General features: G+C 38.2%; 1 protein-coding gene across 1 annotated transcript; it reads right to left on the reverse strand.

Annotated features, from left to right (window-relative positions):
• Positions 1–3,938: 3,938 nt before the first annotated feature.
• Positions 3,939–111,136, reverse strand: ELAPOR2 (endosome-lysosome associated apoptosis and autophagy regulator family member 2). Its single transcript, XM_063100294.1, has 20 exons — positions 111,074–111,136; positions 81,002–81,197; positions 69,254–69,401; positions 66,387–66,473; positions 64,291–64,396; positions 63,089–63,241; positions 62,445–62,533; positions 45,478–45,658; positions 43,674–43,802; positions 30,222–30,312; positions 29,457–29,559; positions 25,482–25,619; positions 23,401–23,664; positions 22,315–22,488; positions 19,708–19,897; positions 18,361–18,457; positions 17,615–17,716; positions 8,373–8,499; positions 5,146–5,324; positions 3,939–4,122 (listed from the first exon to the last, which is right to left on the reverse strand). The coding sequence occupies exons 2-20, from the start codon at positions 81,163–81,165 to the stop codon at positions 3,939–3,941; spliced, it is 2,706 nt and encodes a 901-aa protein (XP_062956364.1). The 5' UTR covers positions 81,166–81,197; positions 111,074–111,136.
• Between the last annotated feature and the right edge of the window lie 33,043 nt (positions 111,137–144,179).

Raw genomic sequence — 144,179 nt, forward strand, 5'->3', positions numbered from 1 at the left:
ATTACATCACACCTTTGACCACTTCTTTGGGCTAGTGGTCGTGCCTTACCACTGCTGACACCTGTTCAGGTTTTGGTGTTGCTCTTCTAGTCTGGTCGTATAACTCTAGCCACACCATTGTGGCCCTTGAAAAAAATCTGGATAAGGTTTGTGGCTTTACAGACCACTTGCAGTTTGACAATAGTGTACTTTCTAATCACAAAACCTACCCAGAAATCATCTGAGAGTAGAGGTCCATTCAATGGACCTTCCACACTTCCTTCCAACAAAAGGTATATCATGTCAATAAGCATTTAAATAGCCTTCTTAGAAACTGACTCCAAAAGATATCTATTTCCCTCACCTCCTCCAGTTCCACACATCTTAGTAAGGCAGTTTGATCACTAAATATGGCTATCCATGAAAAGCGATCATTTCCTCTTGGCTGCTTCATGGGTAACGAAGAGGGAAAAAATATAGACACACAGACATTCTACAAAAGGTTATATAAACATCTGAAAACCTGGGATTCTGCCTGACCACTCCTGGGAGTGAGGTGCCCTTACTTACTCCAATAGCAAACCCCAATCTGCCTGGGTATAACCTATAGTGTTATAGAGCCAGAATCTAGTGTTATAAAGCAAGAGTCAGGTCTAGGAGGTTCAAACATAATTCTGGTTTAAACACCAGTATTGTTGTCTTGTTGGATTGTCATGTCCTTCTGGATTGCCTAGAACAAAAGGACAATGGCCATTTGAGTACACTGCTCACCAAGTCCCACCACTATGGCCCATATGGGCAAGGGAATAGTACATACTGGGTCTCCATAAGTTTTTTAAAATGCCCTTGTCCCTTCTGCGCCTGAATGTTTTGGAGGATAGATCTAGTCACCAAGAGGGGATAAGTAGAAATAAGGCAAAGTAGCTACCGAAATGGGACAAACTGATTTTGTGGCAGTGGAGGGAGACCACAGTGCAGTCTAACAATGAGGCAACTGGGAAAGAAATACCCTGAGAGGTATGAAGGAAGGAGAAATATTAATGATTTCTTTTTCAGAGCCACCCTGTCACCTTTCTACAAATAAAAATGCCATGGTATGGCTCTCCCAAACTATTGTAAGTGTCTTTAATTTAAATGACTCCTAGGTCTGCCATACCCACCACATGCTCTAATCACAATTTGATTGGCACTCCCCTTAAACTTACTAAGAAACCTATCAGATACAGTAGGGGATGGTCCCAGTTCCTGCCACAGAACAATGTCAGTCAACATCTCCATTCCCATAGTCATCATTCAGTCATTCCATGCAGTGGACAAATACCACCCAGTTTGCAGTGTGGACAAATAGGAAACATTGAACAGACTGCAGTCTCCCCAAAGGCAAATTACAGACACAAATATCTGAGGTGAATTGGAAACCCTAAGATTTACTAGCCAGCACAGAGGCCACTTGCAGGCACCGCCAATCTGTGTCACCTGACTGATGCAGGTCCCACTTGGTGTCCCCAACAATTGTAAATAATACTTTCTTTCCAGAGGCACCATGTGTACTTCCAGGACTATACTTCTTGTGCAGGAGTCAGGCATTAAGTTGCTTTCTTCCAGAAAATATGGTGGCTTGCACCTTTAAAGTAGTCTTAAGAGATCTTCAAATATTTATCGAAACATCCCCATAGGTCATGTAGCCCTCCTTGGACAAATGCAAGGACCCTTCCAAAATGAGTGAATGACTGACTTATTAGTCACATTCATCCTATGGACATTCAATTAGAAAAGGTGGCAGAAATTTGTTTCTGACTTTAGCTGAAGTAATCAATGATACCACCTCAGCCGTTGAAAGCATTCAGGTCAACATCAACTCACTGTCCATACATTGTTATGGACAATATAATTACCCTATACTTCTTCCATGAGGGCCAAGACAAAGTCTGTGCAATCACTAAAATATCCTAGATACAATGTACTAGATTAGTGTACTTGAACTATCTTGTATTGCCATGATCCTAGATCAAAAGGATAATAACCTCTTGGTTGAGTACACTGCTCACCAAGTCCCCTACTATGTTCCATGTAGACAAAAGTGGGAGATATATTAATTAGATCTCTGTTAGTTTTTGAAAATTCCCTTGTCCCTTTTCCACCTGAATCTTATGGAAGAACATCGGGGTGCCAATGGAAACATCTCAAGCTACGCAGAAAGGTCAAGTCAACACAGAGATTTAAGGAGAAAGTCATCTAGTTTTCTAAGGTAGACCTAATGGTTTATGGCATTTGTTCAGCTAGTTGGATCTGGGACCCTGAGGGTACGACTGAGGTTAATAATACAGGTTGACCTCATCTTGCTGCTTGGTGTCTAAGCCAAGATGGCATAGAAACAAAGTTTGGATACTGTCGGAAGACAATTCTTCATGGTTCTCTTGCATTTCTGCATATCTTATGAGTGAGACACTGATTTCCCTTTGTCCTAGGCTATCTTTTCAAGAATCTTTGCAAGCCTTGGAAGATGATATTGTCTCTTTCCAGAGTAAAGGGCAGATTGCTTATAGTCTGGGAAATAGTGCCTCCCTCTGGCTCAACAGAAAGATATGCTACATATACAGTACAATAAAGATAATAGCTCCCTTTGGAGCAAAGGATGGGCATGCTTACTGCCCATTCTGAAAATTTAGGTTCCCAAAGCTTAAAGCTCCTTTCCTATAATACAATAAAGTGTTATCATTTCCTCTGCACACAGTCCTGTGGGAACTGGGGCTTTGGGAACTGGTACGAATGCTGTTACTCTGGCTAGTACCTCTCTGTGCATCCTAAACTGTTCTTTGTCTCTGACCAGGAGTCTTATGTCTTCTAAAGTGTCCATACAACTGTGGCAGACTCACTTGTTAGCTTTCAGGTAAGGTAAAAATCTCAGTTGTTGACAGTCATTATATATTTATTATTCCATAACAATAGTACCCTCCCTACACTCCAATATTAATTAAAGAAAAAAATTAAGTAACCATTAGTAGAAGGGGAAGATGGTCTGTTTATTTTATTCTTAAATAATCCCCATACATATATATATAAAGAGTAAAAGGAAATAGTTGCTAAATATTCCATAAATGTAATATTTTGCCATTTGTCCATTCTGCTATAAACTGTTTGAAAGGTGCTTTCTTTCTTCTGTTTCATTCTATTTTTAATCTTGAGTGGGTTAAGCTGGTAACTTCCCATATTTTAAAGCAATGTAAAACATTTTTTCAAACAACATTTAAGGTTTCATGTTATGTTTGGATACAGTACTCATCCCAAAGCTGACAGATGTGGTGGCATCTGATAGGGTACCTTAAATACCTCGATAGCTCTTATAACTTTTGCTTTCTCTATGTGAAATAATCTTGGTATAAAATAAAAACAAAAAAGAAAAGCACGGATGAATATGAGATCTTTTTACTAATCTAAATTTTTTGGTTTTTTTTAAATTATGAAATAATACATTATCTTTGTGAAAATGCAAATATTACAAAAATATATTACTTCAAAGACTAATCACTCATTAGTTCCTTGTTCCCCAAAAGCAGCTATTGTTAACAGTTTGCTATGAAAATGCTAACACAAATGTATATTTAATAGAAATATGATAGTCTACTTGTTTTTACTTTATCTTGAACCTACTGACTTACCAGTACACATACACATCTCAATCTTTAACAGCTGCCGAGTTGCACAGTATTCCATTACTTTGAACTATTAAAATTTCTCATCTAACTCCTTATTGATGGTGTTTACGGTGGTTTTTTTCCACTTTGTTAATCAGCAAAAACAATGCTGCAGTGAATATTTTTGCCTTTACATCATGGACTCCTAAGAGTATATCTGCTGGATAAAGACCCAGTAAGATATAACCGTGATAAATGACAGAGCATGAATGATACTATTAGGTTAATATGGTCCCTAATTTATAAATGCCTGGTAATAACAGGTTAAAATTCTGCTCTCACCTTTGTGGCCAGGGATTTGAGTTTTCCCAGTAGTGACTGTTTATTGGAATATACAAGTTCCTCTTCATTTTCCTCTCCTTCCATGATAGCACAACTGTCTGCAGCTGGGAGTTCACACTCTCTTGAGTTAGTCGTCATTACTAATTTGGAATATTTGTACTCCAGTCTAAGGAGTGATGAATAAAATAAGTAAATAACAAAGTGGCTGTTTACTTTTATATGTTAATACTTATTTTAGGTGGCCATATGCCAGCTCATTAAATGGTCTTGTAGCACAATTTCTCTCCCCTATAGCCATAGCAAGGTGTGCTTACATTTATCTACCATCTACATACAAATATTTCCCAGGACGTCAGAGAATCGGCCCAATATAGTTAATTCTACCACTTACTTTACCTTGACTAAACTGTCCAATTTTGAAGAACTTTTGGAAAACAAAGAAAAACTTTGAGTTCTGAATATATTTTCTTAATTTATGAATATTTGGAAGTCAATTCTCTATTAAGTTTTCCAATGTTTAGTTCATAGGGATGAAAATATCAAACAGGCAAGTGATTTGGTCTTTACTATCTAAATCACTATTCCTTTGCACTTCCCACCCTAGATATTCCAGTTGTCCCCAGATATTACCATATAGAACTTCCATAGCCTTACTGAGATACAAATTATTTTAATAAAAGATTAAAATCATGTAATAGAACAATATATATACTCAGGGGTTGGACTCAATATTCAATTCCCAATTCTCAGAGAACTGGAATAAATAAATGTATTATTTGCCTGTGCAGTTAGTCTGTTTCTTTGCAAATATCTGCCCACAAGAAATGGAAAAAGAAAAGGGGGGATGGGCAAGAAGACAGCATGATGTCAAAACAGACACAGAAAGAAAATCTGCCTTCCAATCTCAGTTCTGCTACCATCTACCTGGGTAACATGGAGCCTCCACTTTTCTTTGTTTTTTAAGAGATTGACCTAATTCCATGATCTCTAATGTTCTATGATCTTTCTATTATCAGAATAACAATCATTTCCTCTAGTTGCTTTCTCAAAAGCCTTTCCTACAACTCCTTCGCTAGGAGAAATTTCTTGTCTCTGAGAGACTCTATCCTATATAATGATTAAGTCTAAAATTATCACAACAAAACAGACCCTCATGTTCTTATATGATCATTCCAACAAGGTTACTTACTTTTGATTCTTTTTCCAGAAGTAGCAAGTTAGAGCCACCAGCAAAACAGCTGTGAAAGCTCCTACACCTGCTCCCACTTTTAGCCAAAAGTCAACTGTTTCACAGGTGGACAACTTTTTCTCTGGCAAAGAAATTCCTTTAATGCACCATTTAGGTTCATTCCACACATATAAGGTTTCCTTTAAATGAATAAAACCACAGACAACATGAGAAATGAGGTTCAGATTCAATTTTGAAAGCTAGATTTGCTACAAGGTCAATTTCTCATGTAGAAGAAAAGGTTTTGCTAACCCTTTACTCATAGTAGGCAGAGAGGATTATTCAGCATTCATTAAATAGAAGACTCAGAAGAGAAGAAAGATACAGAAGTGAGTGAACAAGGAAATAATAAAAATGCAAAAACCAAATAAAACATAGATTGTCACATCAGAAGAGTTCCTTACATGCTGAGATGGTTGAATAATGACTCCAACCGGACACATCTTTTGGGCTATTTTCCTAAAATGTTTAATGATCCCTGACTTCTTGATCATGTTTTGTTTGGTTGGTGGTTGGCCAGTATGGAGATCCGAACCCTTGATGTTGGTGTTACAACACTACGCGCTAACCAACTGGGCTAACCAGCCAGCCCTTAATCATGTTTTTGAATGAAAGCTTAGGTTGCTTAATATAACTAACTGGAATGGGTTTTACCCACTCATCGTGCATTTTCCCAAGTCTCTCCCCGGAATAGAAGAGCAGACCCTAGACCCAAGGCTTATAGGCACATCACGGCTGGCAGATCCGGTGACCGGCGTGGGGTAGGCACACCGACTGCACCCTTCGTCCCCATGCCAAAATAAGGAGGGCATTATTCTGGGTCACCACTACCCACACCAGGTACTCTCGTCCCCCTAAAGTAGATGACTCAATCCTCTCAGGTCAATGTTTTTCAAACTGCAAGTCACAACTAGCTAATGAATAAAAATCAATATACTGAATCTCAACCAGCACTTTTTTAAAATAGATCAAATAAGACATCAAAAAAGAAAATCAGGGCGCAGTGTGCATATGGTTCCTCATATACTTGAGCAGGCACAGTGACCAGTAGCAATCTGCATGGTGATCATATCGAATGACTTTACATGACCCAGGGCATTAATTGTTCTTGCTCATTTTCTGATGTATGATGGTCACTTTATCAACACCCTAACAGAAGGAGAACAGCATAATGTTTAACTTCATGTTTTATATACGTAAACATATTTTTACAGTTAGTCATAAAGTGATGTGCAGAAGAGTTTTAATCACTTTGAGGAAAAGTATCAATCAAGTTTTGGAGAAGTTTCAGCACATTTTTTAGGAAGGACGTTAGTGATTTTCTTTTTTTTTTTTTTTTTTTTTTTAGTACATGACAACTGCAACGTTTTCACTAAACTTGGTGCAAATAAATTACTTTTAAAATGGGTCACATCAGTTCTACAAGAATATGAGCTAAGAATGCTGAGGCATGTTCAAATTCAACAGCTGCAGCTGTAAGTGTAAATAATTACAACAGAGAGAAAAACAAACTCTGGTCAGCAAATGTTGATTTCATATGAAGAGCATTCTAACAAGAAAAAAAACTGTGCAAGAGTTTCTATGTCTTTACCAAATGTGCAACACCCAACGAAAACCGGCAAGCTTTGTAGTCTAATGACAGTCTTATAAAATCTTAAAACTTTAAAAAGATACTTGTAAACCCAGAATGCTTAACTTTTCAATAAGCTCCTCAAATACTGTCAAAGAAAAAACATCAGGCTACTGGTAAAATCTCTTGATAATTCTATAACTATTAGTTAGAAAGCCTTATCCTTTCATTTGATCAGATATCACTGGAAAACAGAAAATGGCTGACACTGTGGCTGAAAATTTATTCTTCTAGCATATAGGGATACTTTGTGAACAGGGTAAGATAAATTTGATGATAAATTTAAAAATATTCCTCTTAGTGATAAAACAGTATCTCTTCAAATCTTTACTACTGCATGACATTTGGAAGTAAATGCTTAATACACACTTAGAAACCAGTATGGATTTTTGAGATCCAATTTGATAAGGGCACTTTTATCCAAAGTTGTGTAGATCTTTTCATTTATATCAGCTATACGTGGAGGACTTGTTGTGTTGTGTAAATGTAATTTCATATCCATCTGTATGAGATATATCTACAGAACTGGCAAAGTACTTCTCAGTCAATATAAAGTGAAAAACTGTTCCCCACTCCATGCTGACCTGAAGATCAGTCATATCCCATCTACTTTCTAGCTTTCACAAGTCCCATAGGAATCTCTGATCCTCTGAGGTGTACTCTCTACTAGAGATCCCAGTACTGGTGTTGATATCTTTTCACCTGCACTTCTTTACTGACATTTCAATGAAATTTAGAGATGGTGAGGTGGTAGGCAAGTAGTCTTGAAGCAGACAAAGTTGAGGGTTTTTGCATATGATACTACTCAAAGCAAGTGCAATTAAGTAGGCTCTCTCAAACACTACTGGTAAAAGTGAAAATGTATATTTTCCTAGTAATAAACTGTAAGGAAATAATCAAGTTTCCAACAAAGATGTTTATTATAGAGTTATTTATTTTTAAAAAGGGTTTTAAATTTTTTCTCCCATGTCTAACAGGGGAATTATTAAATAAAAAAATATATAAATAACATTTATCGATAAATAAAAATTGTGTTAAAAATATTTAATGAGAAGGAAAATCCTAATGATGTATTAAATGCAAAAAAGAAACAGAAAATAGAGTAAAATCCCAACTTTATTAAAGAAACAAGTAAGCTAACAAATAGAGAACAAGCAGAGAAAATGAGAGTAGGATCTTGGTTTTATATGTATGTATACACGTTACTTTTTAGACATGGCTTCTTGTGGTGAGTCATTTATACCATCCCCATCTTCATTATACCTATAGCTGCATTATGTAAATCACATCTTGGTTCAATAACATCATTTCTTTATAGCCCAGGTAAACATCAACAGCCTATAATTCCCTTGCCATATTCATTGACCTCAAGTCCAGTGTACAACTCAGCTACCCCAGCATATGGGAGTTTAGCTACCAAACTTGATTTTAAATGCTACCAGTGTCACACTAAGTATAAGCATTGCCATGCTTCTGAACTTGCGTTTCTATTATGTGATGCCAGACTAACCAGCTATATCTTCAATGACACAGTCACTTAGACAGGTTTGAGCTGTACCTGAAATCCTCTCTTGCAGGCTCCCTCAATCTCATGGAAGTCATGCTCTGTGCACAGAGGGCAAGCTTCAGCACTTTCCCACAGGAAATAGAATGCACATCCATCACAGGTGCCTGCTGGACACTTGCTGAAATAAAAAATGAAAAACAGCAACAAAAACGACAGCTTTTGTAACATATTCAATCTATTCCAATCAACATTAGAGTGTCTATCACACACTGGGGAGCACTTTGTGAATGTTGAGGAAACAGACATGGAGAAAAAATCTAAAGGAGACAAAACTACAATGAGATAACACTTCGCACCCAGTAGAATGGCTAGAATCAAAAAAACAGATAATAACAAGTGTTGTGAGGATGCAGAGAAATTGCAACCCTCATACATTGCCGATGGGAATGTAAAATGGCACAGCTGCTGTGGAAGAGTCTTGCAGTTTCTCAAACAATTAAACATGGCATTACTGTATAATCCAGCAAGTCCATTCCTAGGTATACACCCAAGAGAAATGAAAACATATGTCCACACAAATACTTGTACGTGAATGTTCATAGCAGCATTATTTATAGTAGCCGAAAGGTAGAAATAACTGAAAGGTTCATCAGCTGATAAATGGATAAACAAAATATATGTACAATGAAATATTACTCAGCCATAAAAAGGAATGCAGTCCTGATACATGCCAAAACTTGGATGAAATATGCTAAGTGAGAGAAACCAGTCACAAATTTCCACATATTATATGATGCCATACATATGAAAGTTCAGAATGGGGAAACCAATAGAAACAGAAAGTAGATTAGCAGTTGCTTAGGGTTGGGAAGGGGTCTAGGGCATGGGAAGGTGATAGCTAAAGGGTATGGGGTTTCTTTTTGAGGTAAGGGAAATATTCTAAAATTGAATGTGGTGACAGTTGCACATATCTGCAAATACGCTAATGACCACTGAATTATACACTTTAAAAGGGTGAATTGTGTGGTATGTAAATTATATCTCTATAAAGCCTTTTTAAAAAAATTTAAAAGAGACAGATGCAGATAATGACCAAAAAAAAAAAAAAAAAAAAAAAGCTCTGGGAAGGCTTCTTGGTGGAAGTGATAGATCTAAGCTGAATATAGAAGATGCAGCAGAAGTTAGCCAGAATAGAAGGGAAGCAAGCAAAGGAATTCCTGCCAGGGGGATGACATGGTGTCATGAGTTGATAAGAGATCACATGTGGGTCATTGTTGTTGGAGCTTTAAGAGCAGGGCAGGAACTAAGTAGTGAAAATCCTCATCTGTCAGAAAGGTTGCGATTTCTGTTTAAGGTAATGTACTTAGGCAAGGTGCTTTGGGGAACAGAATGATGCACAGGATGATGGTCTTAGAGGTTTGGGGAAGGACATGATCACAAAATTGTCTAAAGTGAAAAAACAAACCAACCATCCACCAAGTCAACACACAACTCAGTAATACAAACAATTTTGCAATCCTGGCTTTCCTTGGCCTGGTGCAACTTCTAAAGGTGGCTAACTTCATCACTGTGCAGATAATGCGTAGTCTTAGACACAGATGCAGGACCACTCTGAACTAACCACCAAACAGTGCCTGAATGGAAACTTCTTGAAACTCTACTTTCTGGTGGGCCGGCCCATTACATCAACTTGCTTCTTTCATTTTAGGGACAGATAAACAAAGCATGGCTCAAAAATTAACCTGCTGTTACTGTGTATCAAATCCTTACTGACTGAATCCGGAGGCTATTTGGAATGGTTCTAGTGAGAATGGCTGTTTTGCTCATGAATTCATTAAAACCAGGCAAATATTGTTCTCTTAGTTTGTCTACCACACTTCCAGCTCCCTTAAGTCAAGCCATGTAAATTTAGGCTTTTCCCTGAAAACCTCCTTCAGACCTCAGCTGGTGCTGAGTAGAGATGTCCTGAAACACCTAGCAAAAACATAGACACAATGATAAGAAGAAGACAAAAAACACCGCCTTCAAATGCCTTTCTAATGGTACACAGTCTAAAACTATAATTTTCAGTCTACCAAAGTAAAATTTCAGACTCTTAGTTTAGAATATGAACATTTTAAAAATCTACTTATCCAAAAATGGACTGCATTTTTACATGCCCATCTTTCCAAAGTGCCCATGTGCTAGAGATACAGCAGACATGGACAGGAAGTAAATAAAAGCAACATTTTTTAGAATATGGAACAACAGAGGCCCAGAATTATTTGTCAGAGTGAAGAAAAATGGCAAATGATGACTCTTAAAAAACAGATTAACTCTTATCTGCCTTAATTTCTATATTTGTAAAAAAGGAGTAATGAATATTTTCAGACTAAGAAACAAAGAGTTTGGCTGATTAGCTTAGTTGGTTAGAACACAGTGTCATAACACTAAAGTCAAGGGTTCAGATACCCTTATCGGTCACCCTCAAAAAAAAAAAAAAAGGTGAAAATAATAATAATAAGTACAACAGATAAAAAACATGCCACATAAAATATTATCTATACTTTCCACCTAGATCAGTAAGAGCAACTCAAAATTGTTCTTTTTTAAAGATTGGGTGACCAATTAGAAAAATTCTTCAAGAGCACAATTATTTGTACAACAATGATTTGCAGAAGTAATTACACTTATCTGATGATCATTTAGCAAAAATTACCAATAAGCTTTCCTGCCCAAATTTCTTCTCAAATTATTTTCTACTTTACCTTTCCAACACAGAGAAGTTTTAAAGGTGTGGGAGGGAGAGGAGTGAACAAACTATTTATTTTGGGAAAATAGAAGAGTAAATCTGTTAACATTTAAGAAAAAAAGAACAAATTTTTTTTTAAAAAAACGAGAAAATTAATCAACGTTACAAAAACCTTTGGAGAGAAGACTTAGATTACTATTCTAACTGGACTTTCAAATGATTGTGTGTTTTCCCACAAATGACTAAACTCTTCCTTCCCACTGCCTCATTTTTGTAATTTGTCAAAATCAAATGGCTGCTATACTGCCTTCGCAGAGTGGTTACAATGGATAAAATGAAAGAACAATTTTGGGAAGTTTAAAGCACTGCAAAAAATATAAAAGACTATTAACAATGCACATCACTTCCTAATGAACTGATAGAACTTCAGAAACTGCAACAAGAAAAAAAGATCAAGACTGATGTAATTTATAAATCTGCCATTAGATGTCAAAACACTACAATGATTCAGTGCCTTTTCTTGGTAGATCTCACTTTTTAGAAGATACTCTTATGTTAAAAGTAGTTTAGAATCAATTCTTTAATTCTTTTAACCCAATGAATCATTTAAAACGTAGAACATCCAAATTTGATCCTTTGTTATAAACCTAAAGTTTCATAATTTGAATCAGGCTTTCCCTGTGAACTGGCAGGATATATGAAGCAATAATAATTTCAACAGCATTCACTTATAGAATGAAAATTTAAAAGTATAAATTGAAAAGTAGAGAAAAATTCCTCCTACTAAGAAAAAAAAGCATATAGTAAAACAGATAAATGCTTTATCGCCAAATATTTGAAATACTTTTCCCTTTGATTACCTGTGCCACCACCATCTCCACCCCCTCACCCCAACTTTTTAAATCTGGAATGCTTAGGTGTGACTAACTGTGCTTCTTTTATAACATTTGGTTTACACAGTCACCACAGAAACCACTGAGTAAATGTCTAACCAGGCAATACCTAGTCATGGATAACTGGGACATGTGAGGCTGAGATTTTACAGGATTACCAGATGTGCTGTGAAGACCAGGTAAAGACCAAATCAAAGGAAAGCCAGGTGGACCTCTATTAGGTTTTATTGGTAAATGAGCAACAGACCTCCCAGTTTCCTTACTTTGCTTCTAGTATTGCCTTATTAGTTGGGCTGGCACTGGCAACATGTAAGAATTCAGATGCATCTCTTTTCAAGAAGTTAGGTCTTGTATTCTAAAATGGGATCCATTTCCTCAGGGGATAACTGAACTGAGCAACGAGCTGTTAGTGTCGTCTGTTAAGTAAGTCATCTTTCCTAAAGCAGGATCTCCTTGGTTCATATTATGAATCCATGGAGAAGAATCTTTGATTATGAACTACTAGGATGTGATACTCAATCTATTATTAACTGCTTGGATAGTTCATAAGTTAGTGTAATTTTGTTTTGCCAAAACTTCATTCAAAATCCAAAGTTAAAATAAATTTATCTATGTTGTCGGTATGTTTCAGATCCTTCTGGAGTTCATCTCAGGAGACTGGGGGGAAAGGCCGTACTCCTGTATGCATAGAACATTTACCATTTGTGCCAGGGCACTATTGTTGCTGAACTTCTTTCATGAGGGGCTTCTGTGGGTTTCTTGAGATTCCCCTATGTCAGGGTATTCAGACTGGCATCTTCTGGCACGAGTGATGCTGCCTCTAACCAGCTGCTGGTGTTACCCCTCAGCTTTGACTTCTCAGAAAACAGCCTATCTCTGCTGAGAAGGCCTTGTCATTTGCAGAAAGTCCCCTTATGTGGGGTCCTTAAAACACTACTGCATCTTGCTTCAATTTTGTTTGCCTTGCGGCTGGAGAGTATAAATTGCTTATCACTGTGTCTTAGTCCTTTCAGGCTGCAATGACAAATTCACTAAACTGGGTAGTTTATCAACAGCATAAATTTACTTCTTACAGTTCTAGAGGCTGGGAAGTCCAAGATCAAGACGACAGCAAAATCAGTGTCTAGTGAGGTCTTGGTCTCTGTGCCATAGACAGTGCTTTCTTTCTGCGTCCTCACACGGTGGAAGGGGCTAACTAGCTCTCTGGGGTCTCTTTTATAAAGGCACTAATCCCATTTGTGGGTAGAGCTATCATGACCTAATCACCTCCCAAAGGCACCACCTTCTAATACCATCATCTTGGTATTGGATTAGGTCATGCTAATTCAGCATATGAAATTGGGGGAACACAAATATTCAGACCATGGCAGACTAAGTTTGAACACAAAATTTTTTTACCCATAGATCTTAGATTCAATCTCCTTCAAAAACGTCCCTTTCTATCCTAGGTTAATTACCAAAACCCATCATCTGATCAAGACCTGGACAAACTAAATTAACTGACACTCCCTAGTTTCTCTTATCTATAGACTCTATATCTTTAGTAAAAAAAAATCAAGTTTTATCATCTTTCTTTCATAATTGATCCTAAAACTTCATGAATAATTTTTGCTATTTTTATATCATGTCTTAAGATTACTTATTAGTGTTTGAATTACATAATTTTAGCAGTTCTGTATTAGAGTTTTTACATTTCTTGATCATAACGGCTTTTAGTTTCCACTAATGCTCATAATGCTTATATATGCTTCCTTATTTTTTAATGCTCTAAGAACATATCTGGTTTTAATCTTTTGTGTTCTATTGCCATTTTAATTTAACTTGCACAGATTTACGTATCTATTATCTGTCCATAAATGGTTCAGAGGAAAAAGAAAACAAGGAATCCATTTAATCATCATTTTCTGGTCTTACCTTCTTAAAATGGGTAGACTTTTTGGCTTTAACAGTCCTTCTCCAAGGACCAAAGAAAATACTACATTAGCATTCAATAGATCTGATGACTTTGATAGAGAGACACTCAATCAGGGCCTGTGGAATAAACCCCTGGAGTGTTCCACCTCTGAACATTATCAGGATAAAACTGTGAAGCATCACTTTTGTGAGAAACAATATTCCCAGAGGTTACATTGATAATGAAGATGAATTTGGACTTTGAAAGATGCTTTGGCAAAACAATTTTAGGTTGTCTTATAAACTACCCAAGCAATTAAACATAGTCACGAGTCGAAAGAGAGAGAAATGATGATTTTCTCTAACTCATAAGATTAATAAAAATGCTGTGTGAAGAAAGATGACTCATTTAAAAGAAAGCACCAATAACTTGTAGATCAGTTAAGTTATCCTCTGGGATAAACGTGATATTTGCCTCTTAGTGTGCTTCTTTGCAAATCTCTGCACATGAGGAATTGGAGGCGGAAAAAGGGCAAGATAAAAGCAGGATGGCAGGAAATCTTTCCATCTTGACTGTGCCACTTTATAGCCATACAACCCAGGGCAGCAGTGCTTCCTACTCTGTAAAGTAAAGGGGTTTGACTCAAGGATCTCATAGATGCTATATCTCTATTATCAGAATAAAAATGGTTCCTTTTGCCTGCTTTCTAATAAGAAAATTGTTATTATAATTGTTTAAACTTGTTATAATTGTTTCTTTTCACTAACAAAAATTTCTTGTGTTTTGGAAAGAGCCATTTAGACACAATGCTTAGATTTAAATTCTTCCAGAGCCTCCAGTTTCTCTTTCTACCTAAGATCATAATTAGAGGTTTGGGAAGCCTTTTAGGCAGAGGCTGGAGAGGCATCTATTTAGGGATTTTAGCAGTCTACTGTGTTAGCAATTTAGTCTCTGCCCAAGATGCAAACTGCACAAGAAAATCTCCGAAGTTCACTCCAGCTGTCAGATTTCATCTGCCACAAACACCAAGCTGTGAAGTTTTTATCTAAAATGTCTCACACTGTCCAGACACTTTATGAAATTAGAAAGCAACTACATTTGCCAGACCAAACAGACAGGTTGGGGTTTCCAATTGCAGATGAGTAGACAGCCCAGGTAATTCGCTGTTCCCTCTTAATTTCTTAGGCAACACACAAAGAGCAGAAATTTCCCCATTTCTCCTGCCTCATTCACTTTTTTTCAAGACATTCTCATTTTCCCAGGTCAGCAAGATATAGAACCCCAACCAACATTACTACTGCTAAAGTCGCCTTTGCCTGGTTTGCCAAGATTATTGGCAAAGAAAGGAGAATTCCTGGGAACGGCATCCCCTCCGCACTGTCAAACACTCCCTCTGAGATTTCTTGGTCAGCATATGAGGCTTCTCAAGGCAAGTGTCTGGCTAGCACCTCCCTCTCTCTCGCTTGTAAATTTTAAAGCTCAGAAAAAATGCAAAGTCAATCTTTTTCAGAACCAGCCTAAGAATCTGGCTCTGTTAATATTTTTTTCCTGTTAGTAGAAAAATCTTTATTTAGCCCTACAGCTAACACAATTCTAATTATTTCAGAACAAGGTGCTGTTTCTCATGTTCTGGTCCCCGAGCTCCCCCTTGTGCCCTGATGGGAAATTAACTCAAGAAAGAACTAAAGGTCAGTACATCTAGACACATTTAGTAGCTCCTGAGACTTCAGTGTGCATCAATTATAAATAAAAGTTTATCAACATATGGGTGAAGTATTCCACGCTGTAGACTGAGACATTTTGAATTAGCTTTAAATAACACAAAAATGCAAAACAAAGTCTGAGTTTCTATCTCAGGAAAAAATAAGCCAAATCTCCAAAATGTGGGTTAAGACAAATAATATGCATCAGAATTGCCTTGTGTTTTTAAAAATATTTCTGTGCTCAACACCCAGAGATTCTGTAGATTTTAAGGAAGGCCCAGAAATCAATTTTTAAAATAGATACCCCAAGGTATTCTGCTGCAAGTCATCTCGAGAAATGTTGGCAAAAACAGTTAAATTCTCTAAGTAGCAAAGATTGCTGGAGGTCAAAAAAGAAACTTAATTTTTCCTCTCCTTACAAGGAAAAATTCAGTTTCTAGAAGGCATCATTTACCCTATGAGATTATTTTCTTTATTGCATTAAGGAACCAGAACACAGATTGGAAGACTTAGAGTGATTTACTTCCTAACGGACAGACCTAGTCTTTAATAACATCATCTGCTTGAGTCAGAGACCTGTAGAAGACTGGAAGCCATGGTAGACTAGTCTTCGGACTAGTAGACTCTACTAGTAGACTCTACCCCAGGTAGACTCCTAGGGACTAGACCCAGAGAGGTTAATTGCTAGGTCCAAAAAAAAATCTCAGAGTGCCACAGGAAATAGAATAAGCACCTGAACTCAAAGCTGTATGGTGAAATATCAGAAAATATTCAAAAAAATGCTTTTATTGCTGGAACCTCTGAGCACACATTTTCATACAGAAAGTTTGGTTTGTTGCCTTGGCTCTAGCCTGGACGCTGGCAGAAGGACCTTCTACCACGTGATGCCCTGAGCATCAGTCTCCCTCTGTTCCTTCCACTGATGTATATTACCTTTGATTATGTACTCATCTCATCACATTCTTCTCTCCCCTTGAATAGGCGAAAAGAATAATTAATTCATAGGTCTATGAGAACCAAAGAAACTCAATTGGTGAGAAGTGAATGCTAATATGCCTTTACTCCCAAAAATAAGCCCAAAATACTGTTACCACTGTAATTATTTTTAGAATACACAAATAGTTAAAGCAGCGCTCAGACCACCGATTTCCAGTCCTGATGTGACATAAGCAAGATAGCTTAAAATCACTCAAGGGTTATCGTGAAACTATCAAAAATAAAATTATCAGCCATGTTTTTAAAACTATATATTTTTGCTGGTTTGATGGAGAAAAACCTGTGAATCAATCTATGATCCAAAGGCATCTTAACCATAATATTAGAACTAAATAATCTACATACAGAACAATGAATAACTGAAAAAATAAAAATCAAGAGACATTTAAGTCTCACTCATGACACTAAAGCAATCTTTAAGTTGAAAGTTCTTGTGAGTCTATGAAATTGCTATTTTCTTCTAATCAGATCTAGACTACAGAGAGCTGTTGCCTCAATGCAAATCAGTTAAATGAACAATATAATGTATTTTATATAGGTAAGACTTATCTTGTAATTCTTCCACCATTAATCAAAAAACTGAAGAGTTGGAAATGGATCATACAAATTATCCATCCTGGCCCCCAACCCCTTTCAGAGAAAGAAACTATGACTCTGAGATTAGATTACTTAATCAAGATCACCCAGCTAGTTAATTGTTGATCCAGTACTATAATCCAGCAAAGTTCCTAATCTAGCTCACTAGGAAATTGAGGCTAAACAGTAAAAATAAATACATGAATATAAACTCTGTGATTAATTGTATATTATTTGAGTAATTTTCAAGAGAATTAGATACTCAAGGCAAATAGGACAAGAATATGTTGAAAAAGAGGCTGGGAAGTATTGAGATTGGGCAAGGACCAATTCCTCATAACAGGTGCGCAACACATCCCTACAACGAAAATCTATGGATTCCTCTGTTCTCTTTCTGTTTTAGCTCCGTGGAGAATATGTTTAAAATAGTAAGACTCAGGAATTTTTTTCTTCCTCATAATAAATACAAATGTGGAATAATCATACAGAAATAAGAATACCTGGGGACTGAAATCACTCCTGCTCCAGGTTTAGTAGGATTACACCTCATTTTCACAGCGGTTGATCGGCCATTAACACAAGAAGTTGTCGTTGTGGAAGACCTATCATAAGGCAAACAATATTTTTAAAAACAGATATGATACAGATTACAAAGGCAAAAATAGCATGTGTATAATTGCTCTTATGCTTTATGACCAAATACAAAAAATGCATTAAAGTTCACTAATTTAGAATTTTAATATAAATTCAGCTCATTTACTTTCACTGCCTATGAAAAGTTGACTATTTTCCCAGTAAAGTGATAAGCTATCATCAAGGTATTTAGTGAAGCTATTATAATTTTAATCAAAATCATAATCAAAAAAATGTTAAGGGAAGTGGTCATATCTACTTAGGCTGATGTTCTGATGTGTGAACTGTAAACAATTACTGCCTAGGCAATGGAGTAAACATATATATTTGAGAGAAATTATACAAGGCTTTCAAAATATTACATGTTTCCTACTTTTTGCTAAGTCTTATTTAAGAATTAATTACTGATTATCTATTAAGTATAAGTTACCATGTTAGGCACCCTCAAGGGGCATAATATATCTTCTTTGCTACTAGAAACTTGCAATAAAATCCGCATGGATTTTATTTCCCATTCTGGATTGAAAGTATATGATTATATGAGTTCCTTATATGAGTTTCTTTTGATTAAGAAAAAAAACAGATAGTCAAAAGCAGCAGCATCTTCACTTACTTATAAAAGAAATGCACATCTGGTATTTGGCTTGGTGGAACTGGGAACATATCTTCTTTTATATCAATATTTTGCAATGTGGTTTCAACTGTCACTCCTAAATGACATTTAAAAAGAAACTATTAAGCAATATGGAAAAATTAGGTTTATTTAGTCTCTGTATATCTGAACAAAAAATAGCTTTACTTTGATAACTGTCATTTTATCATAAATATTTTATTAAATTAATGCATTCATGGTAAGAATAAGAAACTTTCCAAAATCTCCAGAATAAAAAAGAAAACCAGAATCTCTAGCTTGTAATTTTGCTTAAGTTATTTCACTTCCCTGGGCCTTATTACCTGAATCTGTAAAATTAATGCAGTAATTTAGATGATCTATAAAATCCTTTCCAGTTCTAACATTTCAAAAATCAACTACTAAAATTGTCATCCTCTGTTGCGTTTTGCCAAATGAGTAGATCTGTTTTGCTAATATAGCTTTTTATTCACATTCAATATAGACATATTTGACAAAGAAAAATTTTTGTGCCCTAATAATTTTCAAAAAAATAACTCAAAAATTTTCTTAACATAATAAGCAGGAAATCAGGGCATTTTTCCTATTTCTTGTGGGCAAAATGATGGCAGAGCCAAATTGCAAACAGTTACAGCAACCTTTGCTTCTGACACAGAGTTCTGATGCTAAGCACAGGCCCAGTAACTGACCTTGGTGCTGAAATTTAAAGTTAAATTCCTCTAGCGTCTATAGCAATGGTTCTCCAATCTGCCTGCACATCAGAATCACATGTGAAGCTTGTTAAACCCATAGATTTCTAACCCCCGCCCCAGAGGTTCCAATGAATTTTATCCCTAAAAGTCACTAATTAGAGATCTAGATTTTTCTTAAAACTTTTCTGTAACTGCCAGGACCACAGAGACAGAAAGGGCACATGGAGAATAAAACTCAGCACCCTCACTTTTGTTACCTGGCACCAGCTTACCTCTGGTATGAGAAAAGATGATAAGAACTGGTGGCATATATTATGATTTAGGTTTACATTGTTTGTTTACTATTCTTATCTTGTTTTTAGTTTTGGCTTTTAAAATTATTTTGCCTCTTAAACTCAGAGAGTCTGATGAAAGGCACAGACCCTCAGAAAACATCATACTGCATATGAGTTAATCCATAAATTCTGAAGCTTCTTGTACTCTCTAAGACTGATCAGCAGACCCCACTTGTAGGAGCTTTTTTAACCTTAATGTGGACCTTAATCATCTATGGTAAACACCAATGCAGTGACAAGCTATCAGGACCATAACTGTAGGGTAAATGTATGCATGCATATGTGATCCAAAGGAAACTTACCTAAAAATGTATCTGCCAGAATGATGGATTGTGATGATAAGGCTGCTCGGAAACCCTTACTTTCAGAAGGAATAATAGTTGACTGGCATATAAATGCTCCTACCAAATTCGTGTAATCATCTGACCCTGCCACCATTTCCTTTACTGTAAAGTCAGTTATATTGTTGGTACAGAGGGCCATCTTCTTCCCCTAGGAGAACAAAGTCATCAAGGAGAGGTTTTATTGAATGTCAGTTTCTAAACTAGTGACTCTGGTGGAGCAGTGGCTGTCCCCTCACCACAGAGAGCCTGATTTAACTGATCTGGTGTGAGGCCGAGGCACCAGTATTTTTTGAAAGCTCTCAAGGCAATTCCAGCATTCAACCAGTGTTGAGAGCCACTGCAGTTATATGAATACGGTAAATCGAGGCTGCACTGAGCCTCCCACTACAAGCATCATTGGTGCTGGATAAAAGCCATTTAAGTTAAGGAAATAAAAGTCATCTATGAAACATTCAGTTCATAGGATAACAATACATGCTGGGAGACCAGCAAACTGTTGATGAAAGTTTTAATGCCAAAGAAAAACAGTTGGTCTTCCTTCTTCTCCTTTATGGGACTATGGGTGGCAGAAAGGTAATGTGAAGGCTGAAGAAGAAAACATAAAGCCATACTGCAGCAAAATCCTAGGACAACTGAATTCTAAACAGTTTGTCACTGCAAGTATCTTTATTCACCTACTCTTAGATTCAATGATGTGCATCTGTTCAACTACACAACAAGTTGAAGGCAATATGTGGTGCCTTGGACTGAATGTCCCCCCAAAACTTAATCCCCACTGTAACTGTCGAGTGGGGGAAATCCTATTATGGTAGTTGAAAGGTTGGGCCTTGGAGAGGTGATTAGATTGTAAGGACCATGCTACAGTGAATGGATTAATCCATTTGATGGCGTAGTGGCGGTGGCAGGCATGGTTCTGAGGGCTTTAAAAGGAGAATGCACCAGGAGCTGTTTCTCTCTGCTCTGCCATTCTTGCCATGTGACACCCTGCATTGCTGTAAAGCCGTCCCCAAGAACAAGGCCCTCACCAGATGTGTTCTCTGGACTTTGGACTTCCGACTTCCCAGCCTTCAAAACTGTAAGCAATAAATTTCATTTTCTTATAAATTACCCAGTTCCAGGTATTTTGTTATAAGCAATAGAAATGGACTAACACATGGGGTATACGTTTTTAATCATTTAGAGGTTAGTTGGAAGGTATATTTATAAAAATCAGAAGACTATCCAAATATAGTATATTTAAATAAATATACTATAGTCCCACTACAAAGGACTATATAGCTTGCTCCATAATTTCTACAAAGAAATGTAAAAAGAAAAATAGGAAAATTATTTTATTGGCCTTAAATGTGGAATATGTACAGATGGGCATTTTTTTTTTAAGTATAAATAATTTCTCTTAATGTAGCAATTTTAACCTACAAATTTTTCTTCCACCAGGCCTTCTCACCACAATATGGGTACAATATATTTTTATTCATCTTAAATCAAATTATTGAAGCCGAGAAGAAGCAAAGGAAAGGAGCAGAGAGAAATTACTGAGGAAACAGGAAAATATCAGAGACTAAAAAAGGAAAGAATAAAAAGGAAGGAAAAAGAAGAGGAGAAGAGGAGAGAAGATGGACAGGGACAGCGTGATACAAGAATAAGACTGAGAACTGCAATAATGGAATTAATCTTATTCACTGCTTCACACAGTATCTGGCACACAACAGCTCTTTAATCTATATTAATTGAGTGAACTGAGTGACTAACCAATCTAGTGGGTGTGTTGAACAACCCCATGTAAAATCAGGACAGAACAAATGTCATACCATATAAAATTTATAGATCCTTTTGTTTGAAATTTTCTGTGGTCATCAGCTCTTTATATTTCCTTTGTACAAAGTTTAGAACAGTATCTCAATTGCAGATATAGAAAGAAACATCAGAAAAACACCTTATTATGTTTTCGCCTTTGCTAATAGTATATACCTATACACTTCCCAACCCCAATCTGTATGTCCATAAAATTATTGGATATATAGTCCTGTAATTCTCCCAATTATCAGTATCATCTAAGGTTCTGCTTCTTCCCACAGAAAATAAAATCCCATTATTTATTAGCAGAGGTACTTTAACTGACATTTGTCCCTGCATGTCTCCTTTTTCTTTCTGACAAATTTCTTGGAAGTCCTTTTCTTTTTAAAACACAAAATTGACAATATAAGCAAGAGTAAAACTTCCTCAAACTATGATTACTTGCCTAAAAAAATAGTAGGATTGACAAGTCTGGCCCACTTTTACAAAAATGAAAGATCCTCAAAGAACTTACACTATAGCTCCAAGCTTTGGGGTTCAACTGACAGGATAAGAGCTTTGATGGACTGAGAATTAGTCAAGCTTACCCCTATGGAGAAAGCTGCTGATACGCTAGGAAGCAACAGGGGATTTTAAGCAGTCAAAGCTCAGTTTCTGACACTTTGCTGCCAGCTTTCACAAAGATTTTATTTGTCCATCAACACAGAAAATGTCAACTCGATCAGAGCTGAAATACAGCTCCATCTCACCTTGACAGCCAGAACTTACCTCATGTCCACATAAACTAATATTGAAGAAATGGAAGTATTTTGTTCCTTTGGAGGTAAAGCTGGGGCCATTCATTAACGAGCCCATGCTGCTGAGGTTGCTAAAGTCATAGTGCAAACTCTGATTTTCTTTTTCATGGTAGAAAAAGCAGTCACTATAGCAAACTGAGTGGTCCTTTGATTAAAGAAGAAGAAACATAAAGAAACAACGGGAAAGAAAGTATTAGCTGCTACTAAAAATGTGTTTCAAAAAAAAGTTCTAGGTATAAAAACTATTTCAGTAATTTGATCTTAGTTGTAATACGAGGGTACTTCAAAAAGTTCATGGAAAGATTTCTATCATCACTCAATTCTATTTTTCTGTGAACTTATTATCAAGCTTACATAGAGAATTTCTAAACTCTAACTAGGCAAAGTTCAGAAGATTGAGAATTTTTTTAAAAGTCAGAGTAAAGGTATTCTTAAATTAGTTTCTTGAAAAAGTTTCTTGATATTCTAAGGGCCAGCCCCGTGGCTCACTCCGGAGATTGTGGCCGCAGGTTCGGATCCTATATAGGGATGGCCCATGTGCTCACTGGCTGAGTGTGGTGCAGACACCACCGTGCCAGGGATTGCAATCCCCTTACTGGTCAAAAAAAAAGATATTTTAAGAAGCAGCCAAACTTCCCTGTTATATCAGTTTAAACAGGCAATAAAACTGCTTTTGTCTTTCACCCATAATATAGCACCAATCTTTGCTCTTAAATGTTGTATGATACAATAGCTGCTCCCCAGATTACTGCTATAGCCACACTATTATTTGATCTACCTTAACAATACACAGGAAATCAGTCTTAATATTTTTGGAAAGCATTATTATTTGGATGCTTTTCTTAACATATTACATCCCTAGTAACTAGCACTTTCATGGTGCATACTAAGTGGCCAATAAATGTAAGAGGAGAAAAAACAGGAAAAGGAATGAAAACGTCTTTTTTTCAGAATAAATAGCAACTTCATAGCTCCTAGAGAAACATTAAGGGGAACATTTGAGTTTCTCTATTAAAATGTGCTTTCATAGGGATAAGTGAAATGCAGATCCACTCACCTGAGTGCTTTTACTCCCAGGCCCACATGGAATACAAGCCTCCTTGCCATAGACCTGATGTATGGACAGGTAGGTGTCAGCTGGACACTCCTTGCACTGGTTGGTTTCTTTCTCAATGTAGTGGCCTGGGGGGCAGGGGACACACGATGAGCCCGACTGTTCAGAACCGAGGGCACAGGCACGGCATGAGGACGCCACCCCATCAACTGCATTAGTGGTTGTGATAGAATAAATCTTCACCATGTCATTGATGAACCGTCTATTCTAAAAAGAAAGCAGAAAGTAATGACTTCTGCCTTGGGGCTTAGCTGTACAACCAGATATGTCTTATGTTGATATCACCAAAATAACTAAGCAGAGTGTTTTCGGCCTAATATAGGTTGAATATCCCAAATCCCAAAATCCAAAATGCTCCAAAATCTAAAACTTTCTCAGTGCTGACATAACACTCAAAGGAAATGCTCCTCGGAGCATTTTAGATTTCAGATTTTTGGATTTGGGATGTTCAACCGGTAAGTATAATGAAAATATTCTGAAATCTAAAAAATCCAAAATCCAAAACACTTCTGGTCCCAAGCATTTCAGCTAAGGGATACTTAAATATAGTTTGTAATTGACAGTGGATTAAAAGCACACCTATTTGGTTCTTCTTTAAAAAAAAAAAAATTGACACAACAAGCTAATTTTCACAGTAATGGAATTATAGGAGTTTTGCCACAATTGCCAGGAAATATGTCCTAATTGGTATAAACACAGGTGTATTTATACTTTACATCTGGAAGAGCTGGTATGTTTAATAGAGGAGTAACTTTATCTCCCATCATATTTATTCAAATATAAGCCTAAAGTAAATGACGCAATAGGGTGGTGACAGTGTCATAGGGTAGAAAAGCCTTGGACTAGGGATTAGAATGTCTTGGAAGACAGGACTCCAGACCTCACCCAAACACTAACTGTGAAATATTGATACAATCACATCACTTCTCTGAACCTTCCTTTCCCTCTCTAGTCCCTTTCCTAACCAATGTATTCTGATTCTACTGAAAGGATGCAGAATAGAAAACAAAAACCCGGGTCTTACTATATTATTTCTTCCTGTGACACTGGGTCACTTTAAGGTCTGGTTTCATCAAGCAGCGGACTTCACTCTATCAGTACAGAGCAGTGTCACCCCAGACTACTTAATGCTTTTTGTCTGGAGCAAAGATAAAGGTAAGGCAAGGAAGAGGTATTACATAGCACGTTCATGCCCCTTGTAAAAACACAACTGAAGTCAAATAAAACCTGGGAAATGGGTTCCCCACTGAAAACCTAAGAGAAAATAGAAAATGCTCTACATTTGCCACCATCGCACTAAGGTCACTTCTGAACAAGTGCTTTACCTTGTTCTCACCTTGGGAAGGTCACATCTATGAAAATCCACAGAAGTAACAGTACTACTACTATTGAAACATACAATGGAATTTACATAGGGGAAGATTAGGTCTATTCTAGCCAGGAGAGTAAAAGAAAGGAAATGAGTCTGTGTGTTAACCCAATCATGTGTACGTACACATTCTCCAGGCTGTAAAAGGTGATATTACTGTAATGAAAAAAAAACAAAATAACACCAGTTAATGGCTCCTCTACAAATGTCAGATCACTCAGATGAAGAGGAAGAAAGTCACCAACCTTCTCAAAAAGGTTTAAAAATAAGTTTTCAAATAACTACAATTAGATTTTCCTTCTCTTAAGCTTCAAGCAACTATATTTGTTGAGTTCAGAATAATACAAAGATACATTGTATCATTCCATTTTATACATTCTTACTCTCAAAAAATAAAAATTTATCATTTTTTTGCATAGTACTTTTTTTATTGGTTATGAATAGTCATGAGATACAAAGCTGATTGTCACCACTCGTGCTCAAGATATGATGGCCAGATCCATACTTTTTATATCAATCCACTTCATAACCAGATGGCTGATTCCACATCAATAAAAAGCTATCTTTTCCTCCAGATTTGAGTGATCACTTTGCATGCATCTCCACAAGGGGGCATCATCTTTGTGTTTAAAAAAAACAAGTGCTTGGAACTTACATCTTGACCCTGATTAGTTCTCTGGAAGGCCCATGTAAATGTGAATGTTGCATTCTTGAAGATGACGTGAGTGTATGCTTGTTTTTCTTTCGTTCCACCCCACGATTCCACCACATTGGTACTTTTTCTATTAATATCCTAAAACACAGTGGGAAAAACATAAACTAAAACATAAATTCAGACACATGTATATATTACAAATACGTGTTTGTATTGAGAGTAAACCTTGTAGGGTTCGGGACTATTTATCAGCAAAGCTGATAACCCTAAAACTCTCAAAACTTCCCTTCAAGTCTGCACAAGCACCTAAGTAATTACAATGTATCAGTCACATAATGGATATAACTTGAAAGAGATCTCAGATCATAGTATGTTTAACCATTGGTCTTTTTGTTTGTTGTTGTTTTGTGTGTATATGTGATTCAAGCTTAGGAAATACATTTAGAAGGGGAAACATAATTCCTCAAACTTCTCACAATAAACCTCATAGATTGGAAAGTCTTTCCACTTTTATCTTTTTCCTTGAAAGACTGTGATTGACAGGCAGCACTTGCACAGGAATTTTAAGCTCCCCCTGCATTATACTTGCATTTCCCAGGCTTATCCAAGTGTAGACTAACCAGAATGTTATTTTGTATTCATGAAATATTCTCTCTGCTTATACCTGAATTTCAAAAGGTTTAATTTTTATTTCTGATTTCTTCAGCTAAATTCAAGATTAAGAATAATCATACAAATTTGTGATATTCCAACAAATATGTTTTCATTAACATGGCTAGAAAGTATAATAAGTCATCCAAATAATATAATATACATCTAATTTATTTAATTGAAAACCAAGGTTAATCCTGAATTTTCTAATTAGTTTTCCCTGTAGAACCCCTAATAAATGACTTAGGAACTTGGATGAGCTTCCATTAGTTATTTGGGATGATGGCAATGTGGTGGCAGGAGCTCAACACACATCTCTTTCTTTTTCTTCCTATGTCATAAACATAGGAATCAAACATGTTATAAAGTAATCAAATATGCTATACACAGACATGTCTTGAGTTCGCCCCACAGATAGGAATAACAGAAAATGTTTGTCATACATTACAGAAATCCCCACATTACCAAACAACCAAATCATCATACCTGCCATTTCCAAAAAGGATACAGATAGCACTCTATTAAACATCATCTTTCTGGATTATAATAAATGGAATTGCATTACTGCAAATAATACCACCTTACATTTATAAAGCACTACTTGATATTCAGAGTATTTTTATGTTATTTAATTTGACACCTCCAAAAATCCTGTGAGAAGACCTGTGACATTATGATTTTTTTATATATTGATTTTCATCCACAGTTCCTGGCTCACCAAGGCAGGACTCTAATCTTCCTTTGCCTTTCTGTCTTAGAGCTGGCCATAAAGAAATTCTCTGACCCACCTTTTCTGATTGTAGGTCATAAGACCCCCATTTCAAAAGGGGTCCTGTCCCATGCCCGGGAGGAAGGAATGCTGCACAGAGAGGCCAAGAAGAACCTGAACAAACATGCCTTGCTGGGTTTCCCCACCCAGCCTGTTACTGTTAGATCATACTCTTTTTTTCCAATCACATGTCTACATGGTTGTCCAAGCTTCAATCATGCCTACATGATAAAACTTCTGTAAAAACCCAAGAGCACAGAGTTTGGGGAGCTTCCGGACAGCTGAATACGTGGAGGTTCCTGGAGTGTGGTGCACCCAAGGAGGGCATGAAGCTCTTCACCCCTTCTTCCATACCTCACCCTACGCATCTCTTCATCTGTGTATTTGTAATATCCTTTATAATAAACCAGTAAATGCAAGTAAGTGTTTACTTGAGTTCTGTGAGTCACTCAAGGAAAGTAATCAAGCCCAAAAGGGAGGAAGGGGTTATGGGAACCCCAATTTGTAGCTGGTCAGTCTGAAGTTCCAGAGGTCTGACCTTGTGACTGGCATCTGAAGTGGGGCCAGTCTTGGGGACTGAGCCCTCAGCCTGTGGGATCTGGCACTATCTGCAGGTAGACAGTGTTGGAATTGAATTGAATTGAATTGAATTGGAAGACACCCAGCTGGTGTCTACTGAAGAACTGCTTTGTATGTGGGATAAAAATCCCCACACGTTTGGTCACAGTAGTCTTCTGTGCTGATGATTGTGCTATAAGGGCAGAGGAAAAACTGTTTGTTTTTTCCCTCCTCAAGACCAAATCATACAGAGAAGAAGAAAAATTAGCATATTCTGCTATTAAACTAAAAATTCTGGAATATACCAAAATAAATAACATATGATCCCTACCCTCAGGTATGCCTGGTCAGATAAGAGAGACAAAAATATAAATACATTCACTTAATTAAAATAGGGCTGTTTCAAAGGGTTTTAGGAGCACACTGGGGAGAATGGTTAATTTTACTTAAAGAAATAAGAGAAAGCTTCCCAGAAGAGGTAAAGTAGGAGCTGCCCTTGAAGAAGGAATGGGAGTTCACCAGACAAGAGAGCAAAGGGAAGAAAACGTTCTAGCTTAGAATGTCAAGGCATCGGGAAGGAAAAAGTACAGAGTGTTCCATTAACACTCACATGTTCAGGGTGACTAAAGAGAGGTGGGTAGTAAAAGCAGGTTTGGTAACAGAGGCTGGGGAAAGAATACAAAAACCCAGAGAGATGCCATGCTAAGAAATTTGAAGTGCATTCATGGGCCACTGGTTCTCAAACTTTAGCATGTATCAAAACCACCCTCAAGGCTGGCTAAAGTTCAGTCAGCTGGGCCGCATCCCCAGAGTTTCCCATTCAGTAAGACTAGGATGAGCCCCCAAATCGCATTTCTAACAAGGTTCCAGGTGATGCTGGTGATGCTAGTCCAGGGACATTTTAAGGACCACTGCTATAGGCAATAAGAGGCCACCAAGTGTAAGAGGGTAGATCTGCTGTTGATGCCTCTACTATTTTTTTTTAATATTTATAGAGATAATTTTGATAGCAGCATGGAAGAGAGAGTGGAGATGATAAAAATAGGTAGGAGACTACTGAACAGCACAGTTGAGAGATAACAGGAGTCTGAATTCCAGCAACGTCACTGAGTTATGAGAGGAACTAACAGATTAAAGAAATAAGGAGGCAGAGTTGAAAGAACTGAAGACTTCTTGGTTATTTGTGGGTAGTAGATGGATGTGTTGAAGATTATTCATGATCTTTTACTGCTACAAAGACAGTATTTTTCTCAGGACAAAGTAGTCTGCTTTCATTTAACCTATTAGTAATCACAAATAAATGTTTAATTCTTCACACATCTTCTATGTCATGGGAGAAACTGTTAATGGACTGCTAACTAGCTACTGAAAGGGTCACTGGGAAAAAACACAAACGAAGCAGGTCTCTAAACTCACTATTTAATCATAATGTTAAAATTAGTCAACAACCTTCAAAACCCCACATGAGAGCTTAGTAAATTTTATTTCTTTTCTCAAGCTAAAAGACATGTATGTGACATCTAGAAAAGCAATGAGCAAAATTACATGTGCATAGTAAGTCCTTTGTCTAAATGTATTAAATTTAATAAGAGTTTTCTTTCTTCCCAGTGCTCTACTCCTCCTTCTTTTCTGCCCTGACTTATTAATACATTTTTTTCCCTCATGATGGTTTGAATTGCTGAATGGTTATTAGGGGTGAATATTCCCTCTGCTGATGATGGATTTTTATGAGGGAATTTTCTACCAGATTAATGTTTCCTGGCCTCTATCAGTCACCTGAGCTCCCTCACTCAGTCCTCCCCATGAGGAATAAACACTTTCTTTGTGAACTTTATTGCACAATTCTTTCAACTTTTTAAAATATCTTCCAGTGTTTTGGGAAGACCCTAAGAATGGGAAGAAAAATGGGATTCTTATCCCAACTTGCATAAATAAATTCACACTTGCAAGGATGCTAAGCTTAGAAATCTGCCTTCGAAAGCTGCTCTTCCACTTACCATCATGAAGTACAGAACACAGTCGGCCGAACAGAGGGTCTCAAAGACAAATGTTATTCTTCCTAGTTCAGAACCCGTGGCTCCAGTCATAGATGTTGGTGGTCTATTTGACAGATTAAAATTGCAATATTTACAGTATGTTCCAAATACAATTTGGAATAACATTAAGCAACTTTTTTTATTAAGCTGAAAGCCATGCTCTTCTCCTCCCCTAATCTACTGCTTCCCCACACCCACAACTCCTTCCTCACTCAATCCTGCATGTACCTTTTGTTCTAATACGGAATCTACATCACCATGGCAATATGCTTTAATCTCTTGCTGTAAATGCAACCGCCATCCTAAAGCAAGAAAAAGACTCCTACTAGGAAATTTCAACATGGGGTGACTAAAGCAAAATGGGATGAATAATTTGTTGCATACTACTTTACAGATTGAATTAAGAAAAAAATAGATAGATAAATCAAAAGGTACTCCTGCAAACAACTTGGACCTCTTCATTAAGCATCCAAGAATCGTGGTTATTGTGGCATTTGTATATATTGTTAAAATTTTTCAGATTCATCAAAGTAATATACAAGTAATATTTATACTTTCGCAATCACTGATTCTACAGACGTTCCTAAATATATCATCCTGTGACAACTTCTTATTTACAAGTACTTTATTTAAAAAAAAAAAAAGGCAGCCCTAATTCATCTTTTTCTATAAGGAAACAGGTTGTGAGGATTCTTACAAAAAAGAATCAGAATTGGTTGTCCTTACTTAAATCCTGGGATATGCAAGTTTAAGATCAGGTAATCATTATCAGAACCTCCAGCTCCACTCTGGATATGATCTCCAGCCACCTCCCAACCTGGAAATGATAAAAGTCATCTTTATTACTAAGAATTCCATTAATAATTTCCAACAATCTTTTTAAGTAAGGTAAAAATAAAAAGGAGTCTTAATGTTTATGTTCAAAGTTAGAAATACTCTAAAAGAATTCCCTATTTTTAAATCACAGTTGTAAATTACATGCAGAGGTAGACTTCTCAAAACCAAAAAAAATGTTTGAATGATTCCCTAGGAGGAACCAAACAATGCATTATTTAGCATAAAATTTAGTTGATGAGAGAACTAACAACAGATCTCTCAGTGAAGCATGATTATTTTTTTTAAAAAATGGTCTTTATCCATTCTAATACATTGAATGGAATATCCTGGTCTTCAGGCAACAAATTATTTGAAATTTCTAATTTCAAATTTGAAAGTAGAAATTTCAAATTACTTAATGCAGAAGATTTGGGATCTGACATTCTTTCTTATAGTTTGCTGTATTGTTCCCTAATTTAACTCCTGTTCTGCATTCATTCGCTTATGTATTCATTTACCCAGTACTCACTGAGTGCCAAGAACTATGATATGCACAGAATAAAAAGATAAAACAGGGTCCACCCTCACTGAGAAGTCAATAGAATGTAAGAAACAGATATGTGCTAACAACCGTCAACAGTACGGAGTGATAGCACTGTGCACAGGAGGTTACATGAAGTCCATCCTCTGCACAGGAATAATCAACATACCTTAAACTGAAATGGCCCACAATAAAATGAGGAAAGGGGAAACATCTCCCATACACCATCGAGGAAGGTTATTAATTAGCATTGATACTTGAATCTCCAAAACTTCAAGAGGAACAAGAAAGGAACTGAGGAAGGGATTAATATCAGTGCTAGATTGATTTGGCAATTTTTCAAATGTTATAATCAACAGTTTATAGAAAGGTGATATGTTAACTATACACCGATCAAGCCAGTCCTAAAAGTCATATGTACTTATCTACTTATTTATGAGAAAAAATGCCCATCGTTCTGCTATCAAAAGGTTCATGTGCTTGAAAAGAGAGATAAGAAGGTATCAACTCCTAATGTTGAGTTGAAGAGCCATAAAACACCCTGACCCAGTGGGATCACAAGTCCCTTACTGCAGTGTAAGTAACATGAGAGGCATTCAGGGTTAGAGAGACTGCAAACATGGAGCAATTTTACATGAAGAAAGGGAAGACTTTACAAATATTTCTCTAAGAACATCTTCTAGGGTTCAGAAATGCCATGAGGAGGGACAAAATAGCAGTGAAGGCCAAAGAAAGGAAGCACTACATGGAGAGTAAAGAGAGGTGCATGTGGAGGTGCTAACACCCCTTCAAGAGGAAACAAACACCTCTCATGTTTGACTATTACCACTGAAGAGTCCCCCAGTTTCTTCCACTTTTTTTCTGTCCTGACTGAGAAATAGAGAGTACCTGGCCAGCTGCATGTTTTCCCCTGCAGGCTTGAACTCAAGCCCAGGCCTTGAGCATTCCCAGGCTCCAGTGAAGAGTTTAGGTTGTTTTCCAAAACACTGAATGACACTAGCCACGGCCCTGAGCCAAATTCCTCAAATCCTCATATGAACTCCATAACCTTACCCCAATTGTTGCCATACCTATGTTGAACATTCCTTGTCTCACTGACCTGCACAAGGAGACACTGCTGCCCTCTCTGTATGATGTAACTTCCCCTACTAAATAATCTGGTCTGATCACCTGGGCATTTAGTGTTTCCTTCTTTGGAATCCCAACCATCCCCATCAAGCAACAGCATTTTTGCTGTCTCTGACACCATTTTTGGAGCAATTCTAGCTACAGGTTGGCTGAACTTCTAGAACGTCTATTGTTACAGGTTCAATGTGTCCCCCAGAAAAGATATGTTGAAGTCCTAACCCCCAATACCTGTGAATGGAAACTTACTTGGAAATAGAAACTTTGCAGATATGATAAAGTTAAGATGAGGTCATTAGGGTGCACCTTAATCCAATATGACTGGTGTCCTATGAGAAGAGGGAAATACACACACACACAGGGAGAACACCATGTGCAGACACAGAAACAAGATGGCCATGCAAAGATGGAGGCAGACACTTGAGTGATGCTGCCACAATCAAGGAATGCCCGGGGCTACCAGAAGCAGGAAGAGGCAAGAATGGATGTTCCCCTAGAGGCTGCAGAGGGAGCATGGCCCTGCCAACACCTTGATTTCAGACTTTTAGCCTCCAGAACTGTAAGAGAATAAATCTTCTGTTGTTTCAAGCCACCCAGTTTGTGGCACTCTGTTGAGGAAGCCCTAGGAAACTAATACACCCATAATAACCTTGGCACAAGAGAATGGTTTGAAACTCCAGACTGGGAACTCCAGTTTGCCAATGTGATAGGAGAACTGTAAGTGGAAAGACACACCGGATAATGTACAGGACAAGAAAAGCAGGAGGACAATGGCCTCAAAAGGAAACTGGAGTGCTAATATCAATCTAAGTGCCTTCAGGTATAGACCATTGCTGTCCAAGAGAAATATGTGAGCCACATATGTGAGTTCACATGTTCTAATAGCCATACTTTAAAAGTAAAATAGTAAAATTAATTTTAATACATTTTATTTAACATAATATACCCAAAATGTTATCATTTTGACACATAATCAATTTAAAAATAGACATTTTACTTTTTTATATTAAATCTTTGAATATACAAGTGTGCATTTCACACTTTCAGCACATCTTAACTCAAACTAGCACATTTCAAGTGCTCTGAGGCCACATGTGGCTAATTGCCACTATCTTGGGCAGCACATCTCAAGGAGGTTAAAGCAGAGATCTAAATGCAGGGCAAACTAAAGTTAGGAGAAACCCAGGAAATACTGCTCCTCACTGTGCCCTAGTCATTTTGATCCATTCTCCAATCACAAAAATTATATGCAATATTACCAACAAAAATAATTGGTTTCAAAAACATTTACTTCTAACCTAACAACATTTGCTTCTAACAACTGTTTTTATTTTTATATATTCCCTCTCTAGTCTTTATCTATATGTACAGTTTTACAAGGGTCCTTGCAATTTTGTATTTCCATTTTTCCCTAAGAGTGAATCCCATATTTTTCATGTTTCTATGTATGTTTTATATTTAAGATTTTTGTTTTTAAAATTTGTATTTACTATAAAATTTTTTAAGCTACAGAACAATTTAAAAGATGATACCTAAACTTATAATCTCATCACCCAGAAAAAAAATCACTAACAAATTTTTCAATTTTATTTATATTTATTCTTTGGGGTACAGTGTGTTGTTTCAAAACATGCACATACTGCACAATGATTCACTCACTTAGGGTAAATAGCATAGTTTTATACCCATCACTATCATTCAGTGCATACATGTTTTTACATCTCTAATCTCTTATTGTACATAACATTTTGTATCATGGTTTTATAAATCGATATTATTACCTAAGTATTTTTCACTTATAAATACTTCATCAACATGTTAATGACTAAATTAATGTTTTATCATTTACACTGATATATAATTTCCATAATTTACCAAATCACTCACACTACAGGATTTACCTCCTGTTGACCACACACCCATTTTAATCACTTGGATTGTTTTTACCTTTAAATAGTATAAATGACAATATAATAAACACAGTTTTGGTAAAGTCTTTCTGTATTTCAGTATGTCTCTAGAAAAGAATTCCAGTAAAAGAATTATTGGATCAAATAAATATATTATTAAACCAATATTTTGTGCTGTTATTCTGATTTTGAAAGCAATGTGTATCTATGCAGAATATTTATTAAATGTAGTAAATTAAATTTTAAAAATGAAGTAATTTGATACTTCATTGAAACCTCTCAATATTATTATGCATTTCTTTTTAGTCTTTTTCTAGTGTATACTTTTTTTAATACACCTTATGTTTACTGTATAATCTACTTTACTTTCTGATTTCTTTTCTTTTTTTTTTTTTTGTAATTAAGTCATGTATTTTATTTTATTTTTTTTTCCTTCTGAATATTTTATTTTTTTTTTTTGTTTTCTTTTAATTTTATTTTGTCGATATACATTGTAGCTGATTATTGCTCCCCATCACCAAAACCTCCCTCCCTTCTCCCTCCCCCCCTCCCCCCCAACAATGTCCTTTCTGTTTGCTTGTCGTATCAACTTCAAATAATTGTGGTTGTTATATCTTCTCCCCCCCCCCCCCGGTTTGTGTGTGTGTGTGTGTGTGTGTGAATTTATATATTAATTTTTAGCTCCCTCCAATAAGTGAGAACATGTGGTATTTCTCTTTCTGTGCCTGACTTGTTTCACTTAATATAATTCTCTCAAGGTCCATCCATGTTGTTGCAAATGGCAGTATTTCATTCGTTTTTATAGCTGAGTAGTATTCCATTGTGTAGATGTACCACATTTTCCGTATCCACTCATCTGATGATGGGCATTTGGGCTGGTTCCAACTCTTGGCTATTGTAAAGAGTGCTGCGATGAACATTGGGGAACAGGTATACCTTCGACTTGATGATTTCCATTCCTCTGGGTATATTCCCAACAGTGGGATGGCTGGGTCGTATGGTAGATCTATTTGCAATTGCTTAAGGAACCTCCATACCATTTTCCATAGAGGCTGCACCATTTTGCAGTCCCACCAACAATGTATGAGAGTTCCTTTTTCTCCGCAGCCTCGCCAGCATTTATCGTTCATAGTCTTTTGGATTTTAGCCATCCTAACTGGGGTTAGATGGTATCTCAATGTGGTTTTGATTTGCATTTCCCGGATGCTGAGTGATGTTGAGCATTTTTTCATATGTCTGTTGGCCATTTGGATATCTTCCTTAGAGAAATGCCTACTTAGCTCTTTTGCCCATTTTTTAATTGGGTTGCTTGTTTTCTTCTTGTAAAGTTGTTTGAGTTCCTTATATATTCTGGATATTAATCCTTTGTCAGATGTATATTTTGCAAATATTTTCTCCCACTCTGTTGGTTGTCTTTTAACTCTTTTAATTGTTTCTTTTGCTGTGCAGAAGCTTTTTAGTTTGATATAATCCCATTTGTTTATTTTTCCTTTGGTTGCCCATGCTTTTGGGGTCGTATTCATGAAGTCTGTTCCCAGTCCTATTTCCTGAAGTGTTTCTCCTATGTTTTCTTTAAGAAGTTTTATTGTCTCAGGGTGTATATTTAAATCCTTAATCCATTTTGAGTTGATTTTAGTATACGGTGAGAGGTATGGATCTAGTTTCATTCTCCTGCATATGGATATCCAGTTCTCCCAGCACCACTTGCTGAAGAGGCAGTCCCTTCCCCAGTGAATAGACTTGGTGCCTTTGTCAAAGATCAGATGGCAGTAAGTGTGTGGGTTGATTTCTGGATTCTCTATTCTATTCCATTGGTCAGTGTGTCTGTTTTTATGCCAGTACCATACTGTTTTGGTTATTATAGCTTTGTAGTATAGCTTAAAGTCAGGTAGTGTTATGCCTCCAGCTTTATTTTTTTTGCTGAGCATTGCTTTGGCTATTCGTGGTCTTTTATTGTTCCATATAAATGTCTGAATAGTTTTTTCCATTTCTGAGAAAAATGTCTTTGGAATTTTGATGGGGATTGCGTTGAATTTGTATATCACTTTGGGTAGTATGGACATTTTCACTATGTTGATTCTTCCAATCCAAGAGCATGGAATATCTTTCCATCTTCTTGTATCCTCTCTAATTTCTCTCAGCAGTGGTTTGTAGTTCTCATTATAGAGATTTTTCACCTCCTTGGTTAACTCAATTCCTAAGTATTTTATTTTTTTGGTGGCTATTGTAAATGGGCAGGCTTTCTTGATTTCTCCTTCTGCATGTTCACTATTGGAGAAAAGAAATGCTACTGATTTTTGTGTGTTGATTTTGTATCCTGCTACTGTGCTGAAATCATTTATCAATTCCAACAGTTTTTTTGTAGAGGTTTTAGGCTGTTCGATATATAGGATCATGTCATCTGCAAACAGGGACAGTTTGACTTCATCTTTTCCAATCTGGATGCCCTTTATTTCCTTCTCTTCTCTGATTGCTCTGGCTAGTACTTCCAACACTATGTTGAATAGGAGTGGTGAGAGTGGGCATCCTTGTCTAGTGCCTGTTCTTAAAGGAAAAGCTTTCAGCTTTTCCCCATTCAGGATGATATTGGCAGTGGGTTTGTCATATATGGCTTTAATTATGTTGAGATACTTTCCCTCTATACCTAACTTATAGAGGGTCTTTGTCATGAATGAGTGCTGAACTTTATCAAATGCTTTTTCAGCATCTATAGAGATGATCATATGGTCCTTGTGTTTGAGTTTATTAATATGGTGTATCACATTTATTGATTTGCGTATGTTGAACCAACCTTGCATCCCTGGGATGAATCCCACTTGATCGTGATGAATAATTTTTCGTATGTGTTGCTGTATTCTGTTTGCTAGTATTTTAGTGAGGATTTTTGCATCTATATTCATCAAGGATATCGGCCTGTAGTTTTCTTTTTTGGTTATATCTTTACCTGGTTTTGGTATCAGGATGATGTTTGCTTCATAGAATGAGTTTGGGAGATTTGCGTCCGTTTCAATCTTTTGGAATAGTTTGTAAAGAATCGGTGTCAATTCCTCTTTGAATGTTTGGTAAAATTCTGCTGTGAATCCATCTGGTCGTGGGCTTTTCTTTGTTGGGAGCCTTCTGATAACAGCTTCAATCTCCTTTATTGTTATTGGTCTGTTCAAATTTTCTACGTCTTCACGGTTCAGTTTTGGGAGCTTGTGTGTGTCCAGAAATTTATCCATTTCCTCCAGATTTTCAAATTTGTTGGCGTATAGTTGTTTATAGTAGTCTCGAATGATTCCTTGTATTTCAGATGAATCAGTTGTAATATCGCCTTTTTCAATTCTAATTTTTGTTATTTGAGTCTTCTCTCTTCTTTTTTTTGTTAGCCATGCTAATGGTTTGTCAATTTTATTTATCTTTTCAAAAAACCAACTTTTTGATTCATTGATCTTTTGAATTGTTTTTTGGTTTTCAATTTCATTCAGTTCTGCTCTGATCTTAATGATTTCTTTCCGTCTGCTAACTTTAGGATTGGATTGTTCTTGTTTTTCTAGTTCTTTAAGGTGAAGTGTTAGGTTATTCACTTGCCATCTTACCATTCTTCTGAAGTGAGCATTTAATGCAATAAATTTTCCCCTCAATACTGCTTTTGCAGTATCCCACAGGTTTTGGTATGATGTATCATTGTTTTCATTAGTTTCAATAAACTTTTTGATTTCCTGCTTGATTTCTTCTTGGACCCATATGTCATTAAGTAGAATGCTGTTTAATTTCCATGTGTTTGTATAGTTTCCAGAGTTTTGTTTGTTATTAATTTCTAGTTTTAATCCATTGTGGTCTGAGAAGATACATGGGATAATTCCAAATTTTTTGAATTTATTGAGACTTGATTTGTGACCTAATATGTGATCTATCCTGGAGAATGATCCATGTGCTGCTGAGAAGAATGAATATTCTGAGGTTGTTGGGTGGAATGTTCTGTAGATATCTGCCAATTCCAATTGGTCTAGAGTCTTGTTTAGATCTTGTGTTTCTCTACTGATTCTTTGCCTAGATGATCTGTCTAATATTGACAGTGGAGTGTTCAGGTCCCCTGCTATTATGGTATTAGTGTCTATTTCCTTCTTTAGGTCTAATAGAGTTTGTTTTATAAATCTGGCTGCTCCAACATTGGGTGCGTACATATTTATGATTGTTATGTCTTCTTGATGGATCAGTCCTTTTATCATTAAGTAGTGTCCCTCATTGTCTCTTTTTATGGTTTTTAGTTTAAAGTCTATTTTGTCAGATATAAGAATAGCCACTCCAGCTCGTTTTTCTTTTCTGTTTGCATGGTAAATCTTTTTCCATCCTTTCACTCTTAGTCTGTGTGAATCTTTATGGGTGAGGTGGGTCTCTTGTAGGCAGCATATAGTTGGGTCCTGCTTTTTGATCCAGTCAGCCAGTCTGTGTCTTTTAATTGGGGAATTTAAGCCTTTAACATTAAGAGTTGTTATTGAAAGGTGTTGATTTATTCCTAGCATTTTATTGGTTGTTTGGTTGTCTTAGGTGTCTTTTGTTCCTTGCTTTCTGATTTACTGTTTGGTTTCTTTGTTTGTTGGTTCCTTAGGTTGTAGATAGTGTTTTTGTTAGCTTGTTTTCTCTTCATGAATGCCATTTTTATTGTACTAGCGGGTTTAGATTTTTCTTAGGTTTTTATGGCAGTGGTAGTTATTTTTCAGGAACCAAACCCAGTACTCCCTTGAGGATTTCTTGTAAGGGTGGTCTTGTGGTAGTGAACTCCCGCAGTTTTTGTTTGTCTGAGAAATATACTATTTGCCCCTCATTTCGGAAGGATAGCCTTGCAGGGTAGAGTATTCTTGGCTGGCAACCTTTGTCTTTTAGTATTTTGAAAATATCATCCCATTCCTTTCTAGCTTTTAGGGTTTGTGATGAAAAGTCTGATGTTAACCTGATTGGGGCTCCCTTATAGGTGATTTGACACTTCTCTCTTGCAGCTTTTAAGATTCTCTCTTTGTCTCTGAGTTTTGCCAATTTGACTATGACATGTCTTGGAGAAGGCCTTTTTGGGTTGAATACGTTTGGAGATCGTTGAGCTTCCTGGATCTGAAGATCTGTGATTTTTCCTATACCTGGGAAGTTTTCTGCCACTATTTTGTTGAATATGTTTTCAATGGAATCTCCATTTTCCTCCCCTTCTGGAATACCCATGACTCGGATATTTGAGCGCTTGAGGTTGTCTGATATCTCTCTCAGATTTTCTTCCATGTCCTTGATTCTTTTTTCTTTCTTTTTGTCTGCTTGTGTTATTTCAAACAGCCCATCTTCAAGTTCAGAGGTTCTCTCTTCAACTTCGACAAGCCTGCTGGTTAAACTCTCCGTTGTATTTTTTATTTCGCTGAATAACTTCTTCAGTTCAGCAAGTTCTGCTACATTATTTTTCAGGACATTGATTTCCTTGTATATTTCCTCTTTCAGATCCTGTATACTTTTCCTCATTTCATCATGATGTCTAGCTGAGTTTTCTTGTATCTCATTCAGTTTCCTTAGAATTATCACTCGAAATTCCTTGTCAGTTATTTCAAGGGCTTCTTGTTCTATAGGATCTAGAGTATGAGATTTATTAACTTTTGGTGGTGTACTTTCTTGATTTTTTGTATTTCTGGTGTCTTTTTTTTGGTGTTTATTCATTGTGGCAGGGGGTTTCACAGTCCACCGGTTTGAGACTAATGACTAACTAGGATGTTGCTGTGGTTGCCAATTTGGTATGGCTCCCGCTGTGACTGCTCAGTTGGCCTCTAGTGTCTAGTGTGTGTGGTTGCCTCGGGTCTTGGGCTTCTCCGGGGATCCACCTTTCTGGTCAGCTTGTACTCTGCTGGGCTGGTGGATCACGTACCACAGGGTGTGTGATCTCTGTTGAGCTTTCACTTTCTGTACAGGACTTCTCCCCGTTCCGTGTGTTCTGGCCCAGGCTGTTAGATCGTGCAGTGGCGACCCCACCGGGTGTGTGGTTTCTGTCGAGTTTCCGCCTCCCTGGCCACACGTCTCCCCCCTCTGTGCACACTGTGCTGGGCTGGGGTGTGTCTTCTGCACCCCTCGTCTATCAGCTGGGCCTTCAAGACCCAGCTCAGCACCGCCTCGCCCAGGAAGTCTACCAGGTTTCTGCTAGGCACAGACGACCGGTCTCTCTGGGTGCCTTTGTAGCACTGTGTAGATCTTTCTCGGGTCTTGTTCACCTTTGTATCCCCCCGGTATAAACCGAGTCTAGTGCCCGCCTGCAGCCTGCTCTCCGGCAGGTTCAAGCGGACATGGGAACTCTCCTACCACACTATTCCCAACCAGAAATTCGGTAGGCTTTTTTCCAAACTGGTGGTCGCAGAGATGGTATCTGCCTCTCAGTAACAGGAAGTTTACCGGGGCCAGAGTCCAGGGTGTGGTGGAGTGACAGTCGGCCCGCCCGTACTTCCTAGCCCTCCCAACACTGGTCGGGACGCCCCACACCCCCAGCCCTGCCAGAGAACGGCGGAGGGAGTGGGAGAGGAGGCCGGCCCGCAGGGTCCGGAAAGCCCCGCGCCAGGCCAAGGAAATGGGCTCAGTGATGGCCGAGCAGGGCGGAGCTGCCCACACCTGGGAAAATGGAGGCAGCACCGGGGCAGTGAGTAGCCTGGTGGTGCAGGCGGGAGCGCGTGGGCATCCACCCCCCGAACAGAGCTGTGCCAGGGATCACTCACAGTGCTGTGCCAGGTCGGGCGCTCGCTCTGTCTCTGGTTTGTTGCCTTCCGTGTTCTCGGCGCTGCCGCCTCGGGCTGTTCAGTCGCGGCGCCGCTCGGGCGCTCCCAGGAATCTTCTTTAATGCCGGCCTGAAACCTCGAATCCTGAATAGGGCAGCTGGCCGCCTTCAGTGCGGCCCCAGCCTCCGGGATCCTGGCTGCATCCACAGCAGCCCTGGCGCCGTGTTCCCTGTTTCAAGACTCGCTTTTGCAGCTAAGAATCAGTTCTTTTCCTGCTCCACACTTCAAAGCTGTTGCCTGTAAATGAGGCAGCCTCACCTGCCGGGGTCAAAGTGGCGTTGAGCCCCCACGACCGGCCAGCAGCAGCAGTCCTCCCTTAAGAGATGGCCAGAGGAAGGTCCACAAGTTTCCCGGCTGCCTGAGGCCCAGTGGCCACCTTTTCCACCTCAGCTACTCCGTGCCAGCCGCCGCAGCTGCCGCCATCTTGAAACTCTCCCTGATTTTTTTTCATTTAGCATTGTCTTCTGATTTTTCTAACCATCCTTACATCAAAAAAATTTCCCCTTTAAAAATCCTTCCCATATCTAATTTTAATGACTCAACAATATGTTATACAGTTATATCATAGTTTTATTTAACCATACCCCATTGTTGAAATTTTAGTTTTTCTCCTATATTTTTTTTTTTTTTTTGTCTTTTTTTTTTTTTTTTTTTTTCGTGACCGGCACTCAGCCAGTGAGTGCACGGTCAGTCCTATATAGGATCCGAACCCGCGGCAGGAGCGTCGCCGCGCTCCCAGCGCAGCACTCTACCAAGTGCGCCACGGGCTCGGCCCCTCTCCTATTTTTACTCTTATAAATAACACTAAAATTAACATCTCTGTGTATAATTTCTTTCCTTGTATCACATTGTTTCCTTGGTATAAGTCCCCAGAAGTGGAATTATTGGGTTAGAGAACGGGAACATTCAAAATTCTTGAAACATATTACTAATTTTCTTTCCATATAGCCTGTACAAAATGATTGCATAATATTTCATCCAATTAGTATAGCATAACTTCTGTAAACATTACCCTATTTCTGGATATTTAGATTATTTCAATTTTTGTTGTCAGAGATAACAATGAATATCTTCATGAATAACCAGTAACTTGCCTCCAACTATGAATTCCAGTACACAAATATTTACTTCTACATATCTGTTCTGCAACTGTGTGAAATTCAGACTGAAAAGACATGAATCTCAAAGCACTTCCAGCCAAACAGTCAAGTTGGTGAAAGAAAGCACATCCACTTCAACTCCATGACTAGGAGGGTGACCATCTCGTGAGACAGCCGGCCCCTGCACCTCTCAATTTGACTCTCGTTCTTGTGTGTGCTGCCCTTCACAGGGTGGTTACTATACGGCACAGTCACAAAACTACACATCACCTTTTATCTTTGCATTTTTCACATTACTGCTTGCTATTTCAATATCACACATTAATACTGCAAAGATTTATACTTTTCAAATTAACAATTAAACATTTCTGAAAACTAGCAAAAATTTTAAGTATAGCCCCTAAGTAAATCAAGTATTGTCATGAGAGTTAGACTAGGAATAAGTCCTCTGTGAGATCAAATAAAAGTTTCAGATAATCTTTACTAGTAAGTGAACACGCACACACACGCGCGCGCACGCGCAAACACACGCACACACACACACACACACACACATCAATGCTTTCATAGAGTTATTCAATATCTGGCCTTCCCAATCTTATTAGTTCCTTGTAAAGCTACATAACTACACCAGTTGTAGGGCTCAGGCTGGGTCTGGCGCTCACAGACCCCTCAAGCCCGTTGTCCAGACTGGGTCACAAACCCTTCACATGCCAGGCTGGGTCACCAGACCCCTCACAGGCCAGACTGAGTCACCAGACCCTTTACAGGCAGGTATATGAGCTATGTAACGGGCAAACAGATCCTTGGAAGCCATAGGTTGGAAAGCATGGCCGCTTGCGGCAGCGAACTCCACCCACACACAGACTATTCACAGCAAATGCTCAGCAAGATTCTGAACATCTGAGGGGCCCTGACCATTTTCCTTTATTTTCCCAACACTTCCTCAACTTAGAATTAATCATAGAACATCTTAGGGACATAAACCCTTATGATTAGGTATTAACTATTGTATTCTCTCTTCTTCTCCCTTAGGATAAATTCCTAAAAGTGGGATTATTGGTCAATAAAGAGGAATATTCCATTTTTAACATATATCAAGGCTTTGTCTTTTTCTCTTTCACTCATGTATTTAACCAACATTATTCGAAGGTCTGTTATTTGTCAATGTCTGTACTCATGTACACACTTCACTTGCAATATCCCAAGCCTGTTTATTTTGGATAGGTACTGATAAAAGTAAAGGATGCATTTCAGTTTAAAGATATGGTATTTATAATACCTACCCCTAGCATCAACTTTAAAAATATATACATAGATATCGTCATTCATTCAACCAACAAATATTGCAAAATAAGAACGTGCTAGGCTCTCTATGCACTTAAAATATAAGAACAAATAAAATTCAGTAACTGTCCTATACAACTCTGCCACGTTTTCGAGTTTTCAATAGTGGGGTTCTTGTATATTTTAAACACAATCATAGACTTCATAGACAAAGGAAATTTAAGATCATTTAACCCCTCACCATGGCACAGTGTGGAGCTGGATTAACCTAATCAGGGCAAAAATGCTGTCATGCTTCTGTTTAAAATGGTAAACAACACAAATTTAATTATCTCCCTTGGTAAATTTATTCTGGTACTTATACCCATTGATGGTTATCCTCAATATCTACGTCAAAACTGACTCCAAAAAATGCAAAATTAATAGTTTATATTCTTATAGGAAAGTCATTTGGCTGTGACACCATATTTATTATTTTTATGCGAGGGCTAGAAGACAGGCAAATAGCCAAATGATAAGATTGAAGTTCCTCATACCCATACTCAGTATGTTTTAGAGAGCTAACTTTGAGGATGAATACTGTCTCTGCAGCCAAAATACATCGAGTTGGCTGATTGTGAACTCACCATTCATTCCATCACATTTTGAATTCCCAACATTGAAGCAAGAAGTTTTCATGTTGCCAGGAAGAACATTCCACCATTTATATTCAAACCCAAGTGCAGGCTCTGTTCCTGCTGGACACGGTCTACATTCTTGAGGAGACAAGTAGGATGAAAAATTACAATTAAAACTGCAACTGGACATCCTCCTCTTCCTCTGTTCGAAGCACTACTAAACTATAATTACCCGAGGGGAAAGTGGGAAGGAGAGATATTGGACCAACACTTCCTTTAAGAAGTAATAACCGTTTCAAAAGAAATCTAGAAAGAAAAAAATTCTGGGTATAGTATGCATATATACTTGACCAACGTAAAAAAGGAAAAGAATAGATACAAAATCTTTTAAAATAACTTTTCCCTTCATATTTGGGAGTAACTGCTAATACTGAATTACCCTCCATAAGAAGAGTAATTCTGAAACAAGTTCAAGTTCCCCTACATTTGACCTTAGAATCAGTTCCCTCCACTTTTTGAATAAGGAAAGATTTCACCCTTCCTATTGGTCATTAAACCTAAAAGAGTATTAATACCACTTAATTATGGACTGATTACTTGAAATTCAAAGTACTAACTACATTAAGAAGTAGTTCTGGGAGTTGAGGAGTTTGGAAAGAGTTAGGTTTATAAATAAGCCTAATTTAAATTAACATCTAGGAGCTGGCCAGTTAGCTCAGTTAGAGCATGGTGCTGATAATACAAGGTCCAGGGTTTGATACTGGCTAGCCACCAAAAAGCTAATTAATTAATTAACTAATTAACATCTGCAACATTGAAAAAGGTCTTTTCCAAGGATTTTTAAATTTGGCTGAGACACTTTGCATCATCACGTTAGTAAGAAAAGGAGTAGGGAAAGAAATATTCATTTTGCAAATACTACAGAAGACATTTTTATATAAAATCTGCTCAGATTATATAAAATCTGATGATAGCTCGATGTTATTATGCATGCTTACAGACAAGAAAATTGAGGCTCTAAAGGTTTAAATAACTTGGATAAATCACACTATTGATAGTGTGCAGGATATAGATTCAAACCCAAATCAATTTGATGCCAGAGTCCTTTTAATGCTATCTCTCAAAGGTTCTGGATATTAAGTATATGGCATGGCTATATTCAAGCCATATATCTGCCACTAAAATGTACTGTAGTATTTGTCTACTAAAATTAAAACAAATTCTGTAACCATTTTATATATTATTACTCGGAGAGTACTAAAATTTCCCCAACTGCACACTTTTAAACAATCTATTTAGGGACTATGTAATTGCCATAAAATCAAACAGTAATTTTTGCTATTATTATAGCATAAAATGTAATTCATTACTCCAAAGCTAAAGTAGAAGAAATGACATTTTTTGCTTGCATCAGTATACGTGTACACACGCTCCGGAAAAGGAGTGCTAATCCTTAATCACTGACGAGGATACTTCAAAAAGTTCGTGGACAGATTTGTATTAGCATTCAATTCTATTTTTCCACAAACTTTTGAAGTACCCTTATATACGGTGGAATTTTCTTATCAATATCCAAAGGCAAACACTCATCCCTTTAAGAGAGTGTTACACCAAATGCCATTAAAACAGCTATTCTCATTTACTCAAGAAGCCAGGTTTCACAATTCCATTATCACATTTCTCAACTCTTCTTCGGTCTCCATGACATAAGAAAACAGTGTTTTAAAGAGTTTTTCCATAGAAACAACTTAAAATAAGGTCACAGTAGTTCCACAAGATTTCTTTGCTAAAGGTTGAAGAACTGACACTTTACCCTTTATTCCATCTGAAAACGTTCCAGGAGGACAGGGATGGCAAGAAGATGATCCATTGTTATAAAATCCAGGGTTGCAAGGTGGACAATCCTTCTTCTCTCCAGAAGGGGGCAATCTAATAGCATCTGTGAGATCCTCCCGGCAGATTTTGGGCTCTATCCACTTGTACGTTATCTGTGTCTGCAAAAAAAGCAAACAAGTCATACAACATGCTTATAACAAAAATGTTAAACTGAGAGCCTAGGAAAAGTGCAAATAGTAACATTTTATAAGGGCCAGCCGAAGAAAATCTAAAACAACAGAGAGAAAGAGATAACTTGGTGGGGAAATGACACTTACTTCCACATATTTTACTCTAAGCTACAGATGGCTTTACCTCATCCGTAGTATGTTCCTCATCATGAAATCCTCTTTAAAATAGAGGTAATGTGATTACTGCTCTCACTCTTCTATCCACGCATTCACTTTATTCTATAACCGACGTAAGTTTCCATGCAGCCAATCTATTTCATTTTGAGACCTCCACTCCTCTCTTCCTTTCCTTCAGCCACAGCACATTTTACTACGCTTTGCACACAGTGATCACAAAAGAAAAAGGTTATTTTTCAAAAAGAGTGGACCAAGCATCACATTCCAGTCCTCTTAGTTCAATAATAAGTAGTTCATAAATAACTACTGGTAGTTGCCCTCTGAGACTTTTTTCAATAACCTGATATTAGACTACAAAAACTGTAGCTAAAATATTTTCTCCAGAGGCTTCTAGGCCCTGTTCCATGTGGTGTGAACATCAGAATTAAGACAGCCTCTGCCATCAAGGAGAGTAGTCTTTTAAACCCTATCTTTTAATTCTCTCTCACATATGCCTTCACCTCCGCACAAAACAAAATATAAGAAAATAGCTGTAACTACGTCAAACCCAAAAAGTTGCTATAAAATTATTTTCATTTTAAAACCAGAAATTTTAAATGCGTTAGCCATTCCAAAACAAAATTGACATGCTAAGTGGAAGAAAAAAGAAAAGGTATTCTAAATGCAAAAAGAAAAATAAATCAGGCCATCCGTAGCTAAACATAACTTTCTTTTAAAAAGAAGAAAGTTTTCTTTCATTTGACATATAATCTGCTAAAAGTATTCTTGCTCCTTTAAAACAACTTCTGCAATAGGAAGTCTACTATTGAAGCTAGAGAACCAAAATTAAAGGCAATTCTCTACAGCTATCTTCCGCTAATAGAAAATCACATATAGTAAGTCTATTAGGCCACTCAATTTTATTCTCAAGTATTCTTATAGAAGAGTACGTTATTTTTATAGAAGAGTAGATTATCTAAAGGAGGATGCTTAAAAGAATGGTTTGAGGGTAGCTATCTCAACAGAATTATGACTATCATTTTTTTCTCTTTACAACTCTCTGTTCTGTATTCATTTGATAGCGTATGTCATGATACACTTTAAACAGCCATTTCTCTCATCTGCCTCCCTTACCATCTGTAAAAGAATGGTCGATGCTGCTGCACCTTCCTAAATAGCTAAAAAAGTAAATTAGATACTGTATCCACAAGTATCTAATTTCAACTTGCCTAAAGAAAGGCAATATAAAATTCAGAGAATTTAAGCAAATAAAACATCACCATATTCAGCAGACTGTCTTTTTTAAATTCTGGCTTAAGTATAGAAAACAAATTTCGAATTCTTGTCAATTCATTAATTTACTGACTTATTTTGGCATTAATAAAAACGGATGGAGTTGTGTATACATTGTTGGGAATAGCTGGTTGCCACGTGGTAGTGGGGGGGCACTGCTAGTGTTGTATACCACGTAATCTTTTCAACCACATTGGGAGGGACATATTATTCAAATTTATAAATGAGGAAATTCCAGAGTAGAGCTGTTAAACAACTTGCCCAAAAGTCATACACAACTAGTAAATGGTAAAGTAGCACTAGTTAAGGAGAGTCAGTTTGGTAAGGAGAAAAATACGCAAATACATTTTGAGAAGTCAGCTAACCACATGACTTTCAGTGTAAGCAAACTCAATCTTTAGAAATTAGAAAATGTACACCATCTTTAAACATTTAATCACTTAGAAGTCAAATTTCAAATGCACTGTAGTAAATGGCTTTGTGTGTGTGTGTATGTGTGTGTGTTTTACAAAGGCTCTTGCTTCAGTGGCAGATTCATTCTCTGCCTCTCTTTCTAATGCGGACAGATGCTTGCAAGTCTGGCTGACTGAAAGATAATAATATATTGATGATATTTAGCACCAGATGGCTCACAGGGCAGGTGAAAAACCAACAATCAATTCATTCTTTGGTAAGTTGAGATAAAATTATAAAATGTTTGTGAAACCAAAACCCTAACAGACCAAAACTTACCAGATTATCATTAAGATTACAAAAGAGCTATAGTGCCTACGTGTATTAAGCATGAAAAAAATGCATTTTAAGAAACACATGAAGGTATCAATTGGAAGCTGGTTCTCATATCAAAATAAGATTCAAGACTCAGAAGACTAAAATTTAGACAAATTTTGAGACTGGCTTTGTCCACGGTTGCCTGCTTTCTTCCTTCAAATGTCACTGTACAAGTGCTCTAAGCCTTATAGACTGACTGAATTCATCAGAGCTAAATTACACGAGCTTTAGACGGGTCTACTGACTGCCACTAACCTAATTACCTTGTGCTCCGTGATGTTCTGGCTCAGGTTGTTCCAGCCCAGAAGGCTGATGCTTGCCTCTATACCTCTCCCAAGTCTTAATCTTTCCCAATTGCAAGACACATCATTTGTCTCTAGGAATTGTCCACACCATTCGGCCAACTTATGTCTGACCCCTCCTTCAAAGTCATGCTTAACGAGCACACTTGCTGTAAGTAGATCCTCAGCCCACCCAACCGCATATATATCAGCATTCATCTGGACTCCTTTTCCATAAAGACTTTGCTGCTGTTCTGTTTTCCCATGCAGCTACCTCCTTCTCCCCTTTCTAAATGCTTAACAGCCTTGGTCATCTTCTTCCTTTGTGTAGAAGACACCATGGGGATTTGACATTGTACTTTAGGTTCCAGCCAGGGTTTTAGGCAAAAGAATGTTCTAAAATTAGAGTGTGCCAAATATACTAAAAACACTAAATTGTACACTTTAAATGAATGATATGGTATGGTATGAGAATTATATCTCAATAAAGTGTTTTTAAAAATGTACGACTGCCAGGAAATTTTTATTTTAAACAAATTTAGAAATCCCTCGTCTCTGAGAAATGCTGTGTTGTTTTCCCATCGTCCTAATTAAGAAATGTAGGCTTCAAGTACATTTGACATGCTTAAATCACATACAAAGAAAAGCAAATCTAAAAAAAAAAAAATCCTTTTTTACCTTATTCTTTAATATCCCCTACATCTTTCTCTTGCTACATAATTCAGAAGTACTGTATTACAGACACTGAGCATTTGGAATAAGTTATTATGCTGAAGCTCATTAAAGGGCAAAGAAAGTACCAGACAATCTGTTACCAAAACACTAGCAAACCCTCTACGATCCAAGAACTTCCCAGACACTGAGATGAAGTTGTATAGACTAATGTCTCCTCTAAGAAGGCCCCCTTCTAAAATATCCTTTCCTACCAGGAACTCTTCCAGCCTTGGCAGAAAGTTCCCTATTTGACAAAAACATGACATTCAAGGATTGGGCAGCTTTGTTTGTTAGAACATCATTACACTGGAATTTACTTCTGTAAGTTCACCTGATTAGCTCAACTTTTCCCTTATGAAATAACACAGAAAACTCTATTTCTTCTCTTCTAAGATTTTCCTTCAAATGCTTAAAGTCAACTACTAGGAAATTCTTATTGAGTACCTACTATGCATAGAACAAAGCACTACAGCAGATTTAAATATTAATAAGACAAATTGTTTGCTCTGAAGGAGGTTATACTCTAATTGTAATAACACAGGTTCACAAACTGCTATAAAATTTTAAATGATATATATGAATGGGATACAAAGCATTGGATTTGGAAACAGACAACTTGGTTTAGAATTCCAGACTTAAGACTTACAAGCATATTTCAAAAAGTTTGTGGAAAAATGGAATTAAAAGATAATATGAACTTTTCATGAACTATTTGCAGTACCCTCGTACTAGCTATGACTAGCTATGACCTTAGGGAAGTTACTTAACCTCATTAAGACTCAGTTTCCTCATCTGCAAACTGGGTGTAGTAATGTCTAAATTGCTCCTGTGCTGAAAGAAAACAAGTAGAGTCAACGTTTGAGTATGTGTACACACACACACACACACACGAATAAAAGCATGCACACAAACAGGTAAATGATAGCTGGTTCTGGTATTAATACTATCATTACTATTACTATAACCATTGTCATCATCCTCATTTCCAAGAGAAACACAAAAGGGCATGGGTGTTCACTGGAAAGAGATCAGATCTCTGTGGGGCAAGAAGGAAACATCACGAACATGATCATGGTTCTTCCATACCATGGTGTCTCTCCTCCAACCTGAAAAAGTATTCCCAGCTCCTTCAACTATACTTGTATGAAATAGTTAAATATCCTGGCGTCTGTCCTATAGATTCTGCCCATTTTGTCAAAATTTTCTCAAGCCTTATGCCAAGGACAGAACACAACACACAAAATGCAGTGATCATTCATTCAGTTACTAATTCTTTCATTCATTAATTCATTCAACAGATGTTTCACTGCTTTCTGTGCAGGCTTAGAGTTGTTTTTTGTTTTTGTTTTAATGAATAACCAGTGTCTGCTTAGAGGAATCTGAGAATCTAGTGAAGAAAAAAGTCAAGTATTCACAATGAAGTGATCTGATACCAAAATACTAGCAAACATTCTATGATCCCTGTGAGGAAAATAGAATAGTTTAGTCAGGCCCCCTTACCTCAGGTCCATTTGCAGGTGGTGCAGCACATTCTTTGTAAACTAGTTGTGTGGGGGTACAAGTCATGTGGGGGTGGAGTCAGTGCACATGCACACCCATGTATCTTTTTGCTTGTTGCTATTCCTGTGTGCTCTTCAGAATGTGTGAGGCAGCGACTCTGAGGCTGGTCGGCAGAGAGCTTGGGTCTAAAAATAGAGCATGTTTACTTTGCTGGCAGCTTCTCAGTTTTTCTTTGGACTTTGCTGGTAGCAGTTGAGTTTCTCTTTGGACTGCCTAGCTCTTATATGTGTGTGTGCTGAGTAAAGACTATTCTTTCTTCAGCTACGGCTCCAAGGACCTTTTTTCCAGTTACCTAGCTCATAGACTTGCATGTGAAGGGTTTGTGACCCAGTCTGGACAATGGGCTTGAGGGGTCTGTGAGCTCCAGACCCAGCCCTAGCTCTACAATTGGCATAGCTGGCAGGATTCTGAGCAGGTATGGGAGCCAAAAGCCCTTGGAAGAAGGAGGAAATGTGGCCACTTCTGAATATGCTGTGCCCTATGGCCACTTTCCTGTTGACCGGTATCTGGTTGCTGCACACTGCACTGCAAGGCAGCACAGACCAGGCACTACAATGGAGAACCCCTTGGGATGGGGAGGAAGTGTGGCTGTCCTTGAGCATGTGGTTCCCAGTGACCACTTTTCTGCTGACTGGAGCCTGGCTGCTGCTCACTGTGCTGCAAACTGATCGAGATTTGAAGAAGCAAGCAAGAGTTGTTGGAGGAGCAGATGAATGTCCTAGAGGACGATGTGCAGCAACTGGCCACTCCTGCTTCTCACACCAGGGAGGACGATGAATCCAATGGTGAGTTGGGGGAGACTGTGCATCTCCAGGCATGACCTATCGTGCACCAGAAAGGGAAACACGAGCAGCCTATGGGAGCAGGTGGACAACCAGTGGGTAATCCACAGGTGACCCAATTCACCACCTATGTCCCGTATACCCGGGTTGAATGAGTTGACTTGGGAAGACAGTTCCGACAGAAACAGGAGGAGCCTGTTCTGCTGCTTGGCTGTTGCAGTTACAGGGCCTAAGGGTGGATAGTGTGATGTGCTCTGGTGAGGAGATGGAGAAATTGGCCTCCATTACCATACACCCATCCCTGACGGAGCAGCTACAGAATAGCCACAGATATGCACAAGGGCAAGGTAATCACTCCTTGATGAACTGGGTGAATGCAGCCTTTGAATCGTGTGGGCAAATGCTGGAGAAGTGCCCAAGATTGTTAGTAAATGGCAAACATATGCTAAGCTGGTCCAAATCACTCGGGAGCTGGGGATGCGATAGTCCATGTTTAATGTAAATACTTGTGGCCCAGATGATGAGAACTTTACAGGCAGCATGAGAGACACAGTGCTGCAAAATGCCCCATCAGTGCCCTTTGGGTCACTGAGAGCCATACTGGCCCCATACATTGGTTGTCCTATACATAAGGTAACGACTGTGATAGCCGACTTGGGTTGAAGTAGAGGATAGAAGACAAGCAAAAGGGGTCCGAAAGGTGGCTAACACCAAACCCCCAAGAAATACTCGGGATTTTATCCCAAAGGGACCAAGCAAGACTAGCCATAAGCAGATGTGGCTTGGCTTGCTTTTAGCAGGGGTTGATAAAAAGAAAAATTGACCAGCAGCCAAATGCAGTCCTGTTTGCCTTGTGGCAGCAAATGTGCCCTGAACAGCTTTTTCCTAAATGTCCGGAAACAGGTAGCAAGGTACGCTCAATGGATTTAAAGGACTTTTTGGTTGCTCCCGAGGAGGCAGATAAACTGTTCCATTCTGATTAGGGAGCAGGCCAAGGTACTCGTCTTTTGGGGGCAGGCAAGGACCAGAGGCCTCATGTTGAATTAGCAATATATTGGTCGAGGACAAATGTGCAGCGTGTTTTGGCATTGGTGGATACAGGCACAGAACGTAGCCTGATATATGGCAATCCAGATAAGTTTCCAGGGACCACAATACATATAGATGGCTGTGGAGGACATACTATTGAGGTCAAAGCTGTATCACTGCCATTGGGCATAGGACGATTGCCCCCTCATGTGTATACTGTATATATATCTCCCATAGCTGAACATATCTTGGGTATAGATGTACTTTATGGTTTGCACCTGCAAACAACAGTTGGAGAGTTTCAGCTGTGCATACAGATAGTAAAGCCTGTGTTACGAGGATGTGTGTTACCCAAGCCAAGAGGTGTAGTTAATGTAAAGCAGTATCACCTACCAAGAGGACATGCAGAGATAAGTGCCACTATACTGGAGTTAGAGAAAGTTGGCATTATTCATCCCGCTCATAGCCCATTTAATGCTCCAGTATGGCTGATGAAGAAACCTGATGGTACCTGGAGAATGAATGTAGACTATCAAGAACTAAACAAAGTAGTGCCTCCTTTGCATGCAGTCGTGCCTTTAGTTCACAACTTAATGGATCAGCTGACAACTCAGCTGGGAACTTATCATTATGTATTGGACCTTGCAAATGCTTTCTTCTTCAAATCTCAACCTGTTTGCAGCATAGTGAGCAGCCAGGCTCCGGTCAGCAGAAAAGTGGCCACTAGGAACCATATGCTCAAGGACAGCCACACTTCCTCCCCCTCCCAGGGGGTTCTCCATTGTAGTGCCTGGTCTATGCTGCCTTGCAGTACAGTGTGCAGCAACCAGATCCCGGTCAACAGGAAAGTGGCCATAGGGCACAGCATATTCAAAAGTGGACACATTTCCTCCTTGGCTCCCATACCTGCTCAGAATCCTGCCAACTATGCCAATTGTAGAGCTAGGGCTGGGTCTGGAGCTCACAGACTCCTCAAGCCCATTGTCCAGACTGGGTCACAAACCCTTCACATGTAGGTCTATGAGCTAGGTAACTGGAAGAAAGGTCCTTGGAGCCATAGGTGAAGAAAGAATAGTCTTTATTCAGCACACACACACATTTAGGAGCTAGGCAGTCCAAAGAGAAACTCAACTGCTACCAGCAAAGTCCAAAGAAAACCTGAGAAGCTGCCAGCAAAGTAAACATGCTCTATTTTTAGACTTGAGCTCTGCCATCCAGCTACTGCTTCACAAACTGAAGAATACACAATAGCAACAAACTAAAAAGATACATGGGGATGTATGTGCACTAACTCCACCCCCGCACAACTTGTTTACAAAGAATGTGCTGCACCACCCCCAACCAGACCTGAGGCAAGGGGGCCTGACTAAACTATTCTATTTTCTTCACAATCCCCAGGTACATATTGAGAGAGGTGCAAATTTGGGGGGAATTACCAGTCTAATGAGACAATCTTGCCAGACCTACTTATATATTTAAGAGTATATGCAACTGAGGCCACCAGAGGAGGAATGGGAAGGGAGTTAGCAAGAAACTGGTAAAGGGCCACAAAAAATGATTACATTGTATGATAATACAGTAATTATCGTTCTTTGAGGATCACATATTACACACAGGTATTGATATTCAACACTGTACTCCACAGATATGTACAATCATGTTTCAATTAAAAATAAATAAATAAAATTTGAAAGAAAAAAAAAGAGTATATGCTTTCTGTGAGCCTGCACAGAAACACACTTGTGATAAAAAAAAAAAAAACACCATCTTTTTCTCCTTGGAAACTGATTCATGCAATGCTAAAAGGAACTGAGAATTAGATGGTCTGGTGTCCCCAGACATAGAAATTAGCAGGTGAACTAAGCCGTCCAACCAGAGTATCCCACACTCCTGAGCAGAAAGATGCGTCTTGGACGGGCTTGTGATTCAAGCAGGGCCCATCAGAGTCTTTTCTGAAACTATGGTCAGTGTTCCTAGGATCAAAAGCTGTGAGAATGGTAGTGGCTTGGTGGAGATGCCAGTAAGCAGGAAAGAGCCCGCCTGAGGAGGAGATCGAACTGAGCCAAGAATACCAGCAAGAAGGAGTAAGAGAAAGTCTTGATAAAACAGTTTGCTGTATATTGACTTCTCTTCTAGGTTACATGAGTCAACAGACTCCTGCTCTGTCCCTATCCCCTCCCCCTCAGTTTTACTTTGGTTTGAGTCAGGGCTCACATACAATTTTTTTTCCTTTTTTTTTTTTTTCATTTTAACATTTACTTGTACATATGTGTGGGGTACAGTGTGTTGCTTCACTACATGCATACACTGCACCACGATTCACTAGCTTTGTACCTGTTAGTCCACCACTTTTCCTTCCCACTCCCTCCTCTGGTAACCATTATTCTACTCTCTACTTCTGTAAGAACCACTTTTTTTTTTTTTTTTTTTTTTTTTTTAGATTCCACTGTTAAATCAAACAAAAAAAAATTGGCCTGATAAAGCCTCCGTGCTTTCATACTTGGGCTGTGACGTATGAACCACAGCCGAACTTAGTGCATAAACAAATTGAAAACCTAACTTAGAAGTGTGCTTCTGTAAAGATAGCTGAGTCTCCGCCAAATGCAGGCAGTCAACTATTCTGTACTTCACTTCCATCTTCTGTTTGTCACTTCCCTTTTTCTGTCTATAAATCTTAACCAACTACGTGTTAGCAGCGGAGTCCCTCTGAATCTGTTCTGACTCTAGCGGCTGGCTGTCCAATTCACAAATCATTTTCTTCTTTCTTTTCTTGCTCAATTAAACTTTGTTAAAAATGTCTAAATTTATTCTTTTAACATCACGTATGAGTGAGATCATTCAGTATTTGTCTTTCTGTGCCTGGCTTACTTCACTTAACATAATGTTCTCCAGTTCCATCTGCGTTGCTGCTAATGACAGGATTTCATTTTTTTATAGCTTAATAGTATTCCATTGTGTATATATACCACAGATTTTTTTTTATCCATTCATTCTTTGGTGGGTATTTAGGTTAATTCCATCTCTTGGCTATTTTGAATAGTGTTGCAATGAACATGGCTCCCATAATTTCTAAAAAGTATATTTTAAATTCATTAGTACAGAATTTTATAATTATCCCCAAGTGTCTAAGCAAAACTGACAACTTGCTCCACCACCATTAAAAGGAAACATGTGTATCACGTCTCACAATGTGTGGGGGGGGGGGTGTGGAGAATGACACCACAAAGGTAATTCCGTCTAGTTCTAGTACCCAGAATAAATAAAATCTAAAGCCTTTTCTGAATTGCTGACTCCCTAACAAAAACAATCTTATCCTCCTGATATTAGAAAGCGGATTTGAGGGACCGGCCCCATGAGCCACTCGGGAGAGTGCAACACTGGTAGCACCAAGGCTGCGGTTCGGATCCTATATGGGGATGGCCTGTGCACTCACTGGCTGAGCGTGGTGCAGACCACACCGTGCTAAGGGTTGCGATCCCCTTACTGGTCGAAAAAAAAAGAAAGAAAATGGATTTCAGACGACTGTTGTGGACACAATAATCAAGTGAGAAACTTGCTGTTTTCCAACCTTGGACAGCTTAATTAAAAGCTAAGTATCCTTGGGCCAGCCCTGTGGCTCACTCGGAGAGTGCGGCACTGGTAGCGCCGAGGCCACGGGTTCGGATCCTATATAGGAATGGCCGGTGCGCTCACTGGCTGAGCGTGGTGCAGACCACACCGCGCCGAGGGTTGCAATCCCCTTACTGGTCAAAAAAAAAAATAAAGCCAAGTATCCTTTGCATGCCTGGAGGGTTTTCCTCCTCTAAATACCTTTTGCATTTTTTAATGAGTAAGCCAGGTCTTCTAAAGCTTGAAATCTCTTAAGAATCTTTTTTGCAAGTAAATATTTTCTCTTTTCTAAATGCTATTATATCTGAAATTTTCACACAAATAAATTTTTATTTTACTAATTTGAGCTCATTGTTCAAGCACACTGGGGTCTTTCTGAATTTTCATTCTATCATTATTCCCAGGTTTATCAACTCACAATTTGATATATATTCCTAATGTCTTCATGAAGTTGATTTTTAAATAAAATATTCAAAATAAGTCATTTGACTCATATTCTTTGTATGAGTTAAAATATGTAGAGTTTGTTTATATTCCTATGGCAAATACATGATACGATACTCCTCCTTGATATACATTTATTAAACCAAACATTATAATTATGGTTCTTCAATTAGTCATATATCCACTTAACTATAGCATTTAGTCCACAATGCTTTATCTTACTCATTATCATTAGAAGCTCTAACAAACTTTTGGTAACTTTAAAACATGCCTTCTTTCTTGACAAACACTTGCCCAGTATCACTAGCTGACATTCTTTTGAATTCAAAACTCAGCCATTGAATCTGTACGTGTGCTTATATGCACCTGTATACCTTATTTTATATAAAAAGTGGACTCTAAATAATTTTCTTGAAAACAAAACATACATAAAAATTTCAAGTTAACTCACTACTTAAGACAATTTTACAGTGAATACTTATTGAGAAGTGGATATTCTTTAAATTATCTACTTTATACATCTCTATTATAAATGATGCTTTATTCAGGTAAGTCACATTTGTGAAACCTCATTTACCTAACACAGGGAATAATGTCATAAGAATATTTGTTCTCTTTCCCTGAGACCTTCAGAAACCATCAGCCAAAACCACCAACCAAGTAATTCTTCATGTTTGTTCATTTCTGTCTATAAAGGGCCTTACACAATACTTGATAAATAGTAGACCCCAGAAATATTTGGTGAATGAATGCCTTACTATACATATGAGAAGACTTAAATCCTTGTATCTCTTCTACCCACTTCAATCTGGCTTTTATGTTTTAAAAGGGCTCTCTTTAAGTCACCATGTACTTCAATATTGCTGAATCTGACAGACACTTTTCAGTCCCCATCCACGTTGACCCTTCAGCCTCCTTAACCACTCCTATCTTTGTAAATATTCTGTGATTCTAATTCCCTTGGTTTTCCTCCCACTTCTCAAGCCACTTTCCTCAGTCTCCATCACTGCTCACCCTTCCTAGCAGTGGCTCAGTCCTAAGCCCACTTTATGATCTCTGGGCAAAATTTTGCCCAAGCCCAAGGCTTCAATTACCAGCTATTTGCTGAGGACTCTCAGATTCACATATCTAGCCCAGATGCTCTACTGAGCTCCAGACTGGTACACACATCTGCCGTTCCAACATCTCCACCAGGGGGGCAGGTCTCACTGCACAGTCAAAACTATACTCGTGGTCTTCTCCTCCCTACCTCCAAACCTTCTCTCTAACAGAATAGTACATTCACCCATCCATCTTTAATACTTCCCTCTCTCACCAACCCCACCCCCAGATCTAGTCAATTGTCACATCTTGTGAATTTTACTTCTACTTATTTCTCCAATCCACACCTTTCCGTTTATTCCCTTTGCCATCCCTGCTCTCATTTTCTCTCACCCAAATAAAAGTATCACCAGCCTCTTAAGTGGTTGTGCACATCCTCTCGTCTCCTCTAATCTTGTTTTCAAAACCCCACCAGGAGACCTATATAAAACGTAAATCCAGTCACATCACATCACTCTAGTACCAAGAACCTTTGACTGATTTCCCAATGCTTTTAGGATAAAGGTCAAAATCCCTAATATAGTCAATGAAACCATGCCTATTCTAGCACTAGCCTATTAATTGTATCTAATGCAATCTCCTGCCCACACACCCACATTCCAGTCACACATCCTTTTAGTTCTTCAGACACACCATGCTCCTTCCCATATCAGGTCTTCACCATCCTGCTCCCTTACCAAGAACGCTCTTCTCCCATGCCCTTGTCTAGTTTTCTATACAGCTCTGAGGCTTTCCCAGACTGGGTCAGATCCCCATAAAACTCAGAGTTCTCTGCTGTAACATTCATCACAATTTGTAATAATAATTCATTAGTTCATTTTCTTTGATTGACTGTCTATCTCTTCCTCTAGAGTCTAGATCAGTGCTTCTCAAAATGCTGAGATCCTGGGCCAGCAGAATAAGAATTACAACATTATGAGAAATGCAAATTCTCAGGCTCCACCCACCCCAGACCTATTGAATCAGAAAATCTGGGATGCAGCCTTCCAGGTGATGCATGTTCAAGTGGAACATCTGCCCTCCCTCTATTAAGACATTTATGTTTTTCTTCTATCCTTAGCTCTGCCCTCACACCTAGTATTCTGTATATAACCAGGGCTCAGTAAATATTTACTGAATGAATGAATGAGGAGGCATTCCACATGTTCCTGATGTTACTAAGATCTCAATCAGGATTAGAATGGTTCCAGTTACCAATTAAAATTTTCCTGAAAAACTTTTCCTATAGGCAAGAAGCAACCGATCAAACTAACATTCAAACGTGGAAACTGTAACATCCCTGCATCATATAAATTAAAATATTCTGAGTGTATATAACTTAATAACCGCTTTCCTTGCCAATCAACTTGATCCTCTCCAAGCAAGGGGAAAATAAGATCAAAGAGAGTGTGGCAGAACAAAGACAGCCAAAACAGAGTCATTGAACAACCTGTGAAACATTGTTAAACCTCTGGAAAATCACCAGGCTATTCTGAGCAAGAACAAAAGACCTTTTCAAAAGATGAAAGAAGAAATGAAAATGCTGGAACAAACAAAAACAGAAAAACACCTTAAATTCACATATGCAATCTAAGTTTCTTTACTGTGTATGTTATTTCATTAAATTCCTGATGCTTTTTGTTTACATCTGAAGCTAGAAATACTTATCTTGAAATAAGTCTTAAATCACTTTTTAAAAAAATCACTGAATTTATAGAGTGCTAGTATACTTTTTTGTTCCTTACGGAGGGCATGTTCAGAGTTCACTCAGGCTCAACAGAAAACATTTTTCCCAGTCCATAGGTTGCCTTTTCATTTTGTTGATTGTTTCTTTTGCTATGCATAAGCTTTTTAGTTTGATGTAGTCCTATTTATTTATTTTTGCTTTAAAGCCTGAGCTTTCGTTGTGATACCCAAAAAATCATTGCCAAGGCCAATGTCAAGGAGCATTTCCCCTATGTTCTCTTTCAGGGGTTTTATAGTTTCTGGTCTCACAATTAGGTTTTTTATCCATTTTGAGTTGATTTTTTTGTGTATGATGTAAGATAAGGATGCAATTTCATTTGTTCAAATGGAAATCCAGTTTATCCAGCAACATTTGTTAGAGAGACTATCCTTTCCCCATTGTGTCCTCTTGGTGCCCTTATAGAAAACTAGTTGACTGTACATGTTCAGATTATTTCTGGGCTCTTTGTTCTGTTCTACTGGTCTGTTTGTCTGTTTTTATACCAGTATCATAATGCTTTGATTACTATCGCTTCATAACACATACTTTTAAATTAGGAAGTATGATGCTTCCAACTTTGTTTTTCTTTCTTAGAATTGCTTTGGCTATTTGGGGTCTTTTGTGGTTCCATACAAATTTTAGGTTTTGTTTTTGTTTTTGTTTTTTCTATTTCTGTGGAGAATGCCAGTGAGATTTTGATAGGAATTGTGTTGAACCTGTATATTGTTTTGCATAAATATGGACATTTTAATAATATTAATTGTTCTGATCCATGAGTACAAAATATCTTTCCACTTATTTGTGTTTTCTTCAATTTCTTCATCAATGTTTTATAGTTACTGTTGGACAGATCCTTTCACCCCCTTGGTTAAATTTATTCCTAAGTATATATTTTTTGAGGCTATCATAAATAGGACTGTTTTCTTGATTTCTTTTTCAGCTAGGTCATTATTTGTGTATAAAAGTGCTGCCACTTTTTGTATCCTGATTTTGTATTCTGCAATTTTTATTTGTTAGTTCTAACAGTTTTAGGCGGAATATGTGGTTTCCTACATATGGGGTCATGTAACCTATAAATAGAGATAATTTTACTTCTTCCTGTCTGATTTGGATGCCTTTTATTTTCCCTGCCTGATTGCTCTTAGTAGTACTTCAAATATTATGTTGAACAGACATGATGATAACTTGTATATACAATGGAATATTATTCAGCCTTAAAAATAAAAAGGAAATCCTGCCATTTGCCACAATATGGATGAACCTGGAGGACATCATGCTAAGTGAAATGAGCCAGACACAGAAAGAAAAATATTGCATGATCTCACTTATATGTGAAATCTAAAAAAAAAAAAAAAAAAAAAAAAAAACAAATATACAGAGACTAAAACAGTGGGTGGCAGAGGACAGAACTGTGAGGAAATGAGATGTAGATCAAAGGATACAAATTAGGAGATATGTAGAATGAACACATTTAGAGATCCAATGTATAACCTGAGGACTATAGTTAATAAAATTGCATTGTACATGGGATTTTTGTTAAATGAGTACATTTTAGCTGCTCTTGCTACAAAAAAGGGGGATAACTATGAGATAGGAGATATGTTAATTTGCTTCACTACAGTAACCATTTTATATATGTATACCATAATATCACATTGTATACACAATAAAATTTATTTTTTAAAAATTAGTTTCAACCCACCTTAGTGGCACCTTTCTACATATTTTTTCTAAATAGAAATGGCCTTTATTGGTCATTATTGTAAGACCACTGAGACCTTAACTTACTTCACAAGGAGCTGTAAAGTAACAGCTGTTAGTTTGAGTTACTGTTCTTATTAAAAGTAATCATCATACTTCTTACCACTGAAATTTTCCACTAATTTAAATTGGCCTTCTCCCCAAATTATTCTGAGTTAGTAAGTATTCATTCTGCTATAAAAACTAGAATGTACTTGGTCTTAAGTATTGAAAAATATGCTCCTTTAAAAAAAAAAAAAAAAAAAAAAAACTTGACCTAACGGTAAGATTATAAACACAATGTAGTGGATTGAATTATGTCCCTCCAAAACTCACTGAAGCTTGAACCGTGTTCCCCAAGTTTCATGTATTAGAAACTTAGCCCCCACTGTGACTGTTAAAGAGGGTGGAAATCCTATTACAGTAATTGAAAGATGGAGCCTTGAAGAGGTGATTGGATTGTAGGAACATGCTGTAGTGAATGGATTAAAAATGGTGGTCAGGGGTGTGGTTCTGAGGGCTTTAAAAGAAGAGGAAGTTCTGTCTTTCTCTCTCTCTGCTCCTCCATTCTACAATGTGATACCCTGTGTCACTGGTGCCACCACCAAGACCCTCACCAGATATATTCCCTCAACTTTGGACTTCCTAGCCTCTGAAACTGTAAGCGATAAATTTCATTTTCTTTATAAATCACCCAGTTTCAGGTATTTTATTATAAGCAACAGAAATGGACTAAAACACATAAGAAGTATAGATTTCACCTAGGGATACAAAATTAAGAAAAGAAACTAATAATTTTACTGACATATACAACAGGTATTTTCCAAACTAAGAAAATAAATGTCATTATTTCAAAGATGCAAACATACATAAGGAACACTCCATAACAGCCACTTTAATCTCAGCTTCTCCTCAATGACATAGGCTGATATAGGCTAATTCTTTAATTAAGGGAATGGTGGGTCAACTCTGAGTTCATATGTACGTTTTTCCTCTAGCTAAGTGCCATTTACATGGTAATTACTTTACATTTTCTAAATGCAATTACACACTAATCTACCATAACAGAATTAGCTTATGGCTGTATGGCTTTTATTGACAACCCTACTGAGTAACCAAATAATTATAGAAAAGTTACAAAATATTTCCATCCTGTGAGTCACAGTAAACATTTTAAGGCTATGCTCATCCCAATATTATTACTTCTGAAAAAATATAACTGTTAAAAATAGCAATAATTTATTGAGCACTCACTATGTGCCAGGCACTTTATGTGCTAGTAACTTTACATTGAATATCTCATGTATTCTCATAGAAGCCTTATGAAGTTAAGTGCTCTTATCATACCCATTTTACAGATGGAAAAACTGAGGCTTAGAGACCTCAAATAATTTGTCCACAGTATTATAAGCAGTATATTTGAAATTCAAAGCCAGGAAGGCAGGCTTCAGAACCTAAACTCTTAAATTTCCTCTGTACTACTTACATATATGTGTTATAAATCTATCTCTGGAACAAATTAGAGTCTGCTCAAATTTGAGACAGAGTTGGATAAATACGGGATGGAGTTGACTGTACGTTGCTGATACCTTTCCTTCTTCATCACATGGAGTATGGATCTGGAAATAGTCCTTTGTGGTACAGGGAGGGCGCTCCACACACTCGCTGGATCCTTCCTCTGCAACATAAAGAAGAATTTGAGAAATGGATCCATTCCTTTGTGACTCTAAGAAAAGGCAAAAACAAAAACAGGCAGATAAGTCAAAAGTAAAACTAACCTTAGCAGAGCAATTTAAGTAGAACTAGTTAGGCATACATTTTTTTTCCCTATGGCAATAAATGTTTCCATGATACACATGGAGCATATCATAGTTTTTCCAAGAAGTCATTAGATTCCTTCCATTATCACTGAACCTTAGAAATTTGGAACAATTTAATTTCTAAGTATATCTCTATGCCAAAAATCATCTAAAAGTATGATATTTTTTAGATCAGTATAAACATATTCACAGCAGTTACCTGTGGGGTGTGGAATAGAAAAATCACAGACAAAGAGGAAAGTCACATAGAAAGGGATAAGATGTCATATTTTATCCATTCAATATTGATTACCTTCAGCACTTTGGTGTCTGGCCCACCATTGCTGGCAAGCTTTGTGTGTGACTTCTAGCTCATGACTGTACACTTAACATAAATTTAGAAAGAAAAGAACAAAGGTATAAACTAGTCCTACCTGAAAATTGGGAGTCCTCTTTACACCTTATGCATTCTTTGGCTCCTTTCTCAGAATAGGTGTTTCTAGGACACATTTGGCAGTTGAATGAACCTGGTTTGTTGCTGAAAGTGCCTGGCTTGCATGGAAAACATTCTGATGTGTATGCCACTCCTGCATGGTATGAAAAACAGAGCAAGGGAGGGAGGACCCGATATCAACAAGCAAATCAGCACCTACTTGCTGCTTTTGCCCGGAAGTGAGAGAGAAATATTAACAGTAAGCTCAGCCTGAAACCTTTCCCTCATTAATTCAGCACTAAGAAATCACATACTATGTGCAAGGAACTGAGACAGATACTGAATTAAACACAAGAGCAGCAAACAATTAAGAGATTGAGGTTTGATACAAGTATAGTAAACGTACGATCTAAGTTATCAAAGGACAACTCCACTAACTCAAAAATGGGATAAACCCTAAGGTCCCTTCCAATTCTATAAGCCTACTACTCTCTGATCTTTGTGGCTACCTGTTCGCTTTTTCTTCACTGCTCATCAAGTCACAGATAAGACCTGACAGATCTTACGAATGGCTTGACTTGTCTTCTGGCTAGTTCCAGCCTTTGCCAGCAGATGTCCCCATGACTAATGAGTTAACGTCACAGGCACATGCACACTGAGAAAATATTAAAACATAAGCCAAACTTTAATAAAGGAGAATCAGTGCTTTAATTAAAAGTACCCCTAATAAGAATGAACCATGCCAAAGTTTATCAGCTGCTCTCCTGGGCCATAAATGATTCAGCTGGCTCAGATAGGCACGAGAAATTTAGGAAACAATCAGGTAGAGATCTTTATTTTATTGTTATTTTTATGGATATAGCAGTGACCAGATTATCAACTCCCCAGGTAAGCTTGATGTCTGGTACAATAGACATTTCTCACATGAATAAAAGGCTCCTATTAACAAAGAAATTTTATTTTATTTAAAGATACCTAAAATTGTCATCATGTTTACTTTTTCACATAGATCAAATAATTCAGTTCAAGGACACAAGGGGGGGGGGAAGTCAGCCTGCCAGAAATAAAGCTAGGGTCCGTAGATATGTATAATGCCTAACATTTCCTGTCCTTTAAACTCTGGAGCTGGTCAAACCAACACTAATAAATATTTTAACTATAAGATGTAATAGATGACTACTAAAACAGATTGCTGTAAAATACCTTCAATTGTGATATTTTTTACCAACACAGGCTTGACCGCCTTAGAACCCATAAGGATGCCTGTAGTTCTCCAATACAGTATATTTGTGCCTGATTTTAGCATTACCTATAAAGAGAAAGAAAAGACACTCGGCTCAGATAAACCAAGCTGCTTTAATCACACCCAAAACTACTTCCTTATATACTTTTTCAGTGCATTATATTGAAACGCCATTAGTTTAGAACCCACAAATTTAAGTCTACTGTTAATTTAGACCTCAGCTCTGCTGAAGTTAACATTTTCTTAAAAAAAAATAGTTTGCAAATCCACAAAATATAGTAATAAAGAAGGAAAAGAAATCTTCAAGTCTGAACAAAAACATAAAATTATTTTCAAACCATTTCCATGAAGACTTGGTTTAGATTTAAAAGAGATTCATTTTAGAGGAATTCACGCAGCTCAGTTATATATTTATAGGCTCTGAAAATAAAAAGCCAACAGAATGAGTCTGTTTCTCTTAAAAATTATTTAATGAACAACACTGCACCAGCATCAAGAGAAAATAGGACTGTTTTTATAGGTTAACCTGACTTACCTCTTTGACTCTAGAACTTAAATTAAACTATGTCTAGTATTTGCTTCCTTTGCCAGTGGAACACATTTTTAATTACAAATCAAATTAATCTGATCAATTTCAAGCTGATGCAGGGTAGGTAAGCTAATCTTAAGAGTTCCTTGTTTCCGGCCGAGCCTGTGGTGCACTCAGGAGAGTGCGGCGCTGGTAGCTCGGCGATGCTCCTGCCGCGGGTTCTGATCCTAAATAGGAATGGCCGGTGCACTCACTGGCTGAGTGCCGGTCACAAAAAAGACAAAGACAAAAAAAAAAAAGAGTTCCTTGTTTCTCATTTGCCACCTTTACTTTTCTATGCAGTCTCTGATGGGTCAAATTAAGGCTGTATAAGATTAAAACCTACCCAACTACTTCACTCAGTCAGAGATTTGGAGAGTGCATTAAGAAGAACTAGTGCATGAAGTACTTTTCCCTTGCATTAAGTCTTTGGAAGTGAAGAAAGCATAGTTGTGCCAAGGTTTACTTGTAACAAGGGTTACCTGACTGGGTGATTAGGTGAATGGATTTAACTGGTACTAATATTACTTTCAGACATACATATTAAAAAAAAAAATACCCTGAATGGTACATTGTGTTAATCATCCAACAATCCGGCACCTGCTACAACCCTAAAGGCAAGGATGGATAGTCACTTATTAAAACCAAGCTCAATCTACATTGCAGGCACTGGACTAGGCCCTTCCCAGACATCAACTCCTTTAATCTTGCAAGACTGTTTCCATTTCTCAAATAAGAAAAACCAGATGCAAAGAGATTAAGCAAATTGTCTAAAGAAACAACTATAAATCAGAGCTGGATTTTAAATCCAGGTCTCACTCCAGAGGAATAGCACCTCGAATAACAACATATTTCACCAAATCACATTACCTGATAATTGACTTCAAGAATTTAAAGAGATGTCCTGGGTAGTTACTTTACTTGATGTGACCAGAGAAGGTAGAATTTTGGCCAATGGGAAGCAAATACATAGGAAGCAGGCTGAGACTACAAACATGAGTAAATTTTGTGATAATCAGAGTGGCCCAACAACGGAGACAGCACAGCACCCAAAAACACAAGCTTGAAAATCACTTGTTGGGAACACTGCAGAGAAAGTTAGATGAAAGGGATTCAAGGATCCTTACAATGACAAGAGCCACTGATTCTATCCCATGTGACAAGCACATTTGTAAACTTACATACTCAAATGTTTTGAATATTAGTTCTGAAAAGCCTTTTTTCTTGTTGATACCCCTTTGAAAGGGAGGAAAGTTGGAGTATGATGGGAAAGGAACCTAAGGAGAAAGAAAAAGGTAGAAATAAATAACCTAAAAGTAAGAATGAGTCCATGAAACTTAGAGGCAGTTTCTTCCCTATCTAGAATTATCTAAATTAATAGACAATTTTGATCTTTTTTCCACCTTAAAATGAACTTTTAGAAAAGTTTGGAAAAAGGAAGAAGGATAGAGTTGGGGGGAAAGGAGAAGTTAAAATAAAAAGACTTACAGAATGAGAGCCCCATTCTCCATTGTCTGTGAGTTTTACCCACTTGTCGGTGGTGGTGTCCAGCTCCTGGCACTGATCATTTTGAATCTGTAGATTAAATACAAGGGTCCTGGTGAAACTTCTTGAATAAAGCCTTTAATTAAATTCTGTACCCAGCACAAATTGTAACAACGTCATTCAATACATACTAAACAAAGGCCATGATTAATTCTTAACAAGTAAACACACCAGGACCTCTGGGCCTAAGTGATACGTGCATATAAGTGAGTGCTTCTAAATAAATCATCTTCATTACTGTAACAAAAAGGCTAGCCCATTAAGAAGAGAGAAAGGGGGAAGAGTTAAAACTGACAATGCACATGAAAGAAAAAGTCACCGCAACAAAAGTGCCCAACTTACCAAAATGTTTTAACAGCTTGCATTCACCATGCAGGCCCAATAGTATAAAAATAAAGTTGATTTTCACAATGTTTCTGGCAATAAAATTTTTAATTAGTAAATAAATAAAGTCTGCTTTGTTTTCAATTCCCCAAGACTTAATCTAAATGTATAAGTAAGTGGCTATGGCCAAAGTCAAAGTCCCACATTTTTTCTGGGGATAAATGTTAATCATTTGCCATGCCAATTCAAATGACTACAGCTAATATCTTTATCATCTAACACTTCCTGCTTTCCAAGCAATTCTTCCAAACTGCCTAGGAGTTGGGGCACTACTTTTCCAGGTCTACAAAGAATACAGAGACATCAAAAAGTTAGGCTATCCTTTCAGTATTGCAAAATAGTCAGCAACAGTAAAGTTAAAATAAGATCTCATCACCTATACTTCCACTGAAAGAAATGGCTTCTGCCAGAAGAAATGACTATTTCTTTCTACTCTAAATCATTTTGCTACCTCACTCATTCTCCTAACCAATTTACAAACACTAAAATATTCCCCATAAAAGCTATTTCCTAAAGATTGACTAACTAGAAAATAGATCCTTTTAGCATCCAAATACCAGGGAACATCAGCTACTAAGGATATTTACTTTAATTGAATTTAAATGTCATATTTATATTGTAAGCCTAATGGCCATTTTAATACAAATGTTAAGCCATTTAAAAGCAGATATGGACCCTGAATATACTTTGATGGTTAATGTGTAGATAAGCTGAAAGCTTTTTTTTTTATAGCTGAAAGCAGACATCGGGTGTTAGCAGGACATTCTACTGGCATTCATTCCGGAGACCTGAGTTCTGCTACTCATTCTAAAAGTAGCCTTGGTCCAATCACTTATTTTCTCTCTAGGTTTCAGTCTCATCATTTTAAAAGAGGGAGGGCTGAATGAAAGCCCTATATAATTCCAGAATTAAAAACCTTATTGCTTTAAACCATATAATTCCCACAAGTATAACTCTCAGAGTACAACTGCATCTTTCACTCTTCGGATATTTCCTTCCCATTAACCATTAGCATGATGACCATGAAGTGTAGACCCTCTGAGTCAGTAAATTGCGACCTATGAAGCTGAAACATCAATAAAAGAAGGAATGTGAATTTGCCATCCCAATTCAGGCTATAACCAGAAGAACAAAGACATCATCAAGAGGAAGTAATGAAACTTTATGCCTTACAAGTGCTTTTACTGACAGCTCTCTAAGGACTTATTAGGCAATACAAACCTGAATGCTTATTCTAACTATTAGTTAACTGCTTTGCTTCTTAGCAATATTACCAAAATGTCCTGTGAAACAGGGAATCATTCATTCTGAGAGTGTTTTGCAAACAAATGTAACTTCAAACTAAATCTGTTTGAATGTTGCTTAACATCTTAAATTCATCAAAGATATTAGTGCTAGGAGACTCCTTAAAAAGTCTTCTCACACAATCCACTTCATACAAGGGATCGCTAAGGGCCAGAAAGGTAACTTAATTACTCAGTAACACACAGCTAGTAATTATGGAGTTGGGACTAGAGCCAGAATCTCTTGACTTCAAAGCTAAGGCTCATACTTTCATAGAAAATATCTCTTGCCAAAATTATTCAAATTTTTGATTTAGAAATTCCCATTACCAAGAACAATACAAATTTGTTTTAGAATTGTTAGTACATTTGTTCCTGATATCCGCACCACAGAAACATCTTTCAATATAGTTTCCCATTTACTAGACGACACACACTTTGTTTGGCATAAGTCAATGTGACACATTTTCTGAAGCATCTGAGTCACTGCCACATTAAATATTTGCTAGATTAGATACAGTTTATATCTAATAGTTAAGTAACTTATGTAACAGTCTATTCTGTTCGACTATTATTTTATCCTATATTCTGTAATGTTATGTAATCTCTTACTACAGACATCAACTATCGCATCCCTTGATTCTTTTAACCTGTACAAAATTCACAGAATCAAACACGCAGCCACTTTTGAAATAATTGCCCAAGAATAAACTAAATAATTGTAGCTAGTAAAAAAGATTTGAAACTGCAAAAAGAAAAAAAACGTCTTTTAAGTAAAAACTCAGACATTGGTAAAAACACATTTTTAACAAAATAGCATATACAGCCATAAAAACAAAGTTAGAATGCATCTTGGGGAAAATACATGCTACATAAAAAGTCTAAACCAAATGGTCATCTAACAATCATAACAAAGTAAAATAAACCCAGTGTTACTCCACAAGGTGAGAGCTTAGAGGTAAAGAAACAATATTAACCAGAAAATAAAATATTATACAAAAAACTTACGCTTTCTTTTAATAGCGAAATGTTCAGTTAACACAAAAAATGAAGGAGGCATAAAGTGACATGGGAACAACTGATTAAGGGAAATTTACATGCATGCCCCTCAAAAAGTAAATTCTAGAATATGAAAGGCCTTACAAAGAACTCAAAGAAGATGTTGTTGTCGACATACTGGTACTCAAAGAAGACATAACCTGACTTCTTAAGGTGCACAGCATAGATCAAAGACACTGTACAGTCATCACGATTAGACTCTATGTAATTTCCACGAGGAATCCAAGAAGAGCTGTGGAAACAAAACCAAGAGGCATTTCATGTTAGTTTAGAAATCTCCTTTGTTCACAAAGCTATATAACCCAGATTCAAAAGTAGCTCCATCAGCAAAGTACAGCAGAAGCTTTTCTGGAACTCAAAGGCCAACTCTATAACCAAGAAGAGGTTCATTCTTATGGCAAATGACCTTCTAAATCTTTGTAAGGTTGTGTGATAAATTTGCTATGAAACTGCTATTTTTCATCAAAAATTTGATTACCAAATAGATGACCACTACACTTTTAATAGGCTTAGGGGGAATTACTCTTTCAAATGACATCTAAAGTTTTATTTAGAAATACATACACGACTTTGCCCCCGGCAGGAGAGGCTGCCTCATTTACAGGCAACAGCTTTGAAGTGTGGAGCAGGAAAAGAACTATTTCTTAGCTGCAAAAGCGAGTCTCGAAACAGGGAACACGGCGCCAGGGCTGCTGTGGATGCAGACAGGATCCCAGAGGCCGGGGCCCCGCTGAAGGCAGTCAGCTGCCCTATTCAAGATTTGAGGTTTCAGGCCGGCATTAAAGAAGATTCCTGGGAGCGCCCGAGCCGCGCTGCGACTGAACAGCCTGAGGCGGCAGTGGCCGAGAATGGGAAAGGCGACAAACCAGAGACAGAGAGTGAGCACCCGACCTGGCACAACCCTGTGAGTGACCCCTGGACCAGTCCTGTGGGCGGCAGACGCCCACCCAGCTCCCGCCTGCACCACCAGGCCACTCACTGCCCCAGGGCTGCCACCATTTTCCCAGGTCCTGGCAGCTCCGCCCGGCTCGGCCACCACTGAGCCTTCCCACTTGCTTGGCCCAGCGCGGGCTTTCCAGAGCCTGCGGGCCGGCCTCCCCTCCCACTCCCTCCACGGTTCTCTGGCGGGTTGGTGGCGTGGGGCGTCCCCGGCCAGTGTTGGGAGGGCAAGGAAGCACAGGCGGGCCGACTGTCACTCCACCACACCCTGGACTGCGGCCCCCAGTAAACTTCCTGTTACTGGGAGGCAGATACCATCTCTGCAGCCACCAGTTCGGAAAAAAGCCTAACCAATTTCTGGTTGGGAATAGTGTGGTAGGAGAGTTCCCAGGACCGCTTGAACCTGCCGGAGAGCTGGCTGCAGGCGGGCGCTAGACTCGGTTTATACCGGGAGGATACAAAGGTGAACAAGTCCTGAGAAAGATCTACACAGTGCTACAAAGGCACCCAGAGCGACCGGTCGTCTGTGCCTAGCAGAAACCTGGTAGACTTCCTGGGCGAGGCGGTGCCGAGCAGGGTCTTGAAGGCCCAGCTGATATACGAGGGTTGTAGAACACACGCCACAGTGCGCACAGAGTGGGCAGACGTGCGGCCAGGGAGGCGGAGACTCGACAGAAACCACACACCCTGTGGGGTCGCCACTGCACGATCCAACAGCCTGGGCCAGAGCACACGGAACAGGGAGAGGTCCTGCACAGGAAGTGAAAGCTCAACAGCAATCACACACCCTGTGGTACGTGATCCACCAGCCCAGCAGAGTCCAAGCTGACCAGAAAGGTGGCTCCCCGGAGAAGCCCAAGACCCGAGGCAACCACACACACAAGGCACTAGAGGCCAACTGAGCAGTCACGGAGGGAGCCATACCAAATTGGCAACCACAGCAACATCCTAGTTAGTCATTAGTCTCAAACCGGTGGACTGTGAAACCCCCTGCCACAATGAATAAACATCAAAAAAAAGATACCAGAAATACAAAAAATCAAGAAAGTACACCACCAAAAGTTAATAAATCTCAAACTCTAGATCCTATAGAACAAGAAGCCCTTGAAATGACTGACAAAGAATTTCAAGTGGTAATTCTAAGGAAACTGAATGAGATACAAGAAAACACAGCTAGACATCATGATGAAATGAGGAAAAGTATACAGGATCTGAAAGAGGAAATGTACAAAGAAATCAATGTCCTGAAAAAAAATGTAGCAGAACTTGCTGAACTGAAGAAGTTATTCAGCAAAATAAAAAACACAATGGAGAGTTTAACCAGCAGGCTTGTCGAAGTTGAAGAGAGAACCTCTGAACTTGAAGATGGGCTGTTTGAAATAACACAAGCGGACAAAAAGAAAGAAAAAAGAATCAAGGACATGGAAGAAAATCTGAGAGAGATATCAGACAACCTTAAGCGCTCAAATATCCGAGTCATGGGTATTCCAGAAGGGGAGGAAAATGGAGATTCCATTGAAAACATATTCAACAAAATAGTGGCAAAAAACTTCCCAGGTATAGGAAAAGTCACAGATCTTCAGATCCAGGAAGCTCAACGATCTCCAAACGTATTCAGCCCAAAAAGGCCTTCTCCAAGACATGTCATAGTCAAATTGGCAAAACTCAGAGACAAAGAGAGAATCTTAAAAGCTGCAAGAGAGAAGCGTCAAACCACCTATAAGGGTGCCCCAATCAGGCTAACATCAGACTTTTCATCACAAACCCTAAAAGCTAGAAAGGAATGGGATGGGAGTTTCAAGATGGCGGCGGCTGCGGCGGCTGGCACGGAGTAGCTGAGGTGGAAAAGGTGGCCACTGGGCCTCAGGCAGCCGGGAAACTTGTGGACCTTCCTCTGGCCATCTCTTAAGGGAGGACTGCTGCTGCTGGCCGGTCGTAGGGGCTCAACGCCACTTTGCCCCCGGCAGGAGAGGCTGCCTCATTTACAGGCAACAGCTTTGAAGTGTGGAGCAGGAAAAGAACTGATTCTTAGCTGCAAAAGTGAGTCTTGAAACAGGGAACACGGCGCCAGGGCTGCTGTGGATGCAGCCAGGTTCCCGGAGGCTGGGGCCGCGCTGAAGGCGGCCAGCTGCCCTATTCAGGATTCGAGGTTTCAGGCCGGCATTAAAGAAGATTCCTGGGAGCGCCCGAGCAGCGCCGCGAATGAACAGCCCGAGGCGGCAGCGCCGAGAACACGGAAGGCAACAAACCAGAGACAGAGCGAGCGCCCGACCTGGCACAGCACTGTGAGTGATCCCTGGCACAGCTCTGTTCGGGGGGTGGATGCCCACGTGGCTCCCGCCTGCACCACCAGGCCACTCACTGCCACGGTGCTACCTCCATTTTCCCAGGTGCGGGCAGCTCCGCCCTGCTCGGCCATCACTGAGCCCATTTGCTTGGCCTGGCGCGGGGCTTTCCGGACCCTGCGGGCCGACCTCCTCTCCCACTCCCTCCAAGGTTCTCTGGCAGGGCTGGGGGTGTGGGGCGTCCCGACCAGTTTTGGGAGGGCTAGGAAGTACGGGCGGGCCGACTGTCACTCCACCACACCCTGGACTCCGGCCCCGGTAAACTTCCTGTTACTGGGAGGCTGATACCATCTCTGCGACCACCAGTTTGGAAAAAAGCCTAACGAATTTCTGGTTGGGAATAGTGTGGTAGGAGAGTTCCCAGGTCCGCTTGAACCTGCCGGAGAGCAGGCTGCAGGCGGGCACTAGACTCGGTTTATACCGGGGGGATACAAAGGTGAACAAGACCCGAGAAAGATCTACACAGTGCTACAAAGGCACCCAGAGAGACCGGTCGTCTGTGCCTAGCAGAAACCTGGTAGACTTCCTGGGCGAGGCGGTGCTGAGCAGGGTCTTGAAGGCCCAGCTGATAGACGAGGGGTGCAGAAGACACGCCCCAGCCCATCACAGTGTGCACAGAGGGGGGAGACATGTGGCCAGGGAGGCGGAGACTTGACAGAAACCACACACCCTGTGGGGTCGCCACTGCACGATCTAACAGCCTGGGCCAGAGCACACGGAACGGGGAAAAGTCCTGTACAGAAAATGAAAGCTCAACAGAGATCACACACCCTGTGGTACGTGATCCACCAGCCCAGCAGAGTACAAGCTGACTAGAAAGGTGGATCCCAGGAGAAGCCCAAGACCCGAGGCAACCACACACACAAGACACTAGAGGCCAACTGAGCAGTCACGGCGGGAGCCATACCAAATTGGCAACCACAGCAACATCCTAGTTAGTCATTAGTCTTAAACCAGTGGACTGTGAAACCCCCTGCCACAATGAATAAACACCAAAAAAAAGACACCAGAAATACAAAAAATCAAGAAAGTACACCACCAAAAGTTAATAAATCTCATACTCTAGATCCTATAGAACAAGAAGCCCTTGAAATAACTGACAAGGAATTTCGAGTGATAATTCTAAGGAAACTGAATGAGATACAAGAAAACTCAGCTAGACATCATGATGAAATGAGGAAAAGTATACAGGATCTGAAAGAGGAAATATACAAGGAAATCAATGTCCTGAAAAAAAATGTAGCAGAACTTGCTGAACTGAAGAAGTTATTCAGCGAAATAAAAAACACAACGGAGAGTTTAACCAGCAGGCTTGTCGAAGTTGAAGAGAGAACCTCTGAACTTGAAGATGGGCTGTTTGAAATAACACAAGCAGACAAAAAGAAAGAAAAAAGAATCAAGGACATGGAAGAAAATCTGAGAGAGATATCAGACAACCTCAAGCGCTCAAATATCCGAGTCATGGGTATTCCAGAAGGGGAGGAAAATGGAGATTCCATTGAAAACATATTCAACAAAATAGTGGCAGAAAACTTCCCAGGTATAGGAAAAGTCACAGATCTTCAGATCCAGGAAGCTCAACGATCTCCAAACGTATTCAACCCAAAAAGGCCTTCTCCAAGACATGTCATAGTCAAATTGGCAAAACTCAGAGACAAAGAGAGAATCTTAAAAGCTGCAAGAGAGAAGCGTCAAATCACCTATAAGGGAGCCCCAATCAGGTTAACATCAGACTTTTCATCACAAACCCTAAAAGCTAGAAAGGAATGGGATGATATTTTCAAAATACTAAAAGACAAAGATTGCCAGCCAAGAATACTCTACCCTGCAAGGCTATCCTTCTGAAATGAGGGGCAAATAGTATATTTCTCAGACAAACAAAAACTGCGGGAGTTCACTACCACACGACCACCCTTACAAGAAATCCTCAAGGGAGTACTGGGTTTGGTTCCTGAAAAATAACTACCACTGCCATAAAAACCTAAGAAAAATCTAAACCCGCTAGTACAATAAAAATGGCATTCGTGAAGAGAAAACAAGCTAACAAAAACACTATGTACAACCTAAGGAACCAACAAACAAAGAAACCAAACAGTAAATCAGAAAGCAAGGAACAAAAGACACCTAAGACAACCAAACAACCAATAAAATGCTAGGAATAAATCAACACCTTTCAATAACAACTCTTAATGTTAAAGGCTTAAATTTCTCAATTAAAAGACACAGACTGGCTGACTGGATCAAAAAGCAGGACCCAACTATATGCTGCCTACAAGAGACCCACCTCACCCATAAAGATTCACACAGACTAAGAGTGAAAGGATGGAAAAAGATTTACCATGCAAACAGAAAAGAAAAACGAGCTGGAGTGGCTATTCTTATATCTGACAAAATAGACTTTAAACTAAAAACCATAAAAAGAGACAATGAGGGACACTACTTAATGATAAAAGGACTGATCCATCAAGAAGACATAACAATCATAAATATGTACGCACCCAATGTTGGAGCAGCCAGATTTATAAAACAAACTCTATTAGACCTAAAGAAGGAAATAGACACTAATACCATAATAGCAGGGGACCTGAACACTCCACTGTCAATATTAGACAGATCATCTAGGCAAAGAATCAGTAGAGAAACACAAGATCTAAACAAGACTCTAGACCAATTGGAATTGGCAGATATCTACAGAACATTCCACCCAACAACCTCAGAATATTCATTCTTCTCATCAGCACATGGATCATTCTCCAGGATAGATCACATATTAGGTCACAAATCAAGTCTCAATAAATTCAAAAAAATTGGAATTATCCCATGTATCTTCTCAGACCACAATGGATTAAAACTAGAAATTAATAACAAACGAAACTCTGGAAACTATACAAACACATGGAAATTAAACAGCATTCTACTTAATGACATATGGGTCCAAGAAGAAATCAAGCAGGAAATCAAAAAGTTTATTGAAACTAATGAAAACAATGATACATCATACCAAAACCTGTGGGATACTGCAAAAGCAGTATTGAGGGGAAAATTTATTGCATTAAATGCTCACTTCAGGGGCCGAGCCCGTGGCGCACTCGGTAGAGTGCTGCGCTGGGAGCGCGGCGACGCTCCCGCCGCGGGTTCGGATCCTATATAGGAATGACCAGTGCACTCACTGGCTGAGTGCCGGTCACGAAAAAATGACAAAAAAAAAAAAAAAAAAAAAATGCTCACTTCAGAAGAATGGAAAGATGGCAAGTGAACAACCTAACACTTCACCTTAAAGAACTAGAAAAACAAGAACAATCCAATCCTAAAGTTAGCAGACGGAAAGAAATCATTAAGATCAGAGCAGAACTGAATGAAATTGAAACCCAAAAAACAATTCAAAAGATCAACGAATCAAAAAGTTGGTTTTTTGAAAAGATAAATAAAATTGACAAACCATTAGCATGGCTAACAAAAAAAAGAAGAGAGAAGACTCAAATAACAAAAATTAGAAATGAAAAAGGCGATATTACAACTGATTCATCTGAAATACAAGGAATCATTCGAGACTACTATAAACAACTATACGCCAACAAATTTGAAAATCTGGAGGAAATGGATAAATTTCTGGACACACACAAGCTCCCAAAACTGAACCGTGAAGACGTAGAAAATTTGAACAGACCAATAACAATAAAGGAGATTGAAGCTGTTATCAGAAGGCTCCCAACAAAGAAAAGCCCAGGACCAGATGGATTCACAGCAGAATTTTACCAAACATTCAAAGAGGAATTGACACCGATTCTTTACAAACTATTCCAAAAGATTGAAACGGACGCAAATCTCCCAAACTCATTCTATGAAGCAAACATCATCCTGATACCAAAACCAGGTAAAGATATAACCAAAAAAGAAAACTACAGGCCGATATCCTTGATGAATATAGATGCAAAAATCCTCACTAAAATACTAGCAAACAGAATACAGCAACACATACGTAAAATTATTCATCACGATCAAGTGGGATTCATCCCAGGGATGCAAGGTTGGTTCAACATACGCAAATCAATAAATGTGATACACCATATTAATAAACTCAAACACAAGGACCATATGATCATCTCTATAGATGCTGAAAAAGCATTTGATAAAGTTCAGCACTCATTCATGACAAAGACCCTCTATAAGTTAGGTATAGAGGGAAAGTATCTCAACATAATTAAAGCCATATATGCCAAACCCACTGCCAATATCATCCTGAATGGGGAAAAGCTGAAAGCTTTTCCTTTAAGAACAGGCACTAGACAAGGATGCCCACTCTCACCACTCCTATTCAACATAGTGTTGGAAGTACTAGCCAGAGCAATCAGAGAAGAGAAGGAAATAAAGGGCATCCAGATTGGAAAAGATGAAGTCAAACTGTCCCTGTTTGCAGATGACATGATCCTATATATCGAACAGCCTAAAACCTCTACAAAAAAACTGCTGGAATTGATAAATGATTTCAGCACAGTAGCAGGATACAAAATCAACACACAAAAATCAGTAGCATTTCTTTTCTCCAATAGTGAACATGCAGAAAGAGAAATCAAGAAAGCCTGCCCATTTACAATAGCCACCAAAAAAATAAAATACTTAGGAATTGAGTTAACCAAGGAGGTGAAAAATCTCTATCATGAGAACTACAAACCACTGCTGGGAGAAATTAGAGAGGATACAAGATGGAAAGATATTCCATGCTCTTGGATTGGAAGAATCAACATAGTGAAAATGTCCATACTACCCAAAGTGATATACAAATTCAATGCAATCCCCATCAAAATTCCAAAGACATTTTTCTCAGAAATGGAAAAAACTATCCAGTCATTTATATGGAACAATAAAAGACCACGCATAGCCAAAGCAATGCTCAGCAAAAAAAATAAAGCTGGAGGCATAACACTACCTGACTTTAAGCTATACTACAAAGCTATAATAACCAAAACAGTATGGTACTGGCATAAAAACAGACACACTGACCAATGGAATAGAATAGAGAATCCAGAAATCAACCCACACACTTACTGCCATCTGGTCTTTGAAAAAGGCACCAAGCCTATTCACTGGCGAAGGGACTGCCTCTTCAGCAAATGGTGCTAGGATAACTGGATATCCATATGCAGGAGAATGAAACTAGATCCATACCTCTCACCGTATACTAAAATCAACTCAAAATAGATTAAGGATTTAAATATACACCCTGAAACAATAAAACTTCTTAAAGAAAACATAGGAGAGACACTTCAGGAAATAGGACTGGACACAGACTTCATGAACACGACCCCAAAAGCACGGGCAACCAAAGGAAAAATAAACAAATGGGATTATATCAAACTAAAAAGCTTCTGCACAGCAAAAGAAACAATTAACAGAGTTAAAAGACAACCAACAGAGTGGGAGAAAATATTTGCAAAACATACATCTGACAAAGGATTAATATCCAGAATATATAAGGAACTCAAACAACTTTACAAGAAGAAAACAAGCAACCCAATTAAAAAATGGGCAAAAGAGCTAAGTAGGCATTTCTCTAAGGAAGATATACAAATGACCAACAGACATATGAAAAAATGCTCAACATCACTCAGCATCCGGGAAATGCAAATCAAAACCACACTGAGATACCACCTAACCCCAGTTAGGATGGCTAAAATCCAAAAGACTCTGAACGATAAATGCTGGCGAGGCTGCGGAGAAAAAGGAACTCTCATACATTGCTGGTGGGACTGCAAAATGGTGCAGCCTCTATGGAAAATGGTATGGAGGTTCCTCAAACAATTGCAGATAGATCTACCATACGACCCAGCCATCCCACTGTTGGGAATATACCCAGAGGAATGGAAATCATCAAGTCGAAGGTATACCTGTTCCCAATGTTCATCACAGCACTCTTTACAATAGCCAAGAGTTGGAACCAGCCCAAATGTCCATCATCAGATGAGTGGATACGGAAAATGTGGTACATCTACACAATGGAATACTACTCAGCTATAAAAACGAATGAAATACTGCCATTTGTAACAACATGGATGGACCTCGAGAGAATTATATTAAGTGAAACAAGTCAGGCACAGAAAGAGAAATACCAAATGTTCTCACTTATTGGTGGGAGCTAAAAATTAATATATAAATTCACACACATACACACACACACACACACACACACACACACAAAACCGGGGGGCGGGGAAGAAGTTATAACAACCACAATTACTTGAAGTTGATACGACAAGCAAACAGAAAGGACATTGTTGGGGGGTAGGGGGGGAGGGATAAGGGAGGGAGGTTTTGGTGATGGGGAGCAATAATCAGCCACAATGTATATCGACAAAATAAAATTTAAAAAAAATAAATAGAAATACATACACATACACACGTCAGATCTATAGAAAGAAAGAGCGCCAATAATGGTAAATATGTAGATTAACATATAAAGTTATATTTCATATCTTTCAAGTTGTTTAGGAAGTCATGTGCCATAAGAAATAAATCTCTTCTCAGTAACAGATTTGGCCTTTGAGTTCCTAAATATTTGTAAGGTTGTTTAAAAAGCAACTGAATATGAAAAACGTAATACCATTGTATTGTAGCATTAATAACATGTTTCTAAATATACAGAAATAGCGTGAAGATGAGGGTACAAATGTAACTATACTGTTGTAAAATTTATATATATATATATATTTTGTAAATAACTCTAACTATACTACCATAAGAATGCACATTGTAATTTCTAGCCTTCACAACCTAGGTTAGCAAAGACATTCTAAAACACAAAAAAAGAAAAACCCAAAAATCCACCTAACCATAACAGAAAAAATTAATAAGTTGTACTTTTTTCAAATTTTAAACTTCTGCTTATCAAAGGACACCATTAAGAAAATGAAAAGGCAAAAGCAACAAACTAGGAAGAAAATTAAACACACACATACACATGTATATATATATATATATATCTATGTGTGTGTAATATATATTAAATATTATATAAATACATAAATATAAGAGCTCACACCCAGAATTCCTTCAGCTTAGTAATCAAATGACCAAAAAAAAAAAAAAAAAAGAAACCAGTAGAAAATGGCAAAACACCACCTTAACACCTCACAAAAGAAAATAAACACATGGACAATGAATACATGAAATGTGTTCAACATTATTATACAGCTGGGAAATGCAAAATAAAACCACAAGATACCATTTCACATGCGTGCACTAGATGGCTAAAATAAGACAAGGCTTGACAATACAAATGTTGGTAAACATGTAGAACAACAAAGACCTCAAATACACTGCTGGTGGGAGTCTACAATAATACAGTCATTTTGGAAAACTCACACAATTTTTTATGAAGTTCAGCATACTTCTCCTATACAACCCAACCAATTAAAAAGGAGTGAAAAGAATACAAGCTCAGATGGAAAGAAGAAAGGAAGGAAGGCAGGAAGATAAAACAGCAATAGACTGAAATTTACATTGAGAATACTAGAAGACACTACACTGAAAAATTTCTGCTAATCATTCAATTTATTTGATAAATAGACTATTTCAGGTAGAAAAAGAAGCCATATGAATATCTCCTGCTCACCAAAATAAGGATCTGAGATCCCATGACATCCCACTAGTACCTTCCTCTAAGGAACTCTTTTATTTAAAATACACATATACTTAGAGGAATGATGCTGTTATTGGGAAAGTAAAACAAATAAATCAAAGAGATCAATGTCGTTTGTCAGGGAGAGAACCAGAGAACAAGAATGAAGGAGAGAAGGTAAGAAGAGAGGGAGGCAACTAAGTGGACAGGAAGGCAACACATCTTTTAGCACAGCTAAATAATTCCCCAGCATCTTTAGCTCATAGTAAAAATTTTGGGTTCCTAGTCAGATGGTAGCCAGAGGCCTGGCTTAATTCTCCTAAACGTGGCCATATGAAAGGAAATGTTAAGTAGTCAATACAAGAGAAAAAGAAGTGGTACAGCCCAAGGATAAACATTTTGTTTTGTTTTGTTCAAAACAATTTAACTTTCCTCCAGCACTGTCAAAAGCAAAGCTAATAATCCCCTTTAAAAGAGGTAGGAATTAAGCAAAGGAGCTTTCCTCTTTAGGTACTGAACCCACTCTCTCTTACAAGAGGTAATCAAGAGTGTAATGAAACATGCATTTTTCCTTTCAAAGGAAAGGAAAAAACCTGAAATTATCCATTAAAAATTAGAGAAGAGTTAGTAGAAACACTACTGACTTAACTTTAGTTATAAATATATTATAAGAAAACTAATTTGTTTCTATAATAGCTCTGTTGCATTCTTGCATACAGTATCTATTATATTCTGAGGGCAATTATTTTAACCTCATAAAAATTCAGTGACATTATTCATAATGACCTGACCGTCCAAAAATATACTCTTTGCAATTAGTTTATCTATAATCCCAATCAGTACCAAGATTATCCTCAACTTCTTTCTGGAAAAGAGCAACTATACCCTGCTCATGTACTCAGTCAAGATCCAAAGGCTTTTTTGGATTCTTACTTGTTACAGCCATCTGGCCTGCTGTCAGAAGGGCCCACCACAGTGTCCATGAATGTTGCAACGTTGGAAAATCCTGCTGGCAATTCATCCCATTCATCAAATTTGATGCCACTGCCCAAGGAGTAGGTGCCTTCGCCACACTTACTGCATACCTGGTTCTTCATTTCTAGATACTCTCCAGAAGCACAGGAGAAAGCTGGAAGGCAGAAGAATGGACGACCCATCAGTGATTGGCCTCCCCCATCACTTTCCTCCTCCTCACACTGTCACCGGAATTATTTTTATAAAACTGATCATGTTACACCCTAATTAAAGTCTTCCAATGTCTCCTTCATCACTGCATGCATTTCACAACCTGACCCCCACCTATTTCACTCAGCTCATCCCTTGTCCCACCCTCTTCCAAGCGTAACAAAATTCATATCATTCCCCAAATATTTTATCTTCTCTCTCGCTGTCGTGGTGGTCTTTCCCAGAAGTGTTGCCCAACCTACCTTCTCTACCTGGAAAACTGTTCCTAACTCAAAAATGACTATCTTCATGACAGACCACCCCCTACCAGGCAGTCATCTGCGCTGCCTCTGTGCCCCTCAGCACACTCTTTATAACAACGCCGTTAAAGCACTTAACATACATATAGACCACTTAGCTGATGTAAGACTTTGAGCTTCAAGAAAACAAGAATCATTATTTTTAGATTTCTAACTGTATCTAGTACATACAAAGCCCGAATAGCATGTCGATCCAATGAGTAAAAAATAAGCAAAAAGGAGATAACAGGAGAGTAGTGCAATAGCTAGTAAACAAGTTCTCTCCACTTTGAAACAACAAGCCCACTTTTTCAATAGTCACACCACAAACCTAGTCATGTCCACAGCCTACATCTTATTTCTTATGTCAAATTCTCTGCTAACTCTGAGAACTGTACCCAGAGACAGCAGACATGGGCAACAGGAATAAGAGTCCACACAGCTACAGAGAAGAAAGCAGTTCTGCTGCCAAGATCTTATTCATTCAACAGATGCAAATCAATGTCCCACAAGTGTATGGCTCTGCGCAGGGTGGTATTAGTGACTCAAACCTGGAAAAGACCTTTCTAATCCTTTAATCGGGATATTAAAGAAATGAGAACAAAATAAAACCTTTAAAGAAAAATCTCCCAGCAGAGAGTGATACTTCAAAGCCTCGCATTGAGGTTCCTCTTTTAAAATACATTTGAAAAACAAGCCAATTTTGAAAAACTAATTAAAGAATTAGCCCACTGGCCTCTATAGTCATGCATCACTTAATGACAGGGATACAATCTAAGAAATGCATCATTAGACAATTTCGTCCTTGTGGGAATATCACAGAGTCTACTCCCACAAATCTAGATGGTATAGCCCACTACACACCTAGGCTGTATGGCACAGCCATTAGAATCTTATGGGGTCACCACCATACATGAGCTCCGTTGTTGGCTGAAACATCATTATGCACATGACTCTACTTACTTATCCACTAAATTAATATAAAATTATTTTTTGTCCAGAAAAGCCTTAAATATGGTGTACAATGACTTCTAACATTCAAATCAACATTCCCGAAATCAGTAAAACTTTAGAAAACAAGAAAAGTTTAGGCAAAGAATATTGCACACTGGCTATTAGCTTAAAATCATCATGGGACCAAGTTGTACCCCTTCCTAATTCTCTGACCTTGAGTTACTTCACCTCTCTAGGCCTTAGTTTCTGTTTCTGAAGAATGAGATAATAATCATGGTAGCTGCCTCATAGGACTACACTGAGAAAATAAAATACAGTATAAAGTGGTTAGCATAGTGCCTAGCATATAACAAATGTTCACTACATGTTATTTCTATCATTACCAGCATGACCAACAAAGAAACAGTTAAAGAAATTTTTTTCTTTTACTTTTAATGGTTTATGGGTCTTCTAGCAAACTCAGAATCAGACAATACAGTCAGCTCTCCATATCTAAAATTTCCACATCTGCAGATTCAACCAATCATGGATCAAAAATATTAGGGAAAAAACAAAAAATAATAAGAATAAAAAATACAGTATAACAACATAGCATTATATTTGGTGTTATAAGTAATATTAAGTAATCTGGAGATGATTTAAAGTATATGGGAGGAAATACATAGGTAATATGCAAATACTATGCCATTTTATATAAAGGACTTTAGCATCCATGGATTTTGGTATCTGTGGCAGTCCTGGAACCAATCTTCTGTGGATACCAAGGAACAACTGTATTTCCATAATACATTTCCCTAATATCAATTATGATAAATAATATCATAAACGAAGAGCCAACACTATACTAAATCAGGGGTCAGCAAACTACAGCCCTCAAGCCAAATCTGGCTCACTGACTATTTTTACAAATAAAGTTTTATTGGAACAGGGCCACAATTATCCATTCACAAATTGTCTATGGCTGCTTTCACAACGCAACTGCAGAGCTGAAGAGCTGCAACAGAGACTGCATTACCCACAAAGCCAAAAATATTTACTTTCTGATAAAATAATCTTGGAAGACAGTGTAGTCTAGTTCCAAAACTGAATTTTTATTTAACTTAGTAAGAAGTAATATTTTATGATAAGCTGTTATGAGAGACTCTAAAAGCTAAAAAGTTAGAAAATTATGTTTGTGGATCTTGGATTCTAAACACAGTGATGCTATTTCAAAGAGTGTTCCCTGCCTTGTTAAAATCATGAAGAATATCCCCAAGGCTTTTAGAAGCATTTGTTTCCATGAAGTCAGAAGGAAAACTGAGAAATAAAATTTAAAGTGACTTTATTATTTATTATATACCAGGTGGTGTCCTTAGTATTTTACACAGTCACTTCTTGTTATTTGCTGTAGTTAAGTTCTATGAAGTTGCTAAAAATCACTATTATTAGTGAATTCTGAACCATTGTTCCCTGGGAAAATACAGGATTAGGTTCCTGGGAGCCTCTGGTCACATCTTCACCAACTGACCAACACCTGACCTTGTTTGTGTGTATTTCTGCTTAAAGATGTCTTATTTAATACAAATAAGGGAACTTCAAAAAGTTCGTGGAAAATGGAATTTAAAAAATATGAATCTTTCCATGAACATTTTGAAGTCCCCTCATATTGTTGATTTATTAATACTGAATTCATGACCAACAGCACTATAAATCATGCTTGAACAAAACTATCTAATACTTGTATTTTCTTCAAAAGGCACTTCACAGCCCTCTTGCACTTAGGCTCATTAGCCACCACTTCAGCACTATAGTTGTTGGATGGCCATTTTAAGCAGCAAAATTACCAAAAACAACAAAAATGCTAAAGGCATGGCACTAAACAGACCATGAAAAGGACATTTGTTTACAGAGATGAAATAAGAAGTCAGAGTGTCAACTTGTTCAAGTGGGTGGTTGGGTGACTCAAATATTTCACTGCTCTGTACATGTGAGCAAATGACTATGAAAGTATAGAGTGTGTTAATTTGGGGGCTATAAATAAGTTTAAGCAAGTACTTGAATTTGCAAATATGGGATCTATGAAAAAAAAGAATCAGCTGTATTTATATAATAGATCTTTGGGAAAGTAAAGTATTATGCCCATATGCCAGATGAGGAAACTGAGCCACAGTGCATTTAAATAACCTGATTTAAAAGGCATCCAGTTAATAAGTGGCAAAGCTGATATTCAAATTCCAGTCTGTCTGATTCCAAAGGCAGTGCCCCAAAGAAAATTCAGTTCAAGCAATTATTACAACAAATGCAAAAAGGATAAACAATTCCAACTGAATTCATTATTATACTCCACATCATTCTTCATTTTTTGTCCTGAACTGTTGACCTCACCTATAAAAGGAAGGTAGTAACGACTATCACAAAGAGTTGTGGGAATAAATAAGCTACTTCATATAAAGCATTTAGCATTGTAAAGCACACAATAAATATTAAATATAATTATTAATAATCTAATTCAGGGATCTGGGACATACATTTGAATAACAACTCTGCCACTAGATTGAAATTATATCTCTTCAGAATAATTATGTAGTCAAAGTTAAAGGGGTATAGAGCCCTCAATAATACAAGGGAGCTGAAGACTCTAACACCTTTCGTATTTTAATCATTTGCTATTTGCTAACATGTGTTCTCCAAAGGTTCATATATTACTGGAAACTTAATCCCCGCTGTAACAGTGTGAAGAGGGTGGGAAATCTAGTTATGGTGATCGAAGGGTAGGGCCTTTAAAAGATAATTGGATACTGAGGACAATGTCCTTGTAAATGAATTAATCCACTGATGGTTTAATGGGTGGTCATGGGCATGGCTCTGATGGCTTTAAAAGTAGAGCAAGTGAGGAGGTTAGACTTCTCAGCCTCCAAAACTGTAAGAAATAAATTTCATTTCTTTATAAATTACCCAGTTTCAGATACTCTTTTATAAGCAACAGAAACAGACTCTCCATTCTGGAAGCCAGCTCTGGAGCCACATGTCAAAGGAAAAGAAGAGCCACACATTCTTGTTAAACATGACTCCCTTCATGAGCTTATGTCAACAGAGTTAGCCCTGCCTACCTCTTTTAGTATCAACAACTATGATCTGCTTTTCCTTTATGGATATCTTCTATCTCTGCCTTATCTACTTTCTATTCAACACTACTATCTTGGCATTTGGTCTTTAATTGGATAATAAGGTTTTTGTATAATCTTAAGTACTATGCTCTTTTCAATCAAATTTTTTGAGAGTAACTTTCAACAGCAGGATGATAGACAGTTATTGTAAATAGCTATTGTTAGCCATTGTAAATGTAAATTGATTGTATTTCATTCGAATCAATTAGTCATTTCAAAAATAAATACTGTTTTTCTTCTTCAAAAACCTTGAAATCCTAGAGAAACTGAATTGAATTAGAGATAATCAAACTCCAAAGTTTTAATCTGAGAACAGAAAGACCTTATTTGCCTAAGGTCGCACACTACTTAACAGTGGGCTCAACTGGGGATTTTACATATTTTACCTAAGCACCCCGTAGAAGAGTGATTTTTTTTTTTCTTTTTTTTTTCTTTTTTTTTGTGACCGGTAAGGGGATCATAACCCTTGGCTTGGTGTCGTCCGCACCGCGCTCAGCCAGTGAGCGCACTGGCCATCCCTATATAGGATCCGAACCCGCAGCCTCGGTGCTCCCAGCGCCGCACTCTCCCGAGTGAGCCACGGGGTCGGCCCAGAAGAGTGATATTTTAAGACCCAAGCTCTTGAGGTCTAAACTGCAACCAAGAGGTCATGTGCAGCATCACAGTTTTGTTTTGTTTTTAACAAGACATAATTATTATTAGGTTGGCAAATATTTTTAAAGAATTACAATATTCAGTATTGGCTAACTTGTTTGAGGTAGACACTGTCATATTATATTTATTTCAGGGAAAATATAAATTGGTACAGTCTCTCTAGATTTGCACTATCCAATAGTACTTTCTAGGATGACAGAAATGTTGCATATCTGCACTGTCCAATCTGGTAGCTACTAACTATATGTAACTATTGAGCACTTGAAATGTGGCTAGTACAATTAAGGAAATGAATTTTTAATATTTTTCAAGTTTAATTAATTTAAATTTAAATAGCCACATGTGGCTACCATATTCAAGAGTCCAGACAAGAAGATAATTTGGCAACACGTTTCAAATGCTTTTAAAAAATAGGGGGTTTACCTTTCCATCCAGCAATTTTAGATCCAGGAAGCTCAAAGGTCCCCAAACAGATCACTGTTCTTTTTCTCAGGTGTACGCCTCTTCTTTGCTGACATCTCTATCTGCTACTATAAATCCGTAAAGGTTCAAATACGCAGGTGTAAAGAATCAGGTATGGCGAAAGCATTTAAATTAGTCTGTCACCGGTTCAGTTTTGGGAGCTTGTGTGTGTCCAGAAATTTATCCATTTCCTCCAGATTTTCAAATTTGTTGGCGTACAGTTGTTTATAGTAGTCTCGAATGATTCCTTGTATTTCAGATGAATCAGTTGTAATATCGCCTTTTTCATTTCTAATTTTTGTTATTTGAGTCTTCTCTCTTCTTTTTTTTGTTAGCCATGCTAATGGTTTGTCAATTTTATTTATCTTTTCAAAAAACCAACTTTTTGATTCGTTGATCTTTTGAATTGTTTTTTGGTTTGGTGCTGGGATAACTGGATATCGATATGCAGGAGAATGAAACTAGATCCATACCTCTCACCGTATACTAAAATCAACTCAAAATGGATTAAGGATTTAAATATACACCCTGAGACAATAAAACTTCTTAAAGAAAACATAGGGGAAACACTTCAGGAAATAGGACTGGGCACAGACTTCATGAATACGACCCCAAAAGCACGGGCAACCAAAGGAAAAATAAACAAATGGGATTATATCAAACTAAAAAGCTTCTGCACAGCAAAAGAAACAATTAAAAGAGTTAAAAGACAACCAACAGAGTGGGAGAAAATATTTGCAAAATATACATCTGACAAAGGATTAATATCCAGAATATATAAGGAACTCAAACAACTTTACAAGAAGAAAACAAGCAACCCAATTAAAAAATGGGCAAAAGAGCTAAGTAGGCATTTCTCTAAGGAAGATATCCAAATGGCCAACAGACATATGAAAAAATGCTCAACATCACTCAGCATCCGGGAAATGCAAATCAAAACCACATTGAGATACCATCTAACCCCAGTTAGGATGGCTAAAATCCAAAAGACTATGAACGATAAATGCTGGCGAGGCTGCGGAGAAAAAGGAACTCTCATACATTGTTGGTGGGACTGCAAAATGGTGCAGCCTCTATGGAAAATGGTATGGAGGTTCCTTAAACAATTGCAAATAGATCTACCATACGACCCAGCCATCCCACTGTTGGGAATATACCCAGAGGAATGGAAATCATCAAGTCGAAGGTATACCTGTTCCCCAATGTTCATCGCAGCACTCTTTACAATAGCCAAGAGTTGGAACCAGCCCAAATGCCCATCATCAGATGAGTGGATACGGAAAATGTGGTACATCTACACAATGGAATACTACTCAGCTATAAAAACGAATGAAATACTGCCATTTGCAACAACATGGATGGACCTTGAGAGAATTATATTAAGTGAAACAAGTCAGGCACAGAAAGAGAAATACCACATGTTCTCACTTATTGGAGGGAGCTAAAAATTAATATATAAATTCACACACACACATACACACATACACACACAAACCGGGGGGCGGGGAGGAAGAAGATATAACAACCACAATTATTTGAAGTTGATACAACAAACAAACAGAAAGGACATTGTTGGGGGGGAGGGGGGGAGGGGGGAGGGAGGGAGGTTATGGTGATGGGGAGCATTAATCAGCTACAATGTATATCGACAAAATAAAATTAAAAAAATAAAAAAAAAAATAAAAAAAAAAAAATAATAAAAAAAAAAATAAATTAGTCTGTCACCAAGTAGCAAATGGCTTGGGCAATTTACTTAACTCTCTGTTCCTCCATTCATTTACATTCCAATGAGAACACCACCAACCCTTTGCTTGTGGTCATCCAGTGAGAGGCTATGGAAGCCTCTCAAAGTAAAGAGTGATATGAAAATTCAAAGCATTACTATGATCACCCAACCACCCAGCACAACATGCCAAGTAACAGTTACTGAATGCAATCATTTACATGCTCATTATCATCTATGATTTATGCCTGACAATAAAGTACATCTATTTTTAATCTTTTTACCAGGGCCTCTTAGTTTTTCTTTTTCTTCCTCCAGAAACCTAATGCCTTGAAATACTATGGCTATCAATTACATTTATTCATCATTCATTTTTGCTATTTTTATTCAAAGTTTATTACTAAAATATGTTTTCTAAACAGTAAACAGCAATAAGAAGTAGTAATAAAAGAATTTTCAATTTACATGTTAAATGAGCTGTTTATGATATAATGAACCTATATAATCTTATTACAGGTAAATATCTGGGAACCACACTGTATTAGATTCATTTATTCAGCAAACATTTCTTCAGTGCCTGCCGTTTGGTAGTTAGATACTAGGTATCAACAATATTTTGGTGAATAAGATGGAAGTAGTCCCTACTCTCATGAAGCTTCTGTGACAGTCTAGTCTAAACTTATCCTCCTCAAAACAGATTAAGTTTACGTTTCACTAAGCTTAAATTCACTGTATAATCCACCTTGTCAACTCAAGTTAAAAACTAAATACAAAATCACTACATATATTTATGGAAGAATGTTAATTAAATCAATTCCAGAGTCTAGACAAGCCAATATGTCTATTTTTCTTCAATTGCTTAGTCTCATTTAAATAAGATTAATAAGGCTAAAGCCATAGACACTGTTATTATTGACTACATAAAGAGCATACTCGTGACTTATATTACTATTACCCACTGACATTAAGGGCAGCACAAAGAAAATAATGCCTAGTTGGTGGGCCTCAAAAATAAGTTTTACCACTATAACTCATTTAGCCAATGAATTATCATTATAAGACAAAACTTCAAGTGCCTGCCAGGTTTATTATCCTCATTCTTCTCACAGGAAACAAAAAACAGGAAATGTCATCTCAGAGAAAACGAACAGCATATTGAACCTAGCAAATCTCAGATCACCTTCCTCCCTCAGTACCAGTGCTGAGCACAACACTTGAACGCTATCTTTTTAAGCTCTTATTTGTGAAATTCTTAGGAAAGAAAAAATAATTTTTATCTCATTTTATAAAAATGAAGCGAGACAGCAAGAAGCCAAAACAGTATATTAAAACAGGCTATTTCTGAGTTCTATTGCACAGTAGGGTGAATACAGTTAATAATAGAGTGTTGAAAATTCAAAAAGAAAAAAAAAAAATGGGCCATTTCTTGCTGATGTTCTCTGATTCACATTGAGCCATTTTTCCCCCCCTTGGCTGAAAGGAATCCTTGTTCTCTTTAATTGGGAAGATTTTATTTATACTAAGAGGGTGGTTTTCTTGTCAAAATATACAAGGCAGTAATGAGGCTGGCTGTGAATACATCAACTCTCTGCCAAGTTCAATTTAAGGCTGGAAGAGGATAAGGTAGCACAGTCCAAATTTTAATAGTGGCAGACATTGCAATGTTCCTATCAGGAGTAAATATTCATGAGCATCAAGATGACATATTAATACTCTGCTATAATTCACAAGTTATGGTATTTGAAGCATGATTTGATCATAGAATAAATAAATCTGTGATGTGTAATCATAACACTTAAAACTATCAGAATAACCAAAAGGGACTTTTGAGATTACTGTACCAATTCAGATCCCAAGTTTTCTCATCTAGGTGACCTTGAACAACTTAGTTCAACATTTCTATAATCTCTAGTGGCAGACTTTCTATCTAATAAACTCCCCATAGTATCATGCAGCCAGAAAATTTTGCTATGAATAAGCTGAGAAAAACCTTCTGTCTTCATTTCAAAAACAGCGTTAGAAAAGAACTCTGCCCTAGGAGCCAAAAGACACAAGTTCTAGTTCCAGCAGCGCCACTTAGCTATGTGAAAGAACATGTCCAAAGCTGCTATGTAACTCTGAAGTGTCCAATAAAACTATCAGAATTGAATTTTAAAGCCTGATCCTACCAATAACAATTTTTAATTTTGCTTTAAGAATTGGGGATGAAGTTGTAGTCCACAAGGTGTAATTTTTGTTATTATTTGTAAAATTCTTAGAGAAGGAAGAAGAAATAATTTTTATCTCTCAGTTTACAAAACAAAAGTGAGACAGAAGATACACAAAAGAGTACATTAATGCAAACCAGTTCTGGCTAACAATTTCCAATTCACTTTTCTTTAAAAAGAATATTTAGTGAAAGAATTGCCTCTATGTCTCTAAAAATTAATTGTCTCATCTAACATACTTTCCTGATTTAAGCATCACATATTGTACACGGGTATTGATATTCAACACCGTAACCCATAGATAACCTACAATCAATTATGTTTTAATAAGATAAATAAATAAATAAATACTTTCCAAAGGATCCTTACATAGCCCTATCAGATAGAACTGTCTGATTATCACTGCAGTTCTTAGGACTGATCAGCCAGAAAAAAATAAAATAAAATAAAAAACGAACTCTTGGCAGGAAAACTCATCCATGTAACACTGCAGATAACAATCCCCATTAAATTAGCAGAGCCTGGATAAAAGATTTTCGTGTTTTTATGAGTAGAGCCAATTAAGGTAGTTTTTACCTTCAGAAGAAAAAGGAAAAAAAAAAACACAAACGTACTTTATTGTGTTCTTGACTTCAGTGATTGATGAGGAAGGAGACAAATCCTCGTTCATCAGGCACAGGATGACATGAGGTTTGTAGAAGAAAAACAACAGCAAAAGTCAGGGGAAGGAATATGTTCAGAGTTTTTGATGAGGTCACCAAAGGGGGCAGAACAATGCATCTGTGAAATCAGTTTTCTCAACATCCAATTATGCTTTAGCACTTTGATTCATATCATCCTGAACTTTTCCTCTTCCTTAGAAAATATTGTTCACCCTCTACTCCCTGGTGGTCTCTCTGACCTTGATTCCGCAATTTTTATAAAACACTTTTTTCAGACAAACTCTCAACCACAGCTCACACTGAAACACTACTATTGACCTAAAGCCTGATTTTGAGCTGTTCTCAACAGCTTTTATCTCATCTCCTAATCTCATTCATTCCAGCCTTTCAACAACCGCTTGTGTGTTGTTGAGCAGATTTAACTTTAACATTCTGCCCACCTGGAAATCGACGCATCAAAATTCCATACTAAGCCTACTGAGGACAAAATTTGACAGTATTCTGTATGTCAATTTGTGCTTTTACATATAGAATACATTTTTACAAATCTGATTAGATCTTTGTGTTTCATCTATAAAAATGAAACACTAAAGTCAGTCTTTAATTTGGTGACACCAAAGTTATTCAACAAATATTCCAGTGTTCCAGAGTTTTCTTAGAAGCCATGAGAGGATTACACTTCCTTTCCTTAAGGAGTTTATTCTCCTCTTCGGAAGAATTTATATAGTCGGAAAAAGTGCCAATTTTTTTCTAATACACAATAAATAATGAAAGCATACTGAATGTACCAAGCACCAACAATATGCTAGGCCTGGGGGAAAAAAAAACAAACATTACTTAACCAACTTCTCACTGCATATGAAGATATAACCACAAAAATCCCCTAAATTCCAAATGTTATTCTCTTATCTTTCTAAAAAATATACACAATAAAATCTTCAAACAGAACATTAATCAATTAAAATGACCTGCAAAGCAACGTGTCTGAGCTTTAATTTTTTTTTAAATGTTATAGTTCTTGATCAGACTTGCAAACACTTTTAAACGAGTCCTTGGCAACCTCCCAATTGGTGACTTTGATATCCCTGTGGCCATACATGGGTATTTGAGCCTTTAGATACCATCTTTTTAAAAATCCACTTACCTATCCAAGACATTACTTTGTGTCACATTTCCATCAAGAGCTAAATGTTAGGAAAGCACAGATGTCTCAAGAAAGGGCCAAACACTTGTTCAATATACACTGTAATGTATTCTAAAGAGGCAGTACCATTGGGGTTAAGAACATGGAGCCAGTTGCTAGACTACCTAGCACCCAGTTTCAAATGCCAGTTCTGCCTTTCACCTATGTGACTCTAAACTACAGTTCAGTTTCCTCATCTATTTAAAAAAAAAAAAAGTTTAAAAACAGTGGGGAACCAGAGGTAATAAAATCACCTACGGGAGCTAAAAATTAATATATAAATTCACACACACACACACAAAAAAAAAAAAAAAACGGGGGGGGGAAGAAGATATAACAACCACAGTTACTTGAAGTTGATACGACAAGCAAACAGAAAGGACATTGTTGGGGGGGAGGGGGGAGGGAGAAGGGAGGGAGGTTTTGGGGATGGGAAGCAATAATCAGCCACAATGTATATCGACAAAATAAAATTTTTTAAAAAAAAGAGAAATTGACAAAAATCACAATAATGGGAGATATTTGCAGTTAGTATTTACTGAAGAAAAGCCACAAATATATTTATTTATTTTAATAGACAATACTTGTATATGTTAAAAAATTGAAAAGGTACAAAATTGTTAAGGGAAATGAAAGCCTCTGTCCTGTTTATATCCCCTAGCTTCTGAGTTTCCCTCTTCAGAAGTCACCATTATCAACAGATTCTTGTGTATTCTTCCAGATATGTTTATATATTTATATATAAACATATTATTGTTCCCTTGCAAATAATAACATACCATACACACTAAAATAAATAAATAAATAAATAAAATCACCTACATTACAAGGTTGTGATGACAAAATGAATCTGAGTGAATGCATGCAAAACATTTATAACTGTGCCTGGCATATAGCAAGTAAAGATCAACTATTATTTTTATTATTATTTCAACTATTATTACTACTAAATTAGTATATAATATGATTCCAGACACTGTACATTTATCACCCCATTTAACCCCCTCAATCACCTATGAATGGCTATCTCCAGGTCAAAGGCCAGAGACCTTGGTATGATACACAGAAGCCTATGAGATTTGCCAGAACCTCTGGCCCCTCCCACAATCTCCCTGAGAGCAAGCCACCAAGATCTCACAGAGCACCCAAGAAATCCTGATCTGATGCTGCCTCTACTCAGCACCTTCATCCATGTTTCCTACGCCTGGAATGCCACTTTGCAACATCAAGTTAAAGAAACTCTTCTTTCAGAATTCACCTCAGAAATCCTCAGAGAATTAACATGTATGGCCTAAAAAGCGTGGCATTTCATCCCTGCCTCAACCTTAAGTCAGGACACAATTTTGCACACGAACCCACCAGACCCAATAATTTTCCAAGGTTATTCAGCTGGTAACTGATGAGTCTGAACTTCAAACTTAAGTCTGCTTCACTGTGAGGCACTCTCGACCCCCTCTGAGAAGAACTCATCCTTCCCTCCTTGGTGAGATCACCCTAGAAAACAAATTATCTATCATGTACTTTGCCCTACACTGCAATTAGTTTGTTGCTCCCTTATCAGAATGAAAGGCCCTGGAAAACAGGAATCTTTTTTTTTTTTTCTTTATTTTTGGATCCCTCTTATCAAGAATATAGGAAATATTCAGTAAAAGTTCACTTAAGAAACACATTAAAGCTCAATAGAGAGCTGTGGAATATTTTGCTCAAGGACCAACAAATCAGTTGCAGAACTAGGTTTTACCCAAGTGGATAGCACACCTATGGGAGATCTTCACTGGACACCAGTGCAGTGATGCTGCAATAGAACCTTGTAGAGCAATCATATGAAATTAATTAAATCATATTATAAGTAACATCATACAAAAATGTACTAAATTACTCAGGCATGTATATATTTTCTTTTCTCCTATTTTTATTGGATATTGACAAATCATTGTATGTACATGGGGTACAGACTGATGTTATATGTATACAGTGTGAAATGATTCAATTGAGCTAATTAACATACCCATCACCTCAGATACTTACCATTTATTCCTGTCTAGCTGAAACATTATACCTTTTGTCCAGCCTCTCCTCATTCCCCCCACCCTCAGCCTCTGGTAACCACCACTTTGCTCTCTGCTTCCATGAGTTCTACTGTCTTAGATTCCACAGATAAGTGAGAATATGCAGTATTTGTCTTTCTGTGCCTGCCTTATTTCATTTAGCATAATGACCTCCAGATTCATCCATGTTGTCACAAATGACATAATTCCCCTCTTTTTAAAGGCCAAATAGAATTCTATTTTGTGTGTGTGTGTGTGTGTGTGTGTGTGTGTGTGTGTGTGTGTGTGTGTGTGTGTGTGTGTGTGTGTGTGTCACATTTTCTTTATCCATTCATCTGTCGGTAGACACTTAGGTTGATTCCATAACTTAGCTATTGTGAATAATACTGCAATAAACATGGGAAGGCAGATATCTCTTTGATATACTGATTTTGAATCCTTTGGATATATGAGTATACCAGACATGGAATTGCTGGATCACACAGTAGCTCTACCTCCAATTTTTTGGGGAATACTCATACTGTATTCCAAATTGGCTGCACCAATTTACATGCCCCAAAACACTGTACAAGCATTTCTTTTTCTCCACATCCTAACACTTGTTATCTTTCATCTTTTTGACAGTATCCCTTCTAACAGGTGTTAGGTTATACTTCATTGTGGTTTTAATTTGCATTTCTCTAATTAGTGATGCTGAGCATTTTTTCATATATTTGTTGGCTATGTGTATGTCTTCTTTTGAGAAACATCTATCCAGGTCCTTTGCCCACTTTTTAGTTGAGTTACTTGTTTTTTTTACTATTGAGTGGTTTGAGTTCCTTATACATTTTGTATATTAACCCTTTCTATCTATATGGCTCACTCATAAATATTTTCTGCCATTCCATAGATTTTGCCTCTTACTCTGTTCTTTCCTTTGCTGTGCAGAAACTTTTTAGTTTGATGTAAGCCCATTTGTCAATTTAAACTTTTGTTGCCTGTTGGATTTGGGGGTCAAATCCAAAAAATCATCGCCAAGACCAACTTCATAAAGTTTTTCCACTATATTCTTCTACTAGCTTTACAGTTTTGGGTTTTTAAGGCTTTAATCATTCGGAGTTGATTTGTGCTTATGGTGTGAGGTAAGGGTCCGATTTCACTTTTCTGCACGTGAATATCCAGTTTCCACAACCCTCTTTATTGAAGAGGCCATCCTTTGTCCACTGTGTATTCTTGGCACCTTTGCTGGAAATCAATTGGCCATAAATGTAGCCTTTTTCTGGGGCTCTCTACTCCATTCCATCAGTTGATGTGTCTGTAAGGCATGTATGTTTGAATCGGTGTTTCCCAAAAATAATGTTCTTCAGAAATCAGCTTGAGGGATCATGATACACATTAGATTTTTTTTTTAAAGTCCTATAATCAAATACATTTGGGAAATTCTGGGTAAAACAGAATACACTTAACACATAGAAAATGTTCTATAAAGGTTTATTAAGTTTCTCAGAGATTTACTATGAAAATATACACAGCGTTCCTCCATAAGGGGGACACTGTATTCACCATTTTCCATATTTACGAATATTTTACTACAAAAAATCCTGACATACTTTTTTTTTTTGTTTACACGAAGTATTTCTTGGGATTTGTATTCAATGGAAAAGACTAGGAGAACGCCACACAATTGCCATTCAGTGCCAATGTTCCAATTTGCCCAATGGCACTTGGTACTGTACCAATAATAACTATTATCTCAACAGACTACATATGAAATTCTGGTGGGAACCTACATGTCAAAGAGCTACAACACCAGGCAATAGATTGCTTTAAGTACCGCCCCATAAGCAAAAACCAACTCTTTCCGTGAGATTCCTCCTCTTCACTTCCAAACTGGAACCGAAAGCTATTGATGGAAACTGCCACCATTACTCTGCTTATTATTGTTTTTTAAAAAGCAACTTTATTGAGGTATAACTGACATACAAAAAGCTGTATCTACTTAATATATACAACTGGATGAGTTTGGAGGTAAGTATACACCTGTGAAACCATCACCACGTCTATGCCATAAACCCATTATCTCCAGAGGTTTCTTCTCACTCTTTCTATTATTTTTTTTGTTTCAAAGATCTATCCACTTAGCAAATTTTTAAGTATACACTACAGTGGACTACAGAGTATCCTACAATATGCTATAGTATATATTATTAACTATAGACACTATGCTGTACAGTAGATCTCTAGGACTTACACATCTTGTATAACCGAAAATTTACACCCTTTGATTACTATCTTACTATTTCTCCTTCTCCCCAGCCCCTGGCAACCACCATTCCACTCTCTGCTTCTATGAGTTTGATTTTTTAGATTTGTCATATTAATAGTATCATGTAGTCTTTGTCCTGTGTCTGGCTCATTACATTTACCATAATGTCTTCCAACTTCATCCATGTTGTTGCAAATCTCAGGATTTCCTTCTTTTTTTAAGGCTGAATAGTATTCCATTGTATATATGTACCACATTTTCTTCATCCACTTATCCATCGATGAACATTTAGGTTGCTTCCATATCTTGATTGCTGTGAATAATGCTGCAATAAACATGAGCAGATACCTCTTCAAGATCCTAACTTCAATTCCTTTGGATATACACTCAGACATGGGATTGCTGAATCATATGGTTGTTCTATTTTTAATTTTTTGAGGAACCTCCATATTGTTTTCCATAGTGGCTACAGCAATTTACATTCTCACCAACAATGGTTCATTTTTCTCCACATCCTTGTCCATATTTAACTTTTGGTTTTTTGATAACAGCCATGCTAACATGTGTGAGGTGGTATCTCAATTTTGATCTGAATTTCCCTGATGATTAGGGATGTTGAGCTCCATTTCACTTGTTTGCCATTTTTATGTCTTCCTAGAAATGTCTGTTTAGTTCCTTTGCTCACTTTTTAATTGGGTTCTTTTGCTATTGAGTTATAGGAGTTCCCTATACATATATATTAATGCTTTATCAGATATAAGGTTTGCAAATATTTCCTCCCATTCCATATGTTGCTTTTCATGTTGTTTCCTTCGCTGTGCAGAAACGTTTGATGTAACTGTCTATTTTTGCTTTTGCTGTCTTTGTTTTTCATGTCATTTCCAAGAAATAATTGCCAAGGCCAATGTCAAGGTTTTTCCTGTTTTCTTATAAGAGTTTTATGCTTTCAGGTATTATGCTTAAGTCTTTCATCCATTTTGATTTGATTTTTGTGGTGTAATGTAAGGGTCTAATTTCATTATTTTGCTTGTGGATATTCAATTTTCCAAACACCATTTATTGAAGAGACTATCCTTTCCCCATTTTGTTATCTTTGGCACCCTTGTCAAAGATCAGTTGATTGCATATGCATGGGTACAAACATGGGCTCTAACATTCTGTTCCACTGTTCTATGTATTTGTTTTTATGCCAATACCTTTTTAATTACTATAGCTATGTAATATATTTTGAAATCAGGAAGTATAATGCCTCCTTCTTTTTGCTCAAAATTGCTCCAGCCAATTAGGGTATTTTGTGGTCCCATATAAATTTTAGGGTTTTTTTTTTTCTATTTCTGCAAAAAAAATACCATTGGGATTTTGATAGCGACTGCACTGAACTGGTAGATAGATCTCTTTGGGTAGTAAGAATATTTTAACAATATTAAGTTTTCCAATCTATGAGCATGGGGTGTCTTTCCATTTACCTGTGATTGCTTTCCTCAGTGTTTACAGTTTTTAGCATATAACTCTTTCACCTCCTTGGTTAAGTTTATTCCTAAATTTTCTATTCTTTTTGATGCTATTATAAATGGGATTGCTTTCTCGATTTCTTTTTTGGATAGTTCATTGTTAGTATATAGAAATGCAACTGACTTTTATATGTTGATCTTGTATCTTGCAACTTTGCTGAATTAATTTACTAATTCTAACAGGTTTTTTATTTTGTTTTGTTTTGGGTTTTTTTGTAGACTCTTTAGGGTTTTCTACATATAAGATCATGTCATCTGTAAATAGAAATCATTTTACTTCCTTTCTTATTTAGATGTCTTTTCTTTCTCTCTTTTTCTTACCTAATTGTTTTGGCTAGGACTTCTAGTACTATGTGAAATAGAAGTGGCTAGAGTGGAAACTCTTGCCTTATTACAGATCTCAGATGAAAATGTTTCCATTTTTCACCATTGAGGATAATGTTATCTTTGGTCTTGTTATATATGGCATCTATTGTGTTGAGGTAAGTTTCTTCTATACCTAACTGTTGAGAGTTTGTACCAGGAAAGAATGTTGAATTTTGTAAAATGCTTTTTCTGAATCTGTTGAGATGACCATGGATTTTATACTTCCTTCTGTCAATGTGATGTATCACACTGATTGAGTTGCACATGTTAAATCATCCTGGGATAGCAGGAATAAATCCCACTTGGTCATTGCAGTGGATTGAATTATATCCCCTCAAAACTCCCTGAAGCTTGAATTGTATCCCCGAAGTTTTATGTATTAGAAACTTAGCCCCCCACTGTGACTGTTAACAGGGTGGGAACTCTTATTATGGTAATTGTAAGGTGGAGCCTTGAAGAGGTGATTGGGTTGTAGGATTGTTCAGAAATGAATTGATTAAAAATGGTGGTCAGGGGCATGGTTCTGAGGGCTTTAAAAGAAGAGGAGAGTCTGTCTCTGTCTGCTCTCTCTCTTTTTCCACCATCTTGCAATGTGAGCCCCCTGGCACTGTCACCACCCCCAGATGGACTATGGACTTTGGACTTCTCAGCCTCAGAAACTGTAAGCAATGTTTCCTTTTTCTTTATCAATCACCCAGTTCTGTGTATTGTTATAAGCAATAATAACAGACTAATACAGAAAACTAGTACCAGAGAAGTGGGGTGTTGCTTATAACAAATACTTGAAAATGTGGAAGCATCTAGGAAGTCCAAGATCAACATGCCAGTAGATCTGGTGTCTGGTGAGAGCTTCCTGCTTCATAGATGCTGTCTTTTTGCTGTGTCCTCACATGGTGGAAGAGGTGAAGCTTTCTCTTGATCTGCTGGAGCTGGGATACACTCTTCTCTTCTGTCCATGGACATCAGAGCTCAACACTCTTCAGCTGTTGGGTTCCAGGACTTACACCAAGGACACCATCAGCTTCCTTGGTTTTGAGGCCTTTTGACTTGGACTGAACCATGCTACTGGCATACAGTTTATAGACGGCCTATCGTGGGACTTTTCTTCATAGTCACTTGAGCTAATTCCCCTAATAAATCCCTCTCATATAATTACAACATATTTGTGGTCAGAAAAGATACTTGGAATGATTTCAATCTTCTTAAATTTGTTAAAAATTGTTTTGTGACCTAGAATGTGATTTATCCTGGAGAATGTTCTGTGTGTACTTGAGAAGAATGTGTACTCTGCTACTGTTAGGTAGAATGTTCTGTATGTATGTTAGGTCCATTTGGTCTATAGTGCTGTTCAAGTCTGCTGCTTATTGATTTTTCTGTCTGGATGATTCATCCATTTATCTTTTAATTTGAGATATATAATTCTCCTTCTATTATTGTATTGTTATCTATTTCTCCCTTCAGGTCTGTCAATGTTTATTTTATATATGTAGGTGCTCTGATGTTTGGTAAATATATACTTATAATTATTCTATCTTCCTGTTGAATTCACCCTTTTATTATTATGTAATGACCTCCTTAGTCCCCGGTGACAGTTTGTTTGATATAAATATAACTGCTTATTTCTTAAGCCCATTAAATACGGGTTATAATGATAGTTTGGAGAGAAACAAAAAAGAAAAAAAGTCTGTATTCAAAGGGTTTTTTTTTTTTTTTACTAGTCTGAACACATTACTTATTAATCCAAGCCAATCAAATATTAGACACTGCTAACAAATATTCAAAGATTAGAATATAAGCATATGTATGTATACATATGTAAAAGTCATATCTGATTAAAGCCACATTAATTCACTACATTCTGTATGAGAAATACGAAAATAAATTACATACACACACATATATGCTACACACATTATATATACATATATACCCACATATCTATATACACTTACACATATTTGATCATATATATTACTTCATATGTATTATTGATTTACATATTATAAATACTGAAGTATAAGAGTAAACAAAGTCCATAAGACTGTGGCTGATTTGCTGCATACATACCAAATGGAATTACAGATATCTTAAATAGTCATCTTCATTTACAAAACAGAATGTTAAGGTTGTACTTGAAGTTGTGAACTCAGAAATATTTGAAAGAGTAAGTAATAGAAGAGATATATCCCAAAATAAATGTGAGACTATAAAAGTAAGAGATATGTTTATTTTCCGTTCAGAATTTTAGACTTTAGAGAGAAAGAGAATGAGAGAGAGAGAACACTACCTAGGCACCCACTCCAAAGGACTGTTGTTTTTTCATGATCGAAGAACATCAAGGCAACCTGAGAGGATCAAGGGAGGATTTTAGAAACTCTTGTTCTCCACAGATAAGAGGGATGTGACCCAACAGGGGAGAAGAGATGGGGTTGGAACAGGGGTTATATCCCCTTTTTCTGGTTCAGGAATGGCATGCTACTTGCAAGACCGTGAATGCTAGATGATGCCACAGACACTGGACTCTTGGCACCAGGGCCTTGGCAGAAGCATCAAAATTCCCTGTGGCTGAGCCTGGAGCTGGCAGAAAGGAGGAGAGACGTGAGGTCATCTCAGTGGCCTGCCCAGAGCAACAGTAAGAGACTGATGAGTTTGCCACAGCAGAGGGGACAAGAGGACAATGGGGACCAGCGTCAATTAATAACCAGAGACCTCTCCATGCCATTTCCTGAACCCTATAAGCTTCAGGCTCAAATATATCCAAGGGTTCTAGAACAACAAAATCTAATACCTGACTTCTCATAAACTTCACTAAGAGGAGCCTTGCAGCCAGATTTTACATGATTTTTTTTAAAAACACATATATAACATAGCCTGCCTATCAATTTTCTGAAAAAATTTAAAACTACTACATGGACATTCCTATAATCCTTTTTCTCCGGAAAGGCCTCCATCACTGATTTTTTTGAGAAAGAGGGAAAGAGCTACCTGATTACATTTTGAAGAATCTATAGCAATTTCAACAAAGGCCAAAATCTGGGTTTGATTTTATTTAAGACATGAGGATGTAGGGAAATCATGTCCCACACAACCACTGCCCTAAATATTCTCACCTACTTGAAGCGTAAAGTGTTCCACTTTTTAACTTTCTTTTTCTGCATGAGCCAACTGCTAGGTCCACCAACAGAACTTTAAGTCTCCCATATGAAGACCTAAAAGCTCCTCCAGGTTCCATGTTCAAGTGGCAGGTTAATGCAGTGGGTAAGCGATAGGCTCTGGAATCAGACATGGCTGTATTTGAATCCCAGATCTGCCATAGCCAGACTCTGTGACCTGAGGTAAGTTACTTCACCACTTTAAGTCTGACTTTTCTCATCAGTAAAATGGAAACACTGATAGTAGTTATCAGAGAAGGTAGTTGTGAGGATACAATGGGATAATGACACAAAGCTCTAAGTACAATGCTGGGCAATTAATTAGTACTTGTGAAATAGTAGTTATTATTAGCAATAGAATATCTAAGCCACTGAAGAAATATTCAGTTATTACTATACTGCCTTCAGCAGCCAAACTCTAATGATTGGTAATGTGGTAAGTGACATGTTTAACGTTATGAATTAACTGTGCTTCTAAGTTATTTAGATCTATTAACTTACTTGTGAGTTTTAAAATAATTCACCTTTACCATGACAAAGAAAAAGTTGCAGATCTAAGGCCAGACTAACAATTTCCAGAGCAAATATGAATATATCATGTAGAAACACTTGGAAATTCAGGTTTCAGACAAAATGCAAATATGGAAAACGTCCCAGCTACCACATAAGCATGATCATTTTAAAAGTATTTTTAAAGTAAGTAATAACTAGTAGTGATTTGATTACTGGTCAGAGTTTTTAGGAAAGCTCTTGCTGGAGTGTCAGATTCAAAACATGATTCAGTGGAAGATTATAGCAAATATGAGCAAAAATGTCTCTGGCAACGTTCAACTAGAAATAATTTCTGTGCAGGCATCAATTCTGAAACAGATTTCTGAACCCTTGAGCCAATATATTTAATCAGTGGTGTGCTGGTAAATATTTAAAATCTGGCTCCCCAGGGAAGGGAGGCATGTGATCTGTAGTCTTTGCCAATTTCCATAATGTAAAATACTCTACCATGGCCCATTTCAAACAATCAGCTCTCAAAAGCCAGTGCTAGCCAGCACTACCACATCTCTTAGATACAGTATTATTCGAAATGGTCAGGTAGAGGGTTTCAAGATGGCGGCGGCTGCGGCGGCTGGCGCGGAGTAGCTGAGGTGGAAAAGGTGGCCACTGGGCCTCAGGCAGCCGGGAAACTTGTGGACCTTCCTCTGGCCATCTCTTAAGGGAGGACTGCTGCTGCTGGCCGGTCGTGGGGGCTCAACGCCACTTTGCCCCCGGCAGGAGAGGCTGCCTCATTTACAGGCAACAGCTTTGAAGTGTGGAGCAGGAAAAGAACTGATTCTTAGCTGCAAAAGTGAGTCTTGAAACAGGGAACAGGGCGCCAGGGCTGCTGTGGATGCAGCCAGGATCCCGGAGGCTGGGGCCGCACTGAAGGCGGCCAGCTGCCCTATTCAGGATTCGAGGTTTCAGGCCGGCATTAAAGAAGACTCCTGGGAGCGCCCGAGCGGCGCCGCGACTGAACAGCCCGAGGCGGCAGCGCCGAGAACACGGAAGGCAACAAACCAGAGACAGAGCGAGCGCCCGACCTGGCACAGCACTGTGAGTGATCCCTGGCACAGCTCTGTTCGGGGGGTGGTTGCCCACGCGGCTCCCCGACTGCACCACCAGGCCACTCACTGCCCCGGTGCTGCCTCCATTTTCCCAGGTGCGGGCAGCTCCGCCCTGCTCGGCCATCACTGAGCCCATTTGCTTGGCCTGGCGCAGGGCTTTCCGGACCCTGCGGGCCGGCTTCCTCTCCCACTCCCTCCACGGTTCTCTGGCAGGGCTGGGGGTGTGGGGCGTCCCGACCAGTTTTGGGAGGGCTAGGAAGTACGGGCGGGCCGACTGTCACTCCACCACACCCTGGACTCCGGCCCCGGTAAACTTCCTGTTACTGGGAGGCAGATACCATCTCTGCGACCACCAGTTTGGAAAAAAGCGTAACGAATTTCTGGTTGGGAATAGTGTGGTAGGAGAGTTCCCAGGTCCGCTTGAACCTGCCGGAGAGCAGGCTGCAGGCGGGCACTAGACTCGGTTTATACCGGGGGGATACAAAGGTGAACAAGACCCGAGAAAGATCTACACAGTGTTACAAAGGCACCCAGAGAGACCGGTCGTCTGTGCCTAGCAGAAACCTGGTAGACTTCCTGGGCGAGGCGGTGCTGAGCAGGGTCTTGAAGGCCCAGCTGATAGACGAGGGGTGCAGAAGACACGCCCCAACCCAGCACAGTGTGCACAGAGGGGGGAGACGTGCGGCCAGGGAGGCGGAGACTCGACAGAAACCACACACCCGGTGGGGTCGCCACTGCACGATCTAACAGCCTGGGCCAGAGCACAGGGAACGGGGAGAAGTCCTGTACAGAAAGTGAAAGCTCAACAGAGATCACACACCCTGTGGTACGTGATCCACCAGCCCAGCAGAGTACAAGCTGACCAGAAAGGTGGATCCCCGGAGAAGCCCAAGACCCGAGGCAACCACACACACAAGACACTAGAGGCCAACTGAGCAGTCACGGCGGGAGCCATACCAAATTGGCAACAACAGCAACATCCTAGTTAGTCATTAGTCTTAAACCGGTGGACTGTGAAACCCCCTGCCACAATGAATAAACACCAAAAAAAAGACACCAGAAATACAAAAAATCAAGAAAGTACACCACCAAAAGTTAATAAATCTCATACTCTAGATCCTATAGAACAAGAAGCCCTTGAAATAACTGACAAGGAATTTCGAGTGATAATTCTAAGGAAACTGAATGAGATACAAGAAAACTCAGCTAGACATCATGATGAAATGAGGAAAAGTATACAGGATCTGAAAGAGGAAATATACAAGGAAATCAATGTCCTGAAAAAAAATGTAGCAGAACTTGCTGAACTGAAGAAGTTATTCAGCGAAATAAAAAACACAACGGAGAGTTTAACCAGCAGGCTTGTCGAAGTTGAAGAGAGAACCTCTGAACTTGAAGATGGGCTGTTTGAAATAACACAAGCAGACAAAAAGAAAGAAAAAAGAATCAAGAACATGGAAGAAAATCTGAGAGAGATATCAGACAACCTCAAGCGCTCAAATATCCGAGTCATGGGTATTCCAGAAGGGGAGGAAAATGGAGATTCCATTGAAAACATATTCAACAAAATAGTGGCAGAAAACTTCCCAGGTATAGGAAAAATCACAGATCTTCAGATCCAGGAAGCTCAACGATCTCCAAACGTATTCAACCCAAAAAGGCCTTCTCCAAGACATGTCATAGTCAAATTGGCAAAACTCAGAGACAAAGAGAGAATCTTAAAAGCTGCAAGAGAGAAGCGTCAAATCACCTATAAGGGAGCCCCAATCAGGTTAACATCAGACTTTTCATCACAAACCCTAAAAGCTAGAAAGGAATGGGATGATATTTTCAAAATACTAAAAGACAAAGATTGCCAACCAAGAATACTCTACCCTGCAAGGCTATCCTTCCGAAATGAGGGGCAAATAGTATATTTCTCAGACAAACAAAAACTGCGGGAGTTCACTACCACAAGACCACCCTTACAAGAAATCCTCAAGGGAGTACTGGGTTTGGTTCCTGAAAAATAACTACCACTGCCATAAAAACCTAAGAAAAATCTAAACCCGCTAGTACAATAAAAATGGCATTCATGAAGAGAAAACAAGCTAACAAAAACACTATCTACAACCTAAGGAACCAACAAACAAAGAAACCAAACAGTAAATCAGAAAGCAAGGAACAAAAGACACCTAAGACAACCAAACAACCAATAAAATGCTAAGAATAAATCAACACCTTTCAATAACAACTCTTAATGTTAAAGGCTTAAATTCCCCAATTAAAAGACACAGACTGGCTGACTGGATCAAAAAGCAGGACCCAACTATATGCTGCCTACAAGAGACCCACCTCACCCATAAAGATTCACACAGACTAAGAGTGAAAGGATGGAAAAAGATTTACCATGCAAACAGAAAAGAAAAACGAGCTGGAGTGGCTATTCTTATATCTGACAAAATAGACTTTAAACTAAAAACCATAAAAAGAGACAATGAGGGACACTACTTAATGATAAAAGGACTGATCCATCAAGAAGACATAACAATCATAAATATGTACGCACCCAATGTTGGAGCAGCCAGATTTATAAAACAAACTCTATTAGACCTAAAGAAGGAAATAGACACTAATACCATAATAGCAGGGGACCTGAACACTCCACTGTCAATATTAGACAGATCATCTAGGCAAAGAATCAGTAGAGAAACACAAGATCTAAACAAGACTCTAGACCAATTGGAATTGGCAGATATCTACAGAACATTCCACCCAACAACCTCAGAATATTCATTCTTCTCATCAGCACATGGATCATTCTCCAAGATAGATCACATATTAGGTCACAAATCAAGTCTCAATAAATTCAAAAAAATTGGAATTATCCCATGTATCTTCTCAGACCACAATGGATTAAAACTAGAAATTAATAACAAGCGAAACTCTGGAAACTATACAAACACATGGAAATTAAACAGCATTCTACTTAATGACATATGGGTCCAAGAAGAAATCAAGCAGGAAATCAAAAAGTTTATTGAAACTAATGAAAACAATGATACATCATACCAAAACCTGTGGGATACTGCAAAAGCAGTATTGAGGGGAAAATTTATTGCATTAAATGCTCACTTCAGAAGAATGGAAAGATGGCAAGTGAACAACCTAACACTTCACCTTAAAGAACTAGAAAAACAAGAACAATCCAATCCTAAAGTTAGCAGACGGAGAGAAATCATTAAGATCAGAGCAGAACTAAATGAAATTGAAAACCAAAAAACAATTCAAAAGATCAACGAATCAAAAAGTTGGTTTTTTGAAAAGATAAATAAAATTGACAAACCATTAGCATGGCTAACAAAAAAAAGAAGAGAGAAGACTCAAATAACAAAAATTAGAAATGAAAAAGGCGATATTACAACTGATTCATCTGAAATACAAGGAATCATTCGAGACTACTATAAACAACTATACGCCAACAAATTTGAAAATCTGGAGGAAATGGATAAATTTCTGGACACACACAAGCTCCCAAAACTGAACCGTGAAGACGTAGAAAATTTGAACAGACCAATAACAATAAAGGAGATTGAAGCTGTTATCAGAAGGCTCCCAACAAAGAAAAGCCCAGGACCAGATGGATTCACAGCAGAATTTTACCAAACATTCAAAGAGGAATTGACACCGATTCTTTACAAACTATTCCAAAAGATTGAAACGGACGCAAATCTCCCAAACTCATTCTATGAAGCAAACATCATCCTGATACCAAAACCAGGTAAAGATATAACCAAAAAAGAAAACTACAGGCCGATATCCTTGATGAATATAGATGCAAAAATCCTCACTAAAATACTAGCAAACAGAATACAGCAACACATACGAAAAATTATTCATCACGATCAAGTGGGATTCATCCCAGGGATGCAAGGTTGGTTCAACATACGCAAATCAATAAATGTGATACACCATATTAATAAACTCAAACACAAGGACCATATGATCATCTCTATAGATGCTGAAAAAGCATTTGATAAAGTTCAGCACTCATTCATGACAAAGACCCTCTATAAGTTAGGTATAGAGGGAAAGTATCTCAACATAATTAAAGCCATATATGCCAAACCCACTGCCAATATCATCCTGAATGGGGAAAAGCTGAAAGCTTTTCCTTTAAGAACAGGAACTAGACAAGGATGCCCACTCTCACCACTCCTATTCAACATAGTGTTGGAAGTACTAGCCAGAGCAATCAGAGAAGAGAAGGAAATAAAGGGCATCCAGATTGGAAAAGATGAAGTCAAACTGTCCCTGTTTGCAGATGACATGATCCTATATATCGAACAGCCTAAAACCTCTACAAAAAAACTCTTGGAATTGATAAATGATTTCAGCACAGTAGCAGGATACAAAATCAACACACAAAAATCAGTAGCATTTCTTTTCTCCAATAGTGAACATGCAGAAGGAGAAATCAAGAAAGCCTGCCCATTTACAATAGCCACCAAAAAAATAAAATACTTAGGAATTGAGTTAACCAAGGAGGTGAAAAATCTCTATAATGAGAACTACAAACCACTGCTGAGAGAAATTAGAGAGGATACAAGAAGATGGAAAGATCTTCCATGCTCTTGGATTGGAAGAATCAACATAGTGAAAATGTCCATACTACCCAAAGTGATATACAAATTCAATGCAATCCCCATCAAAATTCCAAAGACATTTTTCTCAGAAATGGAAAAAACTATTCAGACATTTATATGGAACAATAAAAGACCACGAATAGCCAAAGCAATGCTCAGCAAAAAAAATAAAGCTGGAGGCATAACACTACCTGACTTTAAGCTATACTACAAAGCTATAATAACCAAAACAGTATGGTACTGGCATAAAAACAGACACACTGACCAATGGAATAGAATAGAGAATCCAGAAATCAACCCACACACTTACTGCCATCTGATCTTTGACAAAGGCACCAAGCCTATTCACTGGGGAAGGGACTGCCTCTTCAGCAAGTGGTGCTGGGATAACTGGATATCGATATGCAGGAGAATGAAACTAGATCCATACCTCTCACCGTATACTAAAATCAACTCAAAATGGATTAAGGATTTAAATATACACCCTGAGACAATAAAACTTCTTAAAGAAAACATAGGGGAAACACTTCAGGAAATAGGACTGGGCACAGACTTCATGAATACGACCCCAAAAGCACGGGCAACCAAAGGAAAAATAAACAAATGGGATTATATCAAACTAAAAAGCTTCTGCACAGCAAAAGAAACAATTAAAAGAGTTAAAAGACAACCAACAGAGTGGGAGAAAATATTTGCAAAATATACATCTGACAAAGGATTAATATCCAGAATATATAAGGAACTCAAACAACTTTACAAGAAGAAAACAAGCAACCCAATTAAAAAATGGGCAAAAGAGCTAAGTAGGCATTTCTCTAAGGAAGATATCCAAATGGCCAGCAGACATATGAAAAAATGCTCAACATCACTCAGCATCCGGGAAATGCAAATCAAAACCACATTGAGATACCATCTAACCCCAGTTAGGATGGCTAAAATCCAAAAGACTATGAACGATAAATGCTGGCGAGGCTGCGGAGAAAAAGGAACTCTCATACATTGTTGGTGGGACTGCAAAATGGTGCAGCCTCTATGGAAAATGGTATGGAGGTTCCTTAAACAATTGCAGATAGATCTACCATACGACCCAGCCATCCCACTGTTGGGAATATACCCAGAGGAATGGAAATCATCAAGTCGAAGGTATACCTGTTCCCCAATGTTTATCGCAGCACTCTTTACAATAGCCAAGAGTTGGAACCAGCCCAAATGCCCATCATCAGATGAGTGGATACGGAAAATGTGGTACATCTACACAATGGAATACTACTCAGCTATAAAAACGAATGAAATACTGCCATTTGCATCAACATGGATGGACCTCGAGAGAATTATATTAAGTGAAACAAGTCAGGCACAGAAAGAGAAATACCACATGTTCTCACTTATTGGTGGGAGCTAAAAATTAATATATAAATTCACACACACACATACACACATACACACACAAACCGGGGGGGGGGGGAAGAAGATATAACAACCACAATTATTTGAAGTTGATACAACAAACAAACAGAAAGGACATGGTTGGGGGGAGGGTGGGAGGGAGAAGGGAGGGAGGTTTTGGTGATGGGGAGCATTAATCAGCTACAATGTATATCGACAAAATAAAATTTAAAAAAAAAAATAAAATAAAATAAAATAAAAAAAAAATAAAAAAAGAAATGGTCAGGTATTCTACCTGAATAGGGCTGTTTACAAGGAAACCAAGGAATTATCCCATAAGTAAAAAGTAAGTATAGATAAATAATATATAGATTTTTCTAAGAAGGTGAATTTACAAAGCAAATTTACAATGAGCTAAATAGGTACTAACTACACTCTTCCTGCACTGAGAGCTGATCCTCCCTCTGCACAGGTGGTTGCACAGACCCTAGGCAACCTTGCATCATCTTCTTCTGTCCTGACAAACCCCATCCCCCACCACCCCACCCCGGCCCCATCTCCTAAGACTGTTGCTAGACTGAACCTGCCAACAGGGGCACTCAGACTCTCTCTGTGTTCAGTTAATACCATTCACCAAGAAATAATGGTGTTTTCCCCTAACTCTCTTCATAAGACTATTGCACTCTCCCTTTTATCAGTAAATCCACTAGTTATGCTAAAACTCCACCAGCTAGTAACAGAGACAAGCTCTCAATATGAACAGGAAGGAATAGGTTATCCATTTAATAATTTGCTTACCTGCTCTTTCATTTGGAAACAGAAGAACTAAGCTTTTAGGAATTCCATCTGGAAGACTGCAGGAAAACCAAAATATACTCTCTCTCTTACTTCCAGCTTTGAATTCCAGGCCATCCCTAGACTACTTCATTGCAGGAACCCCTGACTCACTAAAGCAAAGGTTTAAAGAAAGGTAAAGTTTATAAATGAAAATAAATTTAGTGACATATTTCTACATTAATTCACAATGTTGTACTTCAATGCTGCCAAATTGCCAAAAGACAAATTGCTGAATGTGATGTTCAGCAATTCTACGATCTCTCTGCAGGCTACACTAAAAAAAAGTACATTAAGTTATTTCTATGCTAAAAAAAAAAAATCCATTGCAAGATAAAAGAGTTCTGTGGATAGTGGTGACAGTAGCACAACAATGTGAATGTACCTAATGTCACTGAACTATACACTTAAAAATGGTTTAGATGGTTTAAAGTTTAAGTTATATGTATTCATCCAAAACTTAATTTTATTTAAAAATTTTTTAAAATAAGAATTCATCTATTAAAGAGAAATTCTGCCACTTTGCCCTCAATGGTTTCAAATAAGAGAATAAACAGATTTTTTAAAATAAGAATAATATCCTTTAATATTGTCCATGCCTCATTACAGGCTTCAGACTTAAGGGCACCTAGTGTTGAGAAAGGCTGCATTTTATTCTGCTAGACATCAATGCCACACGTTCATTTTTGCAAGGTCCCTTATATTCATTATAATTAACATCTAGGGCTAATATGAAGAGGTAATGATTTAATCAGGAAAACAAACAGTCAAAAAGACAAAACATACTGCATTCTTTGCCTCTCACTGGGTCAGGCAGGCCAGAACAGTCCACTGCAGAATTTGGAATGGCAACTCTCCACCTGGAGCCACTGCTATCACATTCCGTATATTCAAAGTGGTAATCTTTCTGCAAACAATCACAAAAACAAGCCTTTGTTAGAGCCAATTCTAATGGGACAACTGTGCTTTCTCAATCATCCCAATCACTTGCAAGCTTGTTTCCAAACAGTACCCTTTCCTTGACTCTCATCCCTCCCCCACCCACACTAAGCAGTTCATTGATCAAAAATGTGTGAGGCCAGGCACAGAGTAGGCATGGAGAAAATGATGGGGGACAGGACAGCCAACACTCTCAGGCTGTGACCACTGTCCTTTCGTCTCATCCCCCTAAAAAGGTGACAGCACACTTCCTTATCCCTTTTGCAGGCTTTATAAGTTCTACATAATCGGTAGATATGAGTATAAAAAAGAGCAAAATCACACTAGGAAATTGACTGCTATCACTGTCCCAAGTATTTCAAAGAAAGAAATAAGAGAACCATTCCCATTGACCTAATTCTCACACTGTTGAAAATTTAACAGAAGGTGTAATAATTAATCATCCAAATACTAGTAAAGACTACAAGTTTTTAATCTGCTCTCCCAGGCTTAATACACAACTACCACAGCAGGTTGCCATCAATCACAGATGTGATTAAATTAGAGCATTTATTACAATTGCCAAATTAAGACCAACCCACTTGCCTCTGGCTTTTGGTTGCTTTGAAATTCTCACAGTGACCTCCCTTGGTCAGAGAACATTACCCATGTGCAAGGCTTGAACTGAGAGGAAACCAGCACAAAATGTTATGAGAGCACCTGAAGAATGAGAGAAATTCCAAATCTATCCCAAAATATTTTCAGTTCAGTACCCTAATTATTCAGTGCACTGCCCTGCAATATTCTTCTGCCTTGTCTTCTCTGTTTGGCCTCCCTTACTCCATCAATGACAGGCAAGAATAGAAATATAAAGTCACATCACCACCAGGAGAGGTAGACTGGGAAGGCCATCACGCTGGGCCTTCTCTCCACAGCACCCTCTCTTCACAGCGAATCTCCTAATTTTAACATGTTTTGCAATCTAGATAAGCTGAGAATTTTCCAGATCATCAACTATTGGTTTTTTGCTGAACAGTTCTTCCCTCAATTTATTTCTTTCATCTCACATTTTACTATAAGCAGCAAGAAGAAACTAGGCTGCACCTTCAACATTTTGCTTGGAAATCTCCTCAGTTAAATATCCAAGCTCATCACTAACAAGTTTTGGTTTCCAAACAGTCATAGGACACAATTCTACTAAACTTTCTGCCACTATATAAAAAGGATCACCTTGCCTCCAATTTCCAGTGATGTGTTCCTCATTTCCTTCTGAGCCCGCACCAGTATCGCTTTTAATATTTCTAACAACATTTTGCTTATAACAACGTACATGTTCTCTAAGACAATATAGGCATTTTCTACCATGCTCCTCCACTTCCTCCTGAGCCCTCACAGGCAGAGTCTTTAACACCCATATTTCTACCAACAGTCTGTTAAGGCAATCCAGGCTTTTCTATCACGTACCTCAAAATTCTTTCAGCCTCTGCCTGTTACCCAGTTCTAAAGACACTTCCCACTGTTAGATATTTATTATAGCAGCACCTCACATGCAGGTACCAAAATCTATACTGGTTTCCTATGGAAGCTGTAACAAATTACCACAAAGTTAGCAGCCTGAAACAAGAGAAACTTATTCTCTCACAGTTCTGGAGATCACAAGTCCAAAAGCAGTATCACTGAGCTAATCAAGTTATTTCCAGGCCACCCTCCCTTAGGAAGCTCTAGGGGAGAATTCTTCCTTTGCCTCTTCCAGCTTCTGGTGGCTGCCAGCATTCATTGCCATGTGGTTGCATCACTCCAGTCTCTGCCTGTGTGGCAACATTGCCTTCTCCTCCTCTTATTATTGCATTTAGGGCCCACCTGGGTAACATCCCCTTCTCAATATTCTCAGCTTACATCTTTGAAGTCCTTTTTTTGTTATACAAAGCAATATTTACAGGTTCCAGGGATTAGGACTTGCATGTTTGGAGGGGAGGGGGCAGGTAGAGAGGAGCACTATGCTGTTGACCACAATCTCCTATTGCCTTGACCAGCCATGCATTTGCATAAAATGGCTTTCTTGTTTCTTCTGTTCCCAGATATTTGTATTAGGATGCATCTCTTTTTTCCATATCCCTCTGAGATGATCCTGGCCGCCAAATGTAAAATTCATGTAATTTCTTATCATACTAGCAAAATGATGATGCTGTGAAGTCTGGCATGTATTTCAAATGAAGCAAGCCCTCTGAATAAAATAGGTAAGCTCCAGAAAACTCCCCTCTGCCACTGCCTCTGTTTGATCCAGGCTGACAGTTATGAGATGAAACAGCAACAAGAACATGAAATTGGTATTGTGTTTTCTGGCTGTAATGTTGAATATCACGTGCCAATTAATTTTCCTGAGATTCTTCTATCCTATCCTCCTTGTTTGGTTACCCAAGGTTCTATAAGCCACAACTACTGTTCTCACCAACTCTTAGGATTCCAGCAAAAAGCTTTAATGTGTTTGCTTTTAATTTAAAAATACTGAAATACAAACTTATTTCATTTGAGGTTAGGAATTCAGATTTTAGCCCGAGCCAGATGGGTTTTATTCTAAATTATTTAATAGGCTATTTCATCTGGGCTGGTAATAAATAATAAAAAACAAAAAATCTGGTTCTGAAGGCAACCCTTAAATCCATAGAAATATCCTTTAAGACACAGGGTGATACAGTAAGATCACTTTTGATATAATATATACCATCCCCCCAAATATTCTGAGTGGTATTCAGGGTACTCAATAAAGAGAATTATAGTACATGTTTTCAGATTAATAGATAATACCCCAAAACCATAACCATAGACCCTAGTAAATACTAAGGACTTAAACTAATCCCTCAAAAATGGGAATTTTCTGATATTAAAGGACAACTTAAAAAGAAAAGGCAAAATTTCTCATACAAATACAAAATTAATATATGTCAAAGATTCTATTTGTCATTAATTAGCAAGTCAACCAATAAGATGCTACCACCAGTTCAGAGGAGAATTCAAAGGACACGCTTTGTAAATAGTAAGTAGACAACCATGAAAGTGAATGAATTTACTAAGAGACACAAAACTGGTAAATATCCAAAGGTTAATAATCACATCCCAAAGGATAAAATGCATTTTCATTTCTACAGACAAGAATCATCCCTATTTCTACCAGTTTCCTGCAACTCATAGTGCTGTAAAATAGTTCAAAGACAATGAAAGACATAGGCCTCTACAGAAACTGATCATTCAAAAAGGCGCACCAAAGAGGACACCCAGTAATATTTTCTGCCTATTTCAATGTGTTTCCCAATTTTTCCTGACAAGGGAAAAATTCTTGACAATTTTTCTACTCTTCAGGACTCCTGACAGTTTATCACCAAAAACATTGATATGAGTCAGAGCACACTCTAAAAAACAGAAAGAACATCAGCTCAGAAGTTATATTCTCCAAATTACAACCTGAAAGAAGTGCCTGGGCCCACTCCAACTCAAAGGATGGCAGTAATTTATACATGTCTGAAAATCATAGAATGCTGGGCCATGGAGACAGTGCCCCAAAATAACAATGGAATTCCCTGTAAACCTTACATTGTAAATGTGTGGGAACCAGGAAACAGCCCAAAAAGAAATACAGCATGGAATTACAACACACTTAAGGGAAAATTACCTTTCCATAGAAACCATGGCATACTGCACACACACAAACTCACAGACCCTCACAAACATTCACATATCAAGGTACAGGCACAAACTCTCCAATAACAAAAATTCAAATTGTGTTATCTTACACCTAAGACACGAAATGCCAAGATATACCAAAATATATAGTGGATGCCCATAGTATCTCCAAACACATGGTGCTTACCGTAAATCTTGGGATATCATCTCCCAATCCTGATAACAATATTTACAGTTTTACTACATATAGGCTAGACAATGTTTCAAATAATCTCACATATAAAAATAATATGCATAGGCTGGCCAATTAGCTCAGTTGGTTAGAGGGTGGTGTTATAACACCAAGGTCAAGGGTTCAGATCTCAGTACCAGCCAACTGCCAAAAGAAAAAAAAAATGTATATATATATTGACATATTGACAATATACATATTTTAATGTACTAACATTGACATCTGTCATAGATATGATTTATACATATATTAATATATCATTTTTTGTTGGTGATAGCCAATATATCATTTTATATATTAACATATATCATTCTTTACTAGCTGGCACCTAATTACTAATAAGTATGATGGCCCAAGGGTTATGGGGGAGATTTAAAATAAAACATGCACCCTGTTCTCAATAAGCTTATGATTTTGTTGGAGTAGACAAGACACACACACACAAAATATATATATATATAATTTCGTAAGAAGGCATAAAGAATAAGGAACGTAAAGTGGAACAGCAACATCACAGCATGCAAGTAGAAACTGTATCTGGTCAAAATCGCCAATAAAAATCCCTTAACTGTCCCATAAAGTACAATGTTATACTACTGCTCAACACATTCATTACAGCCAATGTTTCCTTAAGCACTCTATCAGATACCTATTTCTTAGCACTCAGATGGCTTGAATTTTAGGGGACAGGTTTTCTAAAAATAAAAAATAAGGATCTTTAAATGTTAGAATCACATTCAGCAGAGTACGTGTGGTAGAGTATGCAAAATGTGACCTCACTGTATTATGATTTCAGAGTCAGAAGTAACCCCTGTGAAGTGGAACAGTATGAAAAGGCCTTGAGAATAAGACCCTGAAAGATAAGCAGGATTTGTAACTATTCTAGAGCTTACCAGTGTTTTCATAAATAGCTAGTTTGATAGGGTGTGGTAAGCAGTGAGATCAGGCCTGGAGATCATATGCCTAAAGGTATGCAGTGAAAAATGTTAGCCTAAGGATGGATAAACTGATGAGTGGGTAAAAGACAGTGAGCGAATGAATGACTATAAGAACACAGCTGCCTGGTCTTCTGTGCTCTGAGATTTGTTCATATCAGTGATCCGCCAGTGAGAAAAATCAGCCCCCTGAGGCTCCCTGTCTATCCTCTGCAGGCAATTAAGAATTGGCCACAGATGACCACAGATTCTAGTACAGAATCAAAAGCAGTAGAGGCAGAGGAAGGTCTCTGGCTTCAAAGCAGGGAAAATGCTGATACCTAGAAGAACACACACAGGTATCAAAGGGGACAAAAAGAAGCAAATGTAGTTCATTTTCTTCATCTCATTTTCTTCATGTGAAGTTCCTTCTCTTTGAATTTTTTTATGTGAAATATTGAGAACAGCATAACCTAGTATTTGATGAGACTGCAAGTCCTCTGGGAGAAAGACCTCGGAATTTAAGTGCTCAGCAAAGCACTTGGCACATTTATTTGAGAGAGCGAAACAACAAGAAGAAAAAAGGAGACAGCACGAGACTGTAGCGCATGACACAAATACTTCCACTCCAGTTCTAATGAGTACACATACCTCGCTGTACTATGTGGAGAGGCCCAAAGCATGAGAATACCTAATGCAGACATACACCAACTTACAGTAGCTCCTTTAGCCTACATTATCAAGCACATGAGCTCAGTAGAACTTGCAGAAATATTTATATTCAGATTTTTTTTATAAAAGGAACGTGATGTTACCATAGAAACCTACTGCTAAGTAAAGGAATATGTATCTGATCTATTTATGACACATCCTTTTCATTTGTGGAAACTATTGCTTTATAAGAAATTATTTTTTATAAGTGCTTATTTTCAACCTGAGTTCAATGTCTACTTTTGTATACAAGGCCTTATAGGTGCTCAATTCATTTTTTAAATTCAACATGTTTATTGAGCACCTGCCACATGCCACTGTGTAGATGCTGGGGATACAGCAGGGAACAAAATATCCAGGCCCCTGCTCTCCAGGGGCTTATATTTTATGTGAATGAAAGTGCACAGGGTTTCTTTCTTAGAAAGACCCAACTTAGACCTCAAGTTCCTCTTAATCTTTGAAAGAAAAAGCTACAATTCTCTTATTATAGTCTATGTCCCATATTTTCACTGTTCTTGACAAAGGAAAACCAACCACATCCTGTAATCATGTACTGCCAGGGAAATTTTCAAAAATGAACATTCTGAAACAAGTCTACCCATGAAAAAAATGAAGAAAACTTTTTAATTTCCTCAAGAAACCTGAAGCTGGACAATCTATAATATTAGTACCGGAAATATTCATTAACAATAAAAATCCTCATAGAAGATACTGAGAAAAATGTATGTTCTCATATAAAAATATTTTAAACACAATCATTATTTTATTATCTAATTACACTTAGACTTGCTGAATCAAATATATGTTTGTCTCTGCTCCCAACAAACGTGCAAAAGAATGGAGTTTCAAATTGGAACAGAGTAAAGGAATAAAAATACTATAAGCTCACCAAAATACAGAGAACAGAAGTGAAAAAACAGCAATAGATGCAGTTGCCACCAATTATCCTGCAAGAGGGAAAGCATTAGGTGAGGCCTAATTGACTTATCAAAGCAAGAAATTCTGAAAGCTGAGGACTACACAGGCAGAAAACAAAAAGAAAGCTGATTTGAGCTACAGAAAGACTCAAAACTGGCACCAAATACTTCAGAAATCAGAGGTGAAATTCAGATCTAAAAACAGAAAGATTGGTTGAAAAATCTGTCTGAGAATGTAGAACCCTGCATTTCCCTTCCACATCATGGCAAGAGAAGAAATATTTCCTCTGATCTAGTTAAACCAAAGAGGTCACAGGTTCAGAAACATCAAGTGCAGCAAAAGGAAGGAAAAGTATCTTACTGAAAACTGAACTATGTGAACAGCTAAATACTGAAAGGTGAGATCCACCCAGGAACACTTCCAACACTGAAACCCAAGTCCAGCCAACTCCAACACCACTGTCCTTTCCACTTCATCCCCCACCCCAAGACTGGCAGAGCCACCTTCCTGCTCTCCCAAAGGTGCCCTCAGTGGATGTTACACCCCACACTGGCGCCCTTTCCCACATCATTTTAGCTCATTTTCCCATGTGCTAACCCCAGAATTGAGATTTGCTGGAATGTAACCTTAATCCACAATATGATAACTATTATCATTTATAAGAAGACTAACATTTGCAGAACTCTATAAGCTTTCCAAAATAATTTTCATATTATCCCACCTGAATTTGTCCACAGCATGGTCCCACATAGTACAAGCAAGGTCATCCTCACGGCCACTGTCCTATTTCAATCGCCGTCTCCTGCTGCCTCGGTGAATGCCACCAACACCCTAGCTGGCATCCCTGCTTCTGCTCTGCCCACAACCACTGCACTCCACAGCCAGTTCTACATAAACATTTCATTATGTTATCCCTGCTCAAAACCCTGCAATCACTTCCCAGTGGCCTGAGGATAAAGTTCATAATCTTAGCATAGCACAAAAGTCCTTTATTAATTCATCGTCTATCTGCTTCTCCAAGTTTCATTTCTCAACCTTCTTCATGTATGAAACATTGAAACTATTGGATCAAACATGCTGTACACGTCCTAGCCTCCAGGCTCCAGCATACCTGTGACTTTCTCTGTCCGAAAGGCTCTCTCTACCCATAACTTGTAATAGGATATGGAAATCTATGTAATAACAAATCACTGTGTAACAGGTTCTCTCTCAGACCCACAGCTTATATTTGCAGGGTCAAGGTCAAGAGCATAAACTGAGATGCCCTCCTCCTTGAGAGGCCTCCTCACATACAAATGGCATCCCTAGTCCACACATCCAAGCCCTATAAGTGCCCCTCCCAAAATGGCACAGTCTACAATCAGGAGAATGAACCTGGGAAAAGCCCGTGGAGGTCCTAAAAGCAATCTCGGGCCTTTAGGTATGCAATTCCAAAGTCATGTTATCCAGAGTATGGTGTAAAGGGGGCAGAGGTGGGCCATGACATCCAGGGGGGCACAGCTCCTTGGCCCCCAGACTGCAAGGCAGGAGGAGAGACACAGCTAGAGAAGGACCTGAGTGGGGCCCTCTACAGCACAGACAAGGTCTGAAGGTAGTACTGGTCTCTATTATATGTCAACATCCAAACAAAAGAACAGCAAGAAAGATATTTACCACTTCCCAAGATAAAATTTTCTGAAAGGGTCCATCTACTTCATGAAGTGTTTGTAGGTAAAGGTAATTTTTTTTTAACCTAACATAAAAAGTGTACAATGATACATAAAAGTACAATTTTCCAAAAGGGGAAAAACAAAATTCTTGGATTTGAGCAACTGCATACTATTTAATAAGCACCAAGAGAAACTGCATCAAAGTTTCAGAAATGTATTATTATATAGCCCATGACACATCAACTCCACTTCTAGGCATGTAGTCCAAGGAAACCATAATATATTTCTGTCAAAGCATTATTTAAAATAGTGAAAATTTCAAAGCAACCTAAACGTGCAATGAGACTAGTTAATAAATTATGATGCAAACACAATGGAATTTTATATAGTTCCTTTTAAAATAATGCCAAAGAATATTTAATGACAAAAGTATTTATGACATATTTAAGTGTAAAATAAAGGCTGTAAAGCAATATGTCTGAACCCTTTTAAAGACAGTGCATGTGTGTGTGTAACAACACATGGAAAAAAGACTGATAGTAGTTAACTGAGTGATGAACATAGTGGCTTTTATTTTCTCTTACATGATAAAGACCGTGCATGTGTATGTGTGTAATCAGTACATAGAAAAAAGATTGATAGCAATTAACTGAGTAATGATCATAGTGATTTTTATTTTCTCATATGATTCTATATTTTCAATTTTTCTACATTTAAAATGTATTTCTTTCCATAAATTTGGGTAACTGCTCTGCCAAGACATAAAAAATATTCATATTTCTTCTGATTTTAGAATGGTAGGACATACGAAAACTCAAAAAGTATCACTGAAGCATTATTCCGTTATCAATCATTAGCACCTCAGTCTAAATTAGTTTCTCTTATGGATGTCGATCACCTAGCAAGGCTTTAATGGCAAGGTCATAAGATAGGTCAGGTAATTTCTGAAGAAAGAAGTGTGGAAGAGAAGATCCAGAGCTTAAGGACAGTCCAGACAGGCAGATACAAGAAGGATTCTGCTACAAATTGGATTTTAAAAAGTGGGAATAGTAGAATGGTAGAAAAGAGAACAAGGAGGTGATGGAGCATGGAAAATACACTTCACTGACTCACAATTTGGCTCTGAAAGGGGCAACTCCACATTTGAATTCAGCTAAACCACTGGAAGAGCTCAGAAAGAAAGGACTTACAAAAATACAATTTACATGTAAAAGCTAATTCTTGTCATTGCTGCTGCCTGAAATTGAACTTTACTTATAAAGAGCTAGGTCTACAGAAATAGTGTAGGTGATAAGGGGATCTGAAAATTTAGACATCCAAAATCATGTTTTTGTTTACAAATTTTTTGAACTAAATAAAATTAAGCTAGTTATTTAAGTTCTTTTGCACTGAATTGACCATACAAGTATCTCTCAAATCAATGGGATTTAAAAATAATAATAATAGTATAACTCTAATAATATCTATGGCCATAACCACACTTCCTAGAAAATAAACTTAAAACGTCTATTAAAAGGTTTTCTTTTTCATCGCAAACAGTAGATACTTGTAGTTCTGTTTGCCTGGCATCCCTTTCCCATTGCTTCAGGTAACAGCATGCCCTCTGCCCTCACTACACTATTCTAAGATCCCATGCAGTTCTGCCTGGGCAGTTCTGACTGGTTAGGGTTAGGTTAGTCAGTCACAGAACTCCAACCCTGGCCAGGTCCTAGTATGTATGTTCACCAATCATAATAAACTATTCACCAGCGCCAGCCAAGATGGAGAAAGCCCGCTATAGCTTCTCTTTCCCATTCTGCCCAAAATGAAAAAATTGAGACTCTGAAAAATAAATAATAGTAGGTAGATTGGAGAAGAAAGTCAAAACTTTCTAACAGCTAATACAATGGTAGTGAGTTTTATGGTTTTATGTTTTCGTTTCTTTCTGTTTTTCTCCCGACTTAATGATTGTATTTCAGGTCATGCACTACACTAGGCACTAGAAGACAAGGACTGTAACCTCTTTAGCTCACTGAAGTTTGTAAAGATGTTTCACATACATTTTTCAATCTGATGCTCATGGCAACACCGTGAGGCAGATACTACATTTCCTCAATTCTAAGATGCAAATTTGAAGGCTTCTGAAATCCACATCAAAAGAAACTTGTCACTAACTCTGCAGAATGATATAAATGTCATAGCCTGTGCCAAATAACAATACGCCAACTAACTGTACACTTATTTGATTATCACTTTAGTTGAGTTATTTGTATCACGAGTTGAATTTTCTTTCATTTGTTGCTTATAGCATCTGAGAAAAAGATTACATAATAAGGCAGCAAAGAAACCAAAAGTGAACATGTGCAAAAGACCACCTCTGCCACAAGGGGTAACGTAATTAAGAGGGCAGAAGTTGCTGATTCCTTCAGAATAGACCACGGAAGTTTGAAAAGTAGAACAGAACCGCTTCAGGCATCTTGAAGCACTATCGCTCAGATACTATCTGCCAAACACTTCTGCATAACTCCTAAGAGACAGGGTTTAATGACAAAGGACAAAACCATGAGTGTAACCTAGTAGAAAAAAGCAGCTTTGTGGACTCAAATCATTTGCATTAGAAAACAGAAATTTAAAACAAACAAAAGCAACAGAACATGTGAGACCACAGTTAAGCCTTAAATTATGGGACGCTGTAAGAACTAATTGATTAAATACGTCAACTGAGAGATGCCTAAACCCTGGTGGGCCAGAGCATGAGACCACAAAAGAGAAAAGTCCTGGTGGTGGGGGAAGCAGGAACGTGGAGAGAATGCAAGAGTGGGGGTAAAATAACAAAAGAGGAAAATTAGGCACAGACCAATGTCATAAAAGGCAAGACAGAGGTAGTGTTGGGTCAAGCCAGTGCAGACTAGGATCCCAAGCAGAGGTTTAGAAAAGAAGCATGTCCACCAATCTCACCAACTGCTGATGGACAGAAATAATTCAGGAGAATCTTCAGATATTTCAGATGAAGGCACAGATGTGGTCTTTGACATAGATATTAAAGAAGAAATTATATACAATTAAGTAGATACATATATACTACTGATATTGGGGAAAAAATTATAGTACCTTTAACACAGTGGAGAATTTTTTGAACCTCTGAAAAAGGTAATACAACTCTGGTACATTTCAGAATAAAATAGTGCCTTAGAACTGAGGAAATATGGTATTGTGAGAAATCTGAGACTCAAGGTTTCTGAGATCCAATTGTATGCGTGAGGCACAGCTAAGGGTCAAAAAACAGCAAAAGTACAATTCTGTCTTTCCTATATCACAACAACTAGTGTTAGCAATTTACTTATTAATATGTATTATGAATATTTCTCCTTTTTATTACTTGCTGTTTGTACTTGAACACATCATATCTCAGCTGGATCCCCACCCTCTTTCAGCAGCACTTTTACATCTTCCCTAATGAGCTAACTTTTCCATTTTCCTTAGGACTATTGTAAAATTAACAATATTTTCAAGCCTTATACCAAAGCCCAGTCTCTTCATTCTCAGCAAAGAACCTTGCACCCTACATTGACAAGAAAATAAAAGTTCTTCAAGCATGAGTTTCCTCAAATTGCCTCCCTTTTGTGTGTGTTTACGCACGCTCAAACTCACTCACAGGCTCGCCTCCTTCCTGTGGGTTTCAGGCAACAGCGCATCCTTCCTACTCTCCAAAATGAGTATCTTCCTGTTCTTCAAATCTCATCCTCTCCTCAAACTAATTACTAATTCCATTAATTATTCTGCCTCTTTCTTGCTTGAGTGTAATGCCTCTCTCTCATCTGACTCTCCCCTCTTCAAATAAATTATCTCTCCTATTATTAAAAACATACATATATGTATACACAAACACACACTGACCCTGTGCATTGGTGATTCATCATTTGCTCTCTAGATCAATTTTCCACCCTTATCTCCCCCCAAGGTGGCCTGAAGAGTCTGACCTCTCCGGACTGTATCACTCAGGCTCCTCTGCCCTCTGGATTCTGGTTATGTTCATCCAATGGCAGGCACTGGCAGGAGACTGGAGGGAGGTATTCATCTCTCTTCTACGTTCACAGCCACTGAGCTTCCAGAGCACCGTTCCCTCCCCCTCGTGGAAGGGTCAGGCCTAGGAGTGCTAACAGCTTCCTGACCTGCTGTTCCTGGTAATTCCCAGTTCTTCCATGTTGTTTCCCTTAAATCAATCCACACCTCTATAAAAAGTTTCGTCATTAAATTCTATTCAGTTGAATGTTTTGTGCAAGCCATCTGTTTCCTGCCGGGACTCTTAGTGATATATTTCATGTCCCTCTCTATCTCATTTCCACTTTTTCCCAGCCATGCTTCCTGAAAGAGTAGTTTCAGGAACTATCTCTCATTATCATCTCATATTTACACCTCAAGTCACTATGATCTGGTTTCTGCCCCCTCACGAATCCACTTAACTGATCTCTCCACTGTGGTATTCTAGGCCATTTATGATCTGGCCCTGACTACCTTCCAGCCTCCCACCTTTTGCCATTAAAACATGTGCTCCAACCATAACAAATGTCCCTAGCCGTCTTGGGGCTCCTTCCATGATTCCCTCCACCTGGAGAGATCTTCTCTATTTCAGGCACCTAGTGAACCCCTAGTCATTGAGCAAGCCTCAACTCAAGAAGCACCTCCTTCTGGGAATACTTCTCTTCCTCTCCCATCCTCTACCAACCAGAATTAAACATTCCTCACTTGTATTCCCAGCTCCTGTGTGATCACATGATAATATCAGTGCAATTTACACTGTAATCCAACCAAATAGTTATCTCTTTCAGAGCAGAATGAGATGAGCTTGCACGGAAGACAGATCTGGAGGCAAAAGTTTCTGTGATAACATACTGAGAAGTGCAAGGAAACAGGAGCAAGGCAGGAAAGGAGAGAGAGCAAACATAAGAGAATGTGTCACCAAGCTGGCCACAGCTTCCTTTTAAAGTGATTGCTCGGATTTGCAGATTGTCTTCAGAGAGGCGGTATGAAACTACTGAGTCTCCAAACAAGCCATTCTAGGTGTAGGAAGAAGAATTTATCCACCAACTCCCTTCTCTCATTAGTCAAAGTTTGGCTACACGGGCTATTAATTCCTCAGAACTTCTAGGTTGCACATATGTGAGTGCCAAACAGTCCCCACAATGTTTTAGTAGCACCTGACATGGGCATGAGGCAGGATGCTGTTGGGTTCTTCCTTCAAGCATCATGAAGGACTGCCCTTGCAGCAACCCAACATGCAACCGTGGGAAAGCAGCAGATATCAGCCAGCAAGACAAGTGCACAGATCTGAGATGATGCATAAACTGAATGTGGCTCAAGAGCTCAGAACAGTTTTAGAAAACATTAACAGGCACTTGGTTAACATTTATTGACTAACTTATTAGAAGAGGAAGAATTTATATTTTGTCTAATTGGTAAATCTCAATTGAGAAGTCTAAATCTCACAATGGGTAAATCCATAGAGCATTTGTATCCTAAATTGTACCAGGACGCAGCTAATTCTGAGAACTGTGAACTTTTGTAATTCAAAAATTAGAAGAAAGGCATCCAAAGTGTTGCAAACAAGTTCAACCTTTTTATAACATCTTCCCTTTCAGAAAGAGACAAGCCTAATAGTCAAAGCTAAGATGTCTTATTTACCAAGAAATGTTTCTCAATTATCTGGACAGGATAATATTCATTGTGCATGACTGTCCCCACCATCTGGTCCAGATTAATCTTATAGTTTATAAATAAGAAATATCATTTGACTGAAACCACTTTTTCAAATAGTAACATGATGTTACAGAAATGAGTATTTAGGGAATGGATCTTTCATGGATTCAAACTCTACTAATAATAAAAAACAACTAACCAAGAATTCATACCTGAAACCACAGTAACCACCCTCTGAAGAACCTAAGCAGCTCACCAAAATTACAATTATATCCATGCCTATATCCTGCTCCTCACCTGACCCCCACCTTGCATACTCTACATTTACACTCACTAGTATCTAAGTAAGCCCAAAATTATCACTGCAGTTTATAACATTGGACAGTCTAGACAAAAGAGTAAAAAGAACTCCCACAGTCCCTTTTTTAATAAGAAACAAGGAACCTAAATCAATTGTGGTCCCAGACACCCAGCCTCCTGCTTAAACTAAGCAAATAAGGTAGGATTCACAATTAGTCATTTCAGCCTTAAGGCAGAAAAATAAACCTGTGTTCACAACCTAATCTGGAACAATCAGGTGTGTCAGAGTCCTTGCTAATGATGAGTGAAAACCCATGTACATGCAACAACCACACCCTGGGCTTATTTCCTTCAACAAAGATCTTAAAATTCAATGCAAAGGCAATCAAAACAAACACTTAAGGAGAAGCATTTTAGAAAAAATGTTGAGGGAGATATTTACTTTTAAGTTTAATTTTTGATGATTTCCATAGTATCATCTGTGAGTCAAATACTCAATAATAAATGTAAATATTGACCGTTATTGAAAGATTGCAAAGCCTTTGTTAAAACAGTATGTAATCCAATAATGTGACACTACAGAAGAGTTCTGAATACCCCTTTGAGTTCATTATAATAAGATTTAGGTTCTCCAGGAATGGAAACCAAGAACACAGCCATGAGCCCAGCAGGGAATTAACGCTCATCACAGCTCACCTCTCTTAGGAGAAGAGACTGCTCTGCAGCAGGGTGTTTGTCTTAGTCAGCTCAGGCTACTACAATAAAATACCATAGAATGGATGGTTTAAACAACAGAAATTTATTTCTCACAGTCTGGAGGCTGAGAAGTCCAAGATCAAATGCTAGCTGATTTGGTTCCTTGTGAGGACTCTCTTCCTAGCTTGTAGACAGCCACCTTCTCACTATGTTCTCACATGGCCTTTCCTTAAAGCATGCATGTTGTGGGGGGAGGGGAAGAGGGAAACAAAGAGGGCAAGAAGAAGAAAAGGAGGCAGGAAAGAGAGAGCACACATGTGCGAGAGAGCTCTTCCTCTTTTTGTAAGACCACTAATCCTGTCATGAGGGCCCCTCCCTCATGAACTAGTCTAACCCTAGAGGGCCATCTCCAAATACCATTACATGAGGGGTCCCAAAGGCCCCATCTGCAAACACGATCACATTAAGGGTTAGGGCTCCAACATATGGGGGGGCAGGGGGGGACACAAACATTCAGTCCATGACAGTGCTGCTCTCTGGTATTAGGAGGAAGAGACTAACTCTTCAAGTTCTGAAAGTCCTTCTGAAAGTTTCAAAAGAAACTCTTCTTTTTTATATTATTTTTCAACCAAGAGGCAGAATTTTGTAGTTGATAAAAGTACAGCACTCTGAAACTAGACCTGGTTTGATTTCTGGGCATGTTGCTTAACTTATTGTCATCTGTAGAGTGGGGTTAATAAGAGTATCTTCCTCAAAGTGTTGTTAAGAAAATTAAATGAGTTGATAATAGATGAAAATACTAGAAACAGTGCCTAGATCATAGTAACTGCTATGTAAGTATTGCCACTATTACTACAAAAACAGTTTAAACATAGTTTTCAAAAAGCACATCTATATCAAAATGATAAGAAAGTATTTTTGCTACATTTACATTGTATGTGCCTGTCTCCCCTCCTCTAGAAAATCTAAGCAACCAAGGGAAAAGATACTGGCATCTCTTTATAAAGCTCATAAAACCTATTATGGAACCCTCAACTGCACACAACTGATTCGCAGTACATATTTTGTTGCATGAAAAACAATGAACCAAAATATATCTCACTTATCCAAAAATAAATTTCTCTTGAAAATTTTTTTTAAAAAAAGAGAAAGCCCAAACAAGTAAATTTACTTTTCTTTCTTGCAAACCAAGCAATTTAAGTAGAAATTGACCCGACTTAATTCAGTCTTATAAAACCATAAATAACTACAAATAAAAATTGCAAAGGTCCTTCATAAATAATGAAATATTCTCATGTTATTAAAATAAAACACATGAAAGGTAACTAGTCGCCTATTTTTGTGAATTTCATAAATAGCAATCCCCAGATTGTAGTTATTTTTTAAAGATGCAATTTTAATCAATGTTGACTTTTTTTCCTTTTTAAATTATGCAGGCTATATGCTCTGGGCTCCAAATATCTTTCTGTTTAGCTACAATGAAGGGAGCAAAATATGCACATACAAAACACTTGCATATTTAGAGACTGGAGATTCTTGCATGTTAGCTTTTGGCTACTTTGGCTCAAAATTCGGGAAGGCCTGAAGCATGCAGGCCAGCAGCAAATGAGCTCAAGGAGGAGGCAGAGTGGGCAATGTACTGCAACTGAATTTCAAAGTTCTCTGAAAAATTGTAAATGTAAACAAGCATGCAAGAATAGAGAGCCCCATCTCAAAAGTAGCATCTGCACATATTTTTATCGTTTATATTTAGAGAAAAGAAAACTGCCATGCCACTGCCAATGTGACTTACTACCACTTCTGCAGCCGTGACTGAAAAGAAACTTGCTAGCCTGAGTTGATTTTCATTTTTGGCCCACATTTTATCTCCATGTGGCAGCTCTGACTGCCATTTCTGATGCTTGTTTGTGCCTTGCTTCTCTGCCTCAAGTTTCAAGTAAAATGCCCTTACCCTAAGTTCTGTTCTTTAAAAAACTGAGATCTTAAGGAGCGGAAAATTAAATATTGAATATAAAGAAAATATAACTTTATTACTGTAGAACAAAATTATAAGCCCCTCTATTCAGCCTTGGGTAAAATTAAAGGAGAAATTTTAGGTCAAACAGTAAGAGTTGCCACATGAAGAAATGATCTTGTAAATCTTAATTTCTTAAGAATTCAAAGTATTGCGTTAGCTGTTACTCTTCTCAGGAAGATAAAAAAACAGGTTAGAGATTATTTTCTGTGGACCACTAAAGCACACTGAACAAACAGCAAAGTTAGAGAGCTAGCTAGGTGGGCTAACACTCTTATTTCAGTTTAAACCTATACAGTTTGTGGCCCTCGTCATAAAATATTCCTTTCTTCAGTGTTCACAGAAAAGCAGCAATAAACTCTCCAATTGCTAACTACAAGAATTTTATTTAATCTCCCTGGAATATATGCTTCAACTGCAAAGCATTCTATGAACACCAAGTTTGGAAAACATGTCTGTCAAAGGAAATTGGGTTTGTTCCTTCAATTTATAGAATGTCTTTGCCATCAAAAAATTGGCCCCTCTTCTCAGAAGCAGGCAAGAGAGCAATGCTCAGGGTCCTAGGCAGGAGCCAAGGGCAGCCCCCTACACCCAGAAGCAGGCAACAGAGCACACCAAAAACACCACTTCCATGTGGATGGCCCACCACAGCCACTGCCACAGCTACCGCAAAAGTGGTTTGACGCCACAGAAGTAGTTACAGCCACCATGCGGGCGGCCCACCAGATACTCTACTGCACTGATACAAGGAGAATCACCAGCAAAGGCTGGAAAAAGAAGACGATGTCTCTCTCCTCAAAGAGACTGTAGAGTAATAGAAGAAGCAACTGCTCTACCAGATGACCACACATGAACACAGAGATACTAGAAATACAAAAGCACAAGAAAAAAATGAATGACACCACCAAAAGAATACAGTAATTCTCAAATACCACACCCTATAAAGCAGGAAACCCTTGAAATGACTGAAAAGGAATTCCAAGCAACAATCTTAAGGAAACTCACCGAGATACCAGAAGACTCAGACAACATAATGAAACAAGAAAAAAAAATCCAGGATATGAAGGAGGAAATTTACATAGAAATTAATATCTTTAAAAAATGTAGCAGAATTCATGGAACTAAAAGATTCACTCAAATAAAAAAACACAACTGACCGCTTAAGCAGCAGACTAGAACAAGCATGTATTAGTCAGCTTCTCCAGAGAGACAGAATCAATAGGATATGTTATAATTATATGAGAGGGATTTATTAGGGGACTTAGCTCATGTGACTATGAAGAAAAGACATTGAAAACCTATTCAATTAAATAATAATGGAAAACTTCCTAGGTATATGGAAAGACATGGACCTTCAGATCCAGGAGCCTCAAAGATCCGCAAACAGATTCAACCCAAAAAGATCCTCTCCAAGACACATTACAGTCAAACTGGAAAAGCTCAAAGACAAAGAGATAATCTTAAAAGAAAAGTGTCAAGTCACCTAAAGGGAGCCCCTATCAGACTAACAGCAGACTTCTCAATAGAAACTCTACAGGTCAGAAGAAAATGGGATGATATATTCAAAATACTAAAAGAAAAACTGCCAGCCAAGAATACTATACCCAGCAAGGCCATCCTTCAGAAATGAGGGAGAAATAGTATTTTCCAGACAGACACAATGGCGTGAGTTCACCACCACACAACTAGCCCTGCAAGAAATCCTTAAGGAAGACCTGCATCTGGAATTCAAAAAACAATAATCACCACCACAAATACATAGGAAAGAACAAAACCCCCTGGAAGGACAAAAATGCAAATAAGCAAAAGAAACTAAATCTTACCACCACAAAAAACCACAGTGACAATGTAATAATGCCCCTGCTTTATTTCTGATTTTAGTAATTTCAGTCTTCTTTTTTCTTTGGTCAGTCTAGATAAAGGTTGGCATATTTTGTTGATCTTTTTAAAGAATCAACTTTTGGTTGTGCTGATTTTTCTCTATTGCTCTTAATTCTCTATTTCATATATTTCTGTTGTAATTTTTATTTCCTACTTATATTAGCTTTTTGCTAGTTTGCTCTTTTTCTATTTTCCTAAGGTAGAAGTTTACATCACTGATTTGAGATTTTTCTTATTTTTCATCCATGTGTTTCTAAGTACAAATTTTCCTCTATGTACTGCATGAGCCCTGCATCCTATAATATTTAATATGTTACACTTTGAGGGATTGGGGAGGGGTTCTTGTTTATTTTTTAACTTCTCAATATACATTGTAGTTCATTTTCATGTCCCTTTACCTGTTCCTTTTTCCCCCTCTCACCCCCCGCCGCACTACATCATATCTGTTCACTTGTCTTAACAAGTTCAAGGAACTGTTGTGATTGTTGTGTCTTATTACCCCCTAACTCTTTGTTTGCATATTTATTTTTAGCTCCCACAAATAAGTGAGAACATGTGGTATTTCTCTTTCTGTGCCTGATTTTTTTCACTTAGTATGATTTTCTCTAAGTCCATCCATGTTATTGCGAATGGTAATATTTCATTCTTTTTTATAGCAGAGTAGTACTCCATTGTGTAGATATACCACAGTTTCCTTATCCACTCATCTGATGGACATTTGGGCTGGTTCCAACTCTTGGCTATTGTAAATAGTGCTGCAATAAATATTGGAGTACAGGTATCCCTTCGGATTGATGATTTCCATTCGTCTGGGTATATACCCAACAGTGCAATAGCTGGGTCATATGGTAGATCTATCTGTAATTGTTTGAGGAACCTCCATACCATTTTCCATAAAGCCTGCACCATTTTGCAGTCCCACCAACAGTGTGTGAGTTCCTTTTTCTCTGCAACCTAACCAGCATTTATCATTCTCAGTCTTTTGGGTATTAACCATCCTAACTGGAATGAGATGGTATCTCAAAGTGGTTTTAACTTACATTTCCCGAATGCTGAGTGACGCTGAGCATTTTTTCACGTGTCTGTTGGCCATTCATATATCTCCTTTTGAGAAATGCCTATTCAGCTCTTTTGCCCATTTTTTATTTGGGTTATTTGGGTTTTTTGCTGTAAAGTTGTTTGAGTGCCTTGTATATTCTGGATATTAATCCTTTGTCAGATGTATATTTTGCAAATATTTTCTCCCACTCTGTTGGTTGTCTTTTCATTCTGTTGATTGTTTCTTTTGCTGTGCAGAAGCTTTCTAGTTTGATATAATCCCATTTGTTTATTTTTCCTTTGGTTGCCTGTGCTTTGGGGGTCATACACATGAAGTCTGTACCCACTCCTACTTCCTGGAGTGTTTCCCCTATGTTTTCTTTAAGGAGTTTTAACAGCATGTACTGGCATAAAAACAGACACACAGATCAATGGAATAGAATAAAGAATTCAGAAATCAACCCACACACCTACAGCCATCTGATCTTCGACAAAGGCACCAAGTCTACACACTGGGGAAGAGACTGCCTCTTCAGCAAATAGTGCTGGGAAAACTGGTTATTCATATGCAGGAGAATGAAACTAGACCTGTACCTCTCACCATATACCAAAATCAATTTAAAATGGATTAAAGAATTAAATATACATCCTGAAACAATATGTTACACTTTGATTTTTATCTCAAAGTACTCTCCAATTTCCCTGTGATTTTTCTTTTTACCGACTGTTTATTTAGGAGAGTGTTGTTTAATTTCCACGTTTGTGAATTTTCTAAATTTCCTTCTGTTATTGTGGTCAGAGAACATATTTTCTACAATCTTAATCCTTAAATGTATTAAGACTTGTTTTGTGGCCTAAGAAAAACTAAAATTTTCTTGTAAATCTTAACCTAATTAATGAAACAATTAAATCTACCAACCTTTTTTAGTTACTATCCCAACCCAAAAAGGTAAAGTACAAAAAAAATTGAATTTATTCACCTGAGCAGTAAATAAACTTACTGTGTTTATTAATCTATCGATGTACATAATCATAGTACTTATGAATGTATATTTATATATATACATGAATTATATATGAATGTATATTTATATATAAATGTATATTTAGATCTGTCACTTTAAGCAGGCAATGAGCACTACAGGTAAGATACAGATTAAGTGCTATGAGTGTCCCAAGGAATAGCAAGGTGTGTGCACCTAGTTGGCACAGAGCAAACACTTGGCCAGTGACTATCAGGTGACTGATATATCAGGTGAATGATGATGACTCACTTTAGAGTTAAAGGAAAAAGAGCACTCATGTGATTAAGTAACTGTATTACTGAATAACCAGTCAGTGGCAGAACTGGGACAAACATTCCAAGGCACCTTATTCCCAAGGCAGACGTTTTCTCTAGTATACCACACTGCCTCTCTTTCCAATGAAATAGGTATCACCTCCAGATTTCCTTGTCTCGAGTGATACTACCATGATACACGTGGTCTTTCAGAAGAATTTATAGTCTTCTACTTTCAAAACACACACGATTTTCCTGATTATAAGAGCAACTACTAAATTACTGGCCAACAGTGGGAAAATTTGCCCCAGCTCTATTATGCCAGCGCTTGTTCTCTTAGGTAAAAGCAAGCAAGAAACAAGCAGTCCAGAGCTCATTGGGAGGCTCCATGAAGTCATGAGGCTCCTTCAGTCTTCCTGCTTCATCCCTACTGTGTGTGCCCTTTCTGTTTTAAAGAGCCTTTCTGAAAATCCCACCTGACACATCTGTATTATATCTCATTTGCCAAAACTTGGTCAAAGGCCACAGGCTGTAAGGAGCCTGGGAAAGGGTCTTTTAACTAGGCACATTGCCCAGAGTTCTGTCACTAAGAAAAAAGGGGATAGTAGGTATTGGAAGGAAAGTACCTCATATGCTTTTTCCAATGTGTAAATAAAAATAGTGTCATCAATGAAGGAAAGGGAAGAAAACTGCTGCTCTAAGAAAAAGCTGGTTTTTAAAACAAACAAAAAAAATAGCTCCTAATAAAAGAAATTTTAAAAACTGAGTATTCTAGATAAAACTCAAGAATCTCGTCAAGATCAAAATCAAATAAAATGGATAGAGATTTACCATATTCCTATACTAAAGAAATTAGTAAGCTACGTTCATGTGAAAAAAAAATTAGGAAAAAGCAATTTTAACTAATCTGCTATCTTTGTCTTCTGCAGCACAGACTGTCTAATCTCATTAAATGACAAGGTAAAACTGCCTCTATTTATGCTGCCATGGAGACAGAACGACGAGTATATCATTCAAAAAAAAGTTTGTCTAAAGTCTTCACTGATGTTCTGATTCAAAATAATTTCAAAATGTTAAATTTTAGAAATTCTACATTGACTTGGAAATAGTACCTGGAGTCTTTTTAATTAAAGAATGTCATGATCATAATCTTCTATCATCTTAAAAATGCCACAACTGTAAAAACTAGACATAAACTGAGAGCACAAGTAAAATCTTATGAAATGCAGTAACTGGAACCCAGAATTCGGTCCATTTAACCCTCATGCAATGATCTCCTACCATGCAATAAGCAAAAAATAATGCATGTAACAGTGAATGAGATATGGCTCTGCCCTCTAGAACAAATGAAGGAAATAAAGAGATAAATTATTTCAATATAATATAACTACTGGGTGTAGAAATTCAAAAGAAGGAAGAAAATCAGCCATCTAGGTTATTAAAATGAGAGGAAGCTTAAAAGTATTTGGGGGAGAGCTAAGTAGTGACTGATGCTGATAAATCTGTTTTTAGTATATTTTATATTAAATTAGAATTATAAAATTGCCTCTCATTTTCTTTTACAAAGAACAATCATGGATTTAAGATCATAACAGATAGAGTCCAAACCACTTGCCCATCATTCCAAGTTCTCCATAATCTAGCTTTTAAAGCCCCCTCAAAATCCAGTGTCTACATAACCCCAACACTTCAGCCAAACTGGTCTCATTGCTAACTTCTAAACGCACCATGTGCACATCTGCCTCCTTTATTATGAACAACTTTCCCCTACTCACCACACACACGCCATTCAGCTAAATTCTTTTCATACAAATCCATTCAATACCCCTTGAAAGTGGAATCTATCCCAAATCAAAAGCTTTCTTTGATCTCTTTGACCTTTTTCACCTATGCCACTGATGATTCCTCAGATTTCCTTTCTTATTACAACCCATACATTCCTTGCCAAATTTTAATCTCCATAGCAAGAATTTAGTCTAAATCTCTTCGTGTCATCTGAGCCTAGTAGCAGAGGTGTTCGATGAATATCGACAATTTGGGTACTTATAACTCATATGCCTTTACCCTGTACATGGAGGGAAGGGAAGGGCAATAACCATAGAAATGAGATGCTCGCTTGGAAAACAAAACATTAGACTTTCCCTCTGTCAAATCCACAGACAGTTGCAAAGATAAGCTTAAAACATTCTCTTGAATTAGGAAGTATAACAATGAGTAAACAAAAGTTATTTATCAGGTGTTTTGAAATTTCCCGATAAAAACTGTTGAATTAGTATAAGGTTCTCATCAATCACCTTAGATGCTTAAATGATGTGGCAAAGCGTGAATAAAACGCACATCCCTGAGGAACAGTCCCACCAACACATAATTTTTTTAAGCCAACTTTTAAACCTTGTCTATTGTCTAAAATATGATATAGCTTTCTTTTGGGTTTTCTAACACCTTATAACAAAAAAAAAAGCCATTCCTGAGGGATTTTCCCAGTCACTGAGCATGGGGACAGGGGAGACAGTTTCACTGCTAATGCAGTAGGAATAAACTAAACTAAACTGACTGGTGTCTCAGGAATTGGATGGGAGAGTGGTAGAAAGAAAAAGTGGACTTAGTACTTTAGCTGGTACTAGAAAGAAATCTGAGTTTTATGGACATATGTAGCAATCAGCCTATAAAACAGCCCCTCTATGACCAAAGTAAAAGAGACACGGCTATACCTCCTGCCCCACACCTCACTCATTCATCAAACATCTTAAACACCAGCGTATCTGTTAGAATAACTTGGGATACAAGTAACAGAAAATTCCTACTCAAACTGATTTAAACAAGAAAACTAAATTTTGTCATAACATGAAGTCACTAAGGTAGGAGATTTTTCAAAGCTGACTGATTTGATGATTCAAGGGTGTCCTCAAGGACTCAGATTCTAAATATTTTTGCTATCAGGGTTTGCTTCATCCTTAAAATGGCAACAGGATGGTTGTATCACCTCCAGGCAAGACAATATCCAGAGACAGAAAAAAGAATCATCTCTTTCAATTTTTCTTTCTTGTGATCATGGAAACTTCCCCTCACTTCCAATTGGCCAGGACAGGGTCACACGCTCATCTTTAATCACAGGAAAGGGAAAAAAGATCTCCATGACTAGTTCAGACCAGTTGTCAGCAAACTACTTAACTCTGCCGTGGTAGCAGGAATAGATGATACATAAGTGAATAAGAGTGGCTGTGTTCCAACTTTCTTAACAAAACAGCAAAGGGCTGGATTGGGTTTTCTGTAGTTAGCTGAATTCTAATTTAGACTAACAGAAGTTTTCCCTGAAGTTGTATATAGAATTATTTTCCTGGAGCACATGGTAGGCTCATCAACAAAATTGAGGTAGAAGGAAGAAAGCTGGAAAAGCAAATGGGTAGCAACCAACTGGGCCTGCAGCAACCTGCTTTGCACTCCAGGCCACTGCTAACCACGTGAGGAAGACCAGGCTGCTTGTTATCCTTCTGTGACTTTGTTTCCTCTTTCAAGGATTATAAAAATATATATAAAGTAACTTGCCTCAGGGAGTTGGCAACAGGTGCAAGGGGAAGAGTATAAAGATTCAAGAAAAGTGATATAACTAACAAATAGACTTGAAAGATAAGAGAGGAGTCATTAAAAGAAATTCTGCCCAGGAGTCTATTTTGATGGATTCATCTATTTTTTGAACAATTATTAAGTATGTATTATGTTACTAGTTAAAATTTACTGAATACTTATTAATGTGCTAGCATGGTACCAAATGCTTTACATGAATTACCTAATTTAATTTTCACAACAATTCTTTGAGATAGATTCCCCATGTTTCAGAAGAAAGAGCACAGGTAACATGGTCACAGTGATAGTGTAGGGAAACCAGGCCATCTGCCTCCGAGGGCCAAAACCTTAACCACAATGAAACCAGCCACTGAGCTAAACGCAAATGAGTGGGAACTTAAGGAGAAGAAGACAGGCAAGATCCTCACCTTTGGGAAACTTGCATTCTAGTTAAAGAGATGGAAAAAATTCACAACTGAAATACCAGATTATTAAACTATGATGCAAGTTGTAAGCAAATACAGTGCTTCGAAAGAGAATAATAGCTGTGTCTTGCTTTAGATAGGGTGCTCAAGGAAGGCAGCATTTGTGACATGACCTGAAGGATGAGATGGAGCCAGCCCTGGGGAGAAGTCATTGATGTGGTGGAGCAGTGGGCCACCAGGAGGAGGAGCCAGCCAGGGACAGGAGAAGCCCAATGAAGAGCATTCCCAGCAGAGGGACCAGCAGCTACAAAAGCTCAGAGAAAGAAAAGGAATGGAAATCTGAGGGAAAAAAAGAAGGCTAATCTGACTATTGTTTTTAGAAGCTAGCAGAAGATTGGCATGAAATGGGAAGCAGAGAGGCCAAAAGGTACAGGGCCCTATAGATCATGAAAGGGAATTTGGATTGTATCCTCAGTGTGATGGGAAAGCCTTTAAAGAGTTTGAAACAGGGGAATCATTTGAAATAACTCTGATTTCTTAAAAGACCACACTGGCTGTTGCCCAGAGAATGAAAGTGTAGGTATAAAAGTAGGGACACCAATTAGGGGGCTGGCATAGTTCTCCAGGTGAGAGATAAAAGTGGTATGGCCCAGGTTAGTGGATTCCAGATATATTCTGACTTTTTTATATACAGTTCACACACCATAACAGTCACCATTTTAAAGTGTACAATTAGGTGGATTTTAATACATTCACAGTTTGTGTAACCATCACCACCATCATAGTGTAGAACATTTTCATCACCCTCCCTCCCCCAAAAAACTCCATACCCCTTGGCAGTCACGCCTCATTCCTCCCTCCTCCCATCCCCTGGCAAACACTAATTTAGAATAAAGTATCTGGATGGGAGGGGACTGGACAGACTTTTGAAAAATTGTTGTCAAACGAAAGAAGCTGGCAAGTAACCTAAATACATTTAAATAATACTCTGCCTGTTTGAGTAGGTGGCATTCACATATAAACTTAAATGAAAGCAGATGCCTGTCACAAAAAAAAAAAAAAGGCACTATAGTTCTCCAGGGATTTCTCATAGAAATGCTAAATCTGATTTCAACTGAGAAAGATGAGATCAGAAGCTACCAGCTCCCCGTCTGCTAATCCTTTATGCCCAAAGGTACTCTTCCTCTGCCTCTCACAAGGGACTATCAGGCCTAAATGGCTCCAGGAATGATTTTAATGTTCAACATTAAAAACTCTGACATTACTTATCCTCCTATTTCCCCATACTTTTTGGAAAATTTAGGCAGAAGCAGTTCAACTGGCATGAGAAGACATGGAGCCATTGATCACACCCTCATTTAGCCTGGGAAGCTGACAGGCTTTCACATCAAGTCAGGAGATTCAGATCCTCACCAGAACTGATCACACTCCTTGCTCTGACTCCAGAGTCATAAGTGTCCCTTCCCACTGTGGTCTCCAGACCAAGGGTATCGCTGGGTCTGTTCTAGATCACATGTGTTCTAGATCTCCACACAGAAATTTCATAGAAATATCTCTCAATCAAGTGTTCATCTAGTCAGTTGCACCACAAAGTGATTTGTTCTAGAAACCCTAACCCAATCAGTTAGTTATGGCACTAAATCGCTGTTTATGAAAAAGCCTTTAGTATGTGTTTATATAGGAAACATGGTATATAATGGGCATCTCAGGAAGCAAATTAGTGAGCAGCTAGACCCACTCTCTGGGAGCTGAAAGAATTAAGCAATATGCAAGGGTGAACAAATAAAGGATAAAATTATCATTAATGGAAAGCCTACAACATGCACGTACACATTTAACAAAAAGGTACTGTTCTTTTATATACATGGCATTGTACTTGAGGATATAAAAGAAATGGCAGCACAAACCCTACCCCTCAAGATCATTATAAAGAAAATTCTGACTTCATCAAGAAGAAGGTATTCTGGTTAAACAATGATAATATAAAAACACTCAAATGTGTTTTATTATATTATGACAAAGTTTGTACATACTCTTCCCTTAGCTCAGAAAGCAGTTTAACATCCATTAGCTCATGGTGATCTCCACTGCATGCCTGAAAAAAACATGGTGAATGATGAAACATTATCTGTATTTTTGCAAAGGAGAAAATGAAGTTCACAGAAGTCAGGCAGTTTTTTCTAATGTTTGATGGTTATAGAGGGGGGGAGCTAGAATTAAAATCCAGGGCATCCTGCCTCCGGATCCAGTCCAGGTATTCTCAACAATGGCACTTCCGACATCTTAGGCCAGATAATTCTTTGTTGAAGGAAGGCTGTCCCATACACCGCAGGACGTTCAGCAGCATCTCTGGTCTCTACCCACCTGACACCAGTAGCTGCAAGAATCTCACCCCAGTCACGACAATCAAAAATGTCTTCAGACACTGCCAAATGTCCCCCTGGGGGATGAATTCTCACCCCCCACCCAATTGAGAAGTACTCCTCTAGTCCACTTGGGATTCCATTCAGGTTAATAGAAACTATATATTTATAATACGTAACAATTCTGATTTATAAGATGAATTTCCTATTAACCAAATGCAAAAAGCAACAATCTATTTTTAAAAGAATTCCATAGCTTCTTTTTTTCTGCCAAATTTTTAAAGAATTCCATAGCTTCTTTTTTTTCCCCCCTCTGGCATTAATAGCATTTACTTGGTGTTCCCCAGAGTGGCTGCTTAAGAACATTGAGCATGCAATCCCACCTGACTCGTAAGACAGGCTATTTTGATTTCTCTAGCATTTTTTTTAAAAACAGAGTTTGTTTTAATCATTATAGCATACTCTTTGCCTTGCTATAGGAATAAAGAAATCTCCCTGACAAAAGTCCTAGAAGGGAAATAGTTAAAATGAAAAATGTATTGATCAGTATATTTTCTAGGGTAACTCAACTAATTTTAGTAATGAAATATTCTGTCAATTTCTGTCATGATTATTCAACTATAAAAATCAATCGAGTATATAAAATGCAGAGTAAAGAATATAAATGATTTGGAATTATAGCTTGAAGTAAAAAATTAGGTAAGTTCTCATAATCATATACTCTGGGTCTCCCTTCTGCTTCTGTTTATTAGGATTATGCAACAGCTTCTGGAGACAGCATACCCAGCTTTATCTACAATACCTAATAAAGCACCAAGCCTCCCCCGGGAAAACTGAGCAATAACTAGCTCTGTCTACAATAACAACATTTAGTACAATTCCAGAACCATATTTTACCTGAGTTTTAAGACAGTGAATACAGATTATATTGAACAGATTCTATTCCTTCATGTGGTTTGAAATAATTTGATGGCCTAAAGCACTAAGGATAAATTCCTTGCATTTTTATAACAAAGATCCATACACATGAGATATTCTCTTTTATATTTCATCTGTTTTCAGAGGAGACCAATTTCAGGTCTAAAGGTCAACACCTAGTAAAGATGATGCAAGAGTAAAAACAGTGCCATATGGAGCTTCCTGAATTTGACTGAAAAACACATCCAAAAGAGCCAGATTAACCTCACCGAGAACACATTACTGTCCATATGCAAGGCAGAATGCCGCATGAACTATCGAAAGCTAAATGTGACATTTGACAACCATCCCTGCAAGCTATCACACCACACCTTGTGAAACTGTCCTGGTTAATACTCACCATTCCTCTCTCTTAGGAAAGGACATCTTTAAACACACACACACACACACACACGTAAATAAAGCTATGAGGTGAAAGTGGCACATCCGGGGTAATTGAAGTCTTAATAGGTGGCTATTTCAGAAAAGCCTCTCTTTGCCCCCATGCCATAGACTGAAAGGCTTAAGGCTATTCCCTGGGTGGTTTTCTAAACCAGGAAAGAGAAAGTTTCTGAACCCCTTTCCCAGTAAATATTCCAGTGTCATGTAGATACAGTTCCTGCCAGAGATGCCTGTAGGTGTCTAGAAGAGCAGCCTGGATTCATCCAATGGCCCAGACTCTGCCTCTGACTCAACCATGCAATGTCACCGACTTGCTGGGGATTCTTTTTTTTTTTTTTTTTTCTCGTGACCGGCACTCAGCCAGTGAGTGCACCGGTCATTCCTATGTAGGATCCGAACCCGCGGCGGGAGCGTTGCCGCGCTCCCAGCGCAGCACTCTACCGAGTGCGCCACGGGCTCGGCCCCTTGCTGGGGATTCTGAGCCAGCCATTTAGTCTGCTGCTGCTTTCATTACTCTACCTCTGCTATTAACCTAAGCAAGTGCCAACCCCATTCCACATGTTGTACTGCATATACAATAGGAGATGAACCCCACCCACTGGCTTCACATCGAAAAGCTTCAGCTTTGCTAATTAAAAACACAGGAAAAACACTATCATTTCAGTGTTTTTAATCACAAGAACAAAACATCATCCACTGACCCATATCAAAAGTAGCTGCATTGCTGAATTTCTGGCAAAGTCAGCAAATCCTATAAAGAGGGCTGACCTAGAACAGCCGCATGTTCTGGGGAGGAGAAGTGGGGGCTGCATGATGGAGAGAGGAGTTTAAATCTCAATCTGTCTTTAACTGGATGTGTGACCTGGGAGACTTCCTTGACTTCTCTGAGTTTCATCTATAAATGTTTCTTCAGTTATAAATGGAAATACTGTAACGCAAAGCTGTGGAGAAGATTAAATGAGATCATGTGCACCACGGATAATAGCATATTGTTAATTCTTTTTCTCCATAAATTAGCCTCCCTGGAAACGATTGTGCCAGGAATGACATAAAGGAAACCTTGGTCCAAATGGAAGAAGTGGAAAGACCCTTACATTAGGCACCCTACTGATTGTGAGGGAAAAAGGAGGGTGGGCAAGGACACGGGAGAAGCATGTGTCTAAATCTCCCTCGGTTGAGCTAAAGTCTCACAGGAGGGTAGATGTGCTGTTAGACAGGTTAGGACAGCCAAAAGCAGATAAGCGCTTGCCTAGCTTCCTGTCTGTGACTCTAGGATGAGACCTTCTCACTGGGGACCCCTACAACAACGCAAGACAGCCATGAGGTCAGAGAAAAATGTCTAACTGCACGCTCCAGCCTACCTCTGCTTTGTGAGGGATGGAAGGAACTCAGAAATCCCTGCAGGTCCCTGAGTGCAGTCATGAAAACAACTCAGTTTCTGGCTTGAGAACCTGCCAAAGGAAATGACATGGTGTACAGCTGCAGGAATCGGGGCCAAACTTCAAGGTGATGTGGAGCCAAGCCAACAAGCAGGAGCACCAAGCCCTGACAAGGCAAAGAAAAGAGATCACAAGTTCCCTAACCTCAGTCTTCAGTTTCATATTCCAAGAGGGGACAATGCTGTGACTACTGAGGAGCCACAGAACAATACCTGGACTATTCTCAGATTTGACAGCTCCTCCTTTCCTCCGCAAGATCTCCTTAGCCCCACTCCACCCCAATTCACCCAGATGCCACTACAGAGAACAACACAGGCCCAAATCAAAAAGAAGGAACACATATCCAAAAGCGTTACCTAAAGAAACCCATTTAAATTTGGGTATCAGACTAAATTTGCCTAGATGTTCTAAAAATCAGTCCCCTGTCCCCTTTTATTCAGTATGCTAGGGGCCTCGTGAAGAGACTCAGTTATGAGAAATGAAGCAGCTCTATTTTTCATGCACATCTGAACTTAACGGGGTAAAACATGATCCACCAGAGCTACACGTCAGTGCTGATCTGCTATTATGTCAGGTCTGGCTGAAGAATCTCATATAGAGCACCTTACTTTTTTCATTAAATGTTACCAGTTCTATGTCCAGGAACCCAATCAGCTAGGCAGAGGTTGAACTTTAACTTGGCCAATTAGAGCTGCCTCCGTCCAAACCAATATGTTTCTAGTCACTTCCAGCTTAAATTGCAGCACAGTCCAGTTCAAAGTCAGGGCATCCTTCTAATGCATATTGCACTTGTACACTAGTCAGGGAGCGGGTAGCCTCTCTCTTTCCTCCCCACCCCAGGTACTGGCTGTACTGAGAACAGCAAGGAGAAAGCAAGGGATGGAGAGAAGGTGGGGTGGCACTGGTTTATGCAGCATCAGTCCCCCGCTGGTGGCTGCTGCTACTTCTCAATCTGATGCCAGTGACAAGTAATTGTCACCATCAGCATGGTCTGCTCTCGGTCTGTGGCCACTAAACTGTGAAGCCTTCTGCCAACCAAGCATTCTTGGGGTGGGCAAAGCATGCTGCCAGGTATTACTCTCTCCCCAAAGGCACGCAAGATGCTGAGGGGAGTTTTTGCATCCCGTCTAGACCCCACCAGGGGTAAGCAAAACATACCCTCATCAGGAGTGTGCCTCCCACTTGGTTGGGGTAGATCTCCCAGGGCAACCCACCAATGCCCCCCACTCAACCAACTTCTGCATCCTTAACACTGAGGACTTGAGGAAACTTCAGTTCCCAAGTCTTTTTGGGATTTAGTGAAGCTTTGGCACATGTGGGGCTAGATTCCCCATCCTCGGCTCTTCACTCCTACCTAGCATGGGGCACTTCTGTGAGACTGCAACCAACAGTAACTCCAGGTGAGAAGTGAATCACACTCCTGCAAAGCTTTCCACGCTAGATGCTGGACTAGATGTTCTCCTGCTTTAGGGCTTGGTTTGGGGAGGGAAACATGAACGGCCCTCCCAAGAGGAGGAAAGAGGTTATTACTACATCATAACTTAGTTCTTCCCAGAGAATTTTCACTCCTTAGACAGGTGGATAGCAAGAGTTATCAAGTGCTACAGGTCTACCCTCTATTAGCAATCCCTGCTTTGTGGGACTGATAACACAGGGCATTTCTCTGATCAGGAATAGAAGAAATGCATCTCATTCTCTCAACTGTGAGCTGTCTCCAGAGCAGAGGGGAATCAGGAATGACATCTCTTAGTGATATTATACATTGCTATGAAACACGCTTGGTATCAGGAGTTCTCGGCCCCAGCCTTAGCACACACCAGTAGGGTTGTCACAGTTGGGACAGTCACCTAACCTCTCAAAGGCTGGATTTAGGCTCATCAAAAGAGATAATGCAATCTTCACAGCAAATCTCACAGGATTGATATAGACTGATGAAGACATTTTGAAAACCAAAAGGTTGCAAAAATACACACCAGTATGCCAGAGAGAAATACCATCTTGTTTATTTTCAAAGAAAGACAAGGAAGAAACAGGATGTTGAGGGCCCTGCCCTACATTTTTACAAAGGCAAAGACTAACATTGCAGAGATCAGCTGAACCCACACTTGTCCCACAGCCATAACATGAGACGTACCAGCCAAGGGCCCCTGTCCTAGGATCCTAGATCTTCTGATGTTATAGCTTGCAAATCTCCAGAACTTGAACATTCATTAAGGAATCTAAACTGAGAACTCAAAAGTGCCTGAAAGCTCATCATGGTTCAAATGGCTTATTTTAAAATAAAGCAGCTGGGGCTCTGAGAATAAAGCATTCTCCCAGAACGTGAGCTGTGCTATGCTAGAATAAAGAGCTGGTTTTTCCCCAAAGCTGATAAAAGTATGCAAAGGAACCCTGTGAAGTAACCTAGCAAGCGGGTCTCTGTCACTTTGGTGGAATCAGACAGGAATAACAGTGTTGAGAAAATGAGCACTTCGCTCAGCTGCTGTGAGATTTGAACATAGCTCTAAGGAAGAGTGCACACTCCCAGGCTTCTCATTTTGATGTAGAGGTTCTCATCTACAAAGCCATCTAAAAAGCTAAGTGTGAGGCACTGGCTGTGCCATGAGCTCACTAATTAAAATGTATTAACAGCATCGGGTCCTAGTATCCTTTCTAAAGGGAGTGAGCCAACCAGGACTCCAGCAGCAGAGAAGATAATTATAAGTAAAACTGTTTCTCACAGAAAAATAATGGATATGACAACAGATACCCCCTTTTCCTGGATAGGTAGGGACAACAAAGGAAGAATGTGCTCGTTTCCAAACTGAAGGCAAAATAGCTGTAGGCTAAAGATCAGCC

This window comes from Cynocephalus volans, chromosome 6 (genome assembly GCF_027409185.1).
Source record: "Cynocephalus volans isolate mCynVol1 chromosome 6, mCynVol1.pri, whole genome shotgun sequence".
Lineage (NCBI taxonomy): Eukaryota > Metazoa > Chordata > Mammalia > Dermoptera > Cynocephalidae > Cynocephalus > Cynocephalus volans.

Coding starts and splice junctions, on each gene's coding strand:
- ELAPOR2 (XM_063100294.1), bottom strand. CDS start 81,165: ATGAAGAACCAGGTATGCAGTAAGTGTGGCGAAGGCACCTACTCCTTG. Junction 69,402..81,001: donor AGGCCAGATGGCTGTAACAA/GTAAGAATCCAA, acceptor TTGTTTCCACAG/CTCTTCTTGGATTCCTCGTG. Junction 4,123..5,145: donor TTCTGGAAAAAGAATCAAAA/GTAAGTAACCTT, acceptor ATCACTCCTTAG/ACTGGAGTACAAATATTCCA.